The sequence below is a fragment of the Tamandua tetradactyla genome, chromosome 21, assembly GCF_023851605.1.
Source record: "Tamandua tetradactyla isolate mTamTet1 chromosome 21, mTamTet1.pri, whole genome shotgun sequence".
NCBI classification, from domain to species: Eukaryota; Metazoa; Chordata; class Mammalia; order Pilosa; family Myrmecophagidae; genus Tamandua; species Tamandua tetradactyla.
The window spans coordinates 14,287,023-14,431,201 of NC_135347.1; the positions used below are offsets into that span (position 1 = coordinate 14,287,023).

A 144,179-nucleotide genomic window follows, 5' to 3' on the forward strand; every position below is an offset into this window, starting at 1 on the left:
TAACAAATGCTCCATACCAATGCATTTGGGGTTAATGATAGGGTAGTACATGGGAATTCTGTATTTTATGCATGATGGCTTTGTAAACCCACAACCTCTCTAAGAATAAAAACAATTAAGATTTAAAAAATTATTGTATTATGCTATATTAATAGAATAAAGGGCAAAAGCCACATGATCATCCCAACAGACTTAGAAAAATTACTTGATGAAATCCAATACCTATACATAATAAAAACTCTCGAGAAATTAAGAACAGAGGGACACTTTCTCAAACGGAAAAAGGGCATCAAGAAAAAACCTTCAGCTAACATAATTCTTTTTTTTTTTTAACTTTTTTAATTCTATAGTATAACATATTTACAAAGCAAAGAAATAAAAATGCAATAGTTTTCAAAGTACTCTTCAACAAGTGGTTACAGGATAGATCCCAGAGTTTGTCATGGGCTACCATATGATCCTCTCATATTTTTCCTTCTAGCTGTTCCAGAATATAGGAGACTAGAGGGCTTAAAGACTTCTTTATCATCACAATCGACATTTTTCCTTCTTTTTGTGAAAAATAACATATATACAAAAAAGCTATCAATTTTAAGCACAGCACCACAATTAGTTGTAGAACATATTACAGACTTTGACACGGGTTACAATTTCACAATTTTAGGTTTTTACCTCTAGCTGATCTAAAATACTGGAGACTAAAAGAGATATCAATTTAATGATTCAGCATTCAATGCTGAATCATTTAACAAATGATTCATTTGTTAAATCCTATAGTCTATGTATAATTCCACCATCACCTTTGATCTTTAATAGTCACTCCTTTTTAAGAAAAAGTTCGCTGACCCTGTATTAGGCTATTAAAAAAAAAGTTTCAGTTTATTTTTAAAACATTGAAATCAATCAAAGCATTTTGCTCAAAACAGAATTAGATCCTATGAATCTGAAATTATTTCAAAATAAAACGTCCATTTAAAAAAACATAATTAGATTAGAAATCAATAAAACAAAGAACTATTCTTTAGGGTTGTTTGGGCTATGGCAATTCTAAATTTTTTATATTGGAGGGTTCTGTCACTTATATAGGGTAGGGAGATGGAACTATTGGATGTTCTGGAAAGGCTGGGCTAGGTTTCAGACCTTACCTGCACAAGGGACCCATCTGGAGGTTGTAGGCTTCTGGAAAGTTACTCTAGTGCCTGGAACCTTTGTGGAATCTTTTATATTGCCCTGGGTGTTCTTTAGGATTGGCTGGAATGGTCCTGGTTGGGGTTTGGCAAGTTATGATGGGTAGCAAGATCTACCTGAAGCTTGAGTAAGAGCAATCTCCAGAGTAGCCTCTTGACTCTATTTGAACTCTCTCTGCCACTGATGCAGTTTTAATTATACTTCTTTTCCCCCTGTGGGTCAGGAGGGAATTGTTGATCCCACGGTGCCAGGTCTGGATTCATCCCTGGGAGTCCTCTCCCATTTCAGACTTTCACCCCTGGATGCCATGTTCCACGTAGCGGGGAGGGCAATGATTTCACTTGCAGAGTTGGGCTTAGACTGAGGCCACATCTGAGCAACAACAGAGGTCCTCCAGAAGTAACTCTTTGGCATGCCTATAGGTAGTCTTAGCTTCTATGCTACTACATAAGATGTATAAGTGTAAGCCTCATGATTGAGGGTATGGCCTATTGATTTGGGTATCCCTAAAGTTTGACACAATATCAGGGGATTCCCTGATGGTAAGGTTTAATAATTCCATAGTCTTTCTCCCCTCCCTCAGGGGACTTTGCCAATACTATTTGATTATCTGCTTAATGTACTCTAGGGTGTTTCCAGGCATTACAATAATCTATACAGGATTAAAGGACCTCTTTCTTATTCTGTTCTCCCTATGTTTCAATTGTTCAAATGAGCTATACAGATAGGTTGAATTAGATGATGCACTACAGAAAATTTCAGTTCCAGATCTAATAAAGCTTTCCTCCGTTGGTCTCAAAGAGTATGTGTGGTTCTAAAATATAGACACTGTCTTCCTTATCTCTATGTTCTGAATTACTTTAACCCCAACCTTTCTGGCCTCATTCTTATCTCTAAATATCAGGTTATATATATATAACAGCCTCTCAAAATCCAGGAATCATAATCACCACTCCAGACTTATTGTGTCTGTTCTAAAAGCTTACAGTTTAGGCCCCTGTTTTCTTATAAACATTTTCTAAAGGTGGCCATACCATTCTTGTTTTTTTCGTTTCTGGCTTATTTTGACTCACCAAATGTCCTACATGTTCATTCACATCATAGCATGCCTCACGGCTTTGATCCTTTTTGTAGCAGCACAGCCTTCCTTCATAAGTATACACCATCGTTCACCAATCTACTTCTCCGTCAGTGCATCCTTCACCCACCCACATTCATCGGGTATCATGTAGAAGGCCCAAAGTCCAGAGTCCATCAACATTCTCAATTTTAGTTAATTTCATTGTCCCCAAGAGACAGAAAACCAATAAACACACCTTCACCAAATAGGAAATCTAAATCTCCTCTTAACTCTTGTCCCTTATCCCATTATTTACCTCTGCTATTGCTGTGGTAGTGCTGATGGTTTCCTTTTGAACATAGCTCATAGCATGCAATAGCAGTTTTTCCCCTGAACCCTGAACTTAAACACTCTTTATACAAGAACCATATCTTTGAAGTAATTCTTACGAGAACTCATTCATGTTTCTAGTGTGAATCAGTGGAACATGTAGGTCTACACAACCCCTTTCAATCTTGTTCATCTTCAATATGGTAATAGTACTTCTAGACCCACTAGAGAATCACCTTCACTCCTATTTATTCCCTTACATTGGGGTTCAACCTCATTAGCTAACTGTTCACCCATTTCTAGCTTATGTGTATCTCTAAGTCCCCTATATTCTATATTATAAGCCTCCTTATACCTTTATGCTGGTCATAAAAGTGGAATCATACAGTATCTATCCTTTTGTGTCTGGCTTGTTTCTCTCAGCATTATGTTGTCAAGGCTCATCCATTTTGTCATGTGCTTAAGAACATCATTTTGTCTTACTGCTGCATAATATTGCACCATATGTATATACCACATTTGTTGATCCACTCGTTTGTTGATGGGCATTTGGTTTGTTTCCATCTTTTGGTGATTGTGAATAATGCTGCTATGAACATCAGTGTGGAAATGTCTGTGTCGTTGCTTTCAGCTCTACTGGGTATATGCCAAGTAGTGTGCTATTGCTGGGTCATAGGACAACTCTATATTTAGTTTCCTAAGGAAGCGCCAAACAGTCTTCCATAGTGGCTGCACCTGACATAATTCTTAATGGTAAAATACCAAATGCTTTCTCTCCTAAGATTGGGAACAAGGCAAAGATGATCATTCTTGCCACTTTTATTAAACATTGTACTTGGTGGTTCTAACCAAAGCATTAAGGAAAGAAAAATAAATTAAAGACATACAGATTAGAAAGGAAAAAGTAAAATGCTATTTAAATATAGATGATTTGGTAAGTATTCTACAAAAAAATACCTATTGGAATTAATAAAAGAATTTTGCACCATTGTAAGGAACAATCTCAATATGCAAAAATCAGTTGTTTTTCTACATATTAGCAATGAACAACACAAAAATGAAATTGAGAAGTAAATTTCATTCACAATAATATAAAAAAGAATAAAATAATTATCAAAACATTTAACAAAAAGTATAATATCTAAATGCCAAAAGCTATTGATAATTGCTGAGAGAAATTAAACAAATGGAAAAGTCTTTGAGTGTGTTAAAATGGGTGTGTGAGATAGTTGCAAAACTCCATGATTCAATTAAACTCACTGAACTCTATACTTAAAATTTGTGAATTTTGTGGGTCTATAATTTAGACCTCAGTAAGGCTGTTTTTTCTTAAAAAGAAGAGGTTTTTAAAGTGACCTTTTTGTGTACAGATGCATTTGTGTCAGGAAATCATATTTTATGTTTGTAATTTTTTTTTTACATGGGCAGGCATCAGGAATCAAACCCAGGACTTATGTTTGTATTTTTGAAATACAAACTGTTGAAGTAAATGTGAGTATTTTTTAAAACCAAGATCTTTAGAGATTCCTTATTCATTTAGATTTCAACTTCTAAAACTTCAGGGATACAATTACTTACTTGTTTGTGTCCACAATTTTGAAAACTACAACTTGGATTGTGTGTTTTACTATGGTTGTTAAACTACTGTGCATTGTATTATTTACCCTCAGAAAAAGAAAATAGTGTGTAGTGACTTGAAGTCAAAAGCTGTGGCTCCTTATACGTTACAATTATTTCAATAATTGGCATGGCAATAGAGGAGTTACAGTGAAGAGATTTTTTTTTTTTTCCCAGTAGATGCAAGTTGTTAATTAGCAGATTTTCCCCAGCAAGGGACCCTTTAATATGGCTGGTCTCCTCAGTATGAAAAATTCATACATCACTTAATCCTCCTATTAAATATCTTTCTCTTAGGTAGGAAAGTTCCCTGTGAAGAGGCACCTGTCACGTTAGTTAATTTTATTCTTTATTCTTAGAGAAATATGAATTAATTTTTGTCTTAATTGTGGGTCCTTTGGGGAGTGAAGTTATTAATCTATATGATTTTAATCTTATTTCTTTCTTAGAAGTAAAAGAAATAATTAAGCAACTTTTATTTAGTACCCATTGACAGTCTGACCTTGTGTTTCTGAGGTCCATGCACAGAATTTCAAGGGAAATTTTAATGTGGTCTTCATTTTGTATGCTTGACATCTTTGAAAGGTTTTAATGCTCTTCATATACTGACCACAATAAAGAAAGGCAACTGTGCTGGTTTGAATCTGTCGTGTACCCCAGAAAAGCCAAGTTCTTTAATCCTCATTCAGTATTGCTGGTTGGGAGCTTTTTGATCATTTCCAATGGAGCTGTGACCAACCCAATTGTGGGTGGTAACTTTTGATTAGACGGTTTCCATGGAGATGTGGTCTCCACCCTTTCAAAGCGGGGTTGCTTACCAGAGCCCTTTAAGAGGGAACCAGTTTGGAAAAAGCTAGAGAGCCACCAGACCCATCAGAATCGACAGCGCCACCATAATGGACAGAGCCCCGGGGAAGCCATTGAAGAGAAAGCTAGCAGATCTCGGCATGTGCCTTTCCAGCTGAGGCAAACTCTGAACGTCATCAGCTTTCTTGAACCAAGGTATCTTTTACTGGATGTTTAGATTGGGCATTTTCATAGCCTTGCTTTAATTTGGACATTTTCACAGCCTTAAACTGTAAACTTGCAACTTAATAAATTCCCCCTTTTAAAAGCCCTTCTGTTTCTGCTGTATTGCATTGTGGCAGCTTGCAAACCAGAACAGTAAGTATTTCATAGCCATCTATCTGAGTAAATGCTCAGGACCCAACCCCAGTTCTGGACATTGCTCTGGGCTCTCTGGGCAATTCCATTTCTTTAAGAATGCAACAGCTTATTCTAAAACCCTCACCCCCACCCCCATCTTGGTCTTGGGTAAAAGGACATTTTGCCTGGAGTTCTTCCTAGTAGCAAGTGATCAGGTGGACAGACTTTTTATAATAGCAACTTTCTCAGGAAGAACATGGCAGCTAGTGCTGCCAGATGGCAAAGGGATCCTTACACCAGAGATCTCAACCATTAAGAGCAGGAAGACCTAGAGTATATAATGATAGTGACTAAATGTACAAATTTAAAAATGTTTTTGCATGAGGAGGAAGAAAGGAATGTCAATAGTGCAGGGTGTTGAAAATAGATGGTAATCCATATTTTAAAATTTTAACTTATGTGTGAGACAAAACAAAAAATGTTTACTTGGTACAAAATTTATATTTTGACTAGTGCAGTTCCTAATATAACTTATGTGGACAGCTTAACACCATAAGTACATGGAACCTTGAGTAGGGCATGAGATTTTGTAGGTTTGTCCAGAGTGATGCCCCGATAAACCCCAGAGTGATTTGAACAATGAATAAAAAAGTATTTGCAAAGTCCCCATAGAGGAATGGTGAGAAAGGGGGAAAATTCAACTTCCCCAAGTGGAGAATTCTTGATATTCTCACAAGCAGTGGGGACAACCAAAGCCATAGGCTGAACCCCCAATCTTGGAGTTTGTTCATATGAAACTTAACCCCTTAAAGGATAGGCTAAGCCTACTTAAAATTAGGGCCAAGAGTCACCCCAAGAGAACCTCTTTTGTTGCTCAGATGTGGCCTCTCTCTCCCAGCCAACACAACAAGCAAACTCACTGCCCTATCCTTCTCTACATGGGACATGACTCCCAGGGTTGTGGACCTTCCTGGCAATGTGGGACAGAAATCTTAGAACGAGCTGGGATTCAGCATCAGGGGATTGAGAAAAACTTCTCAACCAAAAGGGGAAAGAGTGAAATGAGACAAAATAAAGTGTCAATGGCTGAGAGATTCCAAGTAGAGTCGAGAGGTTATCCTGGAGGTTATTCTTATGCATTAAATAGATATCACCTTGTTAGTTAAGATGTGATGGAGTGGCTGGAGGGAACTGCCTGAAAATGTAGAGCTGTGTTCCAGTAGCCATGTTTCTTGAAGATGATTGTATAATGATATGGCTTTTGCAATGTGACTGTGTGATTGTGAAAACCTGTGTCTGATGCTCCTTTTATCTACCTTATTGACAGACAAATAAAACATACGGAATAAAAATAAAAAATAGGGGGGAACAAATGTTAAAATAAATTTAGTAGATTGAAATACTAGGGATCAATGAAAGGGAGGCGTAAGGGATATGGTATGTATGAATTTTTTCTGTTTTCTTTTTATTCCTTTTTTTCTCAATTGATGCAAACGTTCTAAGAAATGATCATGATGATGAATATACAACTATGTGATGATATTGTGAATTACTGATTATATATGTAGAACAGAGTGATCATATGTTAAGAATGTTTGTTGTTATATTTTTAAAAAATTAAAAAAGCAGGAAAGGATTGAAGACCGTTTATTTCAAACCAGTCATTCTACAGAAAACTGAAACTCAAAAAGCTGAATGGATTTCGGTACGATAGATGGATTTCTGTGCTCTTACCCAAAGAGTAGCTGAAACTAACAGTTTCCTACCCATATCTAACAAACAGAAGATAGTGTCCCCTTCTTCCTTACTACCAGAACCTTTATTTTATTTAAGGTGGCAATGTTCCCAGAATAAAAGCCACCTTCCCAGCCTTCCTCACAGTTAAGGATAGGTATAGAACCCAATTCTCACAGAGATGTAAGGGGAGGTTACTGAATGGAGTTTAGGGCTATGTTTTTTAAGGGAAACTCTTGGCTTATATGTCCCTTCCTCTTTCCACCTTCCTTCTTCTTCCAGACATAAAATTTTATTACAGACATAAAATCAGTTAATGTTTATGCTTTTCAGATCTAACATTGTGATTTCTATCATGTGCTGAAATCCATTCTTGGTGTAAGAACTTACACTTTTAGAGCAATATCTCTTTCTGGTAATTTGTCAAGTATTAGGGAGGACTCCATTTACAAATTCCTCAGACCTTATCTGAATTTGACTAGTTTTCCTTATGGTTGAGAAGTGAACTTGAGGGAGGCAAAAAGCAAATATGAGGTTCTACAGAATTTGAGGGCAAGAAGTTTCAAAGCTCTATACCCAAGAAGCATTCTGACTGAGCGCACACAATAAGGCTCTAAGAAGCTATCAGCACCAGCTCACAGAGGAAAACAACACAGCGAAGGAACAGTTCTGATAGAACAGTTAATGAGAACTATTACAAGAACTTTAAGAAGTTTGGAGAAAAAAAAAAAAGAGAAATTGTGTTCATACTTTTGGATTTCTGCAGCAGAGAGGACAAATTAGAAAAGGACAAAAAGAAGAGGTGAACAAGAAAACCCTCATCTCATCAAACCTGCAAAACTCCTATGGGCCTGCAAAATAGGTCCTTTCCACACAAATGCCTTACCCACTACCAGTGCAAACTTGGCCAACCTGCTTAAGAAAAGTGGTTTTACTCTTTCAGTAAATCTTATATTTGTGTCTAATCTAATTATCACTGGCAGATTTTTTTTCAGTACCCACTCAGGTCCTTATCACTTTTCTCCTTTTCAAGAAAGATAAGAGACTCCCTAGAGCAGAGTAATAGGCTACCACTTAGTTTGTTTAGCTGAGTTTTCTTTTCAAGAGAAGCAAAGATAGGTCAGGTATGAATGAAGTGGCGGGAGGACTCAGCTGCTGCTCCTAGGGAAGCTACTATTTTTAAAAGAATTTGTATAAAATGTGAGGAGCATGCATAGAATGTGAAACTCAATCAGTGAATCAAATAAATTAGAAAAAGGAGTTAGTCCTAAGTGTAAGATTGTTTTCCAGGAACCTAGCTGGTATGAATGCTTTTTTTTTTTTAATTGAGAAAGTTGAGTATTAAGAGGATAACAAGATACAATCGACCGTAGACATTCAGAGTGTTTAAAATACAATCCTTGTATTTGTTCTCATCTCCGAAATGCTGGGCTTGATCTTTGTTACCTATTGGGTTTCAGGAAGGCTGACTTGAGATGCGTCGTTACCATTTCCTGGGCCTTCATTTATTTTTTTTTTTCCTCCCCCGGCGCTGGCAGCCAGATCCTTTGTTGTGCCTCCTCTGCATTCATTTCTCTCTGCCCTCGCACCTCCAGACAGTGTGATTTTTTTCTTCCCTCGTCCCCACGCTGAGAGACGGGGACGGTCACTTTCCCCGGCATTTGATAAAGGACCATTTTAACCAGCTAGCCTGAGTCTAGCGCTTGGGACCCTGCCGAGCCGGGAGCGGACAGGCTTTGTGTGCCCGTTTGTTTGTCTCTGCAGCCGGGAGACCCGAGCAGGAGGCGCCGGCCGCGACCCCCGAGGAGGCGGGGCCTCGGCTCGGGCTCCGCCTGGTGAGGATTTCACTGCAGTCGCTGCCGCCCTGGTTTGTTCCGTTAGATATCGCTGCCCTGACGGCTTCAGCCACAGCCAATTAAGCCGGACGCGGCTGTCGGGTCGCCCCCTAATTGCCTTCATCCCGCTCCTACCCCTTTTTGTGTCCCCCGCCACTGCGCTGCACGTTTCCTCCTTAACAATATAGACGGGCGAGGCGCTTTGCAAAATTCAGTCTAAGAAACAGAGAAAGAAAAAAAGGACAAATTCGATGCACTCTCCTCGGTGCTTCAAGAGTTGGCGACCATGTCTGAGTCAGAGGAGATAAGTGAATTTGGCTACATCATGGAATTACTAACCAAAGGCAAGGTGAGTTCTCGGGTGCGCGATGCCGCAGCCTGGGTCCCCCAGCCGAAGCTGTGGGTATCTCTGTCCCTTCCAGAGGCCCGGGAGGGGAGAGGCGGGGCTGAAATCCCCGGGTCCGCGCTCTTGGAGCCTGGGTTTCCCAGCAGCTGCAGAATGCAAAGTAGCCGCCTTTTATTTATTGCGCGGCTTCCACGAAATGAGCCAAGGGGGACTTTTGGGTGCGTTAGGGCCAGCTGGGCAGCAGCGGGGGCTCCTGGCCGCCGAGAGGCGAGCGTCCCCCGTGTGAGGATGTGGAGGAGGGCAGGGCGTTGGCCGAGGGGCTCTTCCCAACGCACCTAGGGCTGTCTAATCGTGGTGACTTCGAATGGGTGACCTCGCCGGATCAGGTGCCCAGCGCGGAGCGAGGCTCCGACGGGCCGGTGAATAGTCTCCACGGTTTCAGCGCAGAGTCGGCTCTTGTGGCCTGTAAATAGAAACAGTATTTCTCTTCCCACTGCCTTGGCGTTTGCAGCCGTTTTTCCAGGCATCCTTCTTTTGGAGGGGAGGGGGGATGGTGAAAGAGCCAGATCGCAGCGGGGCATCTGTCCCGGACTCTTTCGGGGTGGAACCCAGCTGGCGCCGTCGGTGGCGCCTTGCGACCACGCCCTCCGCCCCGCGTGCTGGGCTCCGTGCTGTGTCGGAGAAATTGCCCAGAGAGACTCCTAAACGGTTTGCAGAAGCGAAGTGTCGGGAAATGCAGAGGCTGCATGGTGCGCTGGCCGCCGAGTCCCCTGGGACTCGCAGGCAGCGAGAAAGCGGGAAACAGCCCCTGCGCTGACACCTGCACCTGGAGCTTCAAGAAGAGGTGCTGACACAGAAGAGAACCAGGCTCCCTTCGCACTGTCATCGGAAGAAGGATGATTCTGCAGCCCTGGAGTGAGCACCTGAAACTTGTCTCACACCCCGGGAACCCGACTTCACGGATATACGGTATGGAATTGTTTTAGCTTCAGACCAGACAGCTCCTGGGCCTGGAGAGCCAGTTTAAGACACTCCCAGGGTCCAAAGGAAACTCTACACCTCTCTGGATCCTCTTTCCTGTTGTACACCGAATACGCTCATCCGAAATAGAATTCCTAATATTTTGAAGGGGAGTGCTGTGTTGTGCCTTGGGTCGCCGGTACCATTTGCAGCTCTGGACTAGGGTACAAACCGAGGCCCCTCTGTCCCTACCGTCGGCTACGTCCTGCAGCTGGTGGGACTGCAGCGCAGGTGTGGGGACTGCCTCGCCTGTAACTCCAAGCTCCACGTGGCCGCAAACAGCTGCCCTCTGGCCACCCCCTGGGCCTGGGGTGTAAGGCAGGCCCTCAGAAGGACATACTCTAGGGAAAGGAGCATGCCTGTCATGGAAGGAAGCTCTAGGCGGTTTGGAGGGGGAATTTCGAGGTCTCTGACACCCTGAGAAAAGTCCAGGAGGAAGAGCTGGATCTGGGGATCTGGGCGAGGGGGCACGCAGCCAGAGGAGGGTCAGAAACAGACCCTCTAAAGTGTGGGACCCACAGCCGGGACCCCCGGTTGCCCAAATTTAAGAGCGGTGCCTAACTGGCGTAAATTTCTATTTGGGAACTCTGAGAGGCTGGGGGAGGTGGGGAAAAAAAAGTGCCTTTTGTTGGTTGCAAAATAAATGGGCCACTTTGATGGAGTTGGGAATGGATGAGTGAGAGGTATGAGTTTAGGCCTGCATTATCTATTATTCAACGTGAGGTAGAACTGTATTAGTTGCCTAGTACCCTGGCACAACCCGAAATTCTGAGAGAATCCTAAGTGGGAGGGACCGAGCGGCTACACCCCAGGTAAATAAGAAGCAGGTGGTGAAGTTCCTTCAACTGCGCTATCAGTGAAACTTACAAACTCTTCTAAAGCTATGTTAAACACACACGCACACAGCTTAGAACAGCAATGTGTTCACCACTATGTACTCATTGTAAAGAGAAAACAAAATAACCTTTAGACTCTTGCTTCATCTGCTGAATTTTTCTGCCTCTCACAAGGAGGAAGCACACTCTTCAACCTGCTCCAGCCATTGGCCTGCCGCAAATACAGAAACATACTCTACTAACTTCAAAAGTTAAAGAGGGGGGGCATGCCTTTGAGACTTCTGAGGGTAGGAAGCAGGCTCTCACAGGAAACTCTTATCACCATTTCAACCCAAGCTTATGTCCTGTCCCCTATCCTCACACCTTCATTTAAATTCCCCATTGTTGTGTGCAATTGCGCTCAATTTGAACACGGAATACCTCTCTCAGTATAAGCTATGGAATAATAGACCCTTGAGATTGACTTGCTTTATTTTCCCCCAAGGAGGAAAATTATTCCTTATTCAGATCAATGAGTTGATCATTGTGATTCCTTTCGCTTTTCCCCCAAAGTAGTCTCAACTTTGTGAACTTCTTAAACTCTGTTGATTTGAAATATGTAGCTTTTTATAAAAGTAATGCATGAATACATGTTTATTATAAAACGCCCAAACTTGACTGAAGGTTTTACAGAGTAAAAAGCAGAAGTTCACTCCCACCTCCAAGCCCACTGTTCTCCCCAGTGGCAGCAGTTTATTTCAAATTAAATTAGCTTATTGTGCGTTCTGTCCATATGGGAAGTGACCCTTTCATTTCTGGGTAATTTAAGACCCGCAAAACAAACTTGATCAGCTTATTTTACTCTATTGTGATGATTACTTTAATGTTTAAAGTGTATAATGATCTCTAATATTGTGACCTTTCTGCTCATCAAACAGTACTCTATAAGTATAGCTAATGCTTGTGCTAATTATCAAAAGGTTTAAAAGCCAATGTAAGTTTACTCTTTATTTTCCCTTATCTTTCTCTACCGGTGAAATTTTACCATTTTTAAAAGTTGTCTTTTTATTTTCTTTTGCCACTCATCAATTTGAACTAAGAGAGTACTTTCAAAATCTGTGTTCAATTTCTGGGATTAATCAAAGCAGTATTTTTGAAACTGTCCAGAGGCTATTTTGGTTTCTTGAAAGATTTACTTTCTTAATTTTTTATCATCTTCATACACCTCTTCCCTTCATACCATACAAGCTTATGGAAATCACATAATGGAGAACTCAGAATAGTTTAAATGTAGCACATTTATATATATGTAAATAACCTGAAAATACTTTCCGTTCCCCATCTTTCAATAGTTACTGTTTGGGCAGCTCCAAAAAGTATAATAATTTGAGGGCGGGCCACGGTGGCTCAGCAGGCAAGAATGCTTGCCTGCCATGCCAGAAGACCCGGGTTCGATTCCGGGTGCCTGCCCATGTAAAAGAAAGAAAGAAAATATAATAATTTGAGTAAATAAAAGGGCCAGGGCTTTGGAAATCTTACATTTAATTTTTTTTTTTTTTTTGGTATGCTGTATGGCGGGGGTCACATTACATTCTTTTTCCATGTGCATCTCCCATTATTGCAGCACCATTTGTTGAATTTTTGTTTTTGTTGTTGTTGTTTGTTTGGGAAGTGTGTGGGCTGGAAATTGAACCCGGATCTCCTACCTGGCAAGAGAGAATTCTACACATTTAATTCTGATAAACAGGTATTACTTATTCATTCATTACTTGGTGAATTATTCTTTCAATTTTGAACATCTTTAAGGCATTAAAATTCAGCAACTTTTACAAAAACACGATTTACTTTAAAACAAGAAGTCACAAGTTCTGAAAGAATTAGGTTTAGCAATGCCTCAAATCTGGATGAATGTAAAGTCTTAAACATCTCCTGGGACTAAAACAAAAAGACTACTTGTTCTCATTTGCTAACTGCCAGAATGCAATATACCAGAAACAGAATGGATTTTAAAAAGGAGAATTAAATAAGTTGGTAGTTTACAGTTCTAAGGCCAAGAATATGTCCCAATTAAAGCAAGTCTATAGATATGTCCAATCTAAGGCATCCAGGGAAAGATACCTTGGTTCAAGAAGCTTCAGGATTTCTTAAGTGGAAGGGCACATGGTGAACACAGTCACGCTTCCTCTCTCATATGGAAGGCCACATGGTGAACATGGCATCATCTGCTAGCTTCTCCTGGCTTCCTGTTTCATGAAGCTCCCCAGGAGGCATGTTCCTTCTTCATCTCCAAAGGTCGCTGGCTGGTGGACTCTGCGTCTCATGGCTATGTCATTCTGCTCTGCTCTCTCTGAATCTCTTTCATTCTCCAAAATGTTTCTTCTTTTATAGGACTCCAGAAATTTATCAAGACCCACCCAAATGGGTGGAGAATGTTGTCACCTAATCCAGCTTAACAACCACTCTTGATTAAATCACATCTCCAGGGAGATGATCTGATTACAATTTCAAACACAATATTGAATAAGGATTGTTCTGCCATTATGAAATGGGATTTTGATTAAAACATGGCTTTTCTAGGGGACATGCATCCTTTCAAACCAGCATATTCCACCCTCTGGACCCTAAAAAAGGGCATGTTTTCCCCATATACAAAATACATTCATTTCATAACAATATCAGAGAACCTTAAACCATTTCAGTATCACTACAAATACAAGGTTAGAAACAGTACAAACTCCTATCAAAGTTAGTTACAGGCATGGTCTGTTCTAGGCAAAATTATCCTCTGGCTTTAGACTATAAAAAGTCAAAACAAGTTATTTGCTGCCAACATACAAAGGAGGAATGGTCATAGGCTACATATACACATTTCCATAGGGAGGAAGGAACACAGGAGTCACCGGACCCAAGCAGTTTTGAAAACCTTCAGGGCAAAGTCCATTAGATTTCAAAGTCTGACAGTCATTTATCCTCGGGGCTTCTGAAAGCGGCAGTCCCACCCTTTCCAAGGGCCTGCATAGAGGTCTCCCTCTCTCTGAACGCAACCTTGGGGGACACTGGGGGAGACCACCTTTTTCCTTGCTCCACCCTCTCCAAGCATTGGGGCCGCACCAGGGCTCACTGACATCTCCGGGGCACACACTCAACCCTTCCATGGGGTGGCAGCCAGGCTCTCCCTAAACCCCACGAATGTGCTTCACCCTCTCCAAGGCCTGAGGCAGCATGACTCTTACACTGCAACCAGGTGGAAGGCCCATCCTCTGCCTTCGGGGCAAACTTACCCTCTTCACGTGCTTGGGTGGGTCTGTTCTGGCCCGAGGCTTCTTGACTTCAGACCTCAGCCTCCATGGCTTTGCCTCTGAGGTTAGTTTTCCTCCAATGTGTCCCTTCTCTGTCCCTCTCAGTCCAGACTGGCAGCGGCTCTGTTGATACATGTCCCACAGCACTCTTGTTGGCTTTCTATGCAGTAGCCCTGGATCATGCCCATCAGACATAAGGAGTTTCCACTGATCCTTCCTGGATAACTCCATGTCCAATCCTGGCTTTCTCTGAAATGGCTGACTGGTTCCACATTTGGTCAAGTCCTCACACAGGGCAGACACTATTCTCTGCAGTCTCCCTTTCTAGAGGCCCAGAATTTTCCAGGACATTGATTTCTGGTTTCTTTGTATTCAAGAGTTCAGTTTTCAGTTTATCTCTCTCCTATCGCATTTCACTATAAGCTGTGAGGAGAAACCTGGCTGCACTTTCCACATTTAATTTGGAGATCTCATCTGCTAAATATTAAAGTTCATGGCTTTTAAAATCTGCCTTCCAGCCAAAGCCACTAGTCAATTTTGCCAGATTTTCTGTCATTTTAAAACAAGGCTCGTCTTCCTTCCAGTCTATAATAACACACACCTCATTTCTATCTGAGACTTTATCAGAAGTGTCTTTAGAGTCCATATTTCTACCAACAGTCTCTTAAAAGCATTCTAGGCCTTCTCTATCAAGCTTCTCACAACTCTTCCAAAATCTTCCCCTTATCCATTAAAAAGCCATTCCAACATGTATGGTATTTGCAAACTGCAACAGCAGCACCCCATTCTCTGATGCCAAAATCTGTCCTAGTTTGCTAGCTGCCAGAGTGCGATATACTAGAAATGGAATGGCTTTTAAAAGGGGGAATTTAATGAGTTGCTACTTTACAGTTCTAAGTCCGAGAAAATGTCCCAAATAAAGCAAGTCTTTAGAAATGTCCAGTCTAAGGCATCCAGGGAAAGATACCTTGGTTCAAGAAGGCTGATGAAGTTCAGAGTTTCTCTCTCAGGTGGAAGGGCACATGGTGAACACAATCAGGGTTCCTCTCCCATCTGGAAGGGCACATGGCGAACACAGCATCATCTGCTAGCTTCTTCTCCTGGCTTCATGAAGCTCCCCAGGAGGCATATTCCTTCTTCATCTCCAAAGGTCGCTGGCTGGTGGACTCTGCTTCTCATGACTATGTCATTCTGCTCTGCTCTCTCTGAATCTCTCATTCTCCAAAATGTTTCTTCTTTTATAGGACTCCAGAAACTTATCAAGACCCACCCAAATGGGTGGAGAATGTTGTCACCTAATCCAGCTTAACAACCACTCTTGATTAAATCATATCTCCAGGGAGATGATCTGGTTACAATTTCAAACACAATATTGAATAAGGATTGTTCTGCCATTATGAAATGGGATTTTGATTAAAACATGGCTTTTCTAGGGGACATACATCCTTTCAAACCAGCACACTACTAAATGATGTTTCATAAAACTGAGTAGGTAGTTGCTCACATAACTGAAATCTAAATTGGGGAGATAATGCTAAGGTTATACCCTCTGCAAAGTATTATTTAAAATATCTTTTATATCTTGGGATTGGGTGAAATGTGTGTTTATTGGGGAGGGGACAAACAGAAGATACAGCTTTAGCAGTGCTATTTGGAAATAGCTAATTTTGTAAATATAACTGTCCTCTGATTTTTTTACTATTTTGTTCAAAAACTAATTAGAAAAGTAGTACCTCTTAAAGTACTTTGTAAAAAAAAGTTTGAATCATATTTTAATGAAATGATAAACTTCATGATTTATACTGACCCATGAGCAATGTGGTAGGGATGCTGGAGTGAGACTCATATTTGAATCCTGGCTCTTAGGTATCTGGCCATGTGACCTTGAGCTTGTGAATCTCTGGGTGGGGGTGAAGTTGTAGCTACATGTCCCCTCTGAAGGCAGTTATGCCTATTTCACAGGGCTATTGTAAAATTACATAAATATCAAATGCAAAGTACCATGTAAGAGGCCCTTAATCAATGAACACTTATATCTAGCTATTATGACAACAAGGTTGGGTATTTGCTGCGTACATCTTCAGACACCTTTTATCCAAACTGAGATCACTGACAAATGGAGGTAGGGTTGCCAGATAAAATACAGGACATTCAACTAAATTTGAATTTCAAATAAACAATAAGTAATTTGTCAGTATTAGTATGCTTCATGCAATATTTGGGGCTTATTTATACTGAACAAAAAATTCTCATTAACGGGGTAGCATTTTTATTTGCTAAAATTGGAGGAATACGATTGTAGTCAGAGCTAGACAACCTCAAAATATTACCAACCTTGTTCTCCTCAAGTTGGCCAAGAGACTCCTTATCCCAACAGTTATGCAGTCAATGTACGTCTGCCATTGATGGAAAAATGTCTGCTAAAACAACTCTGTGTTTCTCTCATCTCCCCAAGTTGTTGGTCTTGTGCTACTATTTAAAGACTCAAATGCCTACTGGATTTTGTCTAAGAAGCTTAAATGGATGGGAAGATAAGACTTAACAAAACATCAGATCATGAGGGGAGTATATAATTGTGTTAAGCTGAGTGGTAAAGCTCTAAGTGCTGCAGGAGTTCAGAGTAGGAGTAGACAATCAATGAAAACCAGACTAATGAAGAAGGAGGCTCTAGAGTTGCAGTTTGAAAGATGACTAGGGTTTGGCTAGGCAGTGGAAATCTGAACTTCCTGGTCCCTGGACTCTTGTCACCTGAGTTCGTTCCCATAGAAACACTTTATGACTGGTAAGCATTGACCTGTCAGAGGTTCAGGTCAATAACTGATAGACAATGCCATTCATTGTCCTTTCACCTATAACCGTGTAATACTCGACAGTGCAGACAGTACTATAATACCCTATAATTTACCTCATTGCTGTCTTCCTTGGTACTCATAAATCCAGTGACTCTTTTGCATTTATACTCAGGGTTGCTCAATGACTATAGGATCCCAACAGGGACAAGGGCTTAGGGGCATATGGCCATATTACCTTATTTTCTAAATCCTGTTAAGAACATGCTAACAGAGTGACACCATTGCCAATGTTTGATATCAAATCAGATCAACAGCCAGGTGGCCATGATGAAAATATTGTTAGGGTCTCACATAGCCAGGAGCATAATCTCTTGGTGAGTATTAGGAGTCCATATAGAATGAGACCAGGTTAGTTTAGTGAGTACCATACAGCCTAAAAAGGAACAGGCTTATATTTTAAGTGTCAGGTTATGAGTATTTATCGAGCCTCTCTTTTCCCAAAACCGGAATGGTATGTGCGTGCGTGTGTGTGTGTTTATTTGTACAGGGATTGCTGGTAGATGAAGTAGGAGAAAAGGACATTCTTCCCTGACCTTTTAGACTTCATGATGTAGATGTGAGACATCTTATCAACCCGGGATAAGAGCCTTCAACACCAACAAGTGCAAGGTAAAGGTAAAATAACAAAAGGGAGGCAAGAGTACTGAACGTGTTTGGACTTAGGAAGTTGATAGGAATTGAGGAGGCTTCCTTGTGTTGAATTTTGACCCAAATTTTAAAAGAAACTATTGGAAAAGGAGGTACTAAGATACTGCAACCTGGAGAGGGACAGGCATCATTGATAGCACATGCAATGCAAAATAGAGGAATGATTTTTTTTTTAACCCAGATCTTTCACAAGATTCCCCTGCTTTAGAGCTTTCAAAAGTCTCCTCCTGATTTCTACAGGAAAGAAACATGGTATTCCATGCCTTCCATACTTTATCAGACTCTTCTGCATCATTGCAAGTTTACTGCCTTTCCTACAACCCATACCCCTTAACACGCACGCACACACACACTCTCTCACACTTTATATTCTTACTCCAAGTTGCTGTGTAGTACAGGACCATAGCCTATTTTGCCTCTTGTGCTCAATGGCACCAGGAGAACAGCACGTACTTAAAGGGAACTCTTCCCTAGACGCTTAACGGATAGGCTATTGTATTCTAGGCGTGCAAGGAGAGACTCTGAGTGGGTAGGGGAATTGGCTATGAGGAAGAGACAGAACAGGATCTGAGGAGTAAAAGCAGTAGGATTTGAAAGCTGACTAGAGGTAGAGAGGAAAGGAAAGAGATTAAACACACAGAGAGGTTTTTAATTTGAGGAACTGGGAAGAGTCTTTTTATCTTCAGTAACTGGGAGGCTGAGATATATGGGTGTTTGAAGGAGAGATGTTGATGAAATGAGCCAAAACATGGCAGCAAAAAGGGATAGAAATGACTAAGGAAGTAGGGAAAGTGATGGTTTAGAACAGTGCTTTTCATATTTGCTATCTTACATATATACATACTCCACCCCCCCCTTTTGGCGTTCAGAAGTTTATTAATAGAAAGGATTTTTAAACTAAAAATGTTTAAAAGTAAATCATTTACATATAGAATATGCAAATACAATACAACCTAAGTGAAAAGTAAGCTTTCCACACTTAATTCCATCGCTTTTATGCCCTACGGTACTGTTACTATTTTTGTGCTTTCTATTCCAGAGTTTTATTTTTATTTCTATTTTGCCTATATAAGCATATATGCCTGCCTCTTTTTACCAGAGTCGCCACACACAGAATCCATATGGCTCTGTATTTTTTTAAAAAAAATACTATATTTTAGGAGTCCTTTCTCATCAGTACATTCATTTTAACTGCTGCATAGTATTCCATGGTATGGATGTGTCATTATGGTTGATAGATATTTAGGTTGTTACTACAAATAAGGTCTCAGTAAGGTCTTTTACACGTTTTAATGCACACATGCAAGTATTTCAGTAGAAAACTACCTAAAAGTGGAATTGCTTAATCAAAAGGTATAAGCATTTAAAATTTTTGATAGATTTTGCAATTTTTCCCTTCAAATAAACTGTACCAATTTACACCATCATAAAAAATGTTTGAAAGTACCCGATTCCTTACATTCTTGTCAAGGGTACATAATTTTTGAATTTTACCAATCAGGTCAAAAATGACATTGATGTATGAATTGCATAATGAAATAAACATAAAATTTGTATAGGCAACATTTGGGTAAATTTTTTCTTCTTTCTATTTCATTTAATGAAGACGTCTAATTTCTTTTACTAGTTGTTTTGGTTCAAGGTTCTATCCAGTGTTCTGATTTGAGATTTGTATTTAAAAAAAGAAATTGACTTACGCTTTTTAATGGTTGACCCTTCTAAAGTCAATATAAAAACATGGCGTAGGACATGATTTAGGTGACTAAAATGCAAAGACATTTGTTATTTTCCACATTTCCCTTAGCTTAGGATGCTCCATAACCTTAGGATGGAAGATCTCAGCTCCAGTACGCGGAGCCATGGAAGGCGGATCAGAACAGGCCAGTCATTTTGCCTGGCAAGGTTTGGTCCTCTCTTCATTTCGTCTCTGAATTGAATTAAGACAATTGCTACCGCCCCTTGTTAAATCTACACTGCTACTGTTACTCAGCAGTCGCATTGGAGAAGAGGCTACCACTGCAGACACCGTTGTGGGAAGGCTAAGGAACTTGCCACCGAGACATCTCCCAAATAGGAAACGAAAGTGGGAAGCATTTCAAAACCCGAAAGGGATGCCTCGGTACAGATCTGTGCTCTCTCCATCCAGCTGTTCAGTGCGCCTGTGCTGTTTGGAAAGTGGTTTGTTTGTAAAGACGGAATTATTTAGCCAGCCGGGAAGGCAGTGGCCTGATTATAATACGACTTCAAGCAATTCCAGGTTAAATTGTTTTAGGTTTGCCTTGAAAACAAAGAAGAAATGCACTTGAGGCATGGCAAGTGAAATTTACGAAGGACTAACCCCTCAACTGGCGAGTCAGTGCTCTAACGATTTGGACGGTGCTCACCGCGTGGGGCGTGGGTACCTGGGCAGCTTGGAACCCGTTGATCCCAATTTCCCCCTGGCCTCCATCCCGGGACGGGGAGGGGGGCGGTCACAGCGCAACTTCGGGGGAGCAAGGAGAGCGCTGCCCGCAGGTGAGAGGGCGGATGCCCGGGAAACCCTCGCCGCAGTCTCCTGAATTCAGTCCCTGGCCAGCCCCCAGGAACCCCTTGTTTCCGCGCCGCTTGGCAAGAACTGTTCGCGCGCGAAGGCACTGCACCCTGGCGTGAAAAAGGCACAGAAAGAATCCGAGTGCTCCGTGACTACTAAGGGACTGTGAAGTTCAGCCAACGAATCCGGCCCAGAAGGAAGGGAGAAGAACTGGGCGGGGACAGGGGCCCACGAGGGGAAAACCCTAGGCTGGGGCTGGGGGAGGAATTTCGCTCTTGTCGCCTCCAGAGCGCGCGGCTCTTCGGTGCTCAGTGCCACCGCCCTCAGCGCCCTGTCCCGAGCTAGGAAATGGGGTTTGTCTATGATTTCTTGGAACCGCGCCCTGTGAGAGCTCAAAGAAGAAAATGAAGAGCCAAGGGGCTGTGCGAGTGCAGTGGAGGAGGGCTGCAGTCTGCTGCGGCACTGCTGGACGGCTCCACCCCGGTCCCGCCCTGAACGCTGCCCTCGGCCTCCACCGCACCCCCCCCGCTCTCATTTCCGCCTCCCCGCGGCTTCCGAGTCAGTCTAGAGCAAGGGGCGGCGGCCGGGATGAGAGTCAAGGGGAGCGCGATGGGGTGGGGGGCGGCGGCGGAGAGAGCGAGAACGCACGGCGCACTCAACCCCGCACACCCCAGCCCCGCGGGCGCACTGCCGCAGCAGCCCCGCCTCCTTTGTGCGCTAGGCGCTGTTGCCCGGGCGACGGCCCCGCCCAGCCCCGCCCCGCCCCTCGCGGCGCCGGCGCCGGGTCTCCGCGCGGCTGCCAGCCCCGCCGCAGTCAGCAGGAGCCGCCGCCGCCGCCGGACGCGGCCGTGATTTCTAGGGCCGTCGCAGGGAGCAGAGCTCGGTTCTCTCGCGCCGGTGAATTCGCCGGCCCCGGCCTGCTCCTCGCCGCGTGGGTCCGCTGGCCAGGTTCAGCTGACCAGCTCGCCCTCCGGTTCCGAACTGAGGCTCCACGGCCGCCGCGGGGACCCTTCCACCAGACCCTGCCTGACCGCCTGTCTGCCTCTTGGGCCCCGCTGTTGATGACACCTGGCAGGAGGCTATCATGGAGGGGGATGGTTCGGACGCGCTGGTGAGCGGGGGGTGCAGGGCCACCGCCTCTCACCTCGATGGCGGCACACGGGAGCCCCCGGGTTTTTCTTCCCTCTACCCTGAGCGGACGGAGCCTGTCCTCGCCGAAGAGCGGGGGCGGGCGTGTGGTGGCCCCGCTTCCTCTTCGCCTTCCCCCGCCTCGGGGCGGGGTTCCGCAGCCAAGGGCGCCCCGTTTCTGCCCGTCCGAGTGCGGAGGACTCGGGGTCATCCGGAGCTGGAAGAGCTCGCCGCTCGCGTGCTGGGATTACCCACCTGAGCGCCTCGGGAGGTCCCGGCGTGGCCGGTCACTGGGTGCGGACTGTAGGGTTAATTCGCTTTAGGGAATCGGGAACCCGTCGCGGACCGGGGCCCAACCCCCCCGTGGTCCGGCCGCCCTTTGTCTGGACGGACAGCGGGGCCACCTCGAGCGCGCTCGGACCACCGCGGGCCGGGACCCCGCCGGGAGCGCAGAGGCTCCTGCCGGGCGTCGCCTGCTGGAGGGGGCGGGCCGGTGCTCCGGCAGCTGTTGGGGTGCAAGTGTTTGTGTTTGAAGGGATCTGCTTTGCAGTTGGGCAGAACTTGTTAGGATTATAGGAATAATCCTATGTATTTTGAAACGGTTTGAGGGAGCCACCACTTCACGTCTCTTTTAGATTGTTCCCCTCTCAGTGAATGATAAAACGAACACTGATTTTTCTTTTGGGCGAGAAGTGAAGGGTGTGAACCTAATTTGGGTATTCAGAACAGTGTTTTCCTTCGAACTAGGTGTCAAATCCGTTGCGAAATAAGTAAATAGATAGGAACGTTCTTTGGTGTGAATTGTGAGTCATGGCTGTTTTATTTCCAGATTTATTAAAATTGTACAAAATGGGGGCCCTTAGTAAATAATGAGTGATGCTGCCAGAGACCCTGTACTGAAAGAACCATTGACAGTGATAAGTAGGCTGTAATGGTGCTAAAATTGTCAGGAATTGTTAAGGTACATTGTGTCAGTTTAGGGGGAATGGAATAACACACATTTCATCTCATTAAAATAAGCCAGTTAATTCAATTAAACATTTTCTGTTTATTTCCAGTAGTTGGAATGATTGTATTGGGCTGTAAGTACTTTAAAGCTGAACTACCATTAAAATTTTGGTGATGGGGTGGGCCACGGTGGCTTAGCAGGCCAGAATGCTTGCCTGCCATGCCAGAGGACCGGGGTTCGATTCCCGGTGCCCGCCCATGTAAAAATAAATAAATAAAAATAAATAAATAAATAAATAAAAAATTTTGGTGATGATGGATATAAACTTGTAGTGCCCAAAGTTGTTATACATGAGAAAAAAAATACATGGGGAAAGGATGGGAAAACTGGTATGAGGCCATCAAACCTTTTTAGTTGTGATGAGTTTAAAATGATTGCCTGTAATATTGAGAGCACTTTTAATGACAGCCTTTAATCCTCTTTACCCCTTTAAAAGTGCTTTTAAGATAACTGCTTTCCTATGCAACATGAGAACCTCAAGCATTTTAGCTATATTACCGTTGCAGCCTATGAAAACTGGTTACATTTAATGTAGAAAATTGCTGATAATTCATTTAAAATAGATTTCAACTAGGGCTTCATGAACACACTGGCTAACCCAGTTTCTATTAGCTTTTGATATTTGCCAGGCACAGAGAAAATGTGCTATATAGGAATATGGCTTTATTCTTAGTGCTGTATCCTAAAGCTTTATTGATGTAATCTGCTTCCAGTATTTCAGTGAAGTCCTAACTTAGTTAAGTAATGGTTATATGAGTGATTTTATAGTTGTTGATAGAACATTATGGTCCATAATAATTTATTTTTATACTTTCTTTTTTATTACCTAATGTCTTTTTAGCTCTAGGTTAAAGGTGTTGAGGTGATTGCTGCTATAGAATTTCATAGTAGAAAAGAAATTTAAAATAAAAAAACCTATTTCTTAATTCTTTTGGGGAAGGTAAACATGTGTACTTATACAAAAAGCATATTCATGTTAATTTATTTACCTGCTAAGACCCTCTGACTTTGTTTCTTTTTCTCAATTTAAGGTTACCATTAAGAATATTGAACGAGAGCTCATTTGCCCAGCATGCAAGGAGCTGTTTACCCACCCATTGATTCTCCCTTGTCAACACAGTATCTGTCATAAATGTGTAAAAGAACTCTTATTGACTCTTGATGATTCATTCAATGATGTGGGATCAGACAACTCCAGTCAAAGCAGTCCTCGCCTTCGTTTCCCCTCCCCCAGCATGGATAAAATTGACAGAATCAACAGACCAGGTAAAAGAACTTCGGGGAGAGGCAGGGGTGGGTGAGAAGTTTACATATATGTTCAGTGTTAACTGTGGAAGGAAAGTTTTTGTCATTTTTAGGGTTAATTTTTCTAGGTAAATAAATTATAAACTGTAGTTATTAAGGCTCCCCCCCATGTCAAAATGAACTCTTTTGATACGCATTTAAAGCAACTATAGAATATTGAATGTCAATGTTGTATTAAACCAGTTAACTGTGTATTTTGCAGGGTGTTCTGATCCTATGATGTCCTTGATAAGAGGACTAAAATAATGGACTAGTAAAATACTTAACTAGATATGGGATATATGGTGATATATGGTGATATGTAAATAAGTACTGTGGATTTAAGGGATGGAATTACATAATGGGTAGTTCTGTAAGACCTTTTGGAAGAGTTATTTGGTATCACTTTATTCCACCTGATGGCTTTTATTTTTGTCAGTTTTTTTTTCACTTTTTTAAAAGCAATTTTATTGATATATATTCACATACCATATAATCATCTAAATTTTACAATCACTGGTTCACAGTATCATCATATAGCTGTGCATTTGTCATCACAGTAGATTTTTGAACATTTTCATTGCTCCAAAAAAATAAGAATAAAAGTAAATTATATAAAGGTAAAAAACAGCCAAAATAGCTCATATCCCCTCCCCCTATTATTCACTTATTTATTAATTGTTTTTGATTTTTAAAATAAGGACTTTTTTGTTTGTTTGTTTTGCATGGGCAGGCATCGGGAATCGAACCTGGGTCTCTGACATGGCAGGCGAGAATTCTGCCCTAAAATAAGGATTTTGAACATCAGTGAAGTTAAATATTAGTAGAATTCTGTTGTATAGATATAGATCTAATTAGATATGTAGTACTTATACCTTTATTTATAGCCAATGTTTAAATTGTTTCCTTTGGGATGGTTTTACTTTCTTTCTTCTGGACAGCCATTGCAGGTTTAATGTAGGTAAAAATTAATTTGAAATCACTGAAAGCACAGAAATTATGGGCCAAAACTTAGAACAGAAATCAGAGATTGAGACACAGAGGTGAGGATGCAAAGGGAGGAAAGGTTTGGGTAGAAATACCACAGTTCATCATGTTTAGGCACATCTTTAGTGAGGAGGGGAGTATTTCTGTTGCCCTAAGACTTAAGTCCAATTTGGGCTTTTAAATTTAATCTGTGTACTCTGTTTCTTCGTCTTGATAGGAGTAACTTTTTAATCTTGTAAACCAACTTATCAGAAAATTTCCTCTTCTCTCTTAAGTTGCATTTTAGAAAATGCCATCTTTTTCATACCACCCTGCGATGTGGAGTCTCCTTTGGCAGTATTTATACCTGGGTGCTCCAGGAGAGAGTGGATAGAGTAGATTTATTCTAAGTGTGGTATTATGCTTTTCCAAAAAATATGTCTTTTTCCTTAAATGGTAACCACTAATTGCCTGGAAGATATTTTGTACATGAAAAAAACTGAATGTAATACAGAACAGTGAGCATTAGGCAAGCTCTGGGAGTGCAGGGATTGTGAGGACAGAGAGGGTTATGCTCGTTGTGAAGTCATCACTTTTATGTTTCCTTCCGTGCTAGGGATCTGGCATGCTGAGGAGGGGAAGAAAGATGGCAATGGCTTGAAATCATCCTACCAGATAAACCTTGATATTCTGTGGTAGCTCTTCATTGGCAAATTGGGGATGCTTGCTTGCTTGATAGAGGACAGTTCACCTTCTGTATATTAATATTCAGTGTAGACAGTTAAATGGAAGTTTAGTTATGAGCTAGTATTTCTGCTTAGACTTGTAAGGTTTGGTCAGTTTTTACATGTGATTTGTATGAAGTACTAGATGAAATGTGTTTTCAGGAACTCAACTAGCACAGTACTCTAGATACATAAAATATTTGTTGGATGATGTTGAGTGACAAACTTCTGCTACAGGAATTGTTCAGAGACCCTGCCATAATGGCTTCTAATCAGTCATTGGCATGTTTCTTTTTTTTTTTTTTTCAGAACAAGAGGTCTGTTCTACTATACTTTATAGTATCTAGATCAGAAATAGAATTACTAAAGTATTCCTGAATGTTGTATTTTAAGACGACCCCTATTAAGTTGGATTATGTACCAAGGGGGCTGAGTTAGAATGGTGAAAAGCTTGAAAACTTTTATGTGCAGAGCAACTACAGCTGATAAGAATGTTGGATCTGGAGAGGGGATGCCTGGAGAATGTGATGGCCATCTTGTGGAAGAGCTGTAGTGCCCTGGGTTTCTTCACAGTAAGGTTCAAATCAGTGAGTAGGTGGAAAAAGAAGGCAGATTTCAGTTTAGCACAAGAGGAAAAAACTAGCTAAGGTGGTTCAGAAATGAAATGGGCTATGTTGTTATGTCAGATCCCTGACTCTAGAAGTGCCTTAATGTAGTAGGTGCCAGGCATAATTAATCCAGGGCCCTTTTTTATTTTAGTTCTTTGCTATAGACACAATAATATTTCATTTTTCCATGAACTCAACTTCTCTACGAGAACCAGCAGCCCTAGTGTCAACAGCCAGTGGCCTTTTGGCCTCCCGTTGAAGACAGTGGGGCCTGGCTGGGGACCGTGGGAGACTAGAAAATGGATGCCTTGTTTGAAGGGGTCAGTAGCCACTTGGCACCAGTGAATTGTTATCATATGGGGTTGGTGGGGCTGTGTTGTCAGATTTACTATTTTTTCATGAAAATGATTTTTCTGTGAAATCACCGTTTTGAATGTTGGCACTTAATTCAAATTTTAAAACACCATTCTGGGTCAGTATAGTACAGGAGAACCAAAACTCATCTTTGATTGTGATCCGTCCAACTTTTTGGCTATTAGCATTTATAGTCTTTGATTTTATGAATAATCAATAATGTAGTCTTTGTTTTAAACAATGGATGGGTTTTGCAAATATTGTAGGGGGCATACTTTGCAAAATGCCTTTTGCAGATATTTTAGGGGGAATACTGCTTTGGTCATAGGTCAGACCAGTTGATCCAATACCTGCTAAATCTTCTCCAGCACTGATTGTTTGCCTTATTGAGTGCCATTTGTATTCATTCAGCTAACAAATTGAGCACCCACTAAGTTCTGAAGAATAATGACTAAGATAGACCTAGCCCTTCTTTTTAAAAGAAGCATATAGCCTAGCATTGTGTAAAACTTCATAAGAGATGCAGTGTTTAGGATACGTAGTCCCTAATCAAGCAGAACACATACAGAGCAAGTTAAGAAATACCGATAGAACCACCCAGAGGGTGTTGAGAATGTTACAAGTAGAATAATCTTTACTGGAGGTTCTTATCAAATGAATGCAAATTTTAGGATTGTGCTCCTTCACACCATTACCAGTTTGAAACTAGTAGAAGCTGTTGTATTACAAATATAACATTACTTACCCTTCATTGATTGGGCACTTGCCTATATTGTTCCTTGGGTAGATTCAAAGACAGATCCATTGGTAAGTAATGTTCCTGTTTTCTGACAGTTTTCTCTTTTTCATTGGTTAAGACATAGTTGAGAAGACTATATCTTCTCAAACCCTGTTCTAAGAAATTGTGTGGGAGGATTAGAACTCTAAAAATTAGTTTAGCCATTGATTTAATAAAGGGATTCATTAAACCTAGACTGTCCAGTATGGTAGTCACTAGTCATATATGGCTATTGAATGCTTGAAATATGGCTAGCCTGAATTGAGATGTGCTGCAAATGTAAAATATACACTGAATTTTGAAGGCTTAGAATGAAAAAAAAGAAACAATGGAAAATATCTCTTCTGTAATTTTTATATTGGTCATATTTTGGAATAACATTTTGAATATATTGGGTTAAATAACATGTTTTTTAAAGTTAATTTCACTTGTTCTTTTTACTTCTTCAATGTGGCTGTGAAAATTTTGAATTACAAATGTGACTTGCACTATTGGATGACATTGCACTGGACATTTGATATTTTTAAAATAAAAGCTTCCTTGAAAGGAGAGTTAAGGTTTGCGTGTAACACAGTTGCACATTAAATTATATAAAAATAAAAGCCATGTTACTGTATACTTTTGATCATACTATGCAGACTTTTCCTATTTAGTATTTCAGCTTTAGCCATGTTTATTACTGAATACTTTTGATCATATATATGGAAGCTTTTCCTATTTCATATTTCAGCTTTAGTCATTTTTATTTTCAGTGTTGACTTAGATCAGTAAAAAGTTAAAAGATGATTTTACTTTGTATTTCCAACAGTTACCCAAAATGTGATTGTTTAAAAAATGAAATCTGTAGGACAAAAGTGTACGTCTCTTAAGAGCTGCACTGATTAGTTCTGAGCTCTAATAATATAGCTTGATGGCTGCTTTATGTTGGTGGCTTTATAAAAATCACGTGTACTGGGAAAAACAGTTTTTACTGCTAATTCAATAATTGTATTATATGCGTGCAAGACAATTACAGCTTTATCTTTTGTTAACAAGTTGTGAATCTTCTCTTTGAAATTAAATTCTAAATCCAGCTTTCTGTTCATTGTTTACAGCACCACAACGGAGATCTTTGGGGTGGAGAGGTAGAAAATGCTTTATTGCTTGTGTGGCCGCAGGCAGTATAGTATTAGATTTATATAATCTTAATTAGATAAGGTTCTTAAACATCAGTGGTCAAGTATTCAAAATTATGTAAAAAGTGAATAATTGGGTTGAATTTAAAGGTCAACGGGAATAAATTTCTGAGTGAGTTCTGCGTTTTTCAGGGGAGCACTGATTATTAGTGCTTGCATTTTGTCAGTATACATGACAAGATATTTTTGAAGAAAATGACAGACACACCCCTTAACAATATATATATGTTTTTTGGTATAGAATGCCTTAAAGTTCCTTTACGTTGAATTAGAGGAACAAAGCTCAAGTTAGCAGGCATATCACTCCCTTGGAGAGGTTAAGTGAGCCAGTAATTTGTACTATATTTAATATTTTGATTAAAGGTGTTTATTTTTGTTGTAAATAACACTCTGCTTGTTTTTTGATATTGGTGTCTTTTCTTTATGTTTCGAAGTATTTGAGATCAGAGTTTTAAAATTGAGGTCTTACCCAGTTGTGGGTAAATGATGTATATTGCTTTGTAAGGTATTCAGAAGTGCTTGATATTGTGTGAAAGATGGGCTATCTTATTTTTAAAACGTTTTAATCCAGTTGACCTTTAAACTGAAATTGGCTTTTTTTTGGGTGGAATGCTGGTGATACCCAATATTTTATTGGAGAATAATAAATGCCCGAAATATATTATCCCTTTTCTTTCTTCCTCGTCTTCCTCTGTAGCCCTCTATTTTAAAGTCTTATAGCTACTTCTGTGAGGCACATGTAATCCTTTCTCTTACATGCTTTAAGGAGTTCCTAAGAATTTTTAAAATGTTTAAATTTCGTAGTTAGGAGGAGCAGTAGGAGCAGTTTTCTTATAAAAAGTTGCTGATTACCCATTTTGGATTTAGATGGTAGCTTAGAAAAAAATTCTTACGTGGTGAAAAATGGCTAGTCATACTTAGATACTCAAAAGATCAATGTAACATATGGGCGTCAGGTGGTCAAAATGTACTAAAAAACATTAAGGTGGCATCACTAGACATCATTTCATTGTCAATCACCAAGAAACCCAATGTGAATGTCCAGTGTGGGGAAAGTTAGTTCAGTAACCTACCAGGTGTTAACAGTGGGAAAGTTGTTTTGCAGCCAGAATATGGGAGAAGATGCAACTGGAAGAGGGTTTGGAACTTGTTAGGAATTGACTCCCTTCCCTTTGTTTTTAAGTACCTTTTTTCTCTTTGATATTTTAATGGTAAAACCTATGACTGAAAGCCAACTTGTTTGTGGGATTTTACTATAAGCTGATTTAAAACTTTTTAGAATTTGCATTTTAAATTGTGTCAAACTGTGCTTCCTTTTTAAATTTGTCTTTGAAGTAATGATTTATGGGAACAATAACTGATCTGCACAGTGACAGTATTAAAATAATTTGCAAATATTATTGGCTGTACAAAGTGAGTGTGACATAAAGAATTTGCATTGCTTGACCTACATTACTTATCTTTCCAAATCATCATTGCTTTTCTTTTTCATTATACCATGCTATAGAGCAGCACTACCCAGTAGAACTTTCTATGACAGTGGACGTATTCAACTCTCTGATGTCCAATATAGTAGCACATTTGACTCTTGAGAGTTTGGAATGTGGCTAGTACAGAAAAGGAACTGATTTAAACATTTTATTTAATATGTATGTATTTATTTTTATTACATGGGCAGGCACTCTGCCACTGAACCATCGTGGCCCACCCTTTATTTAATTTTAATTAAATTTAAATAGCCATATTTGGCTAATGGCTACCATATTAAATAGTATAGAAATAGAGAATAAAAAGTTGACTCTGTATATTTTATTAGTTTCACTGTCTTGACTTTTTTCATTAGATTTACTTTCCAAAGTATCCTTAGGTCTGTCCTATTTTCTTTATTGCCCTGAACATCTATTTGGTAGTTTTTAAAAGGCATGAAATAATATATATGTTCTTTAGCATTTATTCAAAAATTCTGAGTTCTATTTAAGAAGTAACCAAGATTTGAATGTTACATGAAAAATTTGAGTAAGTTATATGAAAAAGCATTCATGTGTGTTGATTCAGTATTTTGTCTAGTTAATTTCAGTGTGATGCTTTACACCTATTTTTATTTATTATTAAAGTAAGTTAAATGAGGTTTATAGAAAAGGGATGAAATATCTTTTCTGAAATTTCTAAACAAAGACCAAAATCTGGGTGTCACCAGTGTACATGTTAAAGCATGATTTCATTGTCATAATTTTTATTTTGTTTTATCCCACTACTTAATTGACCATATTCTCCAATTCTTAAAACCAATAATAACCTATTTTAAAAATATATTGACTGTTGATATTACTCATTTTTGTTTCCGTTATAGTTCATGTGTGGAAGCATGCAATTAAATGTGAATTTCCATTTGTTTAAACTTGACCACTGCACCCAATCATTTCCAGAATTGTTTGGCTTTTTTTTTTCACTAAATGAAATTTTCATTGGCATGTGTTTTAAAATTAGCTTTGCTGCTTGTTTCGTTATATGCCTGCCTGCTGTGGTGTGGGACATCTTGGACTGTGTTGCATGTTTTTAGAATTATTACAAGAGTATATTTTAGGTAGGATTTTCTAATTTTTATGGGGCTTCTTTTCTGGTATGCTTTAAAATTTTAAAATGTCAAGGTTAAAGATATCTTTAAATGGAGATATAAAAAATATTTTGCATGTTTGTTTCTTCAGTAGCTTTTGAAACACCGACCCTTAGTGTGCTGTAAAGTCACATTAATGGGGAGTAATGTGGGCTGATTACTAAATTTTATTTGTAGTAGTAAATCTTATAAGACATTCTTTTAAGTGGTGATAGAAATGTGCAAAGGCAAAATTTTAAGTAGCTATTTAAAGACCTCTTGTGGATAAGTTATACTGAGTTGGACCATTCATCTCTGGTCCTGGGTACATGGTAATATGAAAGAAGGTTGTAAATTAAGAAGTTGTGTAGTTATATTTAGGGAAAGTTATTTTATGGGCAATTGAAACTATAAAACCATATACTCCAAGAAGAGATTTGTAAATGAGAAGAGGGGATATGGCATGCATGCCTGAGTTTTTTGATTTGTTAAAATCCTGCTGATAATATTGAACAGAAGTGTGATGTTAAGGGTCATTTCTTGTATTATCTATATGTATTTAAATTCTTTGTAACACTTGATAACTTTTGGCTTACTGGATTAAGTAATATTAATGGTTCTTTTTTTCAGGTCATAAGAAGATACCAAATGGTTGGTCCCTCTTAAAGTCACTAAAATCTAGGTCTATGAATGAGTTTTTCACTCTTCTGTAGATTAAACTCTAATGATTATTTTGCCTACTCTATTTCCCTTGGTAAAACAATACTACAGTGGGAAACCCTTTGTTTCAGTGGTTCTTAACAATTTTACAGTTATATATCCTTTGGAGAATCTGATAAAAGCCATGGATTGTTTAGGCAGAAAAACATGCATATATATATATATATGTAAATGAAAAATTTTACGTACAATTTCATATGGTTCATAGATCTCCCTGGAGCCTATCCTTGGCACCCAGGTTAAGAACCCCACTCTTTTCTACATGAACTAATTTCCAGTCAGTCAGTTAAGGCTGTGTTCATTTAAATGGCAGCCAAGTGTCCTTTGGAAAGTGGTTTGTAAGAATAAACATAAATGTTAACTTTATAATTGAAAAGATCCTGACCCTGTGTAGTATTGTTCAATCTATGTTTGATTTAATATGGTTTTTATATGGGATGTACTCTAGAATATTTTTCTTTTCTCCTTGATTTAATACAAATTGGTTCAAATAGAACCACTTTCAGAATTTTGTTTTTGGAATATACTTGTGTGTGTGTATATATCTTTCTAGACTGCAATTCTTTTTTTTTTCTTCATTCTGTTTATTTTCATACTAATGTAACTAAACAAGGACTTATTAATTACGCAGGCTGGAAGCGCAATTCATTGACCCCTAGGACAACTACTTTTCCTTGCCCTGGCTGTGAGCATGATGTGGATCTTGGAGAACGAGGAATCAATGGTCTGTTTCGAAATTTCACCTTGGAAACTATTGTGGAAAGATATCGTCAGGCAGCTAGGGCAGCTACAGCCATTATGTGTGACCTTTGTAAACCACCTCCCCAAGAATCCACAAAAAGTTGCATGGACTGTAGTGCAAGCTACTGCAATGAATGTTTCAAGATTTATCATCCTTGGGGTACTGTAAAAGCTCAGCATGAGTATGTGGGCCCAACCACTAATTTTAGACCCAAGGTAAGTGCAATTTGTATTAAGTTAGAATGTTAAACTTAATATTAAAAAAATAAATTAACAAGTCTGTATAACTTGACAGTAAGAAAGGAAATAACTTTAAAAACAGGTTCAGAAAGTTAAGGTCAAATAGTTGTAGTTATTTGGTTTTGGGCTTAAGATCCCCACAGCTTAGAAGGCGATTTTATGGTATCACTCTGTTATAGTACGTACAATACTAATGCTAAATGAATGTCCATAATAATAACAGTAATGGAGGGAAGGTTGTTATTTCAGGTATTATTGTTAAGATTGATATAGCTAATGTTAAAAGACTTGGTGATAAACTCATAGTTATCCAAAAGATTTGAAACCCGTTTTTCCACATTTTTACTTACTAAAAATTGTTCTATGAATAAATAAGAGCATGTCCAATCTAATATTCTCAACTACTTTAATACCTGAGGTGGGATTAACATTTCTTAAATACCCTTGGTAATTTATTTAATAATGTCTGCAAAGAACTTTGTATTTTTGTTTGCCCTATGTGACCGAAAGGCAGGAGGATTTTTGGATATTTTCACTTGTACTTCTCTCTGACTTATATAGATATACAAAGTTGTAATCAATATTTTTAACGTCCTTATTCCTCATAACTTTTAGTAACTTGTGTGAGTACAAAAATCTTTTTCCATTTTTAAGTACAAAGCATTTAGTTTGTAATCAAAAGCAAAAAAAAAAAAACCAAAAATTATCTTGAAACTATGAACTGATTCGTTCTTACACCATTTAAAATAGTATAGGATAGTTAGAGTAAAACAAAAAACGACCTATACTTCCACATTTTAAATTTTAAAGTTTATTTTCCTTTAACTATGTCAATGTGGAAATAGATTTATCAAGTAGTTTTTAGTCCTCTGTTATGGTCATTTCATTTTGAATGATTTTAAAGACTATAGATATTTTTACAAATTGACTTCAACTTGGTATTTTAATGTTTCCTTTAAAAGATTAATTAAATTGATCATTACTGTTCCATTGTGAAATAACCTATGATTATTAATTGAATTATATTGGATTTGGGTTTTTGTGAGTTAAGAATTTTTTTTAAATTTTATTTTAGTAACATATATAATCTAAAATTTCCCCCTTTGACCTCATTCACATAGATAATTCAGTGGTGTTAATTAAATTTACCAGGTTGTGCTACCATTGCCATCATTCGATTGAAGACTTTTCCGTCAACCTACAAAGAAATTCTTTACCAATCAAGCTTTAATTCCGCATTTTCTATCGACTTCCCAGCTCCTGATGACCTTTACTCTAGTTTCTGACTCTATGAATTTGCTTGTTCTGATTATTTCTTACCACTGAGATCACCATATACTATTTATCCTTTTGTGTGTGGCTTATTTCACTCAACATGATGTAGCGTTCATCTGTGTTGTTGCATGTATCAGGTCTTCCTTCCTTTTTCGTGGCTCTGTAATATTCCATTGCAGGTATATCCACATTTTATTTTTCCATTCACTTGCATCCGTCTTTGTGAAGAATACTGCTATGAACATTGGTGTGCAGATATCTGTTTGAGTCCCTGCTTGCGATTCTTTTAAGTGTATGCCTAGAAGTGGAATTGCTCGGTCATATGGTAATTCCATATTTAACTTTCTGAGTAACCACCAAACTCCATTTTGCACAGCAGTTGTACCATTTTATATTCCTACCAACAATGAATGAGTGTTCTGTTTCTCCACATCCCCTTCAAGACTTGAAATTTTCCATTTTTAAATAATAGCAGCCATTCTATGGATGTGATTCACTGTGGTTTTGATTTACATTTCTCTAATGGCTAATGATGTTGCACATCTTTTCATGTGCTTTTTGGCCATTTGTACATCTTTGGAGAAATGTCTAAGTACGTGACCCATTTTTTAATTGGGTTGTTGAGTTGTTGATCTTTTCTGTTGTTGAGTTGTAGGATCTTTTTTTTTTTAATTTTCTTTATTGTATAGTATAACATATATACAAAGCAAAAAAATAAAGAAGCAATAGTTTTCAAAGCACTCTTCAAAAAGTGGTTACAGGATAGACCCCAGTTTGTCAGGGGCTACCATACTATCCTCTTATGTTTTTCCTTCTAGCTACTCCAGAATATAGAAGGCTAGAAGGCTCAAATACTTTTTTATCTTCACAATCAACTTTTTTCCTTTTTTTTGTGAGCAATAACATATATACAAAAAATCTATAAATTTCCAAGCACAGCACCACAATTAGTTATAGAACATATTTCAGACTTTGGCATGGGTTACAATTTCACAATTTTAGGTTTTTACTTCTAGCTGCTCTAAAATACTGGAAGCTAAAAGAGAGATCAATTTAATGATTCAGCATTCATATTCATTTGTTAAGTCCTGTCTTCTATGTATAATTCCATCATCACCTTTGATCTTTCCATACCTCTCATTGGAGTTGTAGGATCTTTTTATAAATTCTGGATAACAAACTCTTATCAGATATATGGCTTTTTTTTGTAATCAAAATTTTTTTGTAATCAAAAAAATTTTTAAATATTTTCTCCCATTCTGTATTTTGTTTTCATGATGTCTTTTTGCTTTCATGATGAAGTCTTTTGAGGAACAAAAGTTTGAAATTTTGATGAGGACTTACTCATTTTTTCTTTTGTTGCTTGTCTTTATTGCCTAACACAAGGCCCTGAAGATGACTCCTTATGTTTTCTTCTAGGAATTTATAGTCCTGGGTTCTTATATGTGGGCTTTGATCAATTTTGAAGTGATTTTTGTATATGGTGTGAGGGTAGGGGTCCCCTTTCATTGTTTTACATTATGGATATCCAGTTTCCCCAGCACCATTTGTTGAAGAGACTGTTCTTTTTTGATTGAGGATACTTGGTAACCTTGTCAAAAATCTCTTGGCCATAAATGTAAGAGTCTGTTTCAGAAATCTCAGATTCCGTTGATCTATATGTCTGTCCTTGTGCCAGTACCATGCTGTTTTGACCAGTGTAGCTTTGTAATAAGTTTTTAAAATCAGGAAGTTTGAATCCTCCAATTATATTCTTTTTTAGATGGTTTTGGCTATTTATGACACCCTACCCTTTCAAATAAATGTTATGATTGGCTTTTTTCCATTTTAAGACTGTTAGAATTTTTATTGGGATTGCTTTGAATCTGTAAAGCAGTTTGGGTAGAATTGACATTTTAACAATATTTAGTCTTCTAATCCGTGAGTATGGATTGTTATCCATTTGTTTAGGTTTTCTTTCATTTCTTTTAGCAGTATTTTGTAGTTGTCCATGTGTAAGTCCTTTACATCCTTGGTTAAATTTATTTTTAGGTATGTGATTCTTTTAGTTGCTATTATAAATGGATTTTTCCCCTAAATTTCCTCTTCAGATTGTTCATTACTAATATATGGAAACACTACTGATTTTTATTGATCTTGTACTGTACCACTTTGTTGAATTCTTTAGCTCTAGTAGCTTTATTGTAGATTTTTCAGGACTTTCTTTCATCTATAGACTCATGTCCTCTGCAGTTAATATTTTACTTCCTCCTTTCCAACTTGGATGCCTTTTATTTCTTTGTCTTGCATGATTGCTCTGGTTAGAACTTCCAGTACAGTTGAATAATGTGTGGCAGTGAGTTAATCCTTGTCTCTTCCAGACCTTAGAGGGGAAATTTTCAGCCTTTGACCATTAAGTAGATTGTTAGCTGTGGGTCTTTCATAAATGCCCTTCATCATGTTAAGGAAGTTTCTGTCTATTCCTGGTTTTCTAAGAAAGAGGGCTAAATTTTACCAAATGTCTTTTCTGTATCAGTAGTCATGTGCAGGGATATTTTGGCTATGGCCATTCTAACTTTTCATGTTGGAAGGAGCTGTTGATAATAATGGGTAGGGAGATGGAACTTGCTGATGTTCTAGAGAGCATGGGCCCTCTAGGTTTCAGGATTTACTAGTCTAGGTACCCATCTGGAGGTTTTAGGTTTCTGGAAAGTTACTCTAGTGCATGGAACATTTGTAGACTCTTATATAATGTTCTAGGTGTTCTTTAGGATTGGCAGGAATGGTCCTGGTTGAGATTTGGCAAATTATGATAGGTAGCAGTGTCTAACTGAAGTTTGCACTTGTGACCTCCAGAGTAGCCTCTCGACTCTACTTGAATTCTCTCATCCACCGACTCCTTGTTTGTTACACTTCTTTTCCCCCTTTTGGTCAGGATGGCTGGAGTCATCCCTGGGTGTCATCTCCCATGCTGCCAGGGAGACTTACAGCAAGCTATTTTGTATATTTTCTCCCTTTGATGAATTTTATAAGAAATTAGAATCTTTGATTTTTATAAATCTATAAAAATCATCAGACCAGTGTAGTTGCCTAAAATCTAATCTCTTAGAATCATGAGGACAATAGATGTTTTTTAGTTCATTAACATTACAGTTTAAAGGTGTCCTCCCTTCCAGTTATTTTACCTGAAATCTCAAATGCACTATAATATTTACAGAATAAATAAAAAGGTAAATATAATCAAACCAGAAAAGGCACAGTCATAAATTTGGTATTGTCTATGCAATTAATATGTGAAAGCAAACACACCTGTGAACTGTATCATAGCGTGTTCCTAGACTCTCTCAGTAACAGATTTCTTGTGGGACTCTGAGTTCTCATTAAGTTGTTATGGTATCTTAAGAAGATATTGGTCATGATCATTAAGAATTGCCTAGTCTGGGTGGTTGGAAGGGGCTTTCTAGCTTGGTCAGATATTCTACTCGAGTCCTCTAGGAGTGAAATTTTCACCTTATCAATTTTAGGAGAAATAACATCTACATATTTAATAGACCTTTTGGATCCTCAAATTGAAAAATAGTAATTGTAATATAGAGAATATTCATCTGATGTCTAAAAAGCTTTGATTTTTCACATTTTCATTTAGTTAAATTGTTTTATTTTTTAGTGACTTTTATAAAGCAAACTTTGTATTTTGAAATTTTATCAGACTGCTTGAAGGCTTTTAAGTGCCATGTAAGCTATGAAGACCCTTAATCACACTTTTATTCTTTACTCAATAGATTTTAATGTGCCCAGAACATGAAACGGAGAGAATAAACATGTACTGTGAATTATGTAGGAGGCCTGTTTGTCACCTCTGTAAGCTGGGTGGTAATCATTCCAATCATCGTGTAACTACCATGAGCAGTGCCTACAAAACCTTAAAGGTAGGACTTGTGTAGTTTTGGAATTAAATTTTGAGTTTTTATGTCTTTAACTTTTTTCTTTATGAAATCATGGCTACTAAGGTGAATTAACAATGTAAAGTGTTACTTAGTGATCTCCTAATATTAGGTTGTTAGTATGTCAGTTCTTAGTTGTGCTGAGATGGCGATGCCCAGCATGTGGTAAAGATTGCATTCTGCTCTATCTACACCTGGGGGGAAGAAAGAGGGATGAAGGACATCATGGTCCCCGTGAGTGCCCAGTACCTGTGATACTACTGAGTATGTGCTGGGGGTTGACACCTTTGAAGGATGGCGCTATCTTGAGACTTGACTTTTGCTTGTCTGTACTTTCAATATACGCTTTTTTGCTTGTTTTGGTGGGGCCCTTCCTTACCAGCTAAAGCTGGATTACTTTCTGTCTGTTAAGTTAGCCTTATACATGATCCTATTAAAACTTTCAGATTTGATAATTTACAACAAAGTAGACAGTGTGGTATAATGTTAGGTATTTTTTGTTTCATTCTTTTTTCCTTGAATGATATTTTAAAAAGGAATTGGTTCATTCATAAACCTACCACTTTACAGGAGACAATTTAATTTTTGTTTCCATTGTATTTTCATCAATAGGTATTTTGCCTGTATCTAATTACATATATCATATACATGCTCATTTTATATTTTGCATTTTATCTTTCAGGAATATCTTGTATGTAGTTTGTTTCTGTACTTAGCCATTATAGTTTTAAATTTTAAAATATGTATATGTTTCAATTAAAATAAATACATTAAAAAGATAAATCTCATTTTATTTTTGTATGATTTTAAGATTTTCACAAGACTACTAATAAATGGAACATACATAATTGAAGGAGGGACTGTCACTTGGTGAGGCTAAGTTTACTTTCAAGAATTCACTGTTTCATAATCTTCTTTCAGGCTTTTTTTTTGTGTGCTCCATTTTGTCAACTCAAAGTTAAGAGTTACTTACTCAAAGTAAGTAAATGCCTATTTATGAATTTCAAAAAGAAATAAAATTAGCAAGGTGGTTCTGCTTATTTATACCTCTGGGAGTGTGTTTTATCTGAGGAGGAAAATTACATGGATGTGAAATCATCTTATTTCCATGGGCTTGGAATTTTCTTTATTGAACATTTTTAACTACATTTAATTTCTTTAACGGATGGACAGTTAACAGATCTTCTTGAACTGTGGTAGTTTGTGACTTTCAGGGACTTTGCCTTTCATCTAAGCTATTGAACAAACTTAAAGTTGTTTTTCATATTATCTTATCATTCTTTTAATATCTATAAGACTGTCATTTTCCTGTTACTGTTAATTTGTGTCTTCACTTTTTATTTTTCCAGACCAGGTCCTCAAAGAAGCAGCTTTTGATTTCATTGGGTTTTCTATTTCCTGTTTAATTTATTTCTGCTCTGATCTTTAATTATTTACTTTCTACTGACCACCCCTCTCATTTCTGATATTGACAGTTTGTGTCTCTTTATTTTTCCTGACCAGTCTGTCTGGAGGTTATCAATGTTATTGATCTTCTCAAAAATAACCAGCTTTTTATTTCATTGGTTTTACTATTTTCTGTTTAATTGACTTCTCTAATCTTTATTTCCTTTCTTCTCTTTACTTAGTGTTGAATTTACTTTTTAGAATTACAGTGAAAGCTGAGGTCATTGATTTTGAGATCTTTTCCTTCTAATATAGTTCTATAAATTCTACCTGAGTACTACTTTAGTGGTATCCTACAGATTTTGTTATGTTTTTGTTTTATTCACTTCAAATATTTTCTAATTTCCCTATTAATTTCTTCTTTGACCTATGTGTTATTTAGAAGCATGTTATTTAATTCCCAATATTTGGGGATTTTTCAGTATTTTCTTTTTGATTTCTAATTAAATTCCACTGTGGTCAGAGAACATATTTTGAATAACTTAGCCATTTTATTTTTTCAAGATCAGAACATTTAAATTTAAAACTAATAGGTCACAATTGTATTGCTTTTAAGATATTATTCAAAAATGACACATTTCAACCTTGTGTCTGATGTTCCTTTTATCTACTTTATGGACAGATGAGTAAAACATATGGATTAAAAATAAATAAATAATAGGGGAACAAATGTTAAAATAAATTTAGTAGATTGAAATACTAGTGATCAATGAAAGGGGGGTAAGGGTTATGGTATGTATAATTTTTTTTCTTTTTATTTCTTTTTCTGAATTGATGCAAATATTCTAAGGAATTATCATGATGATGAATATACAACTATGTGATGATATTGTGAGTTATTGATTATGTAACAAGAATGGAATGATCGTATGGTAAGAGTGTTTGTATTTGTATGTTGTTATGTTTAAAAAAAATTGAAAAATTAAAAAAAAAAGACATTTCAGAATTAATAAAGTATAATTCTCCTACACATTAGTTTATCTGAGTCAATAAAGAAGAAACCCCAGTGTACCTCCCTTAACCCAGAGTCTGTTGCCAGCAGTGGATGTGCAGGTAACCATCAAACAAGTTAACTTAGCCCTTTTAAATTGAGGCTTGTTTTGTGACGCAGAATATGGCCTTGGTGAATATTCTAGTGTGCTTGAAAGGAATGTGGATCCTGCTGTTAGTTTGTCACGTGGTCTATAAAGTTCAGTTAGGTCAAGTTGGTTGATAGTATTCAGATTTATAGCCCTTTTTTTATCTGCTTATCAGTTATTGAGAAAGGATTTTTGAAATCTTTGTCTTTAATTGGATATCTTAGTTTCTCTTGTACCTCTTCAGTTTTTGTTTCATGTATTTTTATTATGTGTGTAGAGATTTAGGATTGTCATGTTGACTTGATGAATTGGCCCCTTTTATAATTATGGAAGAGCTTTCTTAATTTTTACCAATTTGGGTGTGGATAGTGTCTTCTAGGGATATAGTTGTGTCTTGCTTTTTTGTTCACTCTTGACAATTTCTGCTTTTTAATTGGGTATTTAGACCACTTAACATTTAATGTTGTTATTAATATGTTTGGATTTAAATCTGCCATCTTGCTATTTGTTTTTTTTTATTTGTCCCATGTGTTCTTTCCCTTCTCCCTCTTCTTCTTTCCTCTTTCTCTGCCTTTTGGATTGCACCCTACCTACTTTAAGGAGCCTGGGCTCTGTTCTTTATTATCTTTCAGGAGAGCTTTATTACACATCAAACTGAGAACCACTGTTCTGAGAAAAGGTTCTGAGAAATTTTGGGGTGCTTGGGAAATTAGTCTCTGGTAAGTTCCTAGAAAACAGGGTCCCTAAATTATCCAAAGGATTAAAAATTCCTTCCCCATTAGATGTACTTCTTGAAAGTTGAAGCCTTGTTTTTTTTTAGCATTTTACGTTTATCCTTAGTGTTTTCGTGTCAGTATCTGGTACATATACTTTTGGGAGGCCTGTGAATAAATTGGCATAACTGATTCTTGATTTAAACCGATTTAGTCTGTATACTACCCAAATCTGAGGGGATGCGAGAATACTGGGACTGTCTCAGAGGAGTCTGTCTTTTACTTGTACTGTAAGCTCTTGTGGAACTGAGCCTTCAGTTTTAGATGGCTATATCCATCTCTTTGCTACTGTAGGTAAAGGAGCGCCGCCACCTACACATAGTACTTCTGGACCCAGCATGGGCCTCAGAGGGACAGTATGGAACTGTTATTTTACGTACTGTTGAAGACGTATCTGTCAGCCTTAGAAGAGTGGTTACTGTACTATGCAGTGAGGAGATTTCTAGACACATGATTTTTTTCCTTTTTTTAAAATGCTATTTTATTGAGATATATTCATTTACCATAAAATCCATCCAAAGTATACAGTCAGTGGCTCACAATATCATCATATAGTTGTGTATTCATCACCACAGTTAATTTTAAAACATTTTCATTACTCCAAAAAAAAGTAATAATAAAAAAGAAAACCCAAAGCAATCTATACCTCTTATCCCCCTATTATTATTTTTAGACACATGATTTTATTCTGTTAAACCCTTAACATTCTGCAATTTCTTTCTAGATCCACTTTTAGTCCTCAGAGATCTTGTTCCTTTATCTAAAATGTCCTACCTTTGTTCCTTCTGTGACCCATCAAGGAAACTCACTCTCTGATTGCTGCATGTTCCTCTATAGTAAGGATGGGTCCTTGTCACTTGTGGTTTTGCATGTTGTTGTTTTTGCTTTATTACATGTCTATGTGAAAAAATATATAGATAGGAGACCTTCTTAAAAGTTGGTTCTCTGCTGCTCTTTTCCCATCCAGCTGTTTTCCTTTTGAGTCACCAGTGGTGACCAAGGACTTGAAATGCTCAGATCCTCCTGTCAGTGCTACAACCTTGGCCGGCATTTTCTGAGTTTTCTTATTCTTATTTAAACTTTGAATATGTTTTATTCATGGCAGGTAAGGGTTTTATTTTAAAAATATACTCCCTAGAAGGTGCAAGGGTAGTTCAACGGTAGAATTCTCACCTCCCATGCAGGAGACCTAGGTTTGATTCCTGGCCCTTGCACTTCCCAGACAAGCAAAGAAACAAATGAAAAACCAAAACAAACAAAAATTCAACAAATGGTGCTGCAGTAAGGGGATACTCACATGGAAAAAATGAAATGTAACCCCGCCATACAGCATACAAAAAAATATTGCCTCCAGGTATGTTACGGGTTATAGATTAGAGATCTCACTAAAACCTATAATGTGATTTCTATACTAATAGAATACTAATTTCTAAATTACCAAATTACAAACAAGGTATTCAGTAGGCCCTAGAAATTGCCTGTTTTTAGAAATCTATATAAATCTAAGCTAGGATAGTCTGTGAAGATTATTTTTAAAGGTCCTTTGCTGCTATTTCTGTTTTAATGTATATGTGAATTCTAAAATCTGATGGAAGACAGTACTATTTCAATTATTGCCTTTCCATTTACGTAGAAGCCTTAGGAAGAGTTCTGGAGTAATGATGGGACAACAAAAATTTACTATTTTTATATCAGAAGTTGTAACCAATCTGAGCATCACTACCTTATTTCCAAGCTGCTTCTAATCTTCCATATTTCCTTGGGCCTTTGCACTCAAGACCAATAACTATTTACCCAGGGTAAATAGGGTTAATAATAATAATAGCCGTAGTTGGTTTTATGTTTGTTCATTGTGGCCTATAGAAGAGGATGAGACCTGTGTAATTAAAAATCGGGAAGGCCTTTGTTTAAACTTCTATTTTTGTTCATTTGTGTTATGAATATGTTTCAACAGGAAAAGCTTTCAAAGGATATTGATTACCTTATTGGTAAGGAAAGCCAGGTGAGGAGTCAAATTTCTGAACTAAACTTGCTAATGAAAGAAACAGAGGTAAGTTTTTAAAATCTGTTCTTCTAGAAATGCATTTATTCACTCATAACACATCTTGAGGTTTTGCATGAGCTAGAAGTAAAGAGTAGAAAGCTGTGTTCGATATCATCACTGCTTTTCTGGTACTAGGGAAGCAAATGTAAAAAATAAATTACAATGCTGTGTGATCAGTGCTGTGATAGCGGTGGTGACTAAATGATAATGAAACACGGGGAAAGAGGAACTCTTCCTGTGGCAATTAGGAAAGGCCTCAAAAGTAGTAATATAAGGGAAATGGTAGTTTTACAGCTGTCTATATTTTTAAAAATTAACTGATTACATTTGAAAAATGTTCTGTATGTGAATAGGACTGGCTTTATTTGAAATTCACGATATTCCTAAGTATGCACCCTACATATATGTTCACCAGAAGACATATATTAGAATATTTATAGCTGCATTATTTGTAATAGCCACAAGTAGCCACATTGGAAACTACCCAAATGCCTGTCTACGGTGGAGTATAAATAGCAGTGAGAATGAATGATTTATAACTACCTGTAGCAGTGTGGATTAATCTTGCAATAACGTTGAAAGGTGCCAGACACAAGAGTGCATTCTATGTGTACTAGTTAGGTTCAGGTGTTAACTTGACCAGGTAATGGTGCCCAGTTCTGTTGCAGTGGTCTTAAATCAGCAGCATGTGAAAATTCATCTGTGGCTGATTGCATCTGTGGTTGGTCAGCTAAGGGGTAAGTCCCTTCCCCAGTGAGCGGGGCTTAAAAGGAGAAGTCAGAAGAGAGAGAAACAGCTCAGTTGAGTTCAGCGGAGCTCAGCAGCCCAGCACACCTCCTCTCAGTGCTGGCTCAGACCCAGATGTTTGACCAAGAAACCGGGCGAGAAGCCCAACAGAGCTGCCTTTCCTGTGAAGGAGAAACTCAGATGAAAGCTACCTGCCTTTCCTCTGAAGGACTGTAAATTTGTAACTAAATAAACCCCCTTTATAAAAAAGCCAATCCATCTCAGGTGTGCTGCATTCTGGCCGCCTTAGTAAACTAATAATACACTATGTGATTCCATGTATGGTCTATACTGTTAGAAATCTAAATAGTTCTTGAAGCAGGGAAGGTTAGTATCTGGAAGGCTTTTAGGAAGGTGGCTTCTGAGATACTGATAATGTTCTTTTATCTGATTTGAATCAGATAAGATTCATATGGGTGTGTTTGCAAATATTCATCCATCCAAAAATGCACTTAGATTTTTCTGTACATATATTATATTTCAATAAAAAGTGGATAGCGTTTAAAAAATTGAGTAAAAGAGGATAAGACTGGGTTATTTAAAAATCCAAAATAGTCTTCACTGTCTTGGACATACGTATACCTGTATGTAAAAATGTCAGGCAAGTATAAGAACGAGTAGACTGTTATTTCCTAAAATGTCTTTTCCAAAATGGGTTGACATTTTTGAGTAATTATGTGAATTTGCACCATTTTACAAGCATCATTTTTGTTTCTAATAATCTTTTCTGACCTCACTGATTGTACTCATTACCTTTAACTAAGTTCTTTTTCCATGTAATAAAAGTGGGACTTTGTCTTTTATCATTTTTGCCTGATTAAGTGATAAGCCTTCTAGATTTGGGTTAATTTCCTAACAATAGCATGTCACCATCTAGATAGTCAGTTGTTTCAGGGGTTGTATCTTTGGTCATTTTAGTTTGTCTTTAATCTGTTGATTCTCTCAGTCATGCTATCCTTTACTTTCTGAAATAAAGGAAAACCCAGAACCTGGTTTATGAGTTTGTCATCTAAATGGATGTAAATTTAGGAACTCAGGCGTCAGGTATTCATGTAGACACTGACTCCTTGGGATTCTAGGGAAATTATGTAACTTCATCTTGTACCTTTACCAAGCTGCATTGTAGGCTTATCAGTTAAGTCTTCTTTTACACTAGAATCTATCTTTATTCTTGACTTCTACTCCGTGATGGTTGTGACACTGTTCTTTTTATCAAGAATTAGACTTAACTGAAAAAAATCTCTTTTTTACTTATGTATAATGATATTTTCTTAATGTTTTGCTGTATCATTGAAATACTATTAAAATGTCATCACCCTCTGGTCCCCCCACCCCCTTTTTTAAATTTGGCTGTTGTGGTTAGGAAACAGAGAAGGGGCATGTGGAATAAATTTCCTTTCATTATAAATCTTAGCCAGAAACCATTGTTAACTGTGCAGTGAACCTCTAGCTTATGTTGTCAGCTTGTAAGAATGTTGTTGGAGACTTTTTTTCTGTTGGCTGTTTATTCTGGCTCTATTATGATAAGTACTTATAAGTGTTTATTTGTCTTGTTTTAAAAATCAAGTTGGTCTCTGATTTTAGGGACATTCAAAATGTTTTATAAGCATTATAATTAGGATCATTTTATGATAGAGGAATAGCTACACATACAGTGATAACATTTGTTGATAGTATATAACATTGTGGTATGCATTTTAGGTAAATAATCTTATTTAATCTTCACAAAAACCTAAAATGAATAGATTATTTTATCCACAGTTTTCAAAAGAGAAAAACTCAGATGTAGTGAAGTTATTTGTATAAGGTCACTGAGCTAAGTCAGGACTTAATTATACTTAAATTATATAAATTTAAAAAAATACCGCATTTTCATGTCTTCAAAAAATGCCATTTTTCTGAATGTCAAAAAAATTTCTTGAATATAATCTAAACTCTTCTATAGAACTTTAAAAAATAATTATTGGAGGTAATACTGATTTAATGATTTGTTTCAAAGACTAGAGATGGCTAAGCTTTCTATGAATGTCTTCTGAAATTATTACTGTATCTGAATGATTCAAACAATGCTAAATAAAAAGTGGTGTTGTAACTCAAAAAAACATTTCTTGAATTAGAAATTATTTCAAAACTCTGGAATTGTATTTTCCTGTGTTTTTTTGCTCAGGCAGTTAATTTCTGCTTCAAATTCCTTTGTGTACAAATTGAAGGTTTTCTTATTTAATTGAATAAATAATCCATTCCTGGAAAACAAAATATTATAAAATTACAGATTAACTCTAAATAAGTTACTGATAGTTCCTTGCTAAGTGTATGTGATGTGAAATTGCGGTTTTTGAATTTACAGAGAGGCAAATTTTTTTTCTGTATGAAATCTGGGTTATGTAAATTTCCCTTATTTTGGTGTTACATAGAGTAAGTATAATTATGTAGAATTTTGTGAATAGACATTTAGATTTAGCAGGTTTTTTGTCTTTTTTTTATGATAAGTGTAATGGAGAGAGGGCTAAAGAAGAAGCAATTACACATTTTGAAAAGCTTTTTGAAGTTCTGGAAGAGAGGAAATCGTCTGTTTTGAAAGCAATTGATGCTTCTAAGAAGCTAAGATTAGACAAATTTCAGACCCAAATGGATGAATATCAGGGTCTTTTAGAGAACAATGGGCTTGTGGGATATGCTCAAGAAGTACTGAAAGAGACGGATCAGTCTTGCTTTGTGCAGACAGCTAAACAGCTCCACCTCAGGTACTATTTTACTTTTAACTTTAGAATCTCTTTAGCCATGTTTCTGAATGCTCTATATATTTCACCTTTAGTGTGAGTGGTTCACAAGGCTGTATGTGAAGTATGTCTTGTTTCATTCTTAGATTAAATGTTGAATGAAGTAAGTTTTCTTTTGTTAATCATGCTGCAGATGCTTAGTCTGAGTTTCCTTTTTTTTAAAGAATAGTTTTATATGAAATATATTATTTGTTTGCAGAATACAGAAAGCTACAGAGTCTTTGAAGAGCTTTAGACCTGCAGCTCAGACTTCTTTTGAAGACTATGTTGTTAATACATCTAAACAAACAGAACTTCTTGGAGAATTATCCTTTTTCTCTAGTGGTAAGTCTAGGAGAGACAAAACCTCACTCTTTTAGTCTGAATTCACGTTGTGTAGAAAAAATAAAAATTCCCTTCAGTTTGATGTTAAAAAGCAACAGTTCAGATGCCCTGGACCATCATATCATCCCCAAATCATGTCCATTTATACTTTTATAATTGTAATTCACAAAAACTGTGTTCTATCTATTGGTTTGTGTGGTTTCAAACAATCATAAATGGTGCCATGTTGTACATAAACTGTCTTGCAAATTGCTTTTTTTAAAAAATTAGGTTTAAAATAAGTATTCATAAACAATTAAACTAGGACTTTATATTAAGTTTTTTCTCTAAGTGAATGTCAGTGTTTCCTTTTGTGCTTGTATGTGGAATCTCCAGTCTAACCATGACTGTGGTATGTGTGTTTGCTTCTGTTTTGCTCCTTCCTACCAGGGAGGTCTTCCTTTCCTTCTCACTTGGTTCATCTTCCTCGGGTTTCTCCTCTATGGAGAATGAACAGTCACAATCTTTAGAAAGGTGTAATTGTAGTCTAATTACTGTTATAATATGTATAGATGTGCAGATTTGTACATTCAATTAAAAGTACTTTCTCTTGTTTTATAAAAGGTTAGAACTCAAAGTACTGAGTCCCTTTCTTTTCGAATCTAGATTCTCCTTCCAGATGTATAATTATTTTGTTTATGATGACTACCTTTCTTTTCCAAGTGGATATTTGATATTCTTTCAAATGCTGATTCTGCTTCATATACTGTACTCTTCCCATTCCTAAAATGTATAATTGAATCTTTTTTTAAGTATATGACTACTTATGAGTACAAGGCGTTTCCTCTCCAGGAATCCCCAGTTTCTGGAAAGGTGGGGTCAAGGGTGAGAAATCTTGGGTTATATCCATGTAACACAAAAGACCAGTAAAACTGATGAATGAGAAAGGAAAGGAAGCATGAACAATTTTTTAATAAACTATATTTCAGAAAAAAGAAAAGAATGGAATCTGAGGTATGGCATACTGTTTATGTTATCCTGAAACTTGCATTTTTTTTAACTTTACAATATATTTTGTATAACTTTCCATATCTTCAGACTGCATAATACTCATTTGCATAAATGTACCATATATAGAGACATTTATGCATTGCTTATATATAGCTTTGGGTTAAGCAGAAGAGGTAGACTTCTGTTTTTCATTTCACACCTTTCTCTGATTTGATATGTGTATGTATGTGTGTCTACGTGGTGTGTATGTGTGCATATGTAACTTTTACTTTTATAGCTTTTGTTTGTTTTTGGGGGGTACATGGGCCGGAAATCCAACCCAGGCCTCCCGTATGGCAGGCAAGCATTCTACTTTTATAGCTTTTTAATAGTTTATACCATATGACTCAATAGTTAAGCTTATTGTAATTTATTCTGTAATCACAAAGGATATTTTAATTACTATATTTCTAGTGAAAAATAGGAAATGTGTTTCCAAAAATAGACAGTTAACAGATTGATAACATCCATATGATAGAATACCACTGCGGGAAAACTGGCTCAATCTATACAAAATAGTGGTTATCTTTGGGAAGAAGAAGCCGACTAAATTTTCCAAGTCCAGGGTTGTTACAGAAGATGGGTGGAAAGTGAAGCTATAAAGTCAAACCTTTAATGGTATTTCAGAACTAATGATTGTAATACTTGAAAGCTATAATTGAATCTTGTAATTTTGTCTTTCCGCTTTCAGTTATAAATAAATGTAAATATACCTTCCAATCCCTCTTATTTATTTTTTTCTTATATGTTATGATAAAACAAATTATAACAATTCTTGACAGTTTAGAAATCATTAAATATGTCGATGCATTCTTTTCACTGAGGGAAAAAATGCAGATTTGAATTATCAATATTTTAACATTGCTTTCTGTTTCGTAATTCTTTCAGGCATAGATGTGCCAGAGATCAGTGAGGAACAGAGCAAAGTTTATAACAATGCCGTGATACATTGGCACCTTCCAGAAAAGAATGATAAAGCTGATAGCTATGTTCTTGAATATCGGAAAATTAATAGAGATGAAGAAATGCTGTCTTGGAATGAGATAGAAGTGCATGGCACAAGTAAAGTAGTCTGTGATTTAGAAAATAATTCTAACTATGCCTTCAGAGTAAGAGCTTATAAAGGTTCCATCTGTAGTCCTTGCAGCAGGGAATTGATTCTTCATACTCCTCCAGCTCCAGGTAATGTTAACATTGAGTTTAAAAAGCATAAATTTGGAAGAGATTTTGGTAAAATAAAGTAAATTCAGTGTCTCCATGTAGATTTACACTGAAACCATCTCTCATTTTTAAAAAGACTCTGGTTAAGGAGATTCCATACCAAACTAGGATTTAGAAATGGACTGAATCATGCTTGAATTTCACCAAGTAGATGAAAACAGGTTTGGACTTTGACTGGAAACGTGAATGGAAGACATTTGAGTGAGCAGGGCTATTAATTTTAATTAAAATGGCATAAATGCTACCTTAAAGTTTAGAATACTGAATAATATAATTCTATATTTTTAGGTCATTTATAGAAATCTCTAACAGGGATCTAGATATAGGCAGATATTTTTAAAATTTATTGGTAAAATACCCTGAAATACAATTTTGATTTAACCTAATTCTGACATGCCTGGATTTTCTGTCTCAGTAATTTTCAGCATGTGGGTATGGAAGGCATGTATTAGAACCACATGGATAGCTTTTTATCCCAAACTATAAGCTCCTCCTGCCTAGCCATTCTCCCTACTCCAAGTCAAAAAGCACTGATGAGAATTTTACTTATAAAGTCATGTAGATTTTTATATAATGAGAATAACTTACAGATTAATCAGTGTTCACTACAGTCTTTCCATGGACAAGGGACATATAGAGCCAAAGTTGAACTTATTCTGGTTAGCAGGAAAACATTTTGCCCTGGTGGTCACAGCCTTAGAAATGAATCTTTGATTCACTTTTTAGGCCCCAATACCCCTGCCCATTTTCAGTGGCTTGTGTACCCATATTTTCTGCGCTCTTTTCTTCCTGCCCTTTTTGTCCAAAATAGAGAAACAATTATCCACTTTTCTGTTTTCATGCTAGTTGTGGTTTTTAAAAAATTAGAGTACAAATAAATGAAGTTGATGATACATCCAGTAGTTTTAGGATGGATTTGCAAGTATTAAGTAAATATTTTATGGCATATGCTATTTCTGCTTTCTTTTCTAGTTTCTCTGGCCAAAAGTGAAAGAAAAGAAACCATTGATGTAGCTGCTGGCTTCATTAACGTAGTGGATGGGGAAGGAAGAAGGGAACTGTTAGGGGTTGCCTTCCTTTTCTCTGAATAGGATGACCATATAAATTTATTGTGCAGATGGGAGACATTTGAGACTAAAAAGAAGCACAAATAAAAATTATGCTGGGACAACAGGCATAAATAGGAAGAATAATCAGCAACATATGGAAAATGACTTTATCTTGCTGATAGTCAATTTTTATGCTTAAAGGATTAGTGCTGATAGGGATTTATGAGGATAAAGTTATCTCCATTCCAAGATGAGATTAAAGTTTATGTTATATTCTAGTTAAACATTAGAGCAGGAAGTCAAACTCCGATCTCTCTGAATGCAAAGCTCTTGCTTTTTTTTTCTTCTTTTTTTGCACTGTGCCATGTTTTTCATGCCTGTCATGTTGATTGATAAAGAAAAAGACATTGAAATAGTGAAAATTCTCCATATTGATAAAATTTGAAACAGATATTTAAGAAAATATATTTATGAAAGTATACACCTTTCAGAAATTGTACAAGCCCTTAGTTTAGGAGTAGCGCAAAATATTTAGTATAGATTTGCTGTATCTGTTTCAAGGAACTGCATTCAATTTTTTTTCATGCGTTTAAAATATTTCCCTCTGCATTTGAGATTTCTAAAAGATTTTTGTGTATTGAACATTTACTGGAAGTTACTTCTTAAGTTGGGGTTTGGTTGGGGCATTATAACATAACTTCTTCCTGTTTCTGGAAGGTTATTCTTTTTTCAGTAGTTTTTATTTGAAAAACATATCAAATTTAACCTTAAATTGTAGAAATGTTAAATAACTGTCAGTCTGATTTAAAACTCTGCTTAAAGTTTTCAGCTTTCTCTTTGATGAAAAATGTGGCTATAATAATGAACACCTCTTGCTAAACCTGAAGAGAGACCATGTAGAGAGTAGAGCTGGATTTAATCTCCTCCTTAATTCAGAACGCGTTCAAGTGGGTTCTTACACAAGTTTAGATTATATTATTGGAGATGTTGGAATCACAAAAGGAAAACACTTCTGGGCCTTCCGTGTTGAACCATATTCATACCTGGTAAAAGTGGGAGTTGCTTCCAGTGATAAGCTTCAAGAATGGCTCCGTTCTCCCCGGGATGCAGTTAGTCCAAGGTACACTGTTTTATTGATCTAGAACTTGATAATTCTTTAAAAGTAAATATCCTTGTTTATTAAAGTAAGTCTGAAAATCCTTAGATTTATTTATCACATTTAGAGTTGTACATTTCTTTCGTTCATGTATTTTGGTCGTGTTCTGTATCACTGGGTAAGGAAAGGAGTCAGGTTGTCTTATATTCACACATTAAATAATGAGATTTAACAGTTAATTTCTTGATGCCATGAGAATATAAGTGTGCTTTGGATATCTCTGGATTATGCCATAATTTTCCAGTTTTAAATTTGAAAGTTGTTCCTATCAGTTACCTAAATTATATAATAAAAATTACCTGGATATACAGGGAAATGTTTCTAATTGCTGTACTTCATGTTAGATGATTGGTTTAGTTTGCTAAAGCTGACAAAATACAATATACCAGAAATGGATTGGATTTCACAGTGGGATTCATTAACTTACAAATTCACAATTCTGAGGCTGTGAAAAGTCTGTATCAAGACAGCACCAGGATGATACCTGGACTCTGAAGACATGTTGCCGGCATCCTCAGCTCCTCTGTCACATGGGAAGGCACATGGCATGTCTACTGGTCTCTCCCTTCTCTCCTGGATTTCTTTGCTTCCAGCTTCTGGCTTCAGTGGCTTCCTCTTTGAGCTTCTCTGTGCCCTTCTCTCTCAGCTTCTCTGGCTCTCTTAGCTTTTCTGGGCTTTTTTCAGCTTCTTTGTGTGCTTCTTTGAATTCCATCAAGAGAGTTAAGACCAAATTAGAGCGTTCCTCAACTGAAATAAACTGATCAAAGGTCCCACCCACAGTATTTCTACACCTACAGGAATGGATTAAAAGAACATGGTCTTTTCTAGGGTACATACAGCTTCAAACCATCATAGTGATATTGAGTTCTTTTTGTACAGGACACAGTAGCTTTAAACTCTCCCATAAGTAAAAGATTGGGTCATAATAGACGTGTTTCTACAGCAAGAAATTCCAGTTTCTTAAGAGATTGACTTTTATTGGAGATTGTGCCATTAGTTCTTTAGATTGGGCAAGTTAAACTAGCCCAGACAAATAATTTTTGACCACTTTAGTGAGTAAAACACCAAGCAATGATCTGAATTATGGAAATAACTTTTTGCACAAGATGAGAATTTTACACAACAGTGAAAATCTGAACAAGGAAATGGTTAATTAAACATAGTGGCACATGCATTTGATAGAATATTAGTATTAAATTGTTGTGCTACCATCAACATCATCCATTACCAAGACTTTTCCATGTCCCAAACAGGAACTGTACTTACTAAGCAATGACTCCCCCCCTGTTTTCTCATTCTGCCTTTTCTGGGTAACCTCTAATCAACTTTCTGTCTCTGTGAATTTGCTTATTCTGAGAACTTTGTCTTTGTGTTTCCTTGTGTGTGATGTATCTGAGGTTCATCCATGTTATTAGCATGTATCAGGACTTCTTCCTCTTTATGACTGAGTAAGAATCCGTCTTTTGATAGAGACTTGGGTTTCACCTTTTGGCTATTGTGAATGATGCTACTATGTATATTGGTAAGCAGGTATCTGCTCAAGTTCGTGCTTTTAGTTCTTTTGGGTCTGTATGCAGAAGTAGAATTTCTGGGCCATATGGTAGTTCTATGTTTAACTTTTTGAGGAACTACCAACCTGTTTTTCACAGCAGCTGCATCATTTTTATTTCCACCACCAATGTACGAAGATTCCTATTTCTTTGGATCCTTTCTGTTATTGTTTATTTTAAATAATAGCCATATTAGTAGGTGTAAAGTGGTATCTTATTATGGTTTTGATATGTTTGCATATCTTTGGTGACTGATGTTGAGCTCCTTTTCCTGTGCTTATTGACCATTCATATATCTTCTTTGGAAAAATATCTGCTCAAGTCTTTTGCCCATTTTTAAAAATTGGTTGTCTTTTTTGTTGTTGGGTTGTAGCAGTTCTTTATATATTCCAGGAATTAAGCCCTTATCAGATATGTGGTTAGCATTTATTTTCTCCATTTCTGTAGGTTATCTTTTCACTTTGTGATGGTGTCCATTGACAAAATTTTAAATTTTGGCGAAGTCCATTTTATCTTATTTTTCTTTTGTTATTCTTGCTTTTGACATAGTATCTAAACTAAAAGCATTGCAAATGTAAGATCATGAAGATTTTCCTTTGTCTTTTCTTCTAAGAGTTTTATGATTTTGACTTTTATATGTTCTTGATCCATTTTGAGTTAATTTTTGTATATGTTGTGAGGTAGAGTCCAGTTTCATTCTTTTGCATGTGGATATCCAGCACTATTAGTTGAAGAGACTTTTCTTTTCCCAATTAATGGCACATTTGTCAAAAATCAGTTCATTGTAGATGTTTGGGTTAATTTCTGGATGCTTTTATTCTCTCCCGTTGGTTTACATGTCTGTCCATAACCAGTACCAGCTTTGTAGTAAGTTTTGAAGTCAGGAGGAATGAGACCTCCAACTTTGTTGTTCTTTTTCAACATTGTTATTAGCTTTTATTACATTTTAATAAAGTTTTTTTTGTAAAACTTATTTTTATGTAAAAATTATTTTAACTTTAAATTGGTGCATATTATCTTCTGCAAATGTTTTGAGACTACCTGAAGGCTTATAGATGATACACAAATAAGGTTCTATTTTGACTCTTTGTGTATTGCATTTTAGATATGAGCAAGACAGTGGGCACGACAGTGGAAGTGAAGATGCCTGCTTTGATTCTTCGCAACCCTTTACATTAGTTACTATAGGCATGAAGAAATTTTTTATACCCAAGTCACCTACTTCTTCTAATGAACCTGAAAATCGAGTCTTTCCCATGCCAACAAGTATAGGGATTTTCCTTGACTACGATAAAGGCAAAGTTGGTTTCTACGATATGGATCACATGAAATGCCTTTATGAGCGCCAGGTGGACTGTTCACATACAATGTATCCGGCATTTGCATTAATGGGCAGTGGAGGAATTCAACTTGAAGAACCCATCACAGCAAAATATCTGGACTACCAAGAAGATATGTAGTGTAAACATCTGGTATGACACAGAATGAAAAATGTGAACAGAACAATGCCCTTGTGTTAACCTTCATAAGCAATTACAAACCATCTAAGTATTCTGTCATCACACTTATTTTTTGTGTGTGTTTTTTTCTTGACACAGAAAACCTATATAACCTTGCTTCTTCCATATCATTCTTTCATAAATGATAGGAGTAAAGACACTGTTTCTTAGGCAACACTGAAATGGTTAACTTTGCCAATTGAACTGTCTTTCTCTTTATGGACAGGAAATCTAATTTATTTATGTCAGTTGTTTTGCTGATATTTAATTCCTTTTTGGGGGGGAGGGATTCAGAAGTATTTATTACATTATGCTTCTTTTGTGTTTGGTTTTCATTTTTATATCATGTTTATGTTTTAAGAGAGAAAATATTTTAAACATATCTTATGAATTAGCACAAAACTGTCTTGCATTTGTTTTAAATAGGAAAAAAGTTATAGATAAAATGGTGGTGTATTTAAATGGAAAATTAAGTATTTTAAGGTAAGTAAATCACTGCTAAGAGTAGATCAACTGGAAAATGAATCTTGCTGTTTTTTAAAGACCACAAACTGTGTTAAGGATATTTTGAAGAGTTCCCATAACTATTAAGCCTCTATACTGGCATGTGTAGTTAACATGGTTCCTTGCAGGAAACAATTAAAATTCTTAGCTAAGACATGAAACTTTTCACTTCATATAATTTTTTTTCAGAAAAAAGTCTTTAATTTTTCCTACTCTGAAAATGAGCTTTTCAGATAATTTTTCAGGAAAATTAGTGAAAATGCACTGATACTGAATTCATATTTGTTCTTTTGCCCTCTTACTATGTCTTGTGATTTTCATTTTTTGGCACAAGTATTATATATCAGATTGTCCTGGTTTATGTTTACATGTTCTAAAAGTTTGATATATATTAGTACCATTAAATATATTGTAAAATATTGAGTAACTAATTGTTCAATAAATGGCATTTTCTGTGACTTGTTGGTAATAAACACTTATAATACAGGCAAGTAAAAACTCACATTTAGTTGTTTAGGAAGAATAATTAAAATGTAATAACTAATTGTACCCTTTTAAAAGTTAAAAGGTTTTTTGATTATAGGACTACTACATTTTATCTAAATTTTATGTTTATTTTTGAAAGCAGTTCTTTCTTAGATTGTTTTTTTTGTTTGTTTTTTTTTTTTTTTTTTTTTTTTTTTTAAAGAAAGACAGAGAAGGAAGGAAGGATGGAAGGATGGAAGGAAGGAAGGGAGGAAGAAAGGGAAACATCTTTAAACATTTTCTTATTTTATTATATTTTGTTTGTTTGTTTGTTTTTTTTACATGGGCTGGGGCCGGGAATCGAACCAGGGTCCTCCGGCTTGGCAGGCAAGCACTCTTGCCCGCTGAGCCACCGCGGCCCACCCTCTTAGATTGTTTTGATTTAGTTTTTTTTTTTTAAATAAAAATGCTCAGAAATTGCTATCCATTTTCTTAACACTAATCATTATTGCAATGTTTTTGGCATATTTTAATAGAATGATCAAAATTTTCAGATCTCATTTATTTTGTTGTTGTTTGCTGCTGCTGTTTTGATAGAAATTAATTATTCAGACTGGTAGTACTAAATTGGTTTTCTCCCCCCCAATCAAAGTAGGAATATCGTGGAGTACTTCAGTGTTTTTTTACTTTATTACTTTCCCATCTATGAATAGCACTTTATGATATAGGCTAAACTAAGCAAATGTGCAGTGTTATGTGAATCATTGTGCAAGGAAGCTGCTAAAGTCATGTGTGTAGTAAAGTTTGATACCATCAAAACTTGTAAATACACATCATGTAGATGAAAATACAAAGCTTTAGCTTTTTCTGCAGTTAGGAAAGCTGTTTAAAACGTTGTACAGTTGTACATAAATTGTTCATCTGGATTTCTTTTATTTTAAATAAAAATGAAAAGTGTAATTATTCAAATCTGCATTCTGGGTATTCTTAGTGTGTTAGCAATCTGTTTATATGAGAAATAAAACAAATTCTTCATGAAAGATGTTTAGCTGGACATAACTTAGAGCTAAAAAGTTTTATATAAGATTATTTTGGACATTTATTTTTCTTTTCTTTGTATGCTATATGGGGGGGTCACATTTCATTCTTTTTCCGTGTGACTGTCCCATTGTTGCAGCATCATTTAGTGAATTTTGTGGGGGGCAGGGGGGAGAGTACATAGGCTGGGAATCGAACCCAGCTGGGACTTCCACATGGCAGGCAAGAATTCTACTGCTAAACTACCCTTGTACCCCCTAGACATTTTTTTTTTTTTTTTTTTACATGGGCAGGCACCGGGAATCGAACCTGGGTCCTTTGGCATGGCAGGCGAGCATTCTTGCCTGCTGAGCCACTGTGGCCCACCTCAGACATTTATTTTTTAGCTTTAATTTTTGTTGACATAGTAATTAGAAAAGCTTAACTATGAAACTGACTTATTTCAATGTTTGATTGATCAGTTTGTCTAATATTTAGTTTTCAGTCTGTAGTCGATTAGATTTTGACTAGTTGAGTATCTGTAAGAATTCGAGAATTCGAGAGTTTTGCCACGCAAAGGAAGACTCCAAGAGACGTTCTCTCATGCAACACGCAAGGGGTTTATTTACCACACATGCGTGGGGCTCACTGAACATGCAGGAACAGAGAGCCCCGAGCCTGGATTTTGGGAAGCTTTTTGAGGGCCAGGATAAGGGGGTGGGGTTTGAGGGTTGAACATGAGTTACAGGTTCTGCTTTATGCAGGAAGTAGATAACGAACATTTTGCAAGAAGTAGATAACAAACATTTTGCAAGAAGCAGATAACAAACATTTTTTTTGCGCATGAGTCATGGGAGCTGCTTCATGCAAGAAGCAGCTGTCTCGTGCAAAACTCCCTTACTCAACCTTCTCAGTTGCATTCTTAGATAAACTTTCTCCGGCAGTTACAACCTTGCATAACCAAGGCAGCAGAAAACCTTGCATAACAAAGGCAGCAGATAACCGCCCCTGGGAAGTCCTGGGTTGTTTTTCTTAGCCTGATGGGGCCCATAACTCTTTTCTTTACAATCCTTCTTTACATAAGAAAAGTTAGCTACTGTTAAGTTTTATAAAATCCTTCTTTACATATCTATCTTTGTCATTGTTATCAATGATTGATGGACTAAACTTTTTTTTTTTAATAAGGATAGGTTCAAGGTTATTCCTATGATACAAACTTAATTCTCTTATTGAAACTCTTATTTCCTTGAGTGGTAGTGTGTCTGAGCTGTCTCCTGGGAATTGAATACAGTCAGGGTTTATTAAATCTCTTGCCATGGCCCATAATCTGATTAGGTCCGGGAATCTAATTAGTCATGTATATTGCTACAGGAAAATTTGACAACTAGTGTTATGGGCATAAGAAATTATGTCCTACCGGGCAGATTTGCATTCATTCTAAAGATGTACTTGCTTGTTTGTTGGAATAATAATATTCTGAGAGAATTGTTTTTTTCCTAAGGCTCTTTTACTTTACAAAAAAATCTTGAAGGAATTTAGTTGTCTTAAGTTTGACTTGGAGCTCCTTCACTCATTTCACAAAATGTTTTGAATGCTGTCTCTAAGGCATTGTGCTATGCACTGGGGATAAAGTGAAAAATCCGAGCTAGCTAGGTTTCTTCTCTAACTTCCTTGTCTTAACTTCTAGCTAGAAGAGATGATAAAAACACGGAGGGGGTTAGAGAGAATCTTTGCCTCAGGTGGTAGTCAGCATTAGTTTTGGTGGTGGGGAATCATCCTAGGAGGATAATACAAATTTGAGACCTGATTGCTAAGAAGGAGCTAGCCACACATATATATATCTAAGTGAGGTGCATTCTGGGTTGTGTGAACAAGTGCAAAAAGGCTTTGAGATGGTAAATTGATCAGGGTCTGTCAGGAAATAGAATCTGCCCCAGAGTTAATGGAAGAAATACTTGGAGAAATGGGCAATGATAAGTGAACAAACGATGGCGAGGCACTCAAAGACTAGCAGCAGGTCGAAGGCATTACTTATCTGTACAGGTGGAGGGACCTATACAACAAGGGGAGGAAATGCTACTAGAGCTAGGATGTTGTGAAATGTCCTAGCCTGACAGGAGCTGAGGTCATCATGGGAGGCAGCTATTGCCAGAGATGTGAGTCCAAGACAGGGAGGGAGTGGGAAAGATTAACCTCAGCCAAGGCAGTGCCAGTAAGGTCATCTTGGGGCAGAGAAGGGAAAGAATGAATCTGGTGGTAATTGTGGGCGGTGACATACATGGAGAACAACTGCCACGTGTGGAAGGAGTTTGGTATATTTGAGGGGGAAAGAAAAGGAGAGCATTGACCATTGCGTTAACTGCTGAAATAAGGCTATTATTAATAATGTTCTGAAATGTCAAAACATAAAAACAAAGGACCTGTACTGAATACTTAGAAAGCTATGGGACTTCACTTTCAGCTTTTTGATATCTTTCTTCCCTGTTGGCCATTCTTCACTGAACTCATCTTTGAGATTAATGAACTGCTTCTAATTTGCCATCTCTGTTCTGAAATTTTATGTTTGGGATAGAAAAGAATAGTAAGTGTTGTGGTTGAGAAAAGTGTCCCTAAAGTCCCAGTTAGATTATTGCTTGCATGTAGAAGCAAAATTACCGGTAGATTACTGTGGATATGAAATTTGCTCTACCTACATTGTAGAATTCTTACTGCCTGTAGATAAGTAAAAATTTTTTTTTTTACATAAAATTCTTCCCTTTGTTTCCCTAGATCCCCTCCCCCCCCTTTTTTAATGTATTTGAACTGGATTTTTTGTTTTTCGCCAACACTGCGTGCTTATTAAGACCAAAAAGTTCCTTGGTGTTTATCTTGGTTCATAGTTGAAATGCAGTCTGACTGCTAATTGGCCAGCTGTGATTGCTTCTGGGGCTCTGCTTTTTTTTTTTTTTGTAAGCCTTGACCTAAGGCAAGGGTCTTCTAAGCACAGAGCTAATATTCTTTGAAAATAGTATACCTGTTGTGCCAGTTTGAAGCTATTATGTACCCCAGAAAAGCCATGTCCTTTAATCCTCATTCAGTATTGCTGGCTGCGATCTTTTTGATTGTTTCGGTGGAGATGTGACCCACCCATTTGTGAATGGTAACTTCTGATTAGGTGATTTCCATGGAGATATGTCTCCACCCATTCAAGGTGGGGTTGCCCTTTAAGAGGGAACCATTTGGAAAAAACTCAGCCAACAGAGCCCATATAGCCAGAGAGCTTTGGAGATGCAGAAAGAAAACACCCCTTCGGAAGCCTTATGAAATGAGAGAAAGCTTCTAGACATCGCCATATGCTTTTCCAGCTGAGAGAGAAACCCTGAACTTCATCGGCTCTTTCTTTGGAGTTAGGGTATCTTTTTCTGGATGCCTTAATTTAGGCATTTTCATGGCCTTAGAACTGTAAACACAGCTTTTGACTTTGAATCTTCCAGAGCATCCTCTGGAATACATTGTTGAAGTAGTAGTAGTGAATGATACAAATTTTTGGAGTCTAAGTGGCTTGGATTCAAATTTGAGATTTTTCACTTCATAGCTGTGTGGTCTTAGATAAATCATCTTATCTGTAAAATAGTTATAGTGATAGCTGCTGCATAAGTAAATTAGATGTATACAAAGTATTTAAACATCACCAGGTCTATAGAAAGTTCTCAGTATATGGTGGCTCCACAATAGTTCTGCTTTTAAATAGCATTTCTGAAAATACCATTTAACCTCAAAAGGTACTTTTTCCAAATGATGTGAATACAGCTGAATAGAAAATTGTATTAGAAGAATCCAAAGTATTGTATCAACTGCTATTATTTACTATAACCAAAACCAATTTGGAGAGGTGCATGAATAATTAGAGGTACAATTCAGCTAGTCAAATAAAAATTAAATCCAATTCTCTGTAAGACCAAGATTATATGGCCCAGGTGTGTTTCTTTGTTAACACCTAACAATGGACAAGAGCATCATAAGATGCAAAAGAAGAGAACTCAGCATGTGACTATTAAAGTCTGTGTCACATCTCAGATGTCTCCAGTAAAGTTAGTTCATGTTGATTTCTCTGGGGTTCCTAAAACCTGCTGACAGTCTTGTTAATTAAAAAGTTGCTTGCACTCTAGAGCAGTGCTTCTCAAATGTCAGCGTGCATGTGGATCACCTGGGGATTTGTTAAAATGCAGATTTTGTCCCAGTAGATCTGGGATGGGTCTTGAGAGTCTGCACTTCTAACAGCACCAGGTGAAGCCAAGGCATCACAATTTGAGTAGCAGATAACTATTCTCACGTTTGTGGATGAGTATTGGGTGGGGATAGGAGGAGGGAGAGCATAAATTAATCCACAGAGAAAATGTATCAGGCTCAACCGAGATGAGGAGTGTCATCCAAGGTAGGCCTCAGTGGTATTTGCAGACAAAGCTAAAACTTCTCTTAAAGCAGCTTCAAATCAGCTTCGGTGCTTCAAAAACAATTTAGACTCCCAAGATACCATGTCATACAGCATATGGGGAAAAGTTTGGGCTCCCCAAATTAAGTGTGGGGGTTATAGTGCATCAGCCGTTTAAAACCAACCAACCAATCTTAGCATGGTTCTTTCTAGAATGTGAATCATGCTTGCCTGTTCCTGATCCTTAGTCCTTGATGATACTAGAATGATTAATTGCAAAGTATCCACATGAAACTGAAGACCTGTTAGATAGGTTGTCTTATTATTTTAAAAGTTTACCAATAGTTGAGTATTATAGGAACTATGCTAATTGTTTTATGTAGGTTTTAATTTATTCTCATCACAATCCTAAGAAGAGTATATCGTTTTACCTACTTTACAGATGTTGAAGCTGAGGATCAGAGAGATTAACTTGCCCAGTGTCTCAAAGTTTATAAGTGACAGAGCTGGGATTTGAACCCACAACTGAGCTAAAATTTGAACCATTACCTAGCCTTTCTTTTAAATCCATTTAAATATTGAGAAGTGTTAGCCAAATGTAATGACAATAATGTTTTAAAAATTGTTTTTATCATTAACTCTTAAAAACTAAGTTTTGAATGCCTGCATAGGATTTCATTTTGGACAGTTAAAATTTCTAGTATTTATGTGTCATGGTCAGGTTTATGTGTCAACTTGGCCAGTTGGTGGTACCGGTTTATCTGGCTGGGCAAGTGCTGGACTGTCTGTTCCTATGAGGACATTTCATAGAATTAATTATGATCACATCAGCTGCATCCACAGCTGATTGCATTTGTAATCAGCCAAGGGGAGTGTCTTCTGCAATGAGTAACACTTAATCTACTCACTGGAAGGCTTTTGAGGAGGATTCTCCTGCTTCAGCAGCAAGCCTCTCCTGTGGAGTTCATCCAGACCCTTAATCCGAGTTGTCAGCTTCACAGCCTGCCCTACAGGTTTTGGACTCTACATTCCCACAGTTACGTGAGACACTTTTATAAATTTTATACTATGAATATTTCCTGCTGATTCGGTTTCTTTAGAGAACCCTAGCTAATATATAATGCTTCAAAGAATGTTCTTGGAACAGGGTTTCAGAGTGGCCACTCCAGGAATGTGTGCCTGTATGTGTTTTGATAGAGAAAATGTTTTGAAAAGCTTGAATTTGAATGCCTTTTGACTTGGACAAGGCATACAGACATCCTTCCATTTCAAGTTCAGTTCACACTTTGTTACTTGCCTGGCCGTTGAAAGTCTGAGCTTTCCAAGATTTAAAGAGAGTTTTGAAGAGATATATAGTGAATTGAGTCTCTAAATTTAGGAAGATAAAAAATTCTCAATCTTTCTAGTATTACTAGTAACTCAATTTTTAAGTATTTCCTGAGGAAACTGTGAGGTTGGTAGCACAAATGGTTTGACAAGGATTTTGGTGGTAAGAAATAATCTTTATGGCAAGATTTAGATGATTGATTCTAAAATGGATGAGTTATTAGAATGTAGAGGAAATCCCATTATCTTCAAGTGTAGATTAATTATTCTATGTAGCAACTTGTCCATCATTAATAGAGATGCTTGTACTGTAGTGAAAGTGCTCCTAAATCTGTCTTTATTCATTATTGACTTGGTCTATAGTACCTTTCATTATTTATCCTTACCCTAAATTATAAATTGCTTAAAAAATATTTTAATGTGTGAATAGACTTGAATTCCATCTGAGATAAATTCATTAACTTCCCCAAATTTTTGCTTCATCATTTTTAATTCAACCAAGACCCAGAATAACCTTTCTCAAGACTCCTTAGACATAACGGCTATCAAGGCTGGTCTTAACCTTCAACAATCCATTTGTATGTACTTTGAGAGCTAAATTTAGTTTATATTTTAAACGATTATTTATGGAACTGAAAAGATTTCTGTTCTATTTTTAACCTTCCTGTCTCTATTGCTCAGCATTTCATTTATATGTATTTGGATTTTGGGACTGTAGAAATGAAGGAAGCATTAATTTAAAAGAAATTATCACTTTGAACATGGTCCAGAATATTTTGATGATGGACATAAAATAAGGTTCAATTATTTTTCAATTATGCCAGTTCCTAAATTAATCCAGGAATATAATTGATGTGCCTAGACTTAATTTATGGACTTTGTTTAACTTTCTTAGATTATGATGACCTGTGAGTTTGACCTCATTTCCCCAACTGGCAATATTTCTAAGGATATATCTATCTTTCCAATCTAGATTCCCTGTGAATAAGGATATTAGACAACCTTTGGCATTTGGGTGCCTGTTGCCCTGGATCTAGACACCTAAGGAAGCTAAGCTTGTGTGAATAGAAGGAATGAGCCCCGTATGACAAAGTGACTCAGACTGGAGGATTGGGTTCTTACGTACACTTTTAAAATTTAACTCAAATTAGCCTGGCTATTCTGTTCTCCTTTACTAAGAGAATGGATTGCAAGTAGATAGAAATTATTTATTTAAAGGTTGGATCTCTTACAAACAAATGGATTAGGCCTTTAGAGGAAGATTAGAGAATCTAGAACATTGCATATTTTTTCTCATACTGACATGCTGAAAGAATTTTGAATCATTTTAGTTCATCTGTGTTTCCTAATTCACATTATCCTAAATGTGAGTTAAATCCTAAATGTGAGTTAAATCCTAAATGTTAAAAATGATGCTCTCATCTTTGCACACTTGAGTAACCACGTATTCGCCACTGGCTCCACAATTATTATCTCCAGCCTAGAGCTCTCTTCTGAGCCCCTGAAACCACTTACACAGCTGCCTACTTGGCATTTACACTGGGATGTCTGGAAAGTAACCCCAAAACTGATTTCTTAGGGCTCTTGATCCTTGCTATCTCTAATCAGTCAATTCGTTTTAAAAGAAAAGCTATTAAAAATATTTTAAAAGATAAGATAGATCAAGAGATAATTTAGATGGAGCATCCTTCTGATATCCTCTGTCATTCATCAAAGTGTACCAGATAATCAATGTATGACAATTTTTACTGTGCCATTTCTGAAGCATAGTAAGTCATAGATAAAGAGAAAAGGCTAGGGTCAATTCTCTTTTTCCTAGCTTTGTATGCATGCTTTCCCTCCTGTCATTGTCACTTAAATTCTTACTCAGTTTCTTCTTTGGATTTTGCCAAAATGGTCTTTGGTGGCATTCTTTTTGGATCCACTTCTTAGGAACTGCGGTGCAATATAAAGAACTTTGGAGAAAGGTGGACTTGACTTCAAATTGCAGCTCTGCTACTAACAATGTAGTAACTTCGGGAAAGTTTCATAATCCCTCAGAATCTTAGTTTCCTCATCTGTAGAATGGGAAAGATACTTACTGGTAGGGTTTTTGAGGATTAAATGTAGTAACATGCCTAGCATAGAAGTATTCAATGAATATTAGTTGCCTTCCACCTTCACAAACCTCAAGTTTCACAAAATCCCTGTTTCTCTAAAAATTCTTGTGTTTGTGTACGTGTGTGTGTGTTTTGTTTTGTTTTTACTATTCTCTCAGTGGATTTACCTGTTGGTTCTCATTAATCACACAAGCATATCCTTTGATCTTGTTAAATTAGGGAAGGAAGAATTTTTTTTTTTCTTTTTGTTCTCTGGTGGTAAGTGTCCTTTTAATACAGAGTATATGCCAACTGAAAATATTTTTCTGGTCACTATTTAAGCTGGGCTAACATCTTGGATGAGATGATTAAAAGTTGCCCTTAGATTGTATTGCTTCTATTAACAATTACATTTTTTTGAGGGGGGTGGGGTGTGGTGCATGGTCCAGGAATCAAACCCAGATCTCCTGCATGAAAGGCAAGCATTCTACCACTGAACCACTGTGTACCCAACAATTACCTTTTGAGGCAGTGTCCAGTGTCTAGAAAGTACTTATGCCATATAGTAGTCAAATACCAGGCTTCATCAGCTTACGGTATAACTAAAACATGTTAACATTAAAACCTATATAAAATAAGTCTGGAAGTCCCCAAAAGTTTTAGATATATACTCAGAATCAGGTTTTCTTGGTGCTTCCACTATCACCTTTGCTGCCAGTGCCTTCTGTGGAAATTCTGCTTCCTGGGCTCAGATGCTCTCTGCTATGCCAGGACTACACTCAGTCTATTGCCGGGTGCAGCTGGAATCGTCCTCTCTCCAGCTTTTGTCATGTTTTGCTATCTGCATCATCGCTTATGTAGGGATTTTCATTAATCATTCAGTTTCTGGGGGTGGCAGGAAAGGGAATAGAATAAATGCATTATTTACTGCCTCCTTTCTCCTCATCAGCCAACCATCAATTTACTTTCCATTCCTAGTCTTTGAAAAGTCTTAAAGCCTCAGCTTTTATCTCATGCCCAGAGGGGCTCCTCTAATGTCCTCTAACAACTGGATTTGAATCTTCCTTTGGGCTCTGCTGGAACCTTTGAGTGGACAGATGGAATACTTGAAAAATTATCAATGTTAATTACAAACTTTAAAAATGATGGCTCTCATTAAGACTTAGGCAACGGTCTTAAAAATTTTCCATAGTCAGTCTTCCTCCAGGGGTCTTAAAGATTAATCTTAAAATTAGTTCCCTTGGATTGAACACTAATGCTATTTTACCTGTGTGAATGCAGCTGTGTTTATCAAACTGGAATTAAAGGACACAACAGAATTTACCTGTGTAAATCATTTTGGAACATATGATTTTTCATTTTCAGATCTCACCTCATAATGCCAGGTAAGTTTCAAGTGTCTGTCTGTAGAATCATAAATATAGGAATGGACTGTTTCAAAAGCTTTCTTGCCTATGAGTAGAATGCTAACTGGCTTTACCAAATTCTTTATTCCCGTTAGTGTAGAGAGTATTCAGTGTTCATGTAGCAATGCATGTTCAGTTACTGTGAGTAGGAAAATGAAAATCTCAGCATTTAGTATTTTTTACAATATTGAGATCTTAAGGGATTTTAAAAATATGTTAGCTGAACATCCTCCTTCTCAAAATATCAGGCTCGCAATGACTTGACCTCACCTCTTCTAACCTGATCCTAGAGCAATAATTGTACCACACAGAAAAAATAAATCCATTTGGAAGGAAAAAAATCACACTGAGAAGAGCATATTATTTTGCTGGTACACGTATTTTATATGGCATATCTTTTAGGCTGTATTAAAGCTGTAAAAATAGGGCAGCCATATAGAACAAAGAGCAAAAGACTTGAATGGGCAATATGAACTATATACCATGAATCAGCTGAACTTCCATGTTGGAAATAGAGCTGGAGGTTTCCTGTTGGAGAAGTTTAACTTTTTATGCCACTTGGATAAATCATTTTCTGTCTGTTCTAATGTGATGTGTTAAAATAGAACTTCGGGTCCATACTTCCAGGAAGATGGCAGAGTAGGGAGCTCTAAAACTGTCCTTCCACCAAAATGACTATTAAACAAGTAGAAACAGTCTGAAACAACTATTTTTGAAACTCCAGAGACCAGAGAAGAGCAGGAGAAAGAGGTAAAGAACATAAATTGCCCTCTACCTGGCAGCCACTGATGCCCATCTCCCACTCTCATGGCAGGCCACCATGGGGTCCAGTCCCTGGCTAGCAATTACAGAGAGGGACATAAAAATCCTCTTTCCCAAGAACAGGGCTGTGCGTGGCCAATCACTGATCATGGCTTTTGATTAACAAATTCAGATCACTGGTTCCTAACTCTGAGGGCAGCTATTGTTTCAACTTGCCCCAGACAGCAGCAGTGACAGCCATTGTTTCAACTCTCCCCAGACAGGGGTGGAAGCAGTAGAGATGTAAAGACCCAGGCTTCCTCAAGGCTGCAGGAGACAGCTGAAGGGATGTATTTGCTGGGCAGTCCAGGAAAGCTCAGCTTTGGGGAGCAATCAGAGAAGTTGTTGGTGCCATTCCTGACCCTCTCTGCAGCACTTTGGAGACCGCCTGCTCCCCCTTCTTGAGTAACTGGCCCTATTTTGGCTGGGAAAGTCCTCCCCAGAATGAGTCCCCTCGCAGAATTTGTCCTCCAGGCAAAAATAGCCATGAGACATTGAAAGTATAAAAAACCAGAGACTAGACAGTTTGGTAAATGACCTGTGGCTTCAGGTACGCAGGAGAGGGAGGTTTGTCCCCTGGGAAATGGAAAAAACAAACTCCTGTGAATGAGAACTCCAAAATGAATAGTAAGACAGGAAAAACCTTGCACAGTGCATTTGCCTTGGGCAGGCCTTCCCGATAAGAGAGCTGAAGCTCAAGAAAATCTTATCACTAGCTGGTTACAAAAACCAGGAAAAGATATCACCAGGGAGTAAATCACAGAGTTAATATATATATATATATATTTTGGGGGTGGGGAGATATATATTTATATATTTTTTTTGTTGAGGCCTCTCCACAGTATCTTTTAGTACTGATAACCAGAGCTATTTCTTTTTAAATTTTTATTGAGAAATACCCACACACATACAGTCCAACCATAACACAATTAATGGCTCACAATATCATCAGATAATTGTATATTCTTCACCATGATCATTTTTAGAACATTTGCATCACTCCAGAAACAGAAATTAAAAAAAAAAAAAAAAAAAAACTGAAATGAAAAATGGCCAGGAGGGATTCAAAAGCTGAATGGAGCTGGCAGAAGAGTCAGTGAACTTGGAGGCAAGACACTTGAAATAAGTCAGGCTGAGAAGCAGAAAGATAAAAGAAAAATATTAAAAGCGAAAACAGCCTAAGGCAGATATGGGACACTGTATTAGTTTGTTAAGCTGACACTATACCAAAAGTGGAATGGCTTTTAAAAAGGGAATTTAATAAGTTACAAGTTTACACTTCTATGGCCCTGAAAATGTCCAAATTAGACACCGGTAAGAGGTTACTTTCACTCAAGAGAGGCTGATGCCATCCGGAACACTTTTGTCAGCTGGGAAGACATGAGGCTGGCATCTGCTGGTCCCTTGCTTCAGGGCTCCACTGCTTTCAGCCTCTGCTTCCTGTGGGGGTTCCTCACTTGGCATCTGAGAGCTTTCATTTAGCTCCTCCAAGAAACAACTCTGGGTTCTGGCTTGCTTAGCATCTTCTGGGAAGGCATAGGGTGATGTCTGCTGGGCCCTGCATCTTCAAATGTCTGGGTCTCATGTTGGCTCTGTCAGCTCTGAAGCAACTGTTCTCCAAGCATCTGCTCTGCTCTGAGCTCTCTCCAAAATGTTTCTTCTTTTAAAGGACTCTAGTAAACTAATCAAGACCCACCTGGAATGGGTGGTGTCACATCTCCATCTAATCGACATGTCACACCCACAATTGGGTGTGTCACATCCCCATTGGGATAATCTAGTCAAAAGTTTCCATCCTACAAAATTGAATGAGAATTAAAAGAAACAGCTGCCCCTGCAAGATTGGATCAGGATTAAAACCTGTCTTTTCTGGGGTACATGATAGATTCACCTGCACAGATACCATCAAGTACACCAATATATGCATTATGGGAATCCTGAAAGAAGAAAGAGAAAGGGGTAGAAGGAATAGTCAAAGAAATGATGACAGAATTTTCCAAACTTAGCAAGAGACATGAATATGCACATCCAAGAAGCCCAGAGAACACCAAACAGGATAAACATGGAAAATAACCCCATCATATATTGATTACACTATCAAATGCAAAGACAAGGAGAGAGTTCTGAAAGCTGCAAAACAAAAGCAGTGTGTTACATACAAAGGAATCCCAATAAGATTGAGTGTTAATTTCTCATTAACAACCATGGAGGTAGGTAGTGGGTTGAAATACTTAAAGTGATGAAAGAAAACAACTGCCAGCTAAGAATTTTGTATCATGAGACTCTTTCAAAAATGAAACTCTTTTTCAAAAATGAGAATTAAGACATTCCTAGATGAAGAAAAGCTGAGGGAGTATATCACCACTAGACCAGACCTATAAGTAATGCAAAAAGGAGTTTTTCAGACTGAAATGAAAAGACACTAGACAGTGGTTCAAAGCAGCATAAAGACATATTGACTTGTGGTAAAGGTAACCATTTGGGTAATTAAAAATGCCAGTATTATTGAATTGTATTGTTTGGTATATAACTCCACTGCTTACTTCCTATGGCTGTTAAAATTCAAATGCATAAAAAGTGATGTCTATGGTTTTAGACATACAAAGTACAAAGATATAAGTGGTAACAAGTACCAAAAAATGGTGGGGTTATAGAGGGGCATAGAAAAAGTATATGTGCATGCTATTGAAGTTAAGTTGGTATCAAACCAAATATAACTGTTATATATTTAGGATATAAAATTTTAATCCTGTGGTAAGCACAAGGAAAACAAGTGAAAAATATATCCAGATAAAGATGAGAAGACACTTAATATGGTACAACGTAAGGAAGCAAATAAATATAAAGGTAGGTTTTAATTGAAGTGAGGGACACACAAGGTATAAAACTTACAAATAGCAAGATGGCAGGAGAAAGACCTGAATTTATCAGTCATGACCTTAAAAGTAAATGGATTAAACTCTCCAGTCAAAACTTTGAGACTGGAAGAACGGATAAAAAAGCATGACTCAACTGTATGCTGTCTGCAAGAGACTCACATTATAGTCAAAGATACAAGTAGGTTGATAGTGAAAGAATGGAAAAAATATATACCATGCAGGTAGTAACCAAAAGAGAGCTTGGGAGGTTATATTTATATTGGCTAAAAACAGACTTTAAATAAAAAACAATTATGAGGACAAAGATGGTCATTACCTACTGATAAAGGGGATAATTCAACAAGAAGATTTATAATATAACAATTATAAATATATATGTACTGTGCTAGTTTGAAATTCTGTACCCCAAAAAGCCATGTTTTAATCTTGATTCAACCTTATTGGGACCACCTTTCTTTTAATCCTGATTCAATTATATAGACTGGAATCTTTAGACTATTTTACAGAGGTGTGGTATGCCCAACTGTGGGTGTTACATTTTGATTAGATCTAGATGTGACTCCACCCATTCCTGGTAGCTCTTGATTAACTTATCGGAATCCTTTGAAAGAAAAAACATTTTGGAGAAAACTGAGAAACAACAGAAGCCTCAGAGTCAACAGAGAAGGCAGATGTAGATGCTTGGAGAACAGATGCTTCAGAGAACAGAGACACAGATGTTTGGAGATGCTTGGAGCCCAGCACACATCACCGTGAGATGTTAAGCAAGCCAGAACTTGGAGAGAGCCAAGGGAAGCTAAGAGATAAAAGCCAGCCCCAGAGAAGCAAAATGAAGATGCCCATAGGAAGAGAGGCTGAAAACAACTGAGCCCAGGATCAAAGGACCATCAGATATCAGCTGTGTGACTTCCCAGATGACTGAGGTGTTCCTGACCCATTGGCCTTTCTTGAGTGAAGGTAACCTCTTGTTGGTACCTTAATTTGGATGTTTTCAGGGCCTTAGAACTGCAAACTTATAAAATCCCCCTTTTTAAAAGCCATTCCAGTTCTGGTATATTACATTTGGGTGACCTGCTAGCTAAAACATGCACCTAACGGTAGAGCCCCAAAATATATGTAGCAATTACTGATAGATAAGAAGGGAGAAATTGATGGTTCTGCATTCATAGTAGGAGACTTGTACATACAACTCTGAATAGTGGATAGAACATCTTGTCAGAAGATCAATAAGGAAGTACAAGGACTTGAATTATACACTAAACCAACTCATATCTAACAGACATATATAGAACACTGCACCCAACAAAAAATATATACAAGTCATATCAAGTGCACATGGGTCATTCTTCAGGATAGACTATATATTGGGGCACAAACAGTCTCAATAAATTAAAAAAATATTCAACATTGTGCTGGAAGTTCTTGACAGAGCAATTATACAAGAAAAAGAAAAGTCATTCAGATTGGAAAGGAAGAAGTAAAACTTTCTCTATTTGCAGATGATATGATCCTATATTCAGAAAATCCTAAACAAAAAAAAAAAAGAAAAGAAAAAAATCCACACAAACTCCTTGAGCTAATAAATGAATTCAGCAAAGCGGTGGAGTACAAGTTCAACACCCCCAAATTAGTGGTATTTCTATACACAACCTTTGAACAATCAGAACATGAAATCATGAAAAAACAATTCCAGTGACATTAGCAACCAAAAGAATCAGGTATCTAGGAATAAAGCTAACCAAGGATGTATGAAATTTGTACACAGAAAACTACAAAACATTGCTAAATGAAATTAAAGGAGACCTTAATAAATGGAAGGACACTCCTTGTTCATGAGTTGGAAGACCCATGAGATGCCAATACTACCCAAAACAATTTATAGATTGAATGCAATCCCAATAAAAATTCCAACAACCCTCACTGCAGAAATGGAAAATCCTATCATCAAATTCATATTGAAGGGTAAGGGCCCCAAATAACTAAAGCCGTCTTGAAAAAGAAGAATAATATTGGAGGACTCATGCTAACCAATATTAAAACTTCTTACAAAGCCATAGTTTTCAAACAGCATGGTACTGGCATAAGGACAGACACGTAGACCAATGGAATCAAACTGAAAGCTCAAAAATAAATCCTCACACTATGGCCAACTGATTTTTGACAAGGTGCAAAGGCTATTCAACTGGGAAAGAAGAGTCTCTTCAACAAATGGTACTGGGAAACCTGGATCTCTATTTGCAAAAGAGGAGGGCCCCTACTTCAAACCTATAGAGACATCCACTGAAAATGGATCAAAGACCTAAATATAAAAGTTGGAATTATCCAACTCCTAGAAGAAGATGCAGGGAAGTATCTTCAAGGCAGTGGTTTCTTGGGTTTTATACCTAAAGCATAAGCAGCCAAGGAAAAAAATAGATAAATGGGACCTCAACAAAATTTAAACATTTTGTTCCTCAAAGGACTTGATCATGAGAGTAAAATGACAATCTACATAATAGGAAAAAATATTTGGAAACCGTATATCTGATAAGGATTAACATCCAAAATATATAGAGAAATCATTTAACTTAACAATGAAAAGACAAACAAACCAATTACAAAATAGGCAAAAGACTTGAAGAGACATCTTTCCAAAGAAGATGTATAAATGGCCAAAAAGCACATGAAAATATGCTCAACATCATTAGCCATCAGGAAATGCAAACAAAAACCATATCCATTAGAATGGGTGGTATTAAAACAATAAAAAACAGGTATTGGAGAGGATACGGAGAAATTGGAACACTCATTCATTGCTGGTGGGGGTATAAAATGGTATAGCTGCTGTGGAAGATAGTCTGGCAGTTCCTCAAAAAGCTAAGTATAGAACTACCATATGACTTGGCAATCATACTACTAGATATTTACCCAAAAGAATTGAAAGGAGGGATTTGAACAGATATTTGCACACTGATATTTTTAGCAGCATTATTCACAATTGCCAAAAGATGGAAGCAACTCAAGTTTCCATCAACTGATGGGTGAATAAATAAAATATGGTATAAACATACAATGGAATATTATTCGACCATAAAAAGAATGAAGTCCTGATATATGTGTCAACATGGATGAAACTTGAAGACATTATGTTGAGTAAAATAAGCTAAATACAAATGGACAAATATTGAATGATCTCACTGATTAAGAATAAGCAAATTCATAGAGTCAGAATCTAGAATATAGGTTACCAGGTGACAGCATGGGCCTAGGAAATGGGAAGTAAAGGCTTAAAATGTACGGGGTTCCTATTTGTAATGATGGAAATGTTTTGGTAATGGATGATGGTGATAGTAGCACAACACTGTAAATGCAATTAACAGCACTGATATATATAAATTGATTAAAAGAGAAAGGTTAGATCGTGTGTGTGGTAACAGAATACAAATTTTAAAAAAATCCATGAAACTACACAACACAAACAGTGAACCTTAAATCACAAAGTTTAACAGTACAATTATAAAAATATGCTTTCATCAGTTATAACAAATGTGCCACACCAACGCAAGGCATTGGTAGTAGGTGGGAATCCTGTAATTTCAGTAGAAAGAATACAATATTTTGGAAATTTTCAGATTCCTGGTTCTGGTCTCAGTGCTGATCTGAAAGATCTGAATAAAAAACTCTCTTGACTTCTGTTTCCCTATCTTCAAAACCAGAGCTGAACTGGAGCTGTGCTGAGTCGAAGCCAGAGGTTCTGCAGTGGAACCCAGAGGAAGACTGAATTGGGGGTGGGGGTGTGTGGACTGGTAAAACTCGATCCCCTAATTCATACTCTCCAACTAAAGACATTGCCTTTTATTTTTTAAATTTGAGCTTCTTCATAAGGATTCATTTGAAGACAAGCTTCCACTGGACTGGGTCATCTTGCAAGCTCTATTTTGCTTTAATATTCTCTGAGAAGCTTGGATTTGAGCATCATACAGATATTAAGTCTGTGAGATTTGGTGTTAGATACTGTTCTACTCACTCCAAATTGAATGACCATGAGCAAGTTATTACCTCATGGGGTTTAAGGTTTCTGTGAAATAAAGTGAGTAATACAGTTAGCAGAAAAATAAATGCTGAGTAAAATGTTAATTACTTTAATTGAGAATTAGATGGATTTCTGTATCATAAATTTTGACTTTTCTATTTATAGTTAAACCTCATAATTACTTTCCCAAGGTAGAGCTTTTCTAAAGAGCATTCAGGTCTGTTCAATGATTTGCTGAATAATGTGTATATTATGCAGTTTTAGATACAGGGAAGGGCCTGCTAAGGGAAAAATGAGAATATTCAAGCATTGGGGAAGTGGGAAGATTGTTTTCTTGCAGTTGCTGTAATTATGTTTAACATATTGCCTGCCTTCTCTCCTATTATAGAATGATTCTGTTTTTAACCAAGTCTGGAAATGTTAGGGAGAAATTTCACTTAACTTTTCCTCATCCCCATTTAAATTCATGATATCTGGGTGAAATTGAAAAAAAAAATAGCGTTTTGCTTTGATGGCTGGTGGATAGGGAAATAACAGCAGAGGTTGGGGAGCTCCTAAGTTTTTGCGAATAGAATTATTCACTCTGGAAATTAGAAGTCTAACTGCATAGGTAGAAATCAGAATTACTCTTTGGAGATTTTCAAAATAGTTGGAGAGCAAGTCGTTTCAGTCCCTATGTGAATTCTGGGTGGCATTTTATTTTCTTCTGTCTTGTACTCTTTAGGTTCTTCCCTTGAATTGGATAAATCTCTTGGTAAAAAGCAGCAACCCAAACTCGGAGAGGCAAGTACAAGAGGAAAGTCTAAATGAGGATGTCGCCCCCTAGTGCTGAAATGCAGCCCAGCCAAGAGCATCCCTCAAACCACAGCTGAATCCGCTTGACCTTTTCATGGTTGCCCAAAAGACCCAGATATCGGCCCTGATTTTGATTTATTTGTCGGTGCTCAGAAGAATGGTAATTGCACACTGTTAGGCCAGTCTGCAACTAACAGTTAACTATAGCCCTTTTGGGTACCAGGGAGAAAACAAGCCTGGGCATTTACAGGAGCTGTGATCTGATGTAAATATGAGGTAGAGGCAGTGGCACCTTTAGAACCAGCCCACTTTATGGTGAATGGTTGCTTATTTTTCTGTATGAAACTTGCCACTAGGAAATGGAACTTACTGTCTTTCACGGAAGATAATCTTGTACCTCGCATATACCCTGTATTAAAGATCACTGGTGTTAAATTCTGTACACAGTGTCTGGATATTGGATTCAGTTCTCTAAGTCAGTTTGTCCTAAGTGCTGGGCATAATGTTTATCCACGTTTTACAGTCAGGGAGAACAAGTGTGTTAAAATGACTCCTTTCTCTGGTAGCCTGTATTGGTTAGGGTCCAACCAGGAAACAAAAACCACATTGTAATTTGAAAGAGAAGTTAAGTATAAAAAAATATTAGCATTACCATGGATTGGAAAAACAGGGAACTGGCGAGTAAGGGGTAAAGAGAACATTAGAGAGCACAGGAATAGCATTGAAGGGAGCAGCTGTTACTTCTAGGGCTTAGAGAGTGTTCCCAAGAAAGGAACAAATCAGGAAAGAATACGCCCCCCTCTTCCTCCCCAAGTCCCTGGCCTGAGAACCAGATGTCACTGGAGAGAATGCGGCAGGGACCCCCGGACGGTGAAGCTGCCATGCAGAAAAAGGACAAATTTTATTGCTTAAGTGTCTGACACATTGCTATAAAACTTTTGCCTAATTTGTTAGCTACATGCTCTCTGATTGTCTCTCAGATGACAATGTTCTATAATAAACTCCTTTATAGAGACCATAACGATAATCTTTCCTTTAGCATGGTTGATCAAAATTTGTTTTCTACACCCCAAATATGCTCATTTTAAAATAGAATTGCAATAAGTTGGTGCTGTACAAATACAGGAATTTTGATAACCCTGTTTTACATGATTCTCATTAAAAAGATAAAAATATAGGGTACATTAAAAATTGTATTCTTTGCATTATCAGTATATTTTTGACAGGAGAGGACTTCTATTTTGACAAGGTGTTGAGAACTAAATAACCCATTTCTAATGATGAATTTTCCATAGATTAGTTTCTGGATCTTGTCTCTCCTCTACCACCCCACTGTTTCTGCTCATCAGGCACCTTAGGACATGCTTACATTGCAATAAGAGCATCTGCCACAGCAGTAAGTAGGGTCACCACAGGGGTGGTAGGAGTATTCCTGGAAACACTCGTATTCTAGAACAACTGGTAAAATTGCTGTGTATGGACATGACTACGAATCACATATCCTGTTAAACTCAAACTAAATGTGTCCTCAATTCAATGTACCCTTAGCCAGATCCCAAAAATGCCCCTGGCCACCCTGCTGCCACCTGATGTGAGGGATGTGTGATGGAGGGGAAGTCAGAATGAAAAGAGAAAGCCATTGTGAAAGAGGCAGAGTTAAAATATTTTACTTTTGCAAATTTTATCACAACCTAGGAACATGTGAACAATTTCTGTGGACTTTCAAACTCCCATGCAAATGAAGCAGCTTGGAAATGAAACTTTGTCAGCCTCATGGTAAGTCCATCTACCGCCGATTCACCAAATGACACAATGTGCAGGTGGCCAAATCCAGTGGTAGCTTATCACCCTTCGAGCTCTCATCAGCATTGCGTCTTTCCTGCCTTATGGAAACACTTTTTGTTCTCTTATTTTCCACAACTTTAGATTTTCCGGATTTTATTCTTCCTCCATAGGCTTTTCCTTCTCTGTCTACCTTCTAGGCCTCAGGAATTAATACTGGGGCTTTTTCTCTATCTAGTTTCACTGTCTAGTGGTCTCATCTAGCCTCACGATTGTAAATAACAGCTATAAAGGGATGTCTTCCAAATTTTGACCTCTGGCCAGGCCCTCTCCCAGAGCTGGAGAAATGTTAGTTATCTGCCTAGTCACTACAAATACTAGATTTGGTATATATTTAATGAACACTCATTAGATATAATTTGTTAATTAATGTGGTCAAAGCAAAACCTATTCCCAAACCTATGTGTACCACTTTAGCATATGCCTCCACCATTTACTTAGGAGGTCAGTCTAAAACCTAGGAGTTATCCCCTGATTTCTCACTTTGACTCTCATTACACATTTGTCCACTGGCAAATTCTGTCAATCCTACCTTCAAAATATATTCTGAATTGGACCATTTCCCACCCCCTCTACCCTAGCCACTCTCATTTAAGACCATCACTATCTGTTGCCTGACATAATTGCCCCCAACGTGTTCCCTGTCTCCACCCTTGTTCCCTTATAGTCAGTTTTCCCTATTCCCATTCTCAGAACCCCCCAATGGCTTCCTGCCACATTTAGAACAAACTCCAAAGTTTACCCTGGCTTACAAGGCTTGGCATAATTGGTTCTCATAGTGTGGTTCCCCAGCCAGCAGCTTCAGCATCACCTGGGAACTTGTTAGAAATGCAGATTTTCAGATGTCACACCAGAAGCTCTGAGATGGGTCCAGCAATGTGTGCTGTGACGTACCCCTTGGGGAGTCTGATGGATCTATAGCCCCTGGTTTTCTGACCGCTTCTCCCCACTCCCCCACACTCATTTCGCTCCTCTCAAATTAGTCTGGCTGCTCCTGGAACAGGACAAAGGAGGTCCTCAGAGCTGTGAGTTTCTCCTCCTAAAGTCTTTCCTCAGCCAAGTGGGTGGCTTATGCCCTTGCTTTAGGTTGGTCTCTGCTCGAGGCTCATAAAGCTGTCCCTGGCTACCCTTTCTAAAATCAGTCACCCTTTTCCCTCTTGTCCCACCTGTGTTTTTCTTCATAGACCTTGTCACTACTTGTCACAGTAAAGTTTGTGTTTATCTCTCTCTCTTACTTAGCTCTATGAGGTTAGGAACTTTGTTCCCTTTCACTCTACCTCTAGTGCTTAAAACACTCTCTAGTGCGTAGAAGAGCTCAATAAATACTTATCGAGGGAGTGAATGAATGAACTAATTGTTTAATTAGTGGAGGAGCCACTTCTTAACCCCCTCCCTTTGTTTTCTAGTAGAGATCTCATGCACATTTCTAGTTCCTCTATTAAATTGACATTTGTGGGCCTTGGCCCAGTTGAGGTACATTTTCTCCCCATATCCTTGAATCTAAGAGGAGAGGGATGAAATGGAAGAGATTGCAGCTTCAGTTTCAGCGTATGTGAGGCTTTTCTTTCTCTTTGCCTTTGGCTCTGTCCCAATTGCTAATTTAAGGGCAGAGGTTTAAGCTCTATAAGCATCAGTTCTTTCATTTGTGACTAGGAAGAATTATACCCACACACAAATTAGAGTTATGTTGAGGATTACATGTACGTAAACCATGTTCCACAAACGCCTGATATGGGTAGATGTTAAAGAAATGTTCATTTGTTTAGAATTTAGTGTTCTTGGTTTCTGAACCATGGAGATGTCCAGAGAAGGCAAAGGGGATGATCCAGATATCCCTGGGTTGGTGGGGGTGGTTTAGAATAGGAATCCTCATCTGCTTAGAATACTCAGTTCAAAGCTGTACATAGCAACGCTCTTCTGAGGTGTTTAGCATCTGGAAGCTTTGTAAGCTTTCTCTCTCTTTTTTTGTTTCCCAGAAACACTTTCTTTTTTTTTTGACGTGCTAATTCATCTGTGCCCAACTCTGTTTTCAATGTTGAAGCCCGGTAAGGTATGCAAAAACAGAGAAGGGCAGGAGATGGCTGGAGTGCAGTTAGAAACCCACTGATGGGAGCACCATTCATCCTGGGGGAAGCTTCTTTAAAATGGTCAGTTTGTGAAATGGTGGAGGTGTGAGGAGGTGTTGTTCTTTTAAGGCTGGGCAGATTAAGACACCCTCTGCCTGTAGATAGTATGTCTTGGCCAGGTCTTTTCAGGTGAGTTTTAATCAAAGCCACCAAGTTACACTTGAGCATACAACTTTCTCTAGAATCTTAGAAGAGTTTTTCTTCCCAGTTATAACCCTTTCAGATGTGCTTGAGAGTAACTTTGGCACAACTGGCATGACAAGAAATGTAATTTGCCCTCTCCCATGTGTTGCCCTTTTAGGTCTTCATCTCACTTTTCGGTCTCATTTCCCCTTCCCTTGGGGCCTGACTCTAGGTTGAAAGAATCCTCCCCAAAAGGCTAGTGCGGAATGACTTGAGATTGATCTCATTGTCCCTATTTGCATAAGAAAACAAAGGCAATGAATTACATTTCAATGGTTGAATTTCAGCAGAGAAAATTAGGGAAATTATCTTCACTGGAATCTTTCTAGGGGTCCCTCAAATTACAGTATTGGTAGCAGTCTATTTCTGTGTGGTTGTCAGTCCCTGAGGGATACAGGGTATGGGATTGATTTCCTTTGTACTATGTACAATCAAGGCTTTTGTAATTTTTATTTTATAAAAAAGTTTTGCCCCTCCCCCAAATGCCATAAAATTGGCAAACTGTTGGCTTTATTAAAAACAGAGCTACAAATGAATGATTCCCTCCATTATTTGTTTTCTGTGTAGCTTGCTTGGACTTTAACTTTTAGGAAGCACCAGATCACAGGGCTCTAAATTATTCCATGTTTAAATATGCAAGAAACTAGCATTTTTCCCGTTCTGCTCCCCTCAAAGCTTTTTTTTTTTTTTTGAAACTTAAAACCATGGAAATGAGGCCATACTTTTCCTGGATTCCTTCACAATTTCTAGCAGTTCTACTGTCATTGATAAATGCTGACTTTTTTTTTTAACCAGCAGAGTATTTAAATTTTTCTCTTAAATCAGCAAACAGCATAGAATTACAGATCTCTAGCTGAGAGCCAACAACCTCTTTCAGGGCAAATGTGTTGGTGAAGCTTATGAATAAAGATTATTCATCATCTCTCTCCTGTTTTTATTTATTAAGGATATTAACTCTTTGTCATATATATTGAAAGTCTTTCTCAGTTTATTGTTTAGCTTTTGATCTTATTTTTATAATTCTTTTTGTTCTTCAAATGTTTTATGTTTTTATGTGGTAAAACTTTTCATCTTTTTATTTTATGGTTTGGCCTATGACATACATTAATCTGTTTTCTCTCAGTAAAAAGTAAAATCTCCAGCGTCAGAGGATACATGAGGTCATTCTTGTGGCTTAATGAAACAGGTTAGCTACCTGAGAAGTTACAAGGAACAGTCCATGCAAAGGTTGCCTTCACTTCTGGCACCAACAGCAGAACTTGGGGGTTCTCAAAATCACCCTTACTTCTCACACCAGTTGCAAGTTTGGGGTATTCCCCAAACTACCCTCAGATTTGATAATTTACTAGGAGGACTCACAGAACTCACTTGAAAGCAGTTTTATTCATGGTCATGATTTATTACGGCTGAAGGGTACAGATTACTATAAGCCAACAGAGCAGATGCATAGGGCAGGGTGAGGAAGGTTCTAAATGTGGGGCTTTCAGTTGTCTTCTCCCCGTGGAGTCAGGGTGGTATTACTCTTCCAACATTGATGTGTGACAATATACAGGAGTACCACCAACCAGAGAAGGACCTTGGAGCCATTGTATCCAGAGTTTCTACTGGAACTGCATTTCGTAGGCATGAATGATTGTCCACATGACCCATCTCAGTCTCTAGCCCCTTTGGTAGTTGTCTGCATCTGATACCACATAACCCAAAGCAAGCTCCCCACTCTAAATTACATTGTTGGTCTTTCTGTGTTGACCAGACCCACTCTAGGACGAACTGGTTAGTACCTACCCTAAACCATATTGTTAAACTATGCAGTGAAACAAGGGCCCAGGCAAATAAAGATGCTCCTGTCGGGCATGGCATTCTGAAAGCTTAGTGATTACTTTCCAGAAGATAAGGGCAAAGACTGAACCTCTATTTTGGGTAAGGTTAATTTTTTTTTACTGCCTTCAGTCCCTTTTAGATTCAGAAGGCAAGTAGGACTTTATTGGGATCCACGGAATAATGAACTTTGGTACTGAATAGCCCATCAAGTTTCTCTGCCAAATTGGGGTTAGTTTATGATGGTTGCACATTGTAGCTTGGTTTCTCTAATTTATGGTTTCTATAACCGCAGTAGAATCAGCTGAACTTTCCCAGCCATCTGTTTGTGAGCAAAAATGAGCTCATGAGCAAAAAGCAGCTTTGGGAAAAAGGACTCGTAGTACCAGGGTGGTGGGGACGTTGTTACTGATTTGTGGTTCCGAGAACTGCTCAGAGCAATGTTGCGCACAGAAGTAAAAATATACAGTGAATAAGTGTCAGTCTTAATACCTGTGTCTTTCCATTTTCCTATATACTTATCCTTTTCTTTGGCTACATGTTATTCTATTGGTTGGATATAATTTCCTTCACATTTTTGTCTTAGTCTGGGTTTCCCCTTAAGACTAGTCAGAGATTTGGGTGTCAGATGTGGATTTGGATTATATGATTCTAGGGAGCTCTATGAGGGAGTGGAGAAATGAGACAGGAAAAGGAGGAAAGTAATTTAGGTTGCATTAATAATGGGCTATTCCTGGAGGCAACTGGGGCTTGGTCTTTTGGGATTGCTCTAAGAAACTGTGTAGGACACAACTCAAAACCACCCCTTATTGGTTGAGAATCACTCCTGGGGTGTTAACTCCACAGCATTTCTGGGAGCCAAGCACACACCCTGGTTAGAGTGCCTGTGATGGTTAATTTCATGTGTCAGCTTGTCCAGTTGTTTGGTCAAACTTGTTAATTGTTACTGTGAGGGTATGTCATAGATGAGATTTGCATCTATAATCAGTAAATTGCATAATAGTTAGTTGACTATATCTCCAATCAACAAAGGAGATTGCTCTCAGCAATTGGAGGACTTAAAAACCAGAACTGAGGATTTCAAAGTTCAGAAGAAGTTTTGTTTCAAATTCACCATTAGTTCTTGCCAGAATTTCCAGCCAACCAGCTGCCCATGGGGAATTAAGACTAAGGACATCAGTATCACCTTTATAGAGTTTCCAACTTGTGGTCTGACCTGTAGAATTTGAACTTGCCAGCCCTCATGGCAATGTGAGCCAATTCCTTATAATAAATCTCTTAATGTGTATCTCTGGTTTGTTCTGTTTTTCTGGAGAACCTTGATGAAAATAGCAGTCTCAGACAGAGAAACAGAAAGCCAATGGACATGGTAGGAATTGTCTTCAGGTGACTTCCAGGGTATATCAAGGGGATATGCATGGGGCATCACTGCATCTTCCACAGTGCATCCCTTATATTTTTCATCACTCATGTCTCACATTAAGTTCACTCTGCCATTGATTCTTCAAGATGGCTTTTAGTTATAATCTCTAATAAAAGGACTTAATAACAGGACGGTTGATGACATACTGCTATAGTTGTTCCTGTGGCTGCAGTGATATTCATCCTCTCCCTCCTAACCTGCTTATTTTGTATTCCCTAACCCTTAGTGTGTTAGTTTGCAAGATGCTGGAATGCAATATCCCAGAACAGGAATGGCTTTTAAAAAGAGGAATTTAATAAGTTACAAGTTTATAGTTCTAAGCCTATAAAAATGCCCAAACTAAGGTATTCAGGGAAAGATACTTCAATTCAAGGAAGGCTGAAGGGAATGGAGTAGCTTTGTCAACTGGGAAGTCATGTGGCTGGCATTTGCTGGTCTCTTGCTCCTGGGCTCCATTGCTTTCAGCCTTTGGTTCTGTGGGGGCTCCTCACTTTGCTTCTCCAGGGTTGGCCTTCATCTCTTGGTTTGTCTTGGCTCTCTCCAGGTTCTGGCTTGCTTAACATCTTATGGCAATGTCTACTGAGCTCCAAGAATCTCCAAACATCTGTACTTCTGTTTCCATGTGTTGGCATCTGTGTCAGCTTTGCTCTGAAGTTTCTGTTGGTTCTTTTGTTTCTGACTCTCTCCAAAACGTTTCCTCTTTAAAGGATTCCAGTAAACTAATCATGACTCACCTGGAATGGTTGGAGTCACATCTCCGTCTAATCAAAAGTTCAAACCCACAATTGGGTATGTCACATCTCTGTGGAGATAATCTAATCCAACCTACAGTATTGAATCAAGATTAAAGGAAACAGCTGCCCCCCATAAAATTGAATCAGGATTAAAATGTGACTTTTCTGGGATACTTACTATTTTCAAACCAGCACACTTGATTAACACTTCTACTGGTCCAGATTGCTGCTCAGTGGGATTGTTCTAGATTGCTAGCTGCTGGAATATGATAAACCAGAAACAGAATGGCTTTTAAAAGGGGGAATTTATTAAGTTGTAAGTTTACAATTCTAAGGCTGAGAAAATGCCCAAATTAAAGCAAGACTATAAAAATGTCCAAATGTCCAACAAGTGGTTACCTTCACTCCAGGAAGGCTGATGAAATTCACAGTTTCTCTCTTAACTGGAAAGGCACATGGTGAACATGGTGATGTCTGCTGGCTTTCTCTCCAGGGTTCTTGTTTCATGAAGCTCCCCCAGGGGCATTTTCCTAATTCATCTCCAAAGATCTCTGAAAACATGGGCTCTTGTGGTTCTCATGATTCTCTTGCTCTCTCCCAAATGCTTCCTATTATAAAGGATTCTGGTAAACTAATCTAGACCCACCTGGTATGGGTGAAGTCACACCTCCCTCTAATCAAAGTTAATACCCATAATTGGATGAGTACATCTCCAAGGAGATAATCTAATCAAGCACCCACCTACAGTACTGAATAGGTATTAAAAGAAATGGCTGTCTCCACAAGATGGATTAGGATTAAAACATGACTTTGCTAGGGTACATAAGCCTTTCAAACTGGCACATTCCACCCTCTGGACCCTAAAAAGACATATTTTCCTATATACAAGAATACTTTCATCCCATCACAATATCAGAAAGTCTTAAAACATTTCAGTAACAATGCAAATGCAATACAAAGTCAGAAACAGTAGAAAATCTCTGAAAAAAGGTAGTTACAGGCATGGTGTGTTTTAAGGCAAAAGTTCTTCTCTGGCTCTGGACTTGTAAAACTCAGACTAAGTATTTTGCTGCCAACATACAAAGGAGGAACAGTCATAGGATACATATACCTATTTCTATAGGGAGAAACTGGAAGGAACACAGTGGTCACAGGACCCAAGCAGTTTTGAAAACCTGCAAGACAAATTCCATTAGCTTTCAAAGTCTGAGAGTCATTTATCTTCAGGGTTTTAGAAAGTGGCAGTCCCACTGTTTTGGTTTGCTACCTGCCAGAATGCAACACACCAGAGACGGATTGGCTTTTAATAAAAGGGGATTTATTTTGTTAGTTCTTCAGAGGAAAGGCAGCTAACTTCCATCTGAGGTTCTTGCTTATGTGGGAAGGCTTAGGGTAATCTCCACTGGCCTTCTCTCCAGGCCTCTGGGTTCCAACAACTTTCCCCGGGGTGATTCCTTTCTGCATCTCCAAAGGCCTGGGCTGAGCTGCGAGTGCTGAGATGAGGTATGCTGAGCTGCTTGGGCTGTGCTACATTGTGCTCTCTCATTTAAGCACCAGCCAATTAAATCAAACCTCATTCATTGCAGCAGGCATGCCTCCTAGCTGACTGCAGATGTAATTAGCAACAGATGAGGTTCATGTACCATTGGCTCATGTCTGCAGCAACAAAACAAGATACCTTCACCCGGCCAAATTGACAACTAAATCTAACTACCACACCCACCCATTACAAGGGCCTATGGAATGGCCTGCCTCTTTCTGAATGCAACCTTGGGGGACATTGGAAGACCATCTTTTTCTTGGCTCCATCCTCTCCAAGTATTGGGGCCACACCTGGGCTCTCTGCCATCTCCGGGGCACATACTCAACCCCTCCATGTGATGGCAGCCAGGCTCTCCCCAATCCCCAAGGAATGTGCTTCACCCTCTCCAAGGCCTGAGGAGGCATGACTCTTCCACTGCAATGAGGCGGAAGTCTAATCCTCTGCCTTTGAGGCAACCTCACCCTCTCCACGTGCTTGGGTGGCCCAAGGCTTCTTGACTTTGGACCCCGGCCTCCATGGTTCTGCCTCCAAGGTGATGAAGTTTTACCTTCACTTTGTCCCTTTCCTGAACCCCACAGTAGAGACTGGCAGCAATTCCATTTATACAGGTCGCGCAGCACTCTTGTTGGCTTTCTATGTAGTAAGCTTGGATTGTACTCATCAGACATAAGGAATTTCCACAAATCCTTCCTAGATAACTCCATCTCCAATCCTGGCTGTCTCTTAAATGGCTGACTGGTTCTACATTTGGCCAAATCCTCACATGGGGCACCATTCTCTGGGGTCTCCCTTCCTGGGACCCCAGAATTTTCCAGAACATCAATTTCTGGTTTCTTTGTACCCAAAGTTCAGTTCTCAGTTTATCTCTTTCCTGCCACATTTCACTATAAGCTGCAAGGAGAAACCAGGCCACACTTTCCGCATTTAATTTGGAAATTTCTTCTGTTAAATATCCAAGTTCATGGCTTTTAAAATCTGCCTTCCAGTCAAAGCCACTATTCAACTTTGCTAGATTATCTGCCATTTTACAACAAGGATTGTGTTCCTTCCAGTTTGCGATAACATGTGCCTCATTTCTGTCTGGAGCCTCATCAGAGGTATCTTTACAGTCTACATTTCTAACACCAGTCTCTTCAAAGCATTCTAGGCCTTCTATATCAAACTCCTCACAACTCCTCCAAAATCTTCTCATCCATTTAAAAAGCTGTTCCAACATGTTTGGTATTTGCAAACCACAGCAGCACCCCACTCTCTGGTACTAAAATCTATTCTAGTTTGATAGCTGCTGGAATGCAATATACCAAGAAACAGAATGGCTTTTAAAAGAGGGAATTTATTAAGTAGCAAGTTTACAGTTCTAAGGTCAAGAAAATGTCCTAAATAAAGCAAATCTATAAAAATGTCCAAATTAAGGCACCGACAAGAGGTTACATTCACTCACGAAAGGCTGATGAAGTTTAAGCTTTCTCTCTCAACTGGAAAGGCACATGGTGAATAGGGATGTTTCAGACTTTCTTGTATGATGAGTCTAAGTTCCTGGTTGTTTTGCTCTTTGTAAGGCCATGGAAAGATTTAGAGGTACCCCAGGGAATCACCCAAGCTCTCAGATATATTCTTCCCTGTTCTCATAGCAATATCCTTATCTTCTTGATATTATCAGTTATCTCCTAATGACCCAGTAACAGTGGTAACTTTAGTGAACTCTTACTCTGCGTTCTTGTATGTGTCCCCAGTGTACCTACTATACAACTTTTATTCTCACAGAATCTGAAGTCTCAAGAATTGGAAGCACAAAATATGCAAGCACAAAATATGGCTCCCTAGAAATGATGGCAATGGAGGTTATTCACACGTATACCCCTTGATTCCCAGACCTGTGTAGTCTAACTATCACAGACAAAATTACTGGGGACACTGACCATATAAAGATTGCTGATTCAATGCTTATACCTCATCTTGAAGGACCACATCCCATCCTTGCTGGTGTCTTAGCTGTGACTTTGAGACCATTCCAATGGTCCCTCAGGCTGCCAGGCTTCTAGGTGAGCAGTGTATAGTAGGAACAATCAATCCTGTATTCACATGCCCCTTTTTTGTCAAGGTAATATTGATCCTATGCTGGATATTAGAGGATACCCTCTAACGGTGGTGTTGGTATAAGTCATGCAGGCAAACAGTGCAAACTGCATACTTGGAATCTACATCAATCTCAGAAATGATAACTACTACCCCTCTAGGGTAGAAGGGGTGAGATGAAATCAACTTGCCATCAAATCACTTGTTGGGCTCCTTGAGGGAATGTACCACATTGAGGACTCAGTTTTGGTCTCCGCTGCTGAACTTCAGCTATGGGAGTGACTATATAAGCCTTGATGAGAAGGCGCCCATGCTACTGGGTCTATGCGCAGCTTCCCTCCTTGCCACATGACTACTCCATTCATGGATCTATTGTGAAAACACTGGTGTGCTTAAGGACAGAGGCTAGCTGTGATCCACAGGAAGAGCCTTTCTCTGTAACTTCCTGGGGGTCTGACTGGCACTGACGTGAAACACCAAGATCCACATTTATGTCCACTCCTATAGATCCATCCATGTGTTTCTTCTCCAATCCTCTTCATCTCCATCTTCCAATAATTGCTTTCTGGCTCCTCCCAGGCCTCTGAAAAACCAACCAAGCCATTTGCCTCTGCCCAGGGGTTCTCAAATATCCTTACCTCTGACTGTTTCTCCCTCCATACATAGCTATTGGCCATGTAGGCTGCTTGAAGCTTTCCCCAGTGGGAGAATTTCCTGAGTTGCACAGCTCTGTTTTCATGCTCCGCCTGTGAACCAGTTCTGTCTTTTTTCCCTTTCTCCATCATCTGGTCTTAGGGAATCCCTGATGAGGCCACAGGTAAGAAGTAAGGGGCAGACATTGGTGCAAGAATTTGGTGTCTTGGGGTCTGGGTACTTTTTTGGTGTAACTTCGTTGTGTTTTCCAGACTTGCTTGGACCTTGTGCCAGTTTGAAAGGATTATGTACTCTAGAAAAGCCATGTTTTAATACTGATTCAATTTTTTGGGAGCAACCTTTTCTTTTAAACCCTATTCAGCACTGCATGTTGGAAACTTGATTAGGTTATGTCCTTGAAAATGTGACTCACCCAATTGTGGGTATTAACTTTTCAATAGGGGGAGGTGTGACTCCATTGATTCCACATGGATTTTGATTAGTTTATTGGAATGCTTTAAAAGAGGAAGCATTTTGGAGCGAGTCCCTTTTTTGAGAATGACAAGAGCCAAAGCCTATGCAACCAGCGAACTTTGGAGATGAAGAAGGAATATGCCCCTGGGAGAGCTTCATGAAACAAGAAGCCTGGAGAGAAAGCTAGCAGATGCCACCACATTTGCCAGGTGCCCTTCCAGCTGAGAGAGAAACCCTGAACTTCACTGGCCTTTCTTGAGTGAAAGTAACCTCTTTTTGGTGCCTCAATTTGGACATTTTTATAGACTTGCTTTAGTTGGGACATTTTCTTGGCCTTAAATGGTAAACTAGCACCTTATTAAATTCCCCCTTTATAAAAAGCCATCTGTTTCTGGTACGTTGCATTCGGCAGCTAGCGAACTAGAACAGGCCTAATCCTAAATGTAGCATTTTCCTTATGCCAGGCATTCATGTTGTGCCTCTTGGATTTAGGATTTGGTGGATTTGACCCTACCCAGCTCCTGAATGGACAACTTTGATCACATGGTTTCTTGATTTTCTGTGGTCAGGCATTTGGTCTCTAACAGCATGTCAGAAGCTGCTTTTCAAAGGGCAAACAAATTTATTTTGCAATTCTTCCCTTGGGTTTTCCCAGATTCCCCACAATAATTAGTCTATTAGGTAGTTGTAGGGGATACTATGAGAGAGTAGGGGAGAAAGACAAAGAAAGACATTAATTAATGAGCTATGCTCACCAGTCCTCTGCCCTGCTGGAACCACTTGAGAAACCAGGTGGAACATAGCTCTGAATTATCCACCTAAGGGCCAGGATACTAGGGTTTTATCCAGTGGCTCTCCTCCTTCCTGGGTGGAGGGTCCCCTCTGGGGCATTAATTCCTTGGCACTTTGGGCCTGTCCTGCAGAAGCAGGCCCGTCCACTCCCATGGCCAGATGACCCCTCAGGAGCAGAGAAGCCTGAGCCAGCAGTGCGATCTAAGCCAACCACAAGCGACATCCAGAAAGGGCTGAGGGCATAAAGGCAGGGCACCCAGGCATCTGCTTTGCATTTCTCTGTTTCGACCAACTCTTAAACGGCTTTAAACAATGCATAAACCACAGTCCTCAGCAAGGGCTCACAGTCTCATGGGGAACTAGAATACACTGGAAATGTAGCAGAATGAAAGTGTTTATGGGAGCTTCATAATAGAGACATGAAGCTAAATTCCAGATTACCTGAAAAGGTGAAATTTTCTCCTGTTAGGACACTGAGGAAATCAGCTGATGGTGTTATTAGGTGACATGGAGGGAAGTAATCCATTTGCATGTCAAATTCCATAATAAAGAACTCGATCAGACAACTTGTTTGGTCTTAACGGAAATGTATTGTATCTTCTATTTTGCTAGAAAGCATGCTCTTGATGTAGGCAACATGGGGGCATATCAAAACCAGAGGCTTGCCTTTCTGTGTGAATAAATGAGGTAAAGATCTTTGAGCTCTGAAACTAGCAGAAGAAAGAAGGTAATGCTGTGTATATATTTCTACTTTAAGCTCCGGGTCTCTTTATGAATTGTCTTGTTTTCTTCTGCAGGGTAGTTTAAAAATCTGGGCAATTTTCTCAAGTGGAAGCCTTTTGGGTTTTTTAAGTTAGGGAAAGGTGTGTGTTCTAGTTTGCTAGCTGCTGGAATGCAACACACCAGAGAGAGATTGGCTTTTAATAAAAGGGGATTTATTTTGTTAGTTCTTCAGAGGAAAGGCAGCTAACTTTCATCTGAGGTTCTTGCTTATGTGGGAAGGCTTAGGGTAATCTCCGCTGGCCTTCTCTCCAGGCCTCTGGGTTCCAACAACTTTCCCTGGGGTGACTCTTTTCTGCATCTCCAAAGGCCTGGGCTGAGCTGCGAGTGCTGAGATGAGGTATGCTGAGCTGCTTGGGCTGTGCTACATTGTGCTCTCTCATTTAAGCACCAGCCAATTAAGTCAAACCTCATTCATTGCAGCAGGCATGCCTCCTAGCCAAGTGCAGATATAATTAGCAACAGATGGGGTTCACATTACATTGACTCATGCCCGCAGCAACAAAGCAAGGTACCTTCACCTGGCCAAGTTGACAAGTGAATCTAATACCACAGTGTGTGAAGTTGAGTAGGAATTGCTTCTGGATGGCAGGATCAAGAGAATATAAAACAGAAGGCCAATGATGTACGCTCCTTCAGACTTGTCCCTCCCCAGACCCCTCCCTCTCCCCTCTCCCCTCTCCCCTCTCCCCTCTCCCCTCTCCCCTCTCCCCTCTCCCCTCTCCCCTCTCCCCTCTCCCCTCTCCCCTCTCCCCTCTCCCCTCTCCCCTCTCCCCTCTCCCCTCTCCCCTCTCCCCTCTCCCCTCTCCCCTCTCCCCTCTCCCCTCTCCCCTCTCCCCTCTCCCCTCTCCCCTCTCCCCTCTCCCCTCTCCCCTCTCCCCATGCCAGGGATTCTCTGTGAAGCCTGAAATGATCAGATGCTTTCCTTTCAAGGGTAGGTAACATAGTTTTTATCTATAAAATTATTTGTGGTAGATTTTATTTTAATGACTTTACTCTTAAATTCTTGTGACTTTAAACAGCAGCCTCACCAGTTCCAGTGCTTGAGGTTCATTTGGGCCACCTGAACCTCCACGAGAGGCTACTCAAAAAGCATCTCACCTGGAAAGTGTTCCCTGATCTTTTGGGGGAACATGTCGTTTTCACAGTGTTGTTACCACCAATATTTTAGCAGTGTTTTTTTTTGTTGTTGTTGTTATTATTTAGTATAACAAGCATCATTAAGTGGTACTTTAAAGCACCATCTAGGTGTTTTCATATTGTACATTCTTTGAATTTACTGAATTATTTTAATCTCTTTTCCATTCATTCAACTCTAAACACTAAGATGGCAAAATTTTTATACAATTTGTTTCCTCATCCTTAGTTCTCTGCCTATGGTAGCATTCAATAAATGCTGAATGAAATTCACAAATGCCCAGGACCAGCGAATTTGATCTATATTTCAGTTTATTCATCTAAGAAAAACCATTTTGCCTTGCCACTTAGTATAGATGACGGCGGTAATGGTTAACTGTTCAGTCATCCCTGCTTTAATGACCAAATGCTATTTTAATTAAAAAATATTTATCAAAGTAACATATGCACATAATTTAAAATTATGTAGTACAAAAAGCCTTATAAAGAAAAAAGTCTATTCCTTGTTCTTCCCTTTCCCATCTTCCTGACTTTTCCTAGAGGAATTACTTTCTACACTTTTGCTTCTTTTGATATTTATTTCATATTTATAAGCATTGTCTTTACTGTCATTTTTAAATGTATCAATTTAATATTATTTATAGACTTCTGTAGTGTAGTTTAGGATTTACCTCTCTTCTCTTCTCTCCTCCATCTTTACTCTCTCAATCCTCCCAATGTATAGGGAGTGAAACCAATAGTTTCACAATTTGGTTCAATCAGTAATGACTGTGACATAATTTTTGTTTGGTGAATAGTGAATATTTATACTGTTTGAGTTCACAGTGATATATAAATCTGCTTGCGGGTATTCTGGGTGCAGGGTGAGGGAGGGGAGCCTAAGGTCCCTCTTAAGACTTTTACTTAATCTATTTTTGGATGGTGGCGGCAAGTCCATGCCTTCTTGAGGTCCTGTGGTAGTTGGGTTCGGGTGTCAACTTGGCCGGGTGATGGTGCCTAGCTCTGGTGCTGTGAACTTGAATCATTACCATGTGAACCTCATCTATGGCTGATTACATCTGCAGTCGGCTAAGGGGCGTGCCTTCTGCAATGAGTGATGCTTAATTTAATTAGCTGGAGGCGTCAAGCAGGGAGATCAGAAGAGAGCTCAATGCAGCACAGCCCAAGCAACTCATATCCCTCATCTCAGCACTCGCAGCTCAGCCCAGATGTTTGGAGTTGCAGAAAGGAATAGCCCCAGGAAAAATCACTGGAACCCAGAAGCCAGGAGAGAAGTCCAGCAAATGTCGCTGAGGGCCTTCCCATGTAACAGAGAGCCTCAGGTGAAAGTTAGCTACCTTTCCTCTGAAGAACTTTAAATTTTTAACTAAATAAATTCCCTTTTATGAAAAGCCAGTCCATCTCTGTGTTGCATTCTGGAAGCTTTGGCAACCTAGAACAGGCCCCCTGCTGTGCTTGGTGTCCCAGAAATTTGAACCTTGCAGGTTTGACTTCTACAGAGAGTACACCCCAGTCTCCCGTAAGGGTGGTTTAGGGAGCCCAGGCGTGGAGTGGCAGAAGTAGCCTCTGGTTGTGTAGGAGTGGGGTGAGGAGGGGTCTGCTTCCAGCTGCTCTAGCTCTAGATTTTCAACCAAGTCGTTTCCCCCACCCCCAGCCCTTGGCCTTACCCTGCCTGACTCCAGCAGCCTCTCCTAGCACAGGCTCTTACTGGGTTTGCAGAATGAATTAAGTGCTTCTTGGCAACACTCCTCTCCTAGGGCCGTTAGGTGGAAACGTCACGGGTCCGTCAAGTTGGTTACCACTCCTGGGTGTCCACCCATGTGCTAGTTTCTCTTGTCTGCTGTGTCTCCTCTCCCATTCTCTTTGTCCTTGTGGGTAACATCTTTTTAATTTTGTCACTGCCATCGTAGTCCTATGCTGAGAGGGTGAGGAAATGAGTATGTGAGGTCAATCTGTTGTAATTAACTCAAAATTCACGTGTAGCTTGAACAATGAAAAAAATCCCCAAATTGTAAAATTTACCTAAAACATGTCACATTTTTTTCCCTCATTTCTGACAGGTCGAGAGGGAGGGGCAAGGAGAGGAGCAGCCTGTCTTTTTTCTTTATTCTCATCTTTTCTCAGGATGTAGAGAAAATTAAGGCACAAAAAACTAAAGCTTGCAAAAGAAAGCTATATTTAAAAGGGCTGGCTGCTTATGAGATATTTATGACTTAGTGGGTGTGGGTAGGAAAATAAGACTGAAATCAGATGTACATGACATTTTTGATATGTCTAATATTTTTAGAAATTTATAACTGTATATGAATTTGATAGGGTATTCTTATTTTTTAGAAACTCTTGCAGTTTGAAGGTCAGTAAAAATGTTTAACATTAGAGTTTGGTTCAGGCTTTTGCAAATTACTGGCCTTCCTTTGAATTGGGGTGCTCAGGTCAGTTCAAGTTCCTGGAAGAGAGCAAGGCGCTGCTTTATCATGTACTTTTCCACCGACCCTGCCACTGCAGCTTTGTGCATTCTTGATGACATCTACTGGCAGATTGCAAATTCCTTTTCAGTTTTGGGAAGTTTCTTAATTGAAAGAAATTGCCAATGAAGGGCATAAAGACCTTTTGTTCATACTGTTTTTTTAAGGAGACAAGAACAGCTGCAAAAGTTTAGGGGGAGAGCATCCTTTGCTCCCAACCTTTCTGGGGTTCTCCAGGCAGACCTGGGGACTGGGAGGTCCAAAGACTATAATATTTAGCAGAGGGCAGCAGTTTTTGTTCAGCTCCTATCGTTCTTTTTCTGTGTTCCTGGATTCTTGCTTCTGCTTCTTGCCAGTAGGTGGCAAGCTAGGCCTAGGAAAAAGGGCTTCCCAGGAGGGAGGCAAAGGGTTTCAGAGAAATCCCTGCTTAGTAGGAATCACCTCAGACTAGACATTTTAGTATTAATGTGTGCATGTGCTTTTTAAAGTAAACTGTGTGTGTATCTGTGTATAGGTTAGAGAAGCACATATTCCTAAATCTTTAGTAGGATACATTTTTAAGCCAGTTGTTTCAGACATCTAGTTCACGAAACTAGCAAAACAAGTGGAGAAGAATTAATAGGGCTCAGATCAATGACGAGGATTTGGAATAAAGCAGACCAAAAATAGGGACTGGGTCAGAAGCAGGGAGCTGGGAGTCATTTCACCAAGTCAGAGCTAGAAGTAGAGCCAGCGAAGGTGGGCTAGGCCAGCGGGAGGCGGTGGCCAAGAGAAACAGGGCAGTGCAGACTCATGAGCTTGGCGTGATTGGGCAAGAAAGCCTGTCCCTGGGGGGTCCTTGACACCCACCCATTAATCAGGTTAGCCCTGGGCCCGCCCAGTGTGTCTGGTGAGGTTGGTTAAGGGCATAAGTCTTAGAGTCAGACTTGGGTTTGAATTCTGGCTTTGCCAACTCCTGGGATTGTTGTTTCAGTTTTCCAGTCCCTGGGCCTGAATTCTTTAAAGGAGGTATTCCACTTGAGTGGGGCTTCCCCTTTCTCTTGGGGGAAGATACCCCCTTAAAGAAATTAACTCCTTTCACCTGACTAGTTACTTTGTCTTTCTTACAAGCTTAATTTTACCCTTACCTGGGGCAGTGCTGGAGCCTGAGAAGCCTTTCAGTTCTATCTAATGAGAGTTCTGTGTGGGGTCTCAGCTGTTCCACCTGGTTCAGGCTGGTGTACGCTGTGTGACCCGTCACTGTTGTTTCCCCAGCCATTGTTCTGTATTATTCCTGGCTATTTCCTATCTGCTCTGGAGGATGAACTGAATTCCACGCCTCGCTATGCCGCCATCTTGCCCTGCCTGTCCCTCCTAGGTTTGGAATTTGGGACAGTGTTACACAACTTCTCTGAGCCATGGACTTTTCATCTTTAGATGGGGAGATAATACTTAATTCAAAGGCTTTGTCAAAGTTAAATGAAAAGGGGCTATTGCTATTCCTGAAGTAGAATAGCTGCTTGATAAATGGCATGTTCTAGTGTAATTATTCATTTAATAAAGGATAACAAAAGAAATAAAAAGGAGAGGCATCTCATAGATATATTATTTGGTCCTAAGGGGAAATAAATAGGGGAAAACAGCATTCAAGACACCTGCCCTATTCTGGGAAGGTGGGTCCTGTCTTCCCAGTGACAAGCAGTGTATTTCTATCTGTTTTGATGGCTGGGAACATTCTGAGCACATCTCAGTTTTGTGCTAGATATAGATTCTTTTTTACATTTTATTAATAAAATAACATAAAAACACAAATATTCTTAACATATAAACATTCCATATGTGATATACAGTCAATGGCTCACAATATCATCACATTGTTGTATACTCATCACCGTGATCATATTTTTGAACATTTGCATCACTCCAGAAAAAGAAATAAAAAAGAAAAAACTCATACATACCGTATACTTTACCCCTCCCTCTCATTGACCACTAGTATTTCCATCTACCCAGTTTATTTTAACCTTTGTTCCCCCTATTATTTATTTTTATCCGTATTTTTTACTCATCTGTTCATACCTTAGTTAAAAGGAGCATCATACACAAAGTTTTCACATTCACAGTCATACTGTAAAAGCTATATCATTATACAGTCAAGAAACAAGAAACAAGGCTATTGTAATACAGCTCTACAGTTCAGGTACTTCCCTCCAGCAACTGCAATACACTACAAATTAAAAAGGGGATATCCATATAATACATAAGAATAACCTCCAGGATAACCTCTCAATGCTGTTTGAAATCTCTTAGCCACTGACACTTTATTTTATCTCATTTCTCTCTTCCCCCTTTTGGTTAAGAAGGTTTTATGAATCCCTTGATGCTGGGTCCTGTCTCATCCTGGGATTTCTGTCCCATGTTGCCAAGGAGGTTTATACCCCTGGGAGTCACGTCCCACGTAGAGGGGCAGGGCAGTGAGCTCACTTGCTATGTCAGCTTAGAGAGAGAGGCCATATCTGAGCAACAAAGAGGTTCTCTTGGGGTGACTCTTGGGCCTAATTTTAAGTAGGTTTAGCCTATCTTTTTTTTTTTTTTTAATTTTTTTATTAATCAAAAAAAAGAAAAGAAATTAACACAACATTTAGAAATCATTCCATTCTACAAATGCACTCAGTAATTCTTAGTATCATCACATAGATGTATGATCATCATTTCTTAGTACATTTGCATCGATTTAGGAAAAGAACTAGCAAATCAGCAGAAAAAGATATAGAATGTTAATATAGAGAAGAGAATTAAAATAATAATACTAATAATATATATATATAAAAAGGAAAAAGAAAAAAAACAAAAGATACAAACACACAAACAAACAAACAAAAAACCATATTTCAGGTGCAGCTTCATTCAGTGTTCCAACCTAGTTACATTACACTTAGGTATTATTGTGCTGTCCATTTTTGAGTTTTTGTATCTAGTCCTGTTGCACAGTCTGTATCCCTTCAGCTCCAATTACCCATTATCTTACCCTGTTTCTAACTCCTGCTGGTCTCTGTTACCAGTGATATATTCCAAGCTGATTCTCGAATGTCGGTTCACATCAGTGGGACCTTACAGTATTTGTCCTTTAGTTTTGGGCTAGACTCACTCAGCATAATGTTCTCTAGGTCCATCCATGTTATTACATGCTTCATAAGTTTAGTCTGTCTTAAAGCTGCATAATATTCCATCGTAGGTATATGCCACAGTTTGTTTAGCCACTCGTCTGTTGATGAACATTTTGGCTGTTTCCATCTCTTTGCAATTGTAGATAATGCTGCTATAAACACTGGTGTGCAAATGTCCGTCTGTGTCTTTGCCCTTAAGTCCCTTGAGTAGATACCTAGCAGTGGTATTGCTGGGTCGTAATCCATTCTGCCATTCTATGTCTTTTGATTGGGAAATTCAGTCCATTAACTTTTAGTATTATTACTGTTTGGATAATATTTTCCTCTACCATTTTGGCTTTTGTATTATATATATTATATCTGATTTTCCTTCTTTCTACACTTTACTCCATACCTCTCTCTTCTGTCTTTTCGTATCTGACTCTAGTGCTCCCTTTAGTATTTCTTGCAGAGCTGGTCTCTTGGTCACAAATTCTCTCAGTGACTTTTTGTCTATAAATGTTTTAATTTCTCCTTCATTTTTGAAGGACAATTTTGCTGGATATAGGAGTCTTGGTTGGCAGTTTTTCTCTTTTAGTAATTTAAATATATCATCCCACTGTCTTCTAGCTTCCATGGTTTCTGCTGAGAAATCTACACATAGTCTTATTGGGTTTCCCTTGTATGTGACAGATTGTTTTTCTCTTGCTGCTTTCAAGATCCTCTCTTTCTCTTTGACCTCTGACATTCTAACTAGTAAGTGTCTTGGAGAACGCCTATTTGGGTCTATTCTCTTTGGGGTGCGCTGCACTTCTTGGATCTGTAAATTTAGGTCTTTCATAAGAGTTGGGAAATTTTCAGTGATAATTTCTTCCATTAGTTTTTCTCCTCCTTTTCCCTTCTCTTCTCCTTCTGGGACACCCACAACACGTATATTTGTGCGCTTCATATTGTCATTCAGTTCCCTGATCCCCTGCTCAAGTTTTTCCATTCTTTTCCCTATAGTTTCTGTTTCTTTTTGGAATTCAGATGTTCCATCCTCCAGTTCACTAATTGTAGCTTCTGTCTCTTTAGATCTACCATTGTAGGTATCCATTGTTTTTTCCATTTTTTCTTCTTTGTCCTTCACTCCCATAAGTTCTGTGATTTGTTTTTTCAGATTTTCTATTTCTTCTTTTTGTTCATCCCATGTCTTCTTCATGTCCTCCCTCAATTTATTGATTTGGTTTTTGAAGAGTTTTTCCATTTCTGTTCGTATATTTAGCATTAGTTGTCTCAGCTCCTGTATCTCATTTGAACTATTGGTTTGTTCCTTTGACTGGGCCATATCTTCAATTTTCCGAACGTCATCCATTATTTTCTGCTGGTGTCTGGGCATTTGATCAGATTTCCCTGGGTGTGGGACCCAGCTGGTTGAAAGCTTTTTCTGTGAAATCTCTGGGCTCTGTTTTTCTTTTCCTGCCCAGTAGGTGGCGCTCGTGGCGCTCGTCTGTCTGCACGGCAGTCGACCCGGGAAACCGTGCATGGAGGCGGGGGTCGCTGGCCGCCGGGGCTTGGGAGAGTGCCGGTCCTAATTGCCCAGCTGGCCCGAAACGCCAAGCGTGACGGGAGGGCCCCGCTATCCAACGTTCCCAGTCAGACCGGGGAGCCACGTGCGTGGAGGGGACCCTAGTCGCCAGCTGCCCCAGCCGGGAAAACGCGCGCCCCTCGGGTATCTCACCGCAGCAGATTCTCCCTGCCCGTTCAGCTGTTCCAGAATGGGGTACGCTGTCTTTTTGGTCTCTGTCGTGACTCCGGGAGCTGTTTCGTATTGTTTCTGTTTCTTTAGTTGCTTTTCTGGAGGAGCTAGCCTATCTTTTGCAGGAATAAGTTTCATAAGGGCGACCTCCAAGATTGAGGACTTGGCCTATTGATTTGATTGTGCCCATTGCTTGCTAGAATATCAGAAATTCTCCAAATGGGGGAGTTGAATATTGCCCCCTTTCTTCCCATTCCCCCAAGGGGACTTTGCAAATATCTCTTTATTCACTGTCTAAATCTCTCTGGAATTTATTGGGGCATCACATTAACCTGGGCAAATCATCAAAATCTCATGACCTATTCAAGATTCCATGTATCATGGTGTTAACTAAACTGATCATACAAGTTAAATTAGGAAATGTACTACCCAAAATATGAATTTTGCAACAAATAAACATCTCTCCTTTTAGTCTCACAAAGAAGTTGAAATTTTAAAACATGGGTGATATCATCCTTTACCCAGTCTTCTGATATACCTTAGTCCTATTCAGATCAGCTTCATTCATGTCTCTGTTTGATGTCTGATCCCTTTTTCAACTTTTTAAACAGTTCCTGTATGGGGTAGTGCTGATTTTATTGCTTGAGAGCTGTAACTTTGAGTCTCAGGTGTCACATAAATACCCAAAGTTCCTGGGAAAGACCATGTTATATACAAACAGCTCAGTATCTCAGAATTTAGAATTAAGAGTTACACCTCCTGCATATGTGACTGCAGTAAGAGCTTACAATCTAGGGCGCTTACAATAAGTCCCAACCTGATAACCTGTGCTCTTGGCTTTAGCTCACTGAATTTTTATATTATTGTTAGTCCATATGATTGAAGCATGATCATATTTGTCTTTTTGCTCCTGAAATTTCATTCAACATACAGCTCTTAAGTTTCACTCATCTGGTTGCATGCCTCCTAATTCATTGCTTCTTGTGGCCACTCAGGAGTCCACTGTATGTAAAACCATAGTTCCCCTTTCCATTCCTTAGTCGTTATACCCTCAGGCTACCTCCATTCTTCACTGATCACGAACTCTACTGCCAGAAACACCAGTGTGCAAGTGCCCATTCATGTCCTCCCACTCAGTTCCTCCAGGTGTGCACTGAGCAACCGGATTTCAGGATCGTATGGCAACCCCACCCCTAGCCTCCTGTGGAACCACCACACTGCCCTCCAAGGGGCTAGACTTCTCCTTTCCCTACAGACAGTGAAAAGGTACATCTCTCTCTCCACATTCTCTCTAGCACTTGTTTCTCTCTGTTTATTTTTAAACAGTTTTATTCACACATCATAAATCCAGCCTAATTGTATAGACATGCCTTTACTACCATACTGTATCTGAAGACATTTCCTTTTCTTCCACACAGAATCCATACCCCCTTCCCAATACCCCCGCTGTTGACATTCAGTTTTGGCATAATGCCTTTGTTACATTCAGTGCAGAAAGTTACTGATGACACCAGTCCCTACTTTACATTGATCGTACATTTTTCCATATACTATTTTCAAAACCCTGCAATACTGACATTCATTTGTTCTCCCTTATGCAAAAACATTTTTTTAATTTGTATATTTAATCATCGTCATTGTACACTCTAGGCTTCCCTACATTATACCATGTCAGTCTTTATCCTCTATCTTTCCTTCTGATTTTATATGTGCCGCCAGCCCTTCTCCCTCTATCATACTCACATTCCATGTCCTTATATTACCAGGACAGTATTGTGCTATTCATTTCTAAATTTTTACAAATTAGTCCTGTTGCACAATCTGTATTCCCACAGCACCAATTGCCCAATCTCTATCCTATTTCTGTCTCCTGAAAACCTGTATTCTTAACTTCAATTCTCCAAGTTCACTCATGAATGTTAGTTCATATTAGTGAGACCATACAGTATTTGTCCTTTTGTTTCTGGCTAATCTCACTAGGCATGATGTCCTCAAGGTCCAACCATGTTGTTACATGCTTCGTAACTTTATTCTGTCTTACAGCTGCATCGTATTCCGCTGTATGTATATGCCACAGCTTGTTTAGCCATTCATCCGTTGATGGACATTTGGGCTGTTTTCATCTCTTGGCAATTTTAAATAATGCTGCTATAAACATTGGTGTGCAAATGTTTGTTTGTGTCCTTGCCCTCAGGTCCTCTGAATAGATACCTTGCAATGGTATTGCTGGGTCATATGGCAATTCTATAGGTATATATTCTAAGTTGCTGAGCTTATACAGCCTGAGCACAGAATGCCTTGAAGGTTGCAATAAAAACACTGCTTTGTTTGTAAGGAGGATCGTAGCTCGGTATTCATTATTAATTACAGTCTTATTTCTATTTAAATAGTAATAATATTATATATTTCCAGCTAGACATATTTAGTTTAATTATAGGAGTATGTTTAGAACATTCTTAGCTATTCTTTCTAAGTAAACAGGGAAAGCACAGAGAGGAGGGTAGATACATAGAAAAGGGATACTGCTCTTGTTCTCCTTCTTGGTTCCCCACCCAATTCCTTTCATGTGGGATGAAAACAGCACCACCTCTCAGATCCACAAACCTGAGGATAGAATTTCTCATGTGTTTAAGTGTGTGGAGTGTCACTGCCATCTCTTAAATCATTGACATTATGATTTTTAAATCCCACACCTCTAATTTTATTGTGATCTTCAATTAACAGACAGTGGTATAAACCTGTAAGTTTGTACTCTGCATCCTGTCCCAAGTTTTGTGTTGAACTTGTGTTGGATGGAACAGGTAGGCATAAAAAAGACTGAGATGGGGCTTTCCACCCCACCGCCAGTCAGTTATGCCCCACAGGGGCAGACTCCACTGTACAGCCGCAGGGTCCTCCCAGATCCAAACAGCAAAGGTAGGCGCTTTGATCACAGGGAGGTATGAGGATGAAAGCGTAAAGGTGAACCCAGGTCTCATCATTAGAAAAGCAACTATTGGAACCAATATTCCATTCAAGATGTGTCAGTTGTTTTATCTGTTTACACAAAGGCCAGCACCCTCAGTTAAAATATGTGTTTTTTCTTTTCCTATTTGCTTTTTAAATGTGATCATACTGAACCAACTCGGTGAAAATGTAACTTCACTTTTATTTGCTGTTTGAAAAACAGCAATTTCTGATCAGTGTAAGAGGAGCTTGAGGAGGAGAGTGGCATTTCCTTTGTTCTTTGAAAGAAAGCTCAAATGGCAAGTTTCTGACAGACTAGAGCATTCCTAGGTAACTGCCAGCTAGCTTTGGTGTTGAATCCCCTGAAGTCATAGAGGAACATGATACGAAATAATGTTTCTCAAGTTTTCACCACTAAAGGTCTTTTTTACTGCTAGCTTTGCCCACCATGATCTCAATAGCAAGCTATATTTATGAAAGTACTTCTCACTTCCTTTTCCATTTATTTAAATGTTTAACTGAATATACAAACCACGAAAAAGTATTAAATGTACCTTACTATGGTGATTATACTTTTTGCATCTTTGTAGCTGTGTAGTTGATAAGATATCCATTAATATGTTTGATATGCAAAAGGATGGCTCCTGTTAACCTCCACTGTGTACAACAAATTCTGTATTTTCTCGATCTTTCTTTTCTTTCTTTCTTCTTTTTATTTTCTCCTTTCCCTTCCTTCCTTCCAAAGAATTTGCAATATCTACCAACAAATATCGTAGTTACTAAAACAATGGTTTGAGCGAGATATTTGAAATTTATACTGTTCTGGAAATTCTTGAACAGATGATCTTTTTAACGAACCCCATAATTTTCCTGACGATATCAAGAGTTACACAATTTTAACCATAAGTCTTATTAATTTCTCAATAAGATGATAATTATTGCTATTCTTTTGAGTCTGTACTATGTGCCAGATGCTGGGCTAAGCCCTTTACATGCATTGATTTTATATCTCATAAAAATAATGTGAAGAGGATGGCAGCTTAATTTGCTTGAAGAGGAAATTGGGGCTTCATTCCCATTGCTTAGGAAATGAAGAAGAGGAACCCAATTCTCTCTGCCTCTGGAGGTCATGTTATTAACCACTCCATAGGTTTTAGTTTCCTAGGCTGCACAAACCAGATACTGTGAAATGGATAGCTTTAAATAATGGGAATGTATTAGCTTACAGTTTTAGGCCATGACAATGTCCAAATCAAGGAATCATCAAAGCGATGCTTTCTGCCCATAGACTGGTGGCTGGCAATTCTTGTTTCCTCTCTCACACGACCAGGCACGTGGCGGTGTCTGCTGGTCTTTCCTTTCTCTACCTGGTTCCACTGACTTCAGCTTCTTGCTCCCACAGCTTTTTTCTCTCTTCTGTATTCATTCCATTTATAAAGGACTCGAGTAAGCGGATTAAGACCCATCCTGAATGAGATGGGTCACACCCTGAGGAGCCTCCTCAAAAGGTCTTACTTACATTGGGTCCATACACAGGAATGGGTTAGATTTAAGAATCTGTTTCTCTAGGGTTCATGCAGCTTCAAACCACCCCACCATGGTATTGAAACGCCATAAATAGAACCTGGGGAATCTCAGATATAGATGGGGGATGTTGGTTTGCTTTTGACCTTATTTCTCTCTAGAGATGCTAAGGAGGGAAAATATCATTTGCAATAAGTGTTCTTCTTAGCTTTGGATCTATTTGCTTTCATCTCAAAAATTACAGCTTGTTTTGCCAAAACAGTGCAGTGAGGCCAACAAAAGCCTGTTGATGGGAAATTGGATGGCTGTAGCCTACCGTGATCTTCCTTCTGTGGCTGTTGATTTTTCCATGTGATAATATTTGAGAAGAAAAATATTATTTTTCCATGAAAACTTCTGGGAAGCAGCCAGTATAATTTGGTTTGGTTTTCAGTGTTCCCCACCTGCTAATATTTGAGAGGAATATTTCCCCTCTAAAAACCTCTAGGAAGCAGCACTGTGTTATTTTGGAATGGCTTCATGCATTTCCCCTTATTTGTCTACAAATTTGCTGTCACTGCTTTCTTACTCTCTTTATTGGTACCCTAGGAATAAGAATCCAATCTAATCTAATCTATCTCCAGAGAGGTCAGATGTTCTCTCACTTCTCTTGATAGAATTTATTTGCTACTCAGAGAGAAAGGTCAGAAAAGCAATACGGATGATTCTAAACACTTGTGTGATTACTCTTATTTGGATTAAAATTGCTATTTAATTTCAGCTATATTCGTCTTGTGCTCTCCACCTATGCTGGTAAAGGAAGGAATGAAGTTAGGTGATTATGCTGCCCAAAGAACTGAATCATGGCAGTCATTCCCACATGGGCCTGTTTATTCTCCTTCTTCATTGACATCTACTCTGTTCTAAGGGACTCTGGGTCCTCCGTGTGGGGGAATGGCAAATTGAAAGGCCAGGAAGAGAACTGTGGGAGGAAAAGGAAGGGAGAAAGGAGGATCCAATCAGTAGAGAAATAAAGTCTTACTTCTTATAATCCATTATTTTACATCTTTATTTCTTGATCCCATTTGGTTTAATTTTTAAAATAGGGAGTGGAAGAGCTTCAAAATTACTTTGACTGTATAAGAGTAACATGCTTCCTGTCACCAACTGGATGAACTAATTCGTGGTTCAAGGAACTGTTCTGGGTTCTGGAAGGGTGAATTTACCAAATGTTACCTAAAAAGTCAATCAAACTAGCATCGTTTCCAACCAGAGAGAACTGGTAAAAAGACCAGTCTGTAGGGCAATTGTTTTTATTGATTTTTGTTTTTTTCCTTTCTGATGTTTTTGAGTGTGGAGCCCAGTTTTTAATTTAGGGATAGGTGATGGAACTGGTTTATGGCTTTAAATAACATTATAAATTTCAGCACCAGACAAGACAACAGTATAATAATCGGGAGTAGGGATCTAAAGGTAGTTATTCTACTCTCAGTGCCAAGTGCTCATTTATGTTTTAGAAAAATTACTGCGTCCTTTTTATATTCTCTGCAATATTACTTTCCCCAGAGGTGTAGCAAGTCTACTGATATCCCCGCTGCAACCCCCAAAAGACTTTAAGAGAAGCAGAAAGTGGCTATGAAGAAAAAGATGGCTTCAGTGGCAGGAACTGGAGTCTGTGGTTTAATTTGAGTAGAAGCAGAAATGGAAGCTCTTTTCCTTTGGGCATGAAAGCAGCCAGCAGGCTGAAGAGCTGTAACCCTTCCTGTGATCTTCTTGCATTCTTTGTACCTAACCTTATTGCCAGACTTTCTCATCACTGCCTTTTAGGACAGTTTGGGGTGGGATCAAATGTACCATCAATTTTTTTTATGAATTGATTTTGAAGGCAGAGAATATGAACAGATTAAAAGAGTGTCTCCATGATGCCAGATCATCTGGATGAAAAAATGTAAAACAGATTGGATGGGTGAGAAGTTTTTCTGTTTCAGGGCAGATATTGGTCTTTCTTTTTATGCAGTTTCCTATCTTTGGAATCTGGTCAACCATTGAATTTATTGTCCTTCAGAGAATGTTGAAAGTGGTGCTGATTGAAGTCAACTCAGTCTTTTTTTTTTATTTTTATTAATGAAACCAATCAACATGCAACACAAACATTCTTAACATATGAACATTCCATACTTGGTGTACAATCAATGTCTCACAATATCATCACATATCAACTCAGTCTTAATATGCCTTTGTCTTTTGCTAAGGGGAAGGGGAAGATAAGAGGTAAAGTAGAAGGTGGATAAATTTATTAGTAGAATATTTTCCAATTTTAAAGTGAAATAGAACGGAATACATGACTTCGCGGGGAAAGTACAGACACTATTCCATGATGCATATGCAGATCTTTTTGTTCCTTGTCTTTCCTCTACGATGTGCTACCCACAGAGAGTTATCCTTAGTGGAAATTTTGAGGCCTAGGAGGAAGTAACCGAACTTTAGAGGTACTGAGTTATATCTAAATCCAAAAACTCTTAGGATTTGAGGGGATCTTTGTGAATAAAGTGACTTGCCCAAGGTCATACACCAAGCAAGCCCAAGTAAGGTGCTTTTGCACTGTATCTTCTCTACTTTGAAGGGAATTTTCACATGTGAATAAGGATCGGCATCATGATAGATAGGAAACTTTTTTTGAGGGGGTCTGCTGTGTATAAAGCAGTTGCTGAGCACTGGGGATTTAGGGAAGGATTAAGCATGGTCTCTAATGGGGAGATATTTGCAATCTAGTGTAGAGAGGGAATATGAACAATAATTTAAAAAAGAAAAGTGACAGATGAGAAGGAGACAAAAACAGTGTTGGTACTGAGTAGATATGAGATGTTTGATAAATTTTTTTTGATTGTAAGAATGAATACTGAATCTAAGGGTTCGGTGACGTGTGACCCCCTATGGGTTTGGTCCACTGGGGAGAAAGACCTCCCACAGGAGGCATTCAAGGAAAAGTAAGACTTGGCTAAATGGAGAAAATCACATTGCAGGCACTATGTTTACAGTACACATAGCACAGTTAAAATGTAGGATGATTCAGGTCATTTCCCTTCAGGAGCACTTATTTATTGTGGGGAAAATTTAGATGAACTTACTGTCTGGATACAGATTTTTTTTAAAGCTGTGATGCTGAAGTGGATGATGTTATTTACTCTGGGTGAGAATCCAGATGTCAGGTATGCAGCAAGCAAATGTAGAAACCAGAAATAGAAAATGTTTTAGCAGTGAGCGACAAGGGAAGGCCAATGCCAGTGAAAAAGTAGGGTAACAAGACTTCACAATAAAATAGTAATAAAACTGCCTAAGACTTCTGGAGGATTGACTGAGTAGGTACAGGCTACCTTTACTCATTTCATACTCATGACAACCCTAAGAATGAGGTTGTATTATTGCCCTATATAACAGGTGATGAAATTATGACTCAGAAAGTTTAAAATTACTTGCCCAAGGACACATAGTAGTGAAAGCAAAACTTGAACCTGCCCAGGTCTGCCTGATTGCAAAGTCCATGTTCGGCCACTCCCCCATCCAGTCCCCTGCATGGGCCTCAGTAGAACTAATGAGAAATGACCCGTATCTGCCATCCACACAAGGTCTGCATAATGCAATCTCAGCAAGGTGGGCTGGGATCAGGACCTTTCATGGTTGTTTACTCATGGGATTCATTTACATTTCCTACTTTTGGCTTTGAAGTTCCTAAAAATAGTAGTTTCTAAAAATATAATCCAGTCTCAAGCAAGCCTATTCTTTTACCATTATTTGAATTCCAAGTAACGCTTCTCTATTAGCACATTTATTAGCATGTTTGATGCAGGGGACCAAGCCTCTAGTTTCTGCTATGCTGGCAGTTTTATTCAAAACCATTAAGCTTTTGAAAATAATTTACGAAACGGCCCATTTTAATTTAATCCCTATCCTTCTCTCAAAGATAATGTTCCCATTGTATTTTATTTGATCTGAAACCACTAAACATTCATTCAAGCTTGGGAATAGTGTTTGAAATTGCCACACTGGTGTATCTCTTGTGTCAGGAAGAAAGACCATTGCAAAAAGGGCCTGTGCTGTTGCTGTTTCCTAACTTGTCTGCTTGTAAAACAACCTGCAGCACTAGAAATATACATGACTAGGACCCTTGAAACCCAGATCCAGTAAATGCAGAGTGGGGGGGATCCAGTAATTTGTATGTTTAAAACATAAAAGTGCTCTAGGTGACTCTTATGCTTAGGCAAGTGGGGAAACCCTATGGAATGGAGAAGCTCTGCAGGAGGCATCTCGTGGACTGTGTGAACTCAGTTGGGGAACCTCATTTTTCTAATCTTTCTTTCTTATCTTGCCCAGTATGTGGCGCTTGTCTGCCTGCGGGTCCCACCAGCAAAAGATGTTGTGGCTCCTTTAACTTTGGAAGTCTCTCCTTGCTGGGGGCATGGTGGAGACAGAGGAAAGGTTCTAGGCTGGTTTTAATGGCTTCGAATTGCGAAGTCCTGGGGTCTGAATTCCTTGAGAGAGGGATTCCACCTGAGTTGTGTTTCACCCCTCCTGTGGGGAAGGTTCAGGTGGCAGCCAGCCCTGAAAGCAGCATGTTTCTGCGTTTGGAGCAGTTGCAGCGTGTGTAATCTCACTGCTGCATCCAGAGGCAGCCAAGCCTCTGTAGGAACAGCCTCAGAAGGCTCCGTTTCATCCCCTTTCCTCTTTTTCGGTTAGCCCAATAGGCGGCCTCCGCCTTGACCAGTTTCGCCTGAGCTGGGGGCCTATTTTTAGTAGTCAGAATTTGTTTATTAATGCCACTATTGGCGTTTGGTTGGACTCAGTCTCTGCTACTATTAGAGTGTCTTTCGTTTCCCTCCGGGAAGCCGCCTATGGAGGAGGGGCACTGGGTGCCGGCCGCCGCTGCTTGGGGAAGTGCGTGCGGCGTGGGGAAGTGCGCACAGCTTGGGGAACTCACTGTTCTGGAGACTCGCAGCCAGTCCAGCTGGTCCAGACTGGGGTATGCTGTGTGTTCGGTCACTGTCGTGGCTCCAGGAGCTGTTCTGTACTGTTTCTGGTTATTTAGTAGTTGCTCTGGAGGATGAACTAAAAACGCGCACACATTACTAAGCCGCCATCTTGGCCCCCCTTGTAATATGGTTTTAAATCAGGAAATGTGAGTCCCCCAACTTTATTCTTTTTCAAGATGTTTTTAGCTATTCAGGGCCCCTTCCCTTTCCAAATAAATTTAATAAATGGCTTTTCCATGTCTTCAAAATAGGCTGTTGGAATTTTGATTGGAATTGCATTTAATCTGTAAATCAACGTGGGTAGAAGTGACATCTTAATGATATTTAGTCTTCTTATCCATGAACGCAGAACATCCTTCCATTTATTTCACTCTTCTTTGATCACTTTTAGCCATGTTTTGTAGTTTTCTGTGCAAAAGTGCTTTAAAACCGTAGTTAAATTTATTCGTAGACATTTGATTATTTTTGCTTGCTATTGTAACTAGAATTTTTCTCGATTCCTCATCAGATGGCTCATTACTAGTGTATAGAAACACTACTGATTTTTGCGTGTTGATCTTTTATCTCACCACATTGATAAATTTGTTTATTCTAGTAGCTTTGTTGTAGCATTTTTGGGATTTTCTCCATATAGAAAGTGTAATCTGCAAATAGTGAAAGTTTTGTTTCTTTGTTTCTACTTAGGATGCTTTTAATTTCTTTTTCTTGCCTAATTGCTCTAGGTAGAACTTCTAGCAAAATGTGTAAAGCATTGGTGATAATGGGCATCTTTTCTTGTTCCAAATCTTAGAGTGAAATCTTTCAGTCTTTCACCATTGAGTACAATATTAGCTATGTGTTTTTCACATGTATCCTTTATTATCATTTGAGGAAGTTTCCTTCTACTCCTATTTTTCAAAGTATTTTTGAAAACATTTTAAAATTGTGAAATATAACCTATAAACAAAGAAGAGAAAGATAAAGCAATACTTTTCAAAGAACACTTCAACAAGTAGTTACAAAACAGATTTCAGAGTTTGTTATGGGTTACCATTCCACTATTTCAGATTTTCCCTTCTAGATGCTTCAAAACACTAGAGGCTAGAAGGAATATCAGCAATAATACTAGTTTGTTAAAGCCTATTTTCTTTCTTATACTTCTTTCTTCTCCTTTGATCCTTATCCCAATCTCTAGGGATCTTCAGGCAATGCCCATTATGAATTTTTCATGTTGAGAATGCGTGTCGATACTAAAGGATAGGAGAATATAATTAATTGATACTCTTAGAAAGCCTGGTCCCTCTGGGTTTCAGGATTTATCTGACTTAGGAACCCTTTGGAAATTATAGGTTCCAGGAAAGCAAACTTAGTGCATGAAACTTTTATAGAGTCTCAGTTCGAGCCCTAGGTGTTCTTAAGAGTTAACAGGAATGATGTTGGTTTGGGTTTAGCAAACCATGGCAATTGGTGCTATCTTACAGAAGCTTGCATAGAAGTACCCTCCAGAATAGCCTCTTGAATCTATTTGACCTTTCTTAGTTACTGATGCCTTATTTTATTGTACTTCTTTTCCCTCTTTTGGTCAGGAAGGCATTGTTGATCTCATGGTGCCAGGGCCAGTTTCATCCCCGGGAGTCACACCCCATGTTGTCAGGGAGAATTTCCCCCCTATAATTGGAAAAACTAGGTATCAAATTTATTTATTGGAGGGAAAAGAGACCCCAATATTTAGAGATATTCTAAAAAAGAAGAGTTAAGAGGGAGGACTAATACTTCCTGACTTTCAAACTTACTATGAAGCCACAGTGTCAAAACAACATGGTATTGACACAAAGATAGAAGTAACAACCAATGTAATAGAATTGAGAGTGCAGAGATAGACCACCAAATCTATGGTCAATTGATCATCAATAAGGCCCCCAAATCCACTGAACTGTGACAGAATAGTCTTTGCAATAAATGGGCATGAGAGAATTGGATATTAATAGCCAAAAGAATGGAAGAAGATCCCTACCTGACACCATATACAAACAAATTTGATAACTAGCTTTTCCAGTTCTTCAAAGTAGGTTGTTTGGATTTTGATTGATATTGCATTGAATCTGTAGATCAATTTGGGTAGAATTGACAGTTTAAAGACATTCAACCTTTCTGTCCATGAGCATGGAATGTCTTTCTATTTAGGTCATTTTTAAAATTTCTTTTACAATGGTTTGTAGTTTTCTGTGTACAATTACTTGACAACCTGATTAGGCTTATTCCTAGATAGTTGATTCTTATGGTTGTTATTTTGAATGGATTTTTTTCCTTAATTGTCTCCTCAGTTAGATCATTGCTTGTGTATTACTGATTTTTGTACATTAATCTTATACATTAATCTTGTATCCCACTACTTGCTGAATTTGTTTATTAATTCAAGCAGCTTCGCCATAGAATTCTCAGTGTTTTCTATGTATAGGATCATGCCATCTGCAAATAATGAGAATTTTATATCCTCTTTTCCTATTTGGATGCATTTTATTTCTTTCTCCTGTCTAATCACTCCAGCTAGGGCTCCTAGTACATTGTTGAATAATAGCAGTGACAATGGGCATTCTTGTCTTCTTCCTGATCTTAGAGGGAAAGCTTTCAATCTCCTACTGTTAAGTATGATGTATAACTTATTAAATAATGTCAGATTTGATTTGCTAGTATTTTATTGAGTAGTTCTGCATCTATGTTTATTAGGGAGATTGGTCTGTAGTTCTCCTTTCTTGTAGCAATTTTACTCAGTTTTAGTATTAGAGTGATACTAGTTTCATAAAATGAGTTAGGTAATGTTTCTTTTTTTTCCTTCCCCTGTGAAGCTGTCTGGTCCTGGGCTTTTCTTTGTGGGAAGATTTTTGATGGCTGATTGAATCTCTTGTAATTGGTTTGTTGAGATCTTCTATTTTCAAGTCAGTGTAGGTAGTTTGTGTGTTTCTAGTGTCCATCTCATCTAAATTGTCTAGTTTGTTGGCATATAGTGGTTCATAGTATTCTCTTAGGATTTTAAAAATTTCTTCAGCACCCATAGTTATGACCCATCTCTCATTTCTGATTTTGTTTATTTGCATCCTTTCTCTCTCTCTCTCTCTCTCTCTTTTTTGCGTGTCAGGCACCATGAATCGAACCCAGGTCTCTGGCATGTCACGGGAGTACTTGGCCACTGAGCCACTGTGGCCCACACTGTGCCCTTTCTCTTTTTTTTCTTTGTCAGTCTGGTTAAGAGTTCATCAATTTTATTGATTTTCTTAAAGAACCAACTTTTGGTTTTGCTGGTTCCTTCTTGTAGCGGGTTATGCCAACGCATTTGCTCTCAGTGAAAGAAATACCCAAACACAAGAGGATATGGATGAACAGGGAACTGCTCTCTTGTTAGAGTAGCTTTGCGTGCTTCTGAGAGCAGACTTTTATTCACACAGGCAATGCCTGACTTTCTCATGAGTAATGGCCTTATGCAAAGCAATGATTTTATGTTTACAACTCATGGACACAGAGTCCAGGGAGCTTAACTGTTCCGATTTTGGGGAACATTCTGCACAAAGTTTATTGAAAACACCCCTCCCAATTTCCTTGAGACTAATTATGTACACAACAATCTTTGCAGCCAAGTTATGAACACTACCTTCAGTAATCCATGTCCTTGGCCTGGCCTGGTTCTGACCGTTCAGAAAGCAAGCCCATTATTACAACATTGTCCACCATTTGTAATGCACTCCTACACTTTCTATTGTTTTTTTTTTTTAATTTCTTCAGTTCACTTATCATTGCTTTAATCCTTGTTATTTTTCTTCTTTTATTTGCTTTGTGGTTAGTTTGCTGTTCTTTCTCTGATTTCTCCATGTGAGCAGTTAAGTCCTTGATTTTTTGCTTATTCTTGTTTTTTAATATAGGTATATAGGGAAATAAATTTTCCTCTCAGCACTGCCTTGGCTGCATCCCTTAGGTTCTGATATGTTGTATTCTCATTATCATTCATCTCCAGATATTTCCAGATTTCTTTAGCAATTTCTTCTTTGATCCACTGATTATTTAAGAATGTGTTGTTTAACCTTATATATTTGTGAAAACTGTAGTTCTTTGTTTTTTTGTTAATTTTCAGCTTTATTCCTTTTTGGTCAGAGAAGGTGGTTTAGATAATTTCAATCTTATAAAATTTATAAAGACTCATTTTTTTGTTCTAGATATGATCTATCCTGGATAATATTCCTTGTGTACTAAAAGAGAATGTGTATCCTGGTGTTTTGGGGTGTAATGCCCTTATATGTCTATTCATTTATCACATTGTTTAGGTTCTCTATTTCCTTGTTGGTCCTCTGTCTGGTTGTTTTATCTATAGTGGAGAGTTGTGTATTTAAGTCTCCCACTTTTATTGTTGAAACATCTGTATCTCCCTTCAGTTTTTTTTATTTTTTATAAGTTGATTTAAAAATATTTTTATTGATAAAACAGCATACAATATATGTTATACAGTAAAAAAGTTAAAAACAACAACAACACCATACAAATACAACATTCTTAACATACAAATATTTCATACATGGTGTACAATCAATGGGTCATAATATCATCACATAGTTGTGTATTCATTACCATGATCATTTTTTAGAATATTTGCATCACTCCATAAAAATAAATAAAAAAAGAGAAAAAACTCATACATGCCATACCTCTTACCCCTTCCTCTCACTGACCACTAATATTTCCATCTACCCAATTTATTATTTTTTTCTCATAAATATGCTCTTTTATTTTGGAAGTGCACAAACAATTCAAATCTGACATTGTAAAATAAAACTGGCACTGGTAAGGAACAGGGAAAGGGTCCTGCTTTCCTAATTGTTCTACATGGGATAGAACAAAGTGTTAACACAAGACTAAGCAGCGGAGGTCTGTACTGAGATACTCATATAAATAGCTTCATTTATGGTCACATTAGTAATTATAATAGCTTTGTTTATGATCATACAATTTAATTTTGTATTTTATTTATGATTTACAATGCTTTGAAAAGCCTTTTAAAAATCCTCTTGAAAATAATTTTAAGATAGCTTAAGCCTAAATATGATTAAACATTTGTTACTCATGTAAACATACAGTCACATTGGTGTGTGTCTAAAGAATGATATTCACTTTCTGTCCCCTAACTATCCAGAACAATTATTTATTTATTTTTAACTTTTTTTTTGTATAGTATACCATATATACAAAGCAAAGAAATAAAAAAGCAATAGTTTTCAAAGCACTCTTCAACAAGTAGTTACAGGACAGATCCCAGAGTTTGTCATGGGCTACCATACTATCCTCTCATATTTTTCCTTCTAGCTGCTCCAGAATATAGGAGGCTAGAGGGCTTAAATACTTTTTTTATCCTCACAATTGACTTTGTATATATGTTATACTATACCCAATTTATTTTAAGCTTTGTTCCCCTATTATTTGTTTGTTCATTTTTCATCCGTATTTTTAAATATTTTTATTATAAACAATGAACAGAAATACCAATATTCTTGACAGGCAAATATTCTTGACATACAAACATTATTGACATGGTTACAATCAATTTCTCCTAGTGTCACCACATAGTTATGTATTCATCACCATGATCATTTTTTTGAACACTTGCATCTCTCTAGCAAAAGAAAGAAAAAAGAAAAAACTCATACGTCCCATACGCTCATCATTCCCTTTCATTGACCATTAGTATTTCAATCTACTCAATTTATTTTAACCTTTGTTCCCCTTATTATTTGTTTATTTTTTATCCATATTTTTTACTCATCTGTCCATATCATAAATAAAAGAAGCATCCGATGCAAGGTTTTCACAATCACCCAGTCACATTTAAAAGCTATATCATTATATAATCATCTTCAAGAAACATGGCTATTGGAATACAGTTCTACATTTTCAGGCCCTTCCCTCTAGCCACTCTAATATAACATAAGCTTAAATGGGGATAGCTATATAATGCATAACAATAACCTCCAGGATAACCTCTCAACTCTGTTTGAAATCTCTTAGCCACTGACACTTTCTTTTGTCTCATTTCTCTCTTTCCCCTTTCAGTTGAGAAGTTTTCTCAATCCCTTGATGCTGAGTCCGTATTCTAGGATTTCTGTCCCATGTTGCCAGGGAGATTTACACCCCTGGGAGTCATGTCCCATGTAGAGAGCGGGAGAGCAGTGAGTTCGCTTGCTGTGTTGGCTGAGAGATAGAGAGGCCACATCTGAGCAACACGTCTTAGACCTAATTTTAAGTAGGCTTAGCCCATCCTTTGTGGAGATAAATTTCAGAGGAATAAGCCCCAAGATTGAGGGCTTAGCCTATTGATTTGGTTGTCCCCACTACTTGCAAGAATATCAGAAATTCTCCATTTGGGGCAGTTGAATTTTCCCCCTTTCACCCCATTCCCCCAAGGGGACTTTGCAAATACTTTTTTATTCATTGTTCAAATCACTCTGGGACTTATCAGGGCATCATACTAACCTGGGCAAACCTACAAAATCTCATACTGTATTTGAAGTTCCATGTACTTATGGTGTTCAATTAAACTGTCCATGTAAGTTAAATTATCTCCCTTCAGTTTTGCCAATGTTTGCCTTACATAATTTGGAGTGCCTTGATTGGGTGCATAAACATTTATGATTATTATTTCCTCTTGGGTGAATTGTCCCTTTTATTAATCTGTCGTGTCCTCCTTTGTCTCTTATGATGTCTTTACATTTAAAGTCTATTATACCTGATTTTAATGCAGCTACTCTTGATTTCTTTTGGTTACAGCTTGCGTAGAACATCTTTTTCGATCCTTTCACTTTCAATCTATTTGTGACCTTGGCTCTAAGATGCACCTCTTGTAAACAGCATATAAATGGATTATATTTTTAACTGTATTCTGTGAATTTGTATCTTTTTAATTTTTTTAAATTTTTAAATTAAAAAAATGACAAGAGAGAAACGCAAACATTCTTAACATATGATCATTCCGTTCTACATATATAATCAGTAATTCACAATATCATCACATAGTTGCATATTCATCATCATGATCATTTCTTAGAACATTTGCATCAATTCAGAAAAAAATAAAAAGACACAGAAAAAGAAATAAAATGAGGACAGAAAAAAAAATTACATATACCATACCCCTTACCCCTCCCTTTCATTAATCACTAGCATTTCAAACTAAATTTCTTTTAACATTAGTTCCCCCTATTATTTATTTTTATTCCATATATTTTACTCATCTGTTGACAAGGTAGATAAAAGGAGCATAGGACATAAGGTTTTCACAATCACACAATCACATTGTGAAAGCTTTATACAATCATCATCAAGAAACATGGCTACTGGAACACAGCTCTACATTTTCAGGCAGTTCCCTCCAGCCTCTCCATTACATCTTGACTAACAAGGTAATATCTACTTAATGTGTAAGAATAACCTCCAGGATAACTTCTTGACTCTCTTTGAAATCTCTCAGCCATTGACACTTTGTCTCATTTCATTCTTTCCCCTTTTGATCGAGAAGGTTTTCTCAATTCCTTGATGCTGAGTCTCGGCACATTCTAGGATTTGTCCCACGTTGCCAGGAAGGTCCAAACCTCTGGGAGTCATGTCCCATGTAGACAGGGGGAGGGTGGTGAGTTTGCTTGTTGTGTTGGCTTGAGAGAGCGGGCACATCTGAGCAACAAAAGAGGTTCTCTTGGGGGTGACTCTTAGGACTAATTTTAAGTAGGCTTGACCTATCCTTTGTGGGGTTAAGTTTCATATGAACAAACCCCAAGACTGGGGACTCAGCCTATAGCTTTGGTTGTCCACACTGCTTGTGAGAATATCAAGAATTCAGCTTGGGGAGGTTGAATTTCCCCGTTCTCACCATTCCCTGAAGAGGACTTTGCAAATACTTTTCCACTCACTGATCAAATCACTCTGGGATTCATCGGGGAATCACTGTGGACAAACCAACAAAATTTCATGTCCTACTCAAGGTTCCATGTACTTATTGCATCCAACCAAGCTATCTACATAAGTTATATTAGGAAAAGGACAAAATATATTTTGTATATATAAAATGTATATTTTATATATTTGTCCTTAAGGACATTATGCTGAGTGAGATTAGCCAAAAACAAAAGGACCATTACTGTATGGTTTATTTCGTACAAAATATAAATTTTGTACGAAATAAACATTTTTAGCTTTAGTCTCACACATAAGTTGAAATTTTAAAATATTAATTACCATCTATTTTCAGCACCCTGCAGTAATGACATTCCTTTGTTCTTCCTCATGCAAAAACATTTTTAAAATTTGTACATTTAGTCACTATCATTATACACTCTAGGCATTCCTAGATTATACCATCTCAATCTTTATCCTCTATCTTTCTTTCTGATTTCATTTGTGCCCCCAGCCCTCCTCCCTCTATCATTTTCACATTTAGCTTCATTCAGTGTTTTAACATAATTGTATTACAGTTAGGTAGTGTTGTGCTGTCCAATTTTGAGTTTTTATATTCAGTCCTGTTGCACAATCTGTATCCCTTGAGCTCCAATTACCCAATATCTTACCCTATTTCTATCTCCTGATGGTCTCTGTTACCAACGAAATATCCCAAGTTTATTCACTAATGTCAGTTCATATCAGTGAGACCATACAGTAATGGTCCTTTTGTTTTTGGCTAATCTCACTCAGCATAATGTCCTTAAGGTCCATCCATGTTTTTACATACTTCATGATTTTATTCTTTCTTACAGCTGCATAATATTCCATAGTATGTATATACTGCACTTTGTTTAGCCACTTGTCTGTTGATGGACATTTTGGCTCTTTCCATCTCTTGGCAATTGTAAATAATGCTGCTATAACCATTGGTGTGCAAATGTCTGTTTGTGTCCTTGCCCTCATGTCCTCTGAATAGATACCTAGCAATGGTATTGCCAGGTCATATGGCAATTGTATATTAAGTTTTTGAGGAACTGCCAAACTGCCTTCCACAGTGGTTGCACCATTTGACATTCCCACCAACAGTGGATAAGTGTGCCTCTTTCTCCACATCCTCTCCAGCACTTGTCATTTTCTGTTTTGTTGATAATGGCCATTCTGGTGGGTGTGAGATGATATCTCATTGTGGTTTTGATTTGCATTTCTCTAATGGCCAGGGAAGTTGAGCACTCTTCATGTGCCTTTTGGCCATTTGTATTTCCTCTTCTGAGAAGTGTCTGTTCAAGTCTTTTCCCCATTTTGTAATTGGATGGGGTGTCTTTTTGTTGTTGAGTTGAACAATCTCTTTATAAATTCTGGATACTAGACCTTTATCTGATATGTCATTTCCAAATATTGTCTCCCATTGTGTAGGCTGTCTTTTTACTTTCTTGATGAAGTTCTTTGATGCACAAAAGTGTTTAATTTTGAGGAGTTGCATTTCTTTCTTTCTTTCTTCAGTGCTCTTGCTTTGGGTGTAAGTAAGGTCTATAAAACTGCCTCCAAGTATAAGATTTATAAGATATTTCCCTACGTTTTCCACTAACTGTTTTATGGTCTTAGACCTAATATTTAGGTCTTTGATCCATTTTGAGTTAACTTTTGTATAGGGTGTGAGATATGGGTCCTCTTTCATTCTTTTTCATATGGATATCCAGTTCTCTAGGTACCATTTATTGAAGAGACTGTTCTGTCCCAGGCGAGTTGGCTTGACTGCCTTATCAAAGATCAATTGTCCATAGATGAGAGGGTCTATATCTGAGCACTCGATTCGATTCCATTGGTCAATATATCTATCTTTATGCCAGTACCATGCTGTTTTGACGACTGTGGCTTCATAACATGCCTTAAAGTCAGGCAGCGTGAGACCTCCAGCTTCGTTTTTTTTCCTCAGGATACTTTTAGCTTCAGGGTACCCTGCCCTTCCAGATAAATTTGCTTATTGGTTTTTCTATTTCTGAAAAGTAAGTTGGGATTTTGATTGGTATTGCGTTGAATCTGTAAATCAATTTAGGTAGAATTGACATCCTAACTATATTTAGTCTTCCAATCCATGAACACCATGTGCCCTTCCATCTATTTAGGTCTTCTGTGATTTCTTTTAACAATTTCTTGTAGTTTTCTTTGTGTAGGTCTTTTGTCTCTTTAGTTAAATTTATTCCTAAATATTTTATTCTTTTGGTTGCGATTGTAAATGGAATTTGTTTCTTGATTTCCCCCTCAGATTGTTCATTGCTAGAGTATAGAAACACTACAGATTTTTGAGTGTTGATCTTGTAATCTGCCACTTTGCTATACTCATTTACTAGTTCTAGTAGTTTTGCTGTGGATTTTTCAGGGTTTTCGACTTATGGTATCATATCATCTGCAAACAGTGAGAGTTTTACTTCTTGTTTTCCAATTTTGATGCCTTGTATTTCTTTTTCTTGCCTAATTGCTCTGGCTAGAACTTCCAAGACGATGTTGAATAACAGTGGTGATAGTGGACATCCTTGTCTTGTTCCTGATCTTAGGGGGAAAGTTTTCAGTTTTTCCCCATTGAGGATTACATTAGCTGTGGGTTTTTCATATATTCCCTTTATCATTTTAAGGAAGTTCTCTTCTATTCCTATCCTTTGAACTGTTTTCAACAGGAAAAGGATGTTGAATTTTGTCAAATGCCTTTTCTGCATCAATCAAGATGATCATGTGGTTTTTCTACTTTGATTTGCTGATACAGTGTGTTACATTAATTGATTTTCTTATGTTGAACCATCCTTGCATACCTGGGATGAATCCTACTTGGTCATGACATGTAATTCTTTTAATGTGTTGCTGGATTCAATTTGCTAGAATTACGTTGAGGATTTTTGCATCTATATTCATTAGAGATTGGTCTGTAGTTTTCCTTTTTTGTAATATCTTTTTCTGGCTTTGGTATGAGGGTAATGTTGGCTTCATAGAATGAATTAGGTAGCTTTCCCTCCTCTTCAATTTTTTTGAAGAGTTTGAGCAGGACTGGTACTAATTCTTTCTGGAATGTTTGGTAGAATTCACACGTGAAGCCATCTGGTCCTGGGCTTTTCTTTTTGGGGCGCTTCTTAATGACTGATTCAATTTCTTTACTTGTGATTGGTTTGTTCAGGTCATCTATTTCTTCTGAAGTCAAAGTTGGTTGTTCATGCCTTTCTAGGAAGTTGTCCATTTTATCTACATTGTTGTATTTATTAGCATAAAGCTGTTCATAGTATCCTGTCATTATCTCTTTTATTTCTATGGGGTCAGTCTTCCATTTCTGATCCCACAGAAATAAAATGTCTTCTCTTCCATTTCTGATCTTATTTATTTGCATCCTCTCTCTTCTTCTTTTTGTATCTTGCTAGGGGTCCATCAATCTTATTGATTTTTCTTATAAAACCAGCTTCTTGTTTTATTGATTTTCTCAAATGTTTTTATGTTCTCAATTTCATTTATTTCTGCTCTAATCTGCATTATTTCTTTCCTTTTGCTTGCGTTGGGGTTAGTTTGCTGTTCTTTCTCCAGTTCTTCCAAGTGGACAGTTAATTCCATGATTTTTGCCCTTTCTTCTTTTTTGATATAGGCATTTACAGCAATAAATTTCTCTCTTAGGACTGCCTTTTCTGTATCCTATAAGTTTTGGTATGTTGTGTTTTTATTTTCATTTGCTTCAAGATATTTACCAATTTCTCTTGTAATTTCTTCCTTGACCCACTGGTTGTTTAAGAATGTGTTGTTGAACCTTCACATATTTGTGAATTTTCTGGCCCTCTGCCTATTATTGATTTCCAACTTCATTCTTTTATGATCTGAGAAAGTGTTTTGTATGATTTCAATCTTTTTAAATTTGTTAAGACTTGCTTTGTGACTCAGCATATGGTCTATCTTTGAGAATGATCCATGAGCACTTGAGAAAAAGGTGTATCCTACTGTTGTGTGGTGTAATGTTCTATAAATGTCTGTTAAATCTAGCTCACTTATTGTTTTATTCAAATTCTCTGTTTCTTTATTGATCCTCCATTTAGATGTTTTGTCCATTGATGAGAGTGGTGAATTGAAGTCTCCAACTATTATGGTAGATGTGTCTATTTATCTTTTCAGTGTTTGCCACATGTATTTTGGAGCATTCTGGTTCAGTGCATAAATATTTATGATTGTTATGTCTTCATGCTGAATTGTTCCTTTTATTAATACATGGTGTCCTTCTTTGTCTCTTTTAACTGTTTTACATTGGAAGTCTAATTTGTTGGATATTAGTATAGCTACTACTGCTGTTTTTTGATTGTTATTTGCATGAAGCATCTTTTCACAACCTTTCACTTTCAACCTATGTTTATCTTTGGTCTAAGATATGTTTCCTGTAAACAGCATGTAGATGGGTCCTGTTTTTTTAATCAATTTTGCCAATCCATGTCTTTCGAGTGGGGAGTTTAATCCATGAACATTTAGTATTATTACTGTATGGGTATTACTTTCTTCTACCATTTTGCCTTTTGGATTTTATATGTCATATCTAATTTTCCCTCTTTTTATCTTTACTCATAGTCTTCCTTTCTACACTCTTTTCCACACCTCTCTCTCCTGTCTTTTCGTATCAGTCTCTAGTGCTCCCTTTAGTATTTCTTGCAGAGCTGGTCTCTTGATCAGAAATTCTCTCAGTGATTTTTTGACTGGAAATGTTTTAATTTCTCCCTCATATTTGAAGGACAATTTTGCTGGATATAGAATTCTTGGTTGGCAGTTTTTCTCTTTTAGTAATTTAAATACATCATCCCATTTTCTTCTTACCTCCATGGTTTCTACTGAGAAATCTATGCATAGTCTTATTGGGCTTCCCTTGTATGTGATTTGTTGCTTTTCTCTTGCTGCTTTCAGGATTTTCTCTTTCTCTTTGACCTCTGATATTTTGATTAGTGAGTGTCTTGGAGTATGTCTATTTGGATCTATTCTGTTTGGGATATGCTGCACTTCTTGGATCTGTAATTTTAAATCTTTCATAAGAATTGGGAAATTTTCGGTGATAATTTCCTCCATTAGTTTTTCTCCTCCTTTTCCCTTCTCTTCTCCTTCTGGGACATCCACAACATGTATATTCAGGCACCTCATATTGTCACTCAATTCCCTGAGTCTCCTGCTTATATTTTTCCCTATATTTTCTTTTTCTTGTTGGATTTCAGATGTTCTGTCCTCTAGTTTACTAACCCTATCTTCTGCCTCTCAAAATCTACCATTGTAGGTTTCCATTGTTTTTTTAATCTCTCCTCCCTCAATTTATTGATTTACTTTTTGATGAGGTTTTCCATGTCTGTTCGTACATTCTGAATTAATTGTTCAACTCCTGTATCTCTTTTGAATTGTTGGTTTGTTCCTTTGACTGGGCCATATCTTCAATTTTCTTAGTGTGATTTGTTATTTTTTGCTGGTGTCTAGGCATTTTATTACCTTAATTGGTTTATTCTGGAGACTGCTTTCACTTCTTTTACCTAGGGTTTTCTTGCTGGATGAATTTGTTGTCTATCTGTTCTTTGACATTCAGTTCAGCTTTTTCTGGACCTCTAGCTTAGGTTTTGTTGAACAGAGGAGAATTTTGCAGTTCTTGCTTTCTTGTTTCTTGCCCTGCTTGTATGGTGCCTTTTCCCCCCACCCTTAGGAGGGTCTACTTAGGTATTATAGACCCCAGCCAGATTTTCCCAGGCCAAACTGGCCTCGTATCAGGAGGAAAGGGTCACCTGTGTCAGTTTTCCCTGAGGGTGAGACCCAGCAGGTTGAAAGACTTTCCTGTGAAGTCTCTGGACTTTGTTTTTCTTTTCCTGCCCAGTATGGGGCCCTTGTCTGCCTGCAGGTCCCACCAGCATAAGATGATGCGGTACCTTTAACTTTGGCAGGCTCTCCCTGCTCTGGGCCTGGTGGAGAAAAAAGAGAGGTTGTAGGCTGGTTTTAATGGCTTCAAATTACCAAGCCCTGGTGTCTGAATTCCTTGAGGGAGGGATTCCACCTGAGTTGGGCTTCACCCCTCCCCTGGGGAAAGCACAGGTTCCAGACAAGCCCTCAAATGAGCTTGTTTCTGCCTATGCCTGGGGCAGTTGCAGCCTGAGAAGTCCTGCCTCTGTATCCAAAGGCAGTCAAGCCTTTGTAGAAAGAGAGCCAGAATAACCTCTGTTTCTTTTTTTTTTTTTTCCTTTTTCTTCAGCCCTGCCCTCTTGGTGCTGGGGCGAAAATGAGTGACCTCTGCTTTGACCAGGTTCACCTGAGCTGGGGGCCTATTTTTAGTTCTCAGAATTTGTTAATTAATTCCACAGTTGGCATTTGGTTGGGCTCAGCCCCTGCTGCTGGTAAAGTATCTTTCCTTCCCCCTCTGGAAAGCAGCCTGTGGGGGTGGGGCACTGGCTGCTGCAACTTGGGAACTCACGGTTCTGGGGGGACTTGCAGCTGGTCCAGCTGGTCCAGTTGGGGTATGCTGTGTGTCCGGTCACTGACATGCCTCCAGGAGCTGTTCTGTACTGTTTCGGTTACTTAGTAACTGTTCTGGAGGATGAACTTAGCACATTGCTAAGCTACCATCTTGGCTGCTCTACGAATTTGTACTTTTAATGGTTGAGTTTAGTCCATTAATGTTCAAAATTGTTGCTGTATAAGCATTTCTTGAATCTACCATCTTATCCTTTAGTTTTTATTTGTCAAATCTATATATTCCTTTCCCTTTCTCTCTCATTATCCTTTAAATTACACTTACCGATATACTTCAATTCTGTGCCCTCCTCCAGACCTCCCTTTCCTGTCTTTTTTTTTTTTTTTTTTTTTACAGCTGACATAACTACCTTTAATATTTCTTATAGGGCAGGTCTTTTATTCACTAGTTTTCTCTGCCTTTGAAAATTTACATTTCTCCTCAGTTTTGAAGAACAGCTTGACTGGATAAGGAATTCTTGGCTGGAAGCCTTGCTTGTTCAGGATCTTAAATACATCATACCTTTTTCTTCTTGCCTCCAAGGTGTGGTGTTGGGTAATCTGAACTCAGCCTTATATGTTTTCCCTTGTATGTGGTAGGTCACTTTTTTCATGCTGCTTTCAGGACTTTCAGCTTCTCTTCAACATTGGACAGTTTGATTAGTATGTATCTTGGACTTGGCCCATTTGGATTTATTCTATCTGGACTTTGTTGGGCCTCTTGATTTGCATATTTATGTCTTTTATAAGGTTGGGAAGTTTTCCCTGATTATATCTCCAACTATCCTTCCCAGCCCATTACTCTTCTCTTCTCCTTCTGGAACACCAATGATTGTTATATTTGCGTACCTTTTGTTTTTCATCATTCCCCTAAGATTCAGTTCCATTTTTTCATCTTTCTTGCCTTTGTTCTTTTGTGCATTCCAATTCAATTGTTGTGTCTTCTAATTGACTTGTTCTTCCTTCTGCTTCTTTGAATCTGTTATCTTGTGTCTCTAGAATATTTCCAATTTGATCTACTATATCTTTGATCTGTGAGATGTGCAATTTTTAAATTTAATCTTTTGAATTCTTCTTTATGCTCTTCTAGTGTCTTCCTGATATCCTTTATTTCTTTATAAATATCCTTGAGTAGTAGTTCCATATTCTGTGTCCCCTCTGGTGTTTTGATTTGGTCATTTGGCTGGGCCATTCCTGCTTGGATCTTCACCTGGTTTGTGATTTTCTGTTATGTTTAGTGCATTTGATTATCTTAATAAGGTTATTTTGCAGGTTGGTTTCCTTCATTCATCTAAAGTATTTTATTTACTTGATTTTGCATTGAAGGTTTACTTTTGCACTTGGTTTGTCGGTAATTCCTCACCAAATCAAGGCCCAGAATCATGTAAGGGGTACAAATTCTACTTGAGGGTCTGTTAAAAGCTAGGCAGGGTTGTATGGGTAGTTCAGTGGCAGAATGGTTGCATGCCACGTGGGAGATCTGGGTGCAACTCCTGGCTCATGCACTCCCCCCCCCAAACAGACAACAATAATAAGATAAAATTAAACAAATGAAAAAACCACCTCAACTGTAGTGGGCCCCAATGTCAGAAGGTGACACCCCAAGATGTATTGGGAATGAACCCAGGCTGGTGCTCACAGAAGGGAGAGAAAATTAAAAAAAAGAAATAAAAAATAAAAAAATACTACTACTACTAATAAAAATATATGGAAAATATATTTTTAAAAATTAGGCAGATAGAGAGATTGCCAGATTGCACTTACCACTTATTCCAAGCAGGCAGTGGTCCTGAGGCACCTCTTCCTCTTTGGCTCACCCCTTCCTGACTGCAGCAGCCAGCTGTGAAGATGGCATGCAGTGGGATGTCTGGTCCTTGTACATGGGGTGGAGGAACTGACATGGTGTCCAGGGGAGCAGGCAATCCTCAGTGCCTGGCACCCAGTCGATCTGCTGCTCACCTTGCCTGATGAAATAGCACTCACAGCACCAAACTGAGTGACATTTCTTCGTGTTGGATGGCCAGGCATGCCCATGTGCTCTCTATGGTGCTGCTGGCTGTGGGTCTACTCGGGAGGTTTCCCTAACCAGCAGCTGGGGTAGGCCAGAGTGGAGGTATAGTTAGTTTCCTCAGATACACTTCCTTGTGCCACCTTCTACCCTTGGTGGGGGTCACGACTGAGCAGACCCACCCTGCTCTCCCCATCTTGACGCCCTGCCTCTCTTCTTGCCAAGAAACACTAAAGACCCTCTTCAGTACTCGCCCCCACCCCTAAGACTGCAGTCCCAGTCGTTCTCTCCCTATCTCCTATTTTGTCCTGTGGAGCAGGGGTGAATTCAATTTACCCAATTCCACCATATTCCCACAAATTCAAAGTATTTTTTTTAATCAGGAAAACATGCTGGATTTTGTCAAATGTGTTTTCTGTGTCAATTGAGATGATCATGTGGTTTTTCCCTCTCAATTTGTTGATGTAGTGTATTACATCCATTGATTTTTTTGTGTTGAACTATTCTTGCATTCCTGGGATAAAATCCACTTGATCATAGTGTGCAATTCTTTTAGTGTTCTGTTGGATTTGATTTGCAAGTATTTTGTTGAGGATTTTTGCATCATATTCATAGAAGAAATGGATCTGTAATTTTCTTTTCTGGTAGTATCTTTCTCTTGTTTTGATATTAGGGTGATGTTGCCCTCATACAATGAGTTAGATAGTGTTCCCTTCTCTTCAATTTTTTTGGAAGAGTCTAAGCAGCATTGGTATTAATTCTAGGAATGATGAATAGAATTCACCTGTGAAGACCTATGGTCCTGGTCTTTTCTTTGTGGGAGGTTTTTGATTACTGATTTAATTGCTTTACTTATAATTGGTCTGTTGAAGTTTCCTATTTCTTCCACAGTCAATGTAGGTTTTTCTTGTGTTTCTATGAATTTGTTCATTTCATCTAAATTGTCGAATTTCTTGGCATACAATTGTTAATAATTGTATCTTTTTTTATGACCTTTTTATTTCTGTAAGGTTGGTAGTAATGCCCCTGTCTCATTTCTGATCTTACTTATTTGCATCTTCTTTTTTTCTTTTTCAGTCTAGCTAAGGGTTTGTCAATTTTATTGATCTTCTCAAAGAACCAATTTTTGATTTTGTTAATTCTACCTATTGTTTTTTATTCTCAATTTTATTTACTTCTGCTCTTTATTTCTTTCATTATGCTTGCTATGGGGCTAGTTCACTGTTTTTTTTACTAGTTCTTCCATGTATGCAGTTAATTCTTTGAGTTTACATCTTTCCTTTTTTTAATGTAGGTGTTTAGGGCTATAACATTTCCTCCTATAACTGCCTTTGCTGCATCCCTTAAGTTTCAATATGTTGTGCTCTTGTTTTCTTTCACCTTGAGATATTTACTGATTTTTCTTGTAATTTATTCTTTGACCCACTAATTGTTTAAAAGTGTGTTGTTTAACTTCCATTTATTTGTGAATTTTTCATTTCTCCACCTATTTGTTTTCCAACTTCATTCCATTATAGTCAAGAGCGTGCTTTGTATAATTTTAATAGTTTTAACTTTATTGAGATTTGATTTGTGACCCAACACGTGGCCTATCCTGGAGAAAGATCCATGAGCACTTGAGAAGAATACATATCCTGCTATTTTGGTGGCCATTGTTCTGTATATGCCTGTTAGGTCTAGATCTTTTATTATTCAGATTTTGTTTCTTTACTGATCCTCTGTCTAGATGTCTACCTGTTGATGAGAGTGGCATATTGAAGTCTCCAGTATCACTGTAGAGACACCTATTTATCCCTTTAGGTTTTCCAGTGTTTCTCTTATGTAATTTGAGGATTCATGGGTAGGTGCATAAATACTTCTAATTATTTCTTCCTGGTGAATTGCCCCTTTTTATAAATATAATGGTGTTCTTTCTCTCTTATATAAGTTTTTAATTTAAAGTCTATTTTTTGGTAATATTATTATAGCTACCCCAGTTCTTTTTGGTTACTCTTTGTTTTGTTATGAACCTTTAAATTTCAACCTGTTTGTGTCTTTGGATGTAAGATGAGTCTCTTTTGGACAGCATATAGATGGATAATTTTTTTTTTTTAATCCATCCTGTCAACTGTGTCTTATGATTGGGTTTAATCCATTAATGTTTAGTGTTATTACTGTAGGTAGTACTTACTTTAACCATTTTATCCTTGGTTTGTATTTGCCATATATATATATGTATTGAGAAAGCAGACAGAAAATGTATTAAATACATCTGTGAATTGGGCACACAGGCAATCTCATAAGAAGATAGAGACAAGAGGCAAGAGGCCCTAGCACTGTGGGGTAATCTTGTCAGATCTATTTTTGTCTCTCTTTTTATCCCTTTAGTTACCTTATTGATAATCATCATTTCTAGACTCTACTCCAAGCCTCTCTCTCCTGTCTTTTCCTTTCAACCTGCAGAACCCCCTTTAATATTTTCCCTTTAAACTCTTGTTTCCAATCTGTCACTTTCAACCTATTTTTTCCTTTGGTCTAAAGTGAGTCTCTTGTAGACATCATGTAGGTGAGTTCTGTTTTATGATCCACTCTGCCAGTCTATGTCTTTTGATTGTGGAGTTTAATCCATTAATTTTTTTTTCATTTTTTTTTATTAATTAAAAAAAGAATTAACAAAACAATTAGAAATCATTCCAATCTACATGTACAATCAGTAATTCTTAATAACATCACATAGTTGCATATTCATCATTTCTTAGTACATTTGCATCGATTTAGAAAAAGAAATAAAAAGACAACAGAATAAGAATTAAAACAATAATAGAAAGAAAAAACAAAAACAAAAACAAAAAACCTATACCTCACATGCAGCTTCATTCAGTGTTTTAACATAATTGCATTACAATTGGGTAGTATTGTGCTGTCCATTTCTGAGTTTTTATATCCAGTCCCGTTGTACAGTCTGTATCCCTTCAGCTCCAATTATCCCTTCTCTTTTTTTTTTTTTTTTAATTAACGGAAAAAAAGAAATTAACCCAACATTTAGAGATCATACCATTCTACATATGCAATCATTAATTCTTAACATCATCACATAGATGCATGATCATCATTTCTTAGTACATATGCATTGGTTTAGAAGAACTAGCAACATAACCGAAAAAGATATAGAATGTTAATATAGAGAAAAAAATAAAGGTAATAATAGTAAAATCAAATCAAAACAAAACAAAACAAAACAAAAACCTATAGCTCAGATGCAGCTTCATTCAGTGTTTTAACATGATTACTTTACAATTAGGTATTATTGTGCTGTCATTTTTGAGTTTTTGTATCTAGTCCTGTTACACCGTCTGCATCCCTTCAACTCCAATTGGCCATTATCTTACCCTGTTTCTACCTCCTGCTGGACTCTGTTATCAAGGACATATTCCAAATTTATTCTCGAATGTCTGTTCACATCAGTGGGATCATACAGTATTTGTCCTTTAGTTTTTGGCTAGACTCACTCAGCATAATGTTCTCTAGGTCCATCCATGTTATTACATGCTTCATAAGTTTATCCTGTCTTAAAGCTGCATAGTATTCCATCGTATGTATATACCACAGTTTGTTTAGCCACTCTTCTGTTGATGGAGATTTCGGCTGTTTCCATCTCTTTGCAATTGTAAATAACGCTGCTATAAACATTGGTGTGCAAATGTCCGTTTGTGTCTTTGCCCTTAAGTCCTTTGAGTATATTCCCAGCAATGGTATTGCTGGGTCGTATGGCAATTCTATATTCAGCTTTTTGAGGAACCGCCAAACTGCCTTCCACAGTGGTTGCACCCTTTGACATTCCCACCAACAGTGGATAAGTGTGCCTCTTTCTCCGCATCCTCTCCAGCACTTGTCATTTTCTGTTTTGTTGATAATGGCCATTCTGGTGGGTGTGAGATGATATCTCATTGTGGTTTTGATTTGCATTTCTCTAATGGCCAGGGGCATTGAGCATCTCTTCATGTGCCTTTTGGCCATTTGTATTTCCTCTTCTGATAGGTGTCTGTTCAAGTCTTTTTCCCATTTTGTAATTGGGTTGGCTGTCTTTTTGTTGTTGAGATGAACAATCTCTTTATAAATTCTGGATACTAGACCTTTATCTGATATATCATTTCCAAATATTGTCTCCCATTGTGAAGGCTGTCTTTCTACTTTCTTGATGAAGTTCTTTGATGCACAAAAGTGTTTAATTTTGAGGAACTCCCATTTATTTATTTCCTTCTTCAGTGCTCTTGCTTTAGGTTTAAGGTCCATAAAACTGCCTCCAGTTGTAAGATCCATAAGATATCTCCCAACATTTTCCTCTAACTGTTTTATGGTCTTAGACCTAATGTTTAGATCTTTGATCCATTTTGAGTTAACTTTTGTATAGGGTGTGAGATATGGGTCTTCTTTCATTCTTTTGCATATGGATATCCAGTTCTCTAGGCACCATTTATTGAAGAGACTGTTCTGTCCCAGGTGAGTTGGCTTGACTGCCTTATCAAAGATCAAATGTCCATAGATGAGAGGGTCTATATCTGAGCACTCTATTCGATTCCATTGGTCAATATATCTATCTTTATGCCAATACCATGCTGTTTTGACCACTGTGGCTTCATAATATCCCTTAAAGTCGGGCAGCGCGAGACCTCCAGCTTCGTTTTTTTTCCTCAAGATGCTTTTAGCAATTCGGGGCACCCTGCCCTTCCAGATAAATTTGCTTATTGGTTTTTCTATTTCTGAAAAGCAAGTTGTTGGGATTTTGATTGGTATTGCATTGAATCTGTAAATCAATTTAGGTAGGATTGACATCTTAACTATATTTAGTCTTCCAATCCATGAACACGGTATGCCCGTCCATCTATTTAGGTCTTCTGTGATTTCTTTTAGCAGTTTTTTGTAGTTTTCTTTATATAGGTTTTTTGTCTCTTTAGTTAAATTTATTCTTAGGTATTTTATTCTTTTAGTTGCAATTGTAAATGGGATTCGTTTCTTGATTTCCCCCTCAGCTTGTTCATTACTAGTGTATAGAAATGCTACAGATTTTTGAATGTTGATCTTGTAACCTGCTACTTTGCTGTACTCATTTATTAGCTTTAGTAGTTTTGTTGTGGATTTTTCCGGGTTTTCGATGTATAGTATCATATCGTCTGCAAACAGTGATAGTTTTACTTCTTCCTTTCCAATTTTGATGCCTTGTATTTCTTTTTCTTGTCTAATTGCTCTGGCTAGAACCTCCAACACAATGTTGAATAATAGTGGTGATAGTGGACATCCTTGTCTTGTTCCTGATCTTAGGGGGAAAGTTTTCAATTTTTCCCCATTGAGGATGATATTAGCTGTGGGTTTTTCATATATTCCCTCTATCATTTTAAGGAAGTTCCCTTGTATTCCTATCTTTTGAAGTGTTTTCAACAGGAAAGGATGTTGAATCTTGTCGAATGCCTTCTCTGCATCAATTGAGATGATCATGTGATTTTTCTGCTTTGATTTGTTGATATGGTGTATTACATTAATTGATTTTCTTATGTTGAACCATCCTTGCATACCTGGGATGAATCCTACTTGGTCATGATGTATAATTCTTTCAATGTGTTGTTGGATACGATTTGCTAGAATTTTATTGAGGATTTTTGCATCTGTATTCATTAGAGAGATTGGTCTGTAGTTTTCTTTTTTTGTAATATCTTTGCCTGGTTTTGGTATGAGGGTGATGTTGGCTTCATAGAATGAATTAGGCAGTTTTCCCTCCACTTCGATTTTTTTGAAGAGTTTGAGCAGGGTTGGTACTAATTCTTTCTGGAACGTTTGGTAGAATTCACATGTGAAGCCATCTGGTCCTGGACTTTTCTTTTTAGGAAGCTTTTGAATGACTAATTCAATTTCTTTACTTGTGATTGGTTTGTTGAGGTCATCTATTTCTTCTTGAGTCAAAGTTGGTTGTTCATGTCTTTCCAGGAACCCGTCCATTTCATCTAAATTGTTGTATTTATTAGCGTAAAGTTGTTCATAGTATCCTGTTATTACCTCATTTATTTCTGTGAGGTCAGTGGTTATGTCTCCTCTTCCATTTCTCATCTTATTTATTTGCATCCTCTCTCTTCTTCTTTTTGTCAATCTTGATAGGGGCCCATCAATCTTATTGATTTTCTCATAGAACCAACTTCTGGTCTTATTGATTTTCTCTACTGTTTTCATATTTTCAATTTCATTTATTTCTGCTCTGATCTTTGTTATTTCTTTCCTTTTGCTTGCTTTGGGATTAGTTTGCTGTTCTTTCTCCAGTTCTTCCAATTGAACAGTTAATTCCTGCATTTTTGCCTTTTCTTCTTTTCTGATATAGGCATTTAGGGCAATAAATTTCCCTCTTAGCACTGCCTTTGCTGCATCCCATAAGTTTTGATATGTTGTGTTTTCATTTTCATTTGCCTCGAGGTATTTACTAATTTCTCTTGCAATTTCTTCTTTGACCCACTCGTTGTTTAAGAGTGTGTTGTTGAGCCTCCATGTATTTGTGAATTTTCTGGCATTCCGCCTATTATTGATTTCCAACTTCATTCCTTTATGATCCCAGAAAGTGTTGTGTATGATTTCAGTCTTTTTAAATTTGTTAAGACTTGCTTTGTGACCCAGCATATGGTCTATCTTTGAGAATGATCCATGAGCACTTGAGAAAAAGGTGTATCCTGCTGTTGTGGGATGTAATGTCCTATAAATGTCTGTTAAGTCTAGCTCCTTTATAGTAATATTCAGATTCTCTATTTCTTTATTGATCCTCTGTCTAGATGTTCTGTCCATTGATGAGAGTGGGGAATTGAAGTCTCCAACTATTATGGTATTTGTGTCTATTTCCCTTTTCAGTGTTTGCAGTGTATTCCTCACGTATTTTGGGGCATTCTGATTTGGTGCATAAATATTTATGATTGTTATGTCTTCTTGTTTAATTGTTCCTTTTATTAGTATATAGTGTCCTTCTTTGTCTCTTTTAACTGTTTTACATTTGAAGTCTAACTTGTTGGATATTAGTATAGCCACTCCTGCTATTTTCTGGTTGTTATGTGCATGAAATATCTTTTCCCAACCTTTCACTTTCAACCTATGTTTATCTTTGGGTCTAAGATGTGTTTCCTGTAGACAGCATATAGAAGGATCCTGTTTTTTAATCCATTCTGCCAATCTATGTCTTTTGATTGGGGAATTCAGTCCATTGACATTTAGTGTTATTACTGTTTGGATAATATTTTCCTCTACCATTTTGGCTTTTGTATTATATATATCATATCTGACTTTCCTTCTTTCTACACTCTTCTCCGTACCTTTCTCTTCTGTCTTTTTGGTTCTGACTCTAGGGCTCCCTTTAGTATTTCTTGCAGAGCTGGTCTCTTGGTCACAAATTCTCTCAGTGACTTTTTGTCTGAGAATGTTTTAATTTCTCCCTCATTTTTGAAGGACAATTTTGCTGGGTATAGGAGTCTTGGCTGGCAGTTTTTCTCTTTTAGTAACTTAAATATATCATCCCACTGTCTTCTAGCTTCCATGGTTTCTGCTGAGAAATCTACACATAGTCTTATTGGGTTTCCCTTGTATGTGACAGATTGTTTTTCTCTTGCTGCTTTCAAGATCCTCTCTTTCTCTTTGACCTCTGACATTCTAACTAGTAAGTGTCTTGGAGAACGCCTATTTGGGTCTAATCTCTTTGGGGTACGCTGCACTTCTTGGATCTGTAATTTTAGGTCTTTCATAAGAGTTGGGAAATTTTCAGTGAAAATTTCTTCCATTAGTTTTTCTCCTCCTTTTCCCTTCTCTTCTCCTTCTGGGACACCCACAACACGTATATTTGTGCGGTTCATATTGTCCTTGAGTTCCCTGATACCCTGTTCAAATTTTTCCATTCTTTTCCCGATAGTTTCTGTTTGTTTTTGGAATTCAGATGTTCCATCCTCCAAATCACTAATTCTATCTTCTGTCTCTTTGAATCTATCATTGTAGGTATCCATTGTTTTTTCTATCTTTTCTACTTTGTCCTTCACTTCCATAAGTTCTGTGATTTGTTTTTTCAGTTTTTCTATTTCTTCTTTATGTTCAGCCCATGTCTTCTTCATGTCCTCCCTCAATTTATCGATTTCGTTTTTGAAGAGGTTTTTCATTTCTGTTCGTATATTTAGCATTAGTTGTCTCAGCTCCTGTATCTCATTTGAACTATTGGTTTGTTCCTTTGACTGGGCCATATTTTCAATTATTTGAGCGTGATCCATTATCTTCTGTTGGCGTCTGCGCATTTAGACAGATTTCCCTGGGTATTGGATCCAAAAGTTTGGAAGATTTTCCTGTGTAATCTCTGGGTTCTGTTTTTCTTATCCTGCCCAGTAGGTGGCGCTCGTGGCACACGTTTGTCTGTGGGTCCCACCAGTAAAAGGTGCTGTGGGACCTTAAACTTTGGAAAACTCTCGCTGTCCGGGGGGTTCGCTAGCCGAAGCGGCTTGAGCCGGCCCGGGGTCTGAACACAGGGAGGATTGCTGGTCGCCGCAGCCCGGGAAAGAGCCCGTCCGAATTTCCTAGTTGGCCCTGGGCGACAAGCGTGGTGGAAGGGCGCCAGCGGCAGCAGCCCGCCCGAGCGAGTGCACGTTCCCCGGGAGTCACGGGTTTGGAAGGGGCCTCCCCCACCCGTCACTGTTCTCCGCGGCCTGGGGATTTCCGATCCAATTCTCTCAGTTGGTCTGGGGGGCTGCGCGTGGTGTGGGCATCAACCGCCTTGGTTTCAGGGGACCGCCTCTCCAATTCTCCTAGCCGGCCCGGGAAGGGGGAAGGGAGTAACTCCAGCCGCTTGCCACCCCGCCCGGTGAGGCCCGCGCGCCTCGGCGATCTCACCCGAGCTGCTTCTCTCAGCTAGCCAGCCGTTTCAGGATGGGGTACGCTGTCTTTTTTATCTCTGTTGTGGCTTTGGGCGCTTTCTGTATCGTTTCTACTCCCCTAGTAGCTGTCCTGGAGAAGAAACTAAGATCCGCGCGTCTTACTAAGCCGCCATCTTCCAGGAAGTCTAATCCATTAATTTTTAATGTTATTACTATAAGGCAGTACTTTCTTCAACCATTTTGTCTTTGGGATTTTATATGTCATACCTTATTTTTTTTTCTCTTCTTACCCTTACTGAAAATCTGCATTCTACACTCTTCTCTAGACCTCTCTCTTCTCTTTCCCTATCTGCCTGTAATGCTCCCTTTAGTATTTCTTGTAGAGAAGGTATCTTATTAACAAACTCTCTCAATGACTGTCTGAAAATATTAAAAACCCTCCCTCATTTTAGAAGGACAGTTTTTCTCTTTCAGAATCTTAAATATATCACACCACTGCCCTCTTGCCTCCTTGGTTTCTGCTGAGAAATCCACACATAGCCTTACTGAGCTTCCCTTGTATGCAGGGATCATTTTTCTCTTGCTGCTTTCAGAACTATCCCTTGTCTTTGACAATTGACCATCTGATTAGTAAGTGTTGTGGAGTAGGTCTATTTGGATATATTCTGTTTGGGGTTTACTGAATTTCTTGGATCTTTAATTTTGTCTTTCCTAAGAGATGGGAAATTTTATGTTATTATTTCCTCCATTATTTTTATTGCCCCTTTTCTCTTCTCTTCTCCTTCTGGGACACCCATGACACATATATTTGTGTTCTCCATGTTGTCATTTAATTCCCTGAGACCCTGTTCCGATTTTTCCATCCCTTTCCCTATCTATTATTTTACATGTAGAATTTCAGATGTCCTGTCTTCTAGTTTTACTAATCCTTTCTTGTACTTTTTCAAATCTGATGTTGTAAATCTCCATTGTGTTTTTCATCTCTTCTATTGTGCTTTTCATTCCCATAAGTTCTGCCATTTTCTTTTTCAAGCTTTCAGGTTCTTCTTTATAGTCACCCAATATCTTCTTTATATCCTTCATTTATTTTCCCATATCTTCCTTCAACCATTGATTTGATTTTTGAATTGATTTACCATGTTTGTTTGAATATTAATTAGTTGTTTCAACTCCTGTTTAAGTGGTAGTGTGTTAATTTGACTGGACTATATCTTCATTCTCCTAGTGTGACTTGTAATTTTTTGTTATGTTTTGGCATCTGATTTTCTTGATTAGTTTATTTTGGAGGTTGTTTTTGCTTTTTTTCCCTAGGGTTTTCTTCTTGGTTGACTTCATTCTCTATCTCTTCTTTGGCATTCACTTCAACTTATTCTAGACCTCTAACATGGCTTCTGTTTAACTGATCATAACATTTTTCTAGCTCTTGTTTATCTGGCTCTTGCCCTTCCTAAATGAAGCTTTTTTTTTTTTTTAGGAGGCTCTCCCCAAATATGATTGACTCCAATCTGATTTCTCCAGACAAGCAGTACCCAGATCTCAGGATAAGCATGTAAACAGTATTAAATTTTACTGAGGATGAGACCCAGCAGGTTGTCAGAGATTCATGTGGAGCTTTTAGATTCTGCTTTTCCTATCCTCCCCAGCATGTGATGCTTATCAGCCTGCAGTTCCCCACTGGAATAAAGTGATACAGTGCCTTTAAATCTAAGCAGACCCTGTGTCTACCAGAGATGTGGTTGAGACAGTGCTGAGGTAGAAGGTGGGTTTAGGGCTTAGTCCCTGGGGTCTGAATTTTCTAATTCAGGGAAACCACTTGAACTGGGCCCTACCCCTCTTTTCTTGTGGAAGATAAGCCCTTTAGAGAATTATCTCCTTCATTTGACTTCTTACTTTGTCTCTCAGACCTATTTTAACTTTCCCCTTGCCTGGGTCAGGGCTGACAATTGAAAATGAGTGAGGCTTTCTCTAGTAAGATACTTAGAGTAGTTTTTAAAAAAGGAAAAGAAAGAAAAAAGAAATCGTTTTTCAGAGCCAATCCCCAGCCCCCAAGTTTCACCTGTCAAGAGCTGGAGACAGTAGCTGGTTCTATATATCTATATGCCTCTTTTCTTGTGGCATAGCCCTTTTCCAGTATTCTGAGGTTGGCAGGCTCCAAAAGTCTAAGTTTTGTTTTCCATCAGCACTGCCTCTTCTCTGCTGGAGAGACCTCAGGATTTCTTTCCTGCTTGCTCTTGACTTATCTATGCTTGGAACTTGTATTCAGGAGCACAAATTTGTCCAATAGAACAAGAATTGGAGCCTGGATGAGCTGCCTTCCCTTTCTCTCAGCAGAGACTGCTTTTTTCCCATGGGGAAGTGTCTCCAACTGAGGCTACCATTCTAGCAGGAAAGGGTGCCAGCCTCTGGAGGCTTTACTTATACTTTCATGCTGTGATCTCGGCCCTTCCACCCATTCCATACTGGTATACAATGTGTGTCTGGTCACAGATGTCCCCCAAACAGTTGTTCCAGGCAGTTCCTGACTGTTTACTAACTGCTCTTGAGGACTAATTAATTCTGCATCTCCTTACACTGCCATCTTGCCCTGCCTCCTCCTAGTGTTTTAAAATCTCTTCTATTGTTCCTTTCAAGCCCATAATTTGTCTAATGTTTCTTTTTATACTTTCAAATTCTTCTTTATGCTCACCCAGTGTCCTCTTTTTTTATGTAAAGTATTATGTATTAGTTTGCTGAAGCTGCCAAAATGCAATATACTAGAAATGCAATGGATTTTATAAAGGGAATTTATTACAAATTTAAAGTTCTAAGGCCAGAAAAAATGTCTAAGCTAAAGCATCCAGGGAAATATACCTTGGTTCAAAAAAGGCCATTGTCTGTCACAAGGAAGGCACATGGCCAGCATCTGCTGGTCCTTGTTCCCATTTCCATTGCTTTCAGCTTCTGATGCCTGTGGTTTCCTCTCTAAGCATCAGTGTACCTTCACTTAGCTCCATGGGGGCACATCCCTGGATTCTGGCTTGCTTAACATCTCATGGGAAGGCATATGGTGATGTTTGTGGGCTCTGTCTGTGTCTAGGCATCTGCTCTCTCTGTCAGCACACAAGCATCTCCAAACAATTGTGTCTCTGTCAGCTCTGAGGCAACTGTTCTTCAAAGATCTGTACCTAAGTTTCTTCAAAATGTTTCCCCTTTTAAAGGACTCCAGTAATCTAATCAAGACCCACCTTGAATAGGCAAAATCACATCTTCATTTAACAAAAAAGCCACACCTACAACTGGGCATGCCACATATTTGTGGAAAGAATCGAATCAAAGTGTTTTCCCCCTTACAATATTGAATCAGGGTTAAAGAACCTGGCTTTTCTAGGATACACAACACTTTCAAGCTAGCACAACTTATTTTGCAACGTTATTTTTTTTTATTAGAGAAGTTTGTGGGTTTATATGCAATCATGCATAAAACACAGGATTCTTATACACCAGTTGAACCCTAACACCTTGCATTTGTGTAGAACATTTGTTACAATGGATGATAGCATTTAAAAAATAATTGTTGCTTTTTTATAAACAGTAATTACTTTTGTTACCATTGATGAAAGTATTAAAATAATACTATTATCTATCAACCACAATATATGTTAGGTCTATTTTTCCCATATAGTACCCGATGATTAACACCTTGTATTAGTATTATACATTTGTTATTAATTCATGAAAGTACATTCTTATACTTGTACTATTAACTATAGTCCATCATTTACAATAGTGTTCCCTGTGTTGTACAGTCTGTTTTACTTTTAATTTTAATTCTAGTAATATATATATATATGAACATTTCCTCTTCTAGCCACATTCACAGTTCAGTCCGTTTGATTATAATCACAATGTGCTACCGTCTCCACCATCCGCACTATCCATTAGCAAAATCTTTCCATCATTCCATATAGGACCCTGTGTATTTAAAGCTTTAAGCTCACATTCCCTAGCCCTGCTCTGACCCCTGGGTAAGCTATATTCTAGATTTTGACTCCCTGAGTTTGCTTATTTTAATTATTTCAAATCAGTGAGATCATTCAATATTTGTCCTCTTTGTCTTGCTTATTTCACTCAACATGATGTCTTCAAGGTTCATCCATGTTGCCACATGTATCAGGACTTCATTCTTTTTTACAGCTTATTAATATGTCATTGTATGTATATACCATTTTTATTCATTCATCAGTTGATGGACACTTCCAACTTTTGGCAATTTTGAATAATGCAGCTATGAACATTGGTATGCATATATCTGAGTCCCTGATCTCAGTTCTTCTGGATATATACCTACTAGCCAAACTGCCAGATCATAGTTTCCTGACTGCCAAACTGTCTTTCACAGCAGCTGTCCAGTGTCTTCTTTATATCCTTTTTTTAAATCTCCTTAGCCATATTTTCTTTCAACTCATTGAATTGATTTAGGAGATTTATTTGACTATCATTGATTAGTTGTTTCAAATTCTGTCTCCTATGAAGTTTTAATTTGTTCCTTTGATTGGGCCATATCTTCCTGTTTCTTAGTATTGCTTGCATTTTTTTTTCCCTGACATCTAGGCATCTGATTATCTTGATGAGTTTACTCAGAAGATCAGTTTCTCTCTCTTGCCTAGGGTTTTATTATTGATTGGTCTTGTGTTAAGGCTTTTCTTTGACACTTGTTTTAACTTATTCTAGACTTTTAGAATTGCCTGTGTTTAGCTGATCAGATTTTTCCAGGTCTTCATCCGATTCTAGCCCTAGATATATGGTACAATTTTTAAGATCACACTTTTGTGCAATTGTCTCACCCCCCAGGAGAAAATTTCCTTTTCTCTGTTCCTTTTTCAGGACTCTTGATCTGTTTTGTTTGGTTTGTTTTGCATCTATAGTTTTTATTTACACTCCTTTTGTTGCTTCTAGCTGCTTTTGCCTGGAGAGCAAATTTTTTGATGATGATCATCCCAGAAAGGACTTTTCCATGTCAGTATTTCCTAGCCAAAACAGGTCCAAGGACCCACAGAGGGAGCACATACCTCATCCAAAGAATATTGGAGAGAGGGTCAGGAAAGATGGCAGAAGCTTTTTTCTTGACTCCCAAAGTTACAGTTTCCTGGTCTACCCAAGGGATGGTGTTCTTCAGCAAACTGTTCCCTGCAACCCAAAGTATGTACTGTGTTTTAACTTTCAATGCCTTTGCCCCATTGAGGGTGGGCTTGAAACAATGACAGCAGCCATCCCTGTCCAGGGCAGGCTGAAACAGCAGCTCAGAGATGGGGCCCAGCAATCCAAATTTGGTCATCAAAAGCTGCAATCAATGCTCAGCTGTGCTGCCCCCTGTTCTTGGGAAGAGAACTTCTGCATCCCTGTCCATCTACAATAGCTAGCCTGGGGCTGAATCATAAGGTAGCTGGCCACGAGAATGGGGGATGGTGCTGTCTGCTGTCTCAGACTGAGCCACTCACAGTTCTTTACTGCAGTTTCTTATCCTCCTCTTCCCACTGCTCCCTGAATGCTGTATGGTGCTCCCCTGGCCACTGGAACCCCTAGAACAATTGTTTGAGACAGTTCCTGCTTGTCCACTAGCTGTTCTGGAGGAGAAGTAAGTCCTGCAGTTCCCTACTCTGCCGTCTTCCCTGGAAGTTCTCTCCATTAACTTTCAGGTCTTTCTCATCTGTGACAATGATTCTTTTCTAAGTTAAATGAAATGATGTGGTAAAGGGCCAAAGGCAGACCTTGGCATAGAGTAGGTGCTCAAAAACAGCTAACTGTTATTTTTGGATATGATTTATGAATTTTGTCCAGAGAGGATCATTTCTAGAAGGCAAGAGTCTCCTGAGATATGCATACCAAGGCTTCTGCAGCCCAATTATTCTCCAACATTTTATGTTTTATTTTGTGAAGAAAAAGTCACTAGGGGGCACTTGAGTCCACTAGTTCTTGGCGATACCTCCCTTTTCCAAACTTTCTTGTTTTACTCCTTGGTCTTGGGCTAATACTATTTTGGATGGGGATGTCTTCCTTTCCACCCGTAAGGAACTATGGCATGGTCTTGGCATTTCAGAGAGGTGGAAACAGTATAAAGTGTAACTCAAAAAGGAGTGGTGAGTAAGAAAGAGCCAAAAGAAAAAAAAAACATTTCTTTTCAGCAATGTTAATATTTTCTGAGGAATTGGTGTGAAAGTTCTGGAAAAGGAGCAATGGTGCTTCTGATCATTGCTTGGAGGCAGTGCCAAATCTGCCCAACCTACCAGACCATGCAGAAACAGGGGGCCAGATCTTGGGTGCACCTGGCAGAGGATATATGAAAGGTTTCCCATTCTCCCCACTCCTTTTCCAAACCCAGTCTCCTTCCTTTTGGAGGCAGTGTTGGGGGTGAGGCATGTGCCCAAATGACTTATCAGTTGTTGTTTTTAAAATAAATTACCCATATTGTACCAGATAAAATCTAAGGCTGACTGAATTTAAGAAGGAAACCAATGCTTAACCACATTCAGGATGTGTGTGGGGTGCTTGAAAGTAAGATCAAATGAACAAAGGAAGGTCACATAGCAGTAACATTTCCTCTACTTACTGAGAGCTTAACATTCCCCAAGGACCTAATAATACTTCTCTGTACACCTGAGAGTAAAGAATCAGCATTATTTTCCTTATTTATTAAGAGGAAAAGCTGAGGCTGCGTAAGCATGTGGTTCCTGTGTCTTTAGGTAAGAGAAGGATGGCAGAAGAGTCAGTGGGTCTTATCTCTGAAGCTGGTCCTCCCTTGATGAGAATTCAAAGAGGAAAATGTGGAAACCATGTGCCCCCACATAGAGAAGGGCTGATACAGACAAAGGATTGTGGCCACACAATAACGGCTAGAGCTGGAGCATATTAGAGACTACATAGTTCAGTCCCTCCATTCCTCCCTCCTTCCTTTCCTTCCTTTATTCATATGTCAAGACTATACTAGCCGTGGGGATATAACGGCAAGCAAAACTGGACAGTATTGATGTCCTTACAGAACTCATTGTTTCATTTGGGAGAGGAACATTAATCAAATAATCACTCAAATTTTAAATTTGCACATGTGAGAAGCACAGGATGGAGAGTTTGTGGTACTCTGAAAGTCTGTAAGGAGGGATTTGACCTAGTTTGGGTGGCCAGGGAAGTCTTCTCAGAGGAAGTGACAGATGAGTACAGGTTTACTAAGTGAAGAGTAAGAGTAAACAGGTCCAGAGAGGAAAAAATATATGCCACCCAATCTCCAGTCTGCCTGAGGAAACAGTTTCCTGACCTCCAGGCCACCCTGAGGAGTCAGACATCCATCTAAAGAGATTTAACCCCCACCTAAAGAGATTAACCCTTCAGTGTCTGCTAAAACCATAACCAACTCCCCTGTCAAACAGCCCTTCCTCTTCTGTATGGAGAGGTTGACCCTGTTTCACCAGATGAAACTGCAATGGAATGCCCTGAGGTAACTGGCTTGAAGCACACTTTAAGTTCTTTTCATGACCCATCCTTACCATCCCTTTTCTTCAGGACCTAAAATTAAGTCTGGAAACAGTTCCCAAAAGGTGAGGTACAAAGTATAACCCATGAGGAAGGTCATTACACTCCAAAGTAATTGCACAAGTTTTCCAATTTATATAGACAGAAAACAGAGGAATATGTGTGGGAATGGATATTAAGGGTGTGGGATAATAGTGGAAGAAATAAAAAGTTGGATCAGGTTGAATTTATTGATATGGGCCCACTAAGCAGACATTCTGCATTCAATGCTGTAGCTCAAGGGGCTAGAGGGGGCATTAAATTTGTTTGGGTGGTTGGCAGAAAAATGGCTCGAAAAGTGACCAACATTACCTGAGGTTGAAATGCAGAATTGCCCTGGTATAATGTAGATGAGGGGATCCAAAAACTTAGAGAGATTGGAATGTTAGAGTGGATTTATCATGGAAGACCTGTTCATACACCCCAGGAATGTCTAGAGGACACATCTTTTACTAGAACTATGGGGAATAAATTTGTAAGGTTAACCCCACCATTCCTGAAGAGCTCTGTAGTCATCTTTCTCTGTAGGTCAGGTATTACTGTGGGAACTGTTGCCTTTGGACTAGAATCCTTGAACTTGACAGTAGATTATTATAAACATAAAAAGTTGGTGGCTTCAATTGCAGCTGCTGTTCCAGATATGGTGTCATTGCTTGAGCAAATCAACATATCCCTGTTACCTGGTATGCAGCCATTAATCTAGCAAATGCTTTTTTCTCAACAGCTGTTAGAAAGGACCACCAGGAACAGTTTGCTTTTAGCTGGCAAGGCCAGTAATATACCTTCATTGTCCTACCTCAGGGGTATATCAGCTCTCTATGTCATAATCTTGTCCTCAGGGACCTTGATCACTTCTCCCTCCCACAAGATATCACACTGGTCTGTTATATTGTTGATATCATGTTGACTGGATCTAGTGAGCAAGAACTGTACTGGAGACTTATTGGCAAGGCATTTAATGTCAGAGGCTGTGAGATAAATCCAACAAAAATACAGGAGCCTCCAACTTCAGTAAAATTTCTAGGTATCCAGTGATGTGGGGTATGTTGAGATACCCCTTCTAAGGTGAAGGATAAGCTGTTGCATCTGGCCCCTCTTATGACCGAAAAAGAGGTCAATGCCTAGTTAACCTCCTTGGATTTTGGAGACAACATATTCCTCATTCGATTGTGCTACTCTGGCCTATTTACTGAGTGACCAGAAAAGCTGCCAGTTTTGAGTGGGGACCAGAACAAGAGGAAGCTCTGTGACAGGGCCAGACTGCTGTGCAAGCTGTTCTGCCATTTGGCCCATATGATCCAGCAGATCCAGTGGTGCTGGAAGTGTCAATGGCAAATAGAAATGCTGTCTGGAGCCTTTGGCAGACCCCTATAGAAGAATCACGATGCAAACCGTTTCTTACCATTCTCTGCAGAGAACTACTCTCCTTTTGAGAAACAGCTTTTGTCCTGCTACTGGGTCTTAATAGACACCGAAAGCTTAACCAATGGCCACCAATTTACCATGACATATTAGTTGCCTATTGTCTAACCCATAAAGCCATAAAGTTGGGCATGCATAGTGGCACTCTATCATGAAATGGAAATGGTATATGTAAGACTGGGCTCAAGTGGGTCCTGAAGGCACAAGTAAGTTACATGAGGAAGTGGCCCAAATGCCCTTGGCCCCCACTCCTGCTACAATTACCTTCTCTTTCTCAGCACAGAGCTATGGTCTCTTGGGGAGTTCCTTCCAGTTGACTAAGGAAGAGAAAACTCAGGCCTGGTTTACAGATGGTTCTGCATGATATGTAAGTACCACCTGAAAGTAGACATCTGAAGTGCTGCAGCCCTTTCTGGGATGCCCGTGAAGGACAGAGTTGTGTGGGTGAATCTCCCAGTGGGCTGAACTTTGAGCTGTGCATCTGGTTGTTCATTTTCATTTGAAGGAGAACTGGCCAGAGGTACATTTGTAGTCCCACTCTTGGGCTGCTGCTAATGATTTGGCTGAATGGTCAGGGACTTGGAAGGAGCATGATTGGAAAATTGGTGACAAAAATGTCTGGGGAAGAGGAATGTAGATAGAACTTTTTGAGTGGGCAAAAAACATGAAGATTTTTATGTCCCATGTGACTGCTCACTGGAGAGTGACTTCAGCAGACAAGGTTTTAATAATCAAGTGGATAAAATGACCTGTTCTATGGATACCAGTCATCCTCTTTCCCCATTCACTCTAGTCATTGCCCAATGGGCTCATGAATAATGTGGTCATAGATGGTAGGGATGGAGGTTATGTATGGGCTCAGCAATATGGACTTCCACTCACCAAGGCTGGCCTGGCTATGGCCACTGCTGAGTATCCAATCTGCCAGCAGTAGAGACGCACACTCTGTCCCTGATATGGAGCCATTCCCTGAGGTGAATAGCCTGCTACTTCATGGCAGGTTGATTACATTGGACCACTACTGTCATGAAAGAGGCAGCAATTTGTTCTAACTGAAATAGACACATACTCTGGATATGCATTTGCCTTCCTTGCATGCAATGCTTCCACCAAAATTACTATCTAGGACTTATGGAATACCTTATCCACCATCATGGTATTCCACCCAGCATTGCTTCTGGTCAAGGAATCCACTTCACAACAAATAAAGTGTGGCAATGGGTACATGTTCATGGAATTCTCTTACCATGTTCTCCATCATCCAGAGGCATCTGGGTTGATAGATGGTAGAATGGCCTTTTGAAGATTCAATTATAGTACCAACTAGGTGATAATAACCTTAAAGGGCTGGGGCAATGTCCTCCAGGTGGCTGTGTATGCTCTGAATCATGTTTCCAGGAATCAAGGGGTAGAAATGGGAGTGGCACCACTCACTATCATTCCTAGTGATCCACTAGAAAAATTTTTGCTGCCTGTCCCTGCAGCCTTAAGTTCTGCTAGACTGCAGGTCTTAGTTCCAAAAGGAGGAGTGCTCTTACCAGGAGACACAATAATGTTTCTATTGAACTGGAAGTTAAGACTCCCACCTGGACATTTTGGGCTTCTCATGCCTCTGAATCAATAGGCAGGGAAGGGGATTGCTGTATTATCTGGATGACTGATCCTGGCTGTCAAGGGGAAATATGACTGCAACTACACAATGGAGGTAGAGAAGAGTTTTTCTGGAATACAAACATTCCCCTAGGGTATCTCAGTACTATCATGCCCTGAGATTAAAGTAAATGGAAAAGTGCATCCCATCGAGACAGGACTACCAATATCCCATAAACTTCAGGAATGAAGGTTTGGGTCACCCCACCAGGCAAAGAACTACAACCAGCTGAGGTGCTTGCTGAGGGTAAAGGGAACATGGAATGGGTAGTAGAAGATAGTGATAAATATAAACTATACCATGTGACCAGTTATTGAAACAAGGACTGTAATGGTATGATTGATTTTTCCTCACATTGTAATAAATATGTTTGTATTTGTACATAAAGGATATACCTTTGTTTTCTTCTCTATTTTATCCCCTTATAATATGACATAAATTATACTCCTCATGTCATAGTATTTAAGTTATAGCATATCAAGTTTAAGGGTGAATGTTACCCAAGGACTTGCACCCTATTCTAGAGAGATTTAGTGTTTCCAGTTGTACACAGGGCAGTTGAGTATTGTTAGTGAAAAATATGTCTGTTTTTGTGTTCTATTTAGAGATTAAGTGTGTTTTAAGGTGATGTGTATAGCTGCCAAGTTGACAAGGGGCTGACTGTTATGGTTGGGCCATGTGCCAACTTGGCTAGGTGATGGTGCTTAGTTGTCTGGTCAAGCAAACACTGGCCTTACCACTACTGCAAGGATATTTCCTGGCTAGTTAATAAACCAAGGCTGATTTATTAAATTATCAGCACATTAATTGCATCCATGGCTGATTATATCTGCCAATGGGAATGCCTTCTGCAATTAGTGATATTTAATCTACTAAATTGAAGGCTTTAAAGAACAAGTCAGGAGAGAGATTTGATCTCTCCAGTTCAGCCAGCCAGCCTTTCCTGGGGGATTCATTGAATTGCTTCATCTGAGCTTTCAGCTTGAAGACTGCCCTTCAGAATTTGGACTTGTACATCCCCACAGTCTGTGAGAAACTTTTATAAAATCTCATATTTACAGATATCTCCTGTTGGTTCTGTTTCCTAGAAAATCCTGACTAACACAGTATCAAAAGTTATTTTTAGATTTTTGGCATAACATTTTAAGGGATAAGAAATATTGGACTAGGACTAGATTGTGGGACAAGATCATGAATTGGTTTTGGACATGTTGAGCTTGAGGTGTCTTTGAGACACCCTGAAGGAGACTTTGAGTAGAGACTTTTAGGTAGGGTTATAGAAGAGGAAATGGAAAACTTAAGTTACTAAATGTCTTAACTAAACTGTACCACCATCAGTGGAAAATTCAATTACAGTTTCTAGATCTCCTTGTTCCTACTATAGTACTTATTTCTCTACCAATTATTCTTTATATCAAATAATTTCTAAGGATAAAGGACAGTGGATATATTTCCCTGGGAATCTGGCCTTTACTACAAAACAGCTTGCTATAAACAGTACATTTATTTGAAACATCTGTTTATTTTGAAAATGCATCTA

At 38.4% G+C, this 144,179-nt stretch overlaps 1 protein-coding gene across 2 annotated transcripts; it reads left to right on the forward strand.

Annotated features, from left to right (window-relative positions):
• Positions 1-21,221: 21,221 nt before the first annotated feature.
• Positions 21,222-54,740, forward strand: LOC143665488 (E3 ubiquitin-protein ligase TRIM36). Of its 2 annotated transcripts, none has more exons than XM_077138921.1 (10): positions 21,222-21,531; positions 23,589-23,850; positions 32,392-32,717; positions 37,778-37,924; positions 43,192-43,287; positions 46,558-46,811; positions 47,047-47,171; positions 49,089-49,382; positions 51,293-51,590; positions 54,282-54,740. In XM_077138921.1, exons 1-10 carry the CDS (start codon positions 21,505-21,507, stop codon positions 54,634-54,636), a joined length of 2,184 nt encoding a protein of 727 aa, XP_076995036.1. In that variant the 5' UTR covers positions 21,222-21,504; the 3' UTR covers positions 54,637-54,740. The 2 variants fall into 2 exon arrangements, with proteins under 2 accessions (XP_076995036.1, XP_076995037.1); XM_077138922.1 differs by having other exon boundaries at positions 21,223-21,531; positions 23,589-23,823.
• Positions 54,741-144,179: the final 89,439 nt, after the last annotated feature.

What these genes read in the sequence shown, in the direction of transcription:
- LOC143665488 (XM_077138921.1), top strand. Translation starts at nt 21,505, where the DNA reads ATGGAGGGGGATGGTTCGGACGCGCTG. An exon ending in CCACTAATTTTAGACCCAAG is followed by an intron (nt 32,718 to 37,777) that starts GTAAGTGCAATT and finishes TTTACTCAATAG; the next exon opens with ATTTTAATGTGCCCAGAACA. An exon ending in TCATACTCCTCCAGCTCCAG is followed by an intron (nt 49,383 to 51,292) that starts GTAATGTTAACA and finishes CTCTGCTTAAAG; the next exon opens with TTTTCAGCTTTCTCTTTGAT.